The 144,179-nt window shown below is 44.9% G+C and overlaps 2 protein-coding genes, 2 long non-coding RNA genes and 2 pseudogenes across 4 annotated transcripts; 3 read left to right on the top strand and 3 right to left on the bottom strand.

Moving 5' to 3' along the window:
* The first annotated feature begins 237 nt into the window (after positions 1-237).
* LOC141026277 (uncharacterized) lies at positions 238-932 on the top strand. Its single transcript, XR_012188109.1, has 2 exons — positions 238-353; positions 499-932. It is a non-coding gene; the product is annotated as an uncharacterized lncRNA (long non-coding RNA).
* A 23,634-nt stretch (positions 933-24,566) lies between these two features.
* On the bottom strand, positions 24,567-33,992 carry LOC120966677 (putative disease resistance protein RGA3). The gene is made up of 3 exons (XM_073509314.1): positions 33,874-33,992; positions 25,101-27,529; positions 24,567-24,982 (listed from the first exon to the last, which is right to left on the bottom strand). Exons 1-3 carry the CDS (start codon positions 33,990-33,992, stop codon positions 24,903-24,905), a joined length of 2,628 nt encoding a protein of 875 aa, XP_073365415.1. The 3' UTR covers positions 24,567-24,902.
* A 20,255-nt stretch (positions 33,993-54,247) lies between these two features.
* On the top strand, positions 54,248-54,960 carry LOC141041794 (uncharacterized). The gene is made up of 2 exons (XM_073509080.1): positions 54,248-54,259; positions 54,619-54,960. Exons 1-2 carry the CDS (start codon positions 54,248-54,250, stop codon positions 54,958-54,960), a joined length of 354 nt encoding a protein of 117 aa, XP_073365181.1.
* Positions 54,961-74,972: 20,012 nt separating this feature from the next.
* Positions 74,973-75,970, top strand: LOC120966749 (uncharacterized). Its single transcript, XR_006665764.2, has 3 exons — positions 74,973-74,993; positions 75,102-75,244; positions 75,494-75,970. It is a non-coding gene; the product is annotated as an uncharacterized lncRNA (long non-coding RNA).
* Positions 75,971-76,802: 832 nt separating this feature from the next.
* On the bottom strand, positions 76,803-89,761 carry LOC109750465 (uncharacterized; annotated as a pseudogene).
* Positions 89,762-92,484: 2,723 nt separating this feature from the next.
* Positions 92,485-103,120, bottom strand: LOC141041773 (protein neprosin-like; annotated as a pseudogene).
* Between the last annotated feature and the right edge of the window lie 41,059 nt (positions 103,121-144,179).

Here is a 144,179-nt window from a genome sequence, read left to right as displayed (position 1 = left end):
ATAATGGTTCATGTGTTGAATTTATTTACAGTTGATAGGGAGCTGTTCAATTTATTTACATGTTGGACTTGTTACAACACGGTAAGTTTCAGCCGGATTCAATTTATTTACTTGCTGTAAGTGCTTCTTGTGCTTGAGCTTTGAAACCTAACCAGCTTGAGCTTGTCTCTCAGCCTGTGGAATATTTATTGTATCTGATCTGGGGCTTGCTCTTCTTTTTCTGTGCTTGTGCAGGAGGATGAACTGGGACGCATGTCTACAGTACACTGCCGCACACATCGTTCCGTACCTGACTGAATCTTGACGCTGATCGATGATCCACGCCTTGGTTTGTGCATGGACAGAGATTTGGTGTATGTTTCCTCGTATACCATTACAATTCGTTGAACGATTGAATATCTGTATTTTTTTTTCTTGGAATAACAGTTGATAGGGAGCTGTTCTCAATACCATCCTGTTGATGGCACTGGCTCAGTTGAATTTCGATGGTCTTTTCAGGTCGAATTCTCTTGTGAGTATGGGTGCATTTGGATTGTGCCTGCAGTAACCTTGCCAACCCAGGGCGCGCCAAAATTTTCGCGGACGAAAGGCCGCCAACGCCTTGCCAAATAATTGGTTGTAGTATAAACGGGAAGGACCGATGGGTCTGTGGCGAGCCAAATTATTGGATCTCAACCAAACGCAATCATCGCTCTGGTCAACAACCAAAAATTTGGTCGGGCGCGTCAGGGATCTAAACCAAACAGGCTCTGTACACACATACCCAGTAGATAGAAAGTGTTAACGGGAGTGCTTGTCTGAACTCAGACGATAGTCCAAAGACTATTATGTAAAGTAAAGCAAAGCAAAGCAAAGCAAAGACAGTCATCATCATTATCATCATAGAGGTTTGATGGATGGTCTTTGAATATGAGTGGATCCCGTCTCCGTCATAGCATTGTCGTTGTCTGATGGTCTCCGGCTGCTGCTCGTGATTTCTTGGTTAATGTGTGGGGACGCGGTTTCTTCTTATCTTATACCAATGGGTTTGCTGAACACACACAAAAAAAGAGAGCATAGAATTGACAGTTTACAGCCCGAGCGGCACAGCAAAGCGCGCGGCTGCTTCTAGTACCTTCGTTAAAGTGAAAGCACATCTTTCCTCGTGCTCACCTGCTGCCAAGTGCCAAATCGGGCGAGATTCATGTGCAGGAGATACCCGCCCGACCAGCCTGCCCAAGTCAGCCTATTGTGAACATTCTTTTTTGTATATATATACATCCAACAATTTATATAGATTCACTGCAAACAGATTTTAAATACAATTTATTTTTTGAAAAGGAGGATAGACACCCGGCCACTGCATCTGGACAATACATGCGGCCATCTTATTAATTATTCACAGAGGCCATATAAAGTAACACATCAGTCAGCCTAAAGCCACCATCAAGGCGACATCTGTTGCTACCAAGCTTGGTTGCTACTCCTATCCCATTGATGAAGTTGTGCCGAATATCCGGGCCTAATACCAAACGGACATCGCACCAAACTCTAACATCTAAAGCCGAGTGCCCCAGCCCAGCCACACACCGGGACTGGATCCCATACCGGACCGACGCACTCTCAGAGGTTGTCGCCGCCATCTTCCATCGGTCCATCTCCAGAGCAGAAACTGACCCATAGACCTTACCTGGCCTGCCGTCGACGCCACCACGACGCCAGACAACTCCACCATCCTGCATGTATCCGTCCACACACGCCCGTCGCCGAACCTCCGCAGCACCATGCCATCGGGATCGTCCGTCGGCCTTGCGGTGGACGAGACACCGCTCTTCCGCTTGTCCCTTCTAGCTAGCACTTGCTCCAAATCGATGCCCTCGGAAGGGACAACGACATCAAAGGTACCATCATCGTCCGATCCGGTAGATCCAGATCTAGGGTTTCCCCCGGAGCATCACTAGTGGGGTGCCACCACCTGCAACAACGATGCCTCGAGAAGGGAACGACGTCATAGACGCCGCCATCATCCACCATGACCGAAGTCGGCGCGATTTTCATCAGAAGTCACGCCCCCCCCAACCTCGCATCTGCTGGAACCGAACGGAGGCTCGCCGTGGAGACAAGCGCCACCATCGGCAGGGAGCCTCCAGCCACCCCTCACCGGTCCTCCTCGCGCCACCGGCCAGCCAAGGCCGTACCGAGACGGGTCTGGATAGGACCCCAGATCTGCAGCCATCGGAGCCACCCATGCGCCCACGGCCGCCACACCGCCGACCATGTAGGTTCCAACCGCCGCCGTGCAGCTGGGGCGCCGCCCTGCTGACTGTCGCCCCCGACCTCCCCACATGAGACGCCACCTCCGCCTCACAAGATCTGTCATGGCGACCACCCGCCCTTGATCTGCAGTGCAGGGCCCGCTACCTGTGAACGCCCCCGATTCAATCATACACGCAAACGTGTACGATCAAGATCAGGGACTCATGGGAAGATATCACAACACAACTCTAAACACAAATGAAACACATACAAGCTTCATATTACAAGCCAGGGGCCTCGAGGGCTAGAATACATAGCTCAAGACACAAGCGTCAGCGGAAGCAACAATACTTGAGTACAGACATAAGTTAAATAAGGATGCCTTAAGAAGGTAAGCACAAAAACAACTACGATCGAAGAGGCAAGGCTGATACGTCTCCAACGTATCTATAATTTTTTATTGTTCCATGCTGTTATACTATCAATCTTGAATGTTTTATAATCATTTTATATCTTTTTTGGTACTAACCTATTGACATAGTGCCAAGTGTCAGTTGCTGTTTTTTGCATGTTTTTTACATCGCACAATATCAGTACCAAACGGAGTCCAAATGCAACGAAACTTCACGGAGATTTTTTATGGACCAGAAGACACCCAATGGGCCAAGGCAGCATCTGGGGGGTGCTCTGAGGGGAGCACAACCCACCAGGGCGCGCCTGGGGGCCCAGCCGCGCCCTGGTGGGCTGTGCCCACCTCAGGACTCCCCCGGACCGCCTCTTTGCTCTATAAATACCCCAATATTCCAGAAACCCTAGGGGAGTCGACGAAATATTGATCCAGCCACCGCAGAGTCCAGAACCACCAGATCCAATCTAGACACCATCCTGGAGGGGTTCACCAATTCCATTGGTGCCTCTCCGATGATGCGTGAGTAGTTCTTTGTAGACCTTCGGGTCCGTAGTTAGTAGCTAGATGGCTTCCTCTCTCTCGTACGACTCTCAATACAATGGTCTCTTGGAGATCCATATGATGTAACTCTTTTTGCGGTGTGTTTGTTGGGATCCGATGAACTTTGAGTTTATGATCAGATCTATCTTTTTATATCCATGAAAGTTATTTGAGTTTCTTTGATCTTTTATATGCATGATTACTTATAGCTTCGTATTTTTCTCTAATATTTGGGTTTTGCTTGGCCAACTTGATCTATTTATCTTGCAATGGGAAGAGGTGCTTTGTAGTGGGTTCGATCTTATGGTGCTTGATCCCAGTGACAGAAGGAGAACCGACACGTATGTATCGTTTCTACTAAGGATAAAACGATGGGGTCTATCTCTACATAGATAGATATTGTCTACATCATGTCATCGTTCTTTTTGCATTACTTCGTTTCTCCATGAACTTAATACACTAGATGCATGTTGGATAGCTGTCGATGTGTGGAGTAATAGTAGTAGATGCAGGCAGGAGTCGGTCAACTAATCTTGGGCGTGATGCCTATGTAATGATCATTGCCTGGATATCGTCATGATTATTTGAAGTTCTATCAATTGCCCAACAGTAATTTGTTCACCCATCGTTTGCTATTTTTCTCGAGAGAAGCCACTAGTGAAACCTACGGCCCCCGGGTCTCTTCTCAATATATTTTGCCTTTGCGATCTATTTTCCTTTGCTTTTATTTTCAAATCTATATTTCTAAAAATCCAAAATACCTTGCTGCAATTTATCTTTATTTATTTTATCTCGTGTTCCCGCGAGATCTATTTATCCAAACTACTACAAAAATATCTATCTTTTTACCCGTGAGGGATTGACAACCCCTCTCTTACGTCGGGTTGCGAGTATTTGTCATTTGTGTGCATGTGTTGTTTACGTTGTGTTGCTTGGTTCTCCTACTGGTTCGATAACCTTGGTCTCATCACTGAGGGAAATACCTACCATTGCTGTGCTGCATCATCCCTTCCTCTTTGGGGAAATACCGATGTAGGTTCAAGCCGCATCAAAAGGAATTTCTGGCGCCGTTGCCAGGGAGGATCTTCAACATATACCAGGTTCCTAATCACAAATCTCATGTCCTTGCAATTTACATTATTTGCCATTTGCCTCTCGTTTTCCTCTCCCCCACTTCACAAAATTTGCCGTTTTATTCGCCCCTCTTTTTCGTTCGTCGTTTTCTCGTCAGATCTGTTTTTGAGTGCAATCTTGTTGCGTAGTCATCATGACTCAAGAGAACACTAAGTTGTGTGATTTCTCAAATACCAACAACAATGATTTTATTGGCACTCCGCTTGCTCCTTCCGCCTCTAGTGCGGAGTCTTGTGATATTAACACTGCTTTGCTGAATCTTGTTATGAAAGATCAATTTTCCGGTACTCCTAATGAGGATGTCGTTTCCCATCTTAATACCTTCGTGGAATTATGCGATATGCAAAAGAAAAAAGATGTGGACAATGATGTTGTGAAGATGAAATTATTTCTGTTTTCTTTGCGTGATGCTGCAAAAATTTGGTTATCTTCTTTGCCTTGCAATAGTATCGATTCTTGGAATAAGTGCAAAGATGCTTTTATCACTAAGTATTTTCCGCCCGCAAAAATTATTTCCCTTAGAACCGAGATTATGAATTTCAAGCAACTTGAACATGTGCATGTTGCGCAATGTTGGGAAAGGATGAAAATGATGCTAAGGAATTTCCCATCTCATGGGTTAAATCTTTGGATGATCATACAAATTTTTTATGCGGGATTGAATTTTGTTTCTCGTAATCTTTTAGATTCCGATTTAGGTGATAACTAACAACTTCTCACGTTTTTTGTTCTTTATTTTCCTTTTACCTTCTTTTTCTTTTTCTTTTTCCGATTTCTTTCTTCTTTCTTCTTTTTTCTTTTTCCTTTTTCTAGTTCGATGCAAAAGGTTCACCGAATTTTATGATTTTTTTTCAAATTCGATGATTTTTTTTTAAAATTGGTGAAGTATTGTTTTTCCAAATTCAATGAAATTATTTCTAAATTGTTGAACTTTTTTTCCAAATTCGATAAAACATTTTTCTAATTTGGTGAACATTTTTCAAAATCGGTGAACTTTTTTGTCAAAATAGATGAATTGGTGAATATTTTTTCAAAATCGGTGAGCTTTTTTGTCAAAATCAGTGAACTTTTTTATAATTTGATGAACCTTTTCCTTCAATCTCGATGAACTTTTTCAAATTTGATGAACCTTTTCTTTCAAACTCGGTGAACTTTTTCAAATTTGATGAACAATTTTTAAATTTGATGAATATTTTTAAAAATCGATGAACATTTTTCCAAATTTGTAAAATTTTCTAAAAAATTGATGAACTTTTTCCAAATTTGATGAACTTTTTTTAAGTCGATAAACATTTTTTTTAAATTTGATGGACTTTTCCTAAATTCGATGAACATTTTTCCATATTTGTGAACTTTTCTACAAAATCAATGAACTTTTTTTTGCAAATTCATTGAACTTTTCCAGAATTTTGTGAACTTTTAGTTTTTCTCGATTTCCATGAACTTTTTCAACATTTTGATCTATTTTCTCATTCGGGCGGATCTTTTTATAGCAACTCTATGATTTTCCCAATTTCACGTTTTTACTTGTTCAAATGATTTATATGTACATAATATATGTTAATGTTTTGTACTAAAACGATTTTAAAATAGAACTGTTTTCGGATTGTAATCAGTAAAGTATTGTTGATCGATTGGTTGTTGCGTCAGATCTTCAGCTGGCGGACCTGAGTTTGAATCCCACTTAATCCATTTTCTTAGCTGATATTTTCTCTTCGCTTCTGTTTTTCCCGCTAGTCGTCGCGCGTGGGCGCCAGCAGCGGTTAGCGGTGCTAAAAGCACCGTATAGGAGCTCCCAATCCCCACGTAGGGCGACAGGTCCCAAGCGCGCCCTTTTGGGTTGATCCATTTGTGGAGGCACCCTTGTTTATCTCTTATTTTCCATTTTTTTGTTTTGTATTTTTGTGCTTCTCTATAAAAATTTAGTATTTCAAAAAATATTCAAAATTTCAGAAAAATATATAACAAGCTTCATAAAATGTATGTGCATTTCAAAGAAATGTTCACAAATACAAAACATATGTTCATAGATTTAAAATAAATATTCACAAATTTGAAAAATATTCTTGAATTTCAAAAAAGTATTCTCTAATTCTTAAACCACATGATGAAAAAAGAAATACCCGGAACATTTGTAAGTTAACTGAAAAAAAGAACAATGTAAAAAGCTGAAGAAACGAGAAAATCCATTATACTAGAGGTTAAGGAGCTGTCACGTATGACAAACATGAAAATGTATAGGCCAACTCTAACTGACTAGAGCCCCCAAGCGAGAAGAAATCAAAAACACTTGATTGGACCGCGGCCCATGAGTGGGCGACCAATTCGCAAAGAGCAAGATATAGCAAAATTTCCTACACGCAGGTACTCCAGTCCCACTGTCGTCTTCCCCTCTGGGGGAGCCAATATTCCCCTGTGTAGGGCGACAGGAGTTGCCCAAACACCCTCCCCCCGATCCCATAAGTGCCTTCTAGGTCGACCCATTTGCGGGGGCGCCCATATTATCTTATTCTTTTCCACCTTTTTTATTTTTATTTTTATTTTTTTGCTTCTTATAAAAAAATCAGGATTTCACAAAATGATAAATTTCTAAAAAAAACTTCAAGAAATGTTCATGCATTTGAAACAATGTTCACGAATACAAAACAAATGTTCATAGATTTGAAAAAAATTCTCACAAATTTGAAAAACATTCTAGTATTTCAAAAGTATTCTCAGATTTCTAAAACACATGATGAAAAAAGAAACAATGTGAAAATTTATAAGTTCTTTGAATAAAATAACCGAGTAGAAAAGCCGAAAAAACAGAAGAAACAAGAAACGTTGTTTTACTAGAGGTCGAGAAGTAGCTGTCACGTATGAAAAACATGAAAAGTATATAGGCCAAATCAAACCAACTTGAGCGTGCAAGCGATAAGAAAGCAAAAACGGATTGCGGCCTATGAGTGGGCGACCAACTCGCAAAGAGCAAGATATAGCAAAATTTCCTACACGTTGGTACTCCAGTCCCACCGTCGTCCTCCCCTCCGGGAGTGCTCATAATCCCTCGCATAGGGCGACATGAATTGCCCAAACTCGAATTCTATGGTCATATATGCCACTGATGCAACTCTACATATATCGAGTGTTTGCTTTTATCTAGAAACGAGAAATAAAACTGCGAAGTGAGCATAAAGGGATAGCTTTGCAAGAACATAAACCTAAAAGTAGGTGCTGCCTAAATAAAGATAGAATATATTACAAATAACGAGAGTGGAATAATGGTGGTATGGTGTGCGGAATTGCCCTAGGCAAGTTTTTATGAGGGAGAGGGCTTTGCTAGCATGTCATCCCTTATTTGGAATTATATGCACTTATGATTGAAATTATTAGCAAGGATCCGCAACTACTAACAAGTTTATTAAGATAAAACCCAACCATAGCATTAAAATATATTGGTACTCCTTCAATCTCGTATATATCAAATTCTATGGTAAGAGAAAGTTTCTTTCGATCTTGGCCCCTAATGCATAGTCATATCATTATACATCTAACTCTATGTTTGGCATTCTAGAAGTAAACATTTTTCTCCACAAACTTGGTTAAAGTTGGTGAGGTTTGAGTTTTCAAAAAAATTATATGCATCTCATCGGATACCCTTGTTGGCTCCCATCAGCGGTCAATAACCATCAGCGGGGTCTGGATACCCTTGTTGGCTCCCACATGTTCCACGATGATCTCATCGGATGAACCACGATGTCGAGAATTCAATCAATCCCGTATACTATTCCCTTTGTCAATCGGTATGTTACTTGCCCGAGATTCGATCGTCGGTATCCCAATACCTTGTTCAATCTCGTTACCGGCAAGTCTCTTTACTCGTACCGTAATGCATGATCCCGTGACTAACTCCTTAGTCACATTGAGCTCATTATGATGATGCATTACCGAGTGGACCCAGAGATACCTCTCCGTCATACGGAGTGACAAATCCCAGTCTCGATCCGTGCCAACCCAACAGACACTTTCGGAGATACCCGTAGTGCACCTTTATAGTCACCCAGTTACGTTGTGACGTTTGGCACACCCAAAGCACCCCTACGGTATCCGGGAGTTGCACGATCTCATGGTCTAAGGAAAAGATACTTGACATTGGAAAAGCTCTAGCAAACGAACTACACGATCTTTGAGCTATGCTTAGGATTGGGTCTTGTCCATCACATCATTCTCCTAATGATGTGATCCCGTTATCAATGACATCCAATGTCCATAGTCAGGAAACCATGACTATCTGTTGATCAACGAGCTAGTCAACTAGAGGCTTACTAGGGACACGTTGTGGTCTATGTATTCACACATGTATTACGATTTCCGGATAACACAATTATAGCATGAACAATAGACAATTACCATGAACAAAGAAATATAATAATAACCATTTATTATTGCCTCTAGGGCATATTTCCAACAGTCTCCCACTTGCACTAGAGTCAATAATCTAGTTACATTGTGATGAATCGAACACCCATTGCGTCCTGGTGTTGATCATGTTTTGCTTTAGGGAGATGTTTAGTCAACGGATCTGCTACATTCAGGTCCGTATGTACTTTACAAATATCTATGTCTCCATTTTGAACACTTTCACGAATGGAGTTGAAGCGACGCTTGATATGCCTGGTCTTCCTATGAAACCTGGGCTCCTTCGCAAGGGCAATAGCTCCAGTGTTGTCACAGAAGAGAGTCATCGGGCCCGACGCATTGGGAATCACCCCTAGGTCGGTAATGAACTCCTTCATCCAGACTGCTTCCTGTGCTGCCTCCGAGGCTGCCATGTACTCCGCTTCACATGTAGATCCCGCCACGACGCTTTGCTTGCAACTGCACCAGCTTACTGCTCCTCCATTCGAAATATACACGTATCCGGTTTGTGACTTCGAGTCATCCAGATCTGTGTCGAAGCTAGCGTCGACGTAACCCTTTACGACGAGCTCTTCGTCACCTCCATAAACGAGAAACATATCCTTAGTCCTCTTCAGGTACTTCAGGATATTCTTGACCGCTGTCCAGAGTTCCATGCCGGGATTACTTTGGTACCTTCCTACCAAACTTACGGCAAGGTTTACATCAGGTCTGGTACACATCATGGCATACATAATAGATCCTATGGCCGAGGCATAGGGGATGACACTCATCTTTTCTCTATCTTCTGCCGTGGTCGGGCATTGAGCCGTGCTCAATTGCACACCTTGCAATACAGGCAAGAACCCCTTCTTGGACTGATCCATATTGAACTTCTTCAATATCTTGTCAAGGTATGTACTCTGTGAAAGACCAATGAGGCGTCTTGATCTATCTCTATAGATCTTGATGCCTAATATATAAGCAGCTTCTCCAAGGTCCTTCATTGAAAAACACTTATTCAAATAGGCCTTTATACTTTCCAAGAATTCTATATCATTTCCCATCAATAGTATGTCATCCACATATAATATGAGAAATGCTACAGAGCTCCCACTCACTTTCTTGTAAACACAGGCTTCTCCATAAGTCTGTGTAAACCCAAACGCTTTGATCATCTCATCAAAGCGAATGTTCCAACTCCGAGATGCTTGCACCAGCCCATAGATTGAGCGTTGGAGCTTGCATACTTTGTTAGCATTCTTAGGATCGACAAAACCTTCCGGCTGCATCATATACAACTCTTCCTTAAGGAAGCCGTTAAGGAATGCCGTTTTGACGTCCATCTGCCATATCTCATAATCATAGTATGCGGCAATTGCTAACATGATTCGGACGGACTTCAGCTTCGCTACGGGTGAGAAAGTCTCATCGTAGTCAAGCCCTTGAACTTGTCGATAACCCTTAGCGACAAGTCGAGCCTTATAGATGGTCAGATTACCATCCGCGTCCGTCTTCTTCTTAAAGATCCATTTGTTTTCTATGGCTCGCCGATCATCGGGCAAGTCAGTCAAAGTCCATACTTCGTTTTCATACATGGATCCTATCTCGGATTTCATGGCTTCTAGCCATTTGTCGGAATCCGGGCCCGCCATCGCTTCTTCATAGTTCGAAGGTTCACCGTTGTCTAACAACATGATTTCCAGGACAGGGTTGCCGTACCACTCTGGTGCGGAACGTATCCTTGTGGACCTACGAAGTTCAGTAGTAACTTGATCTGAAGCTTCATGATCATCATCATTAACTTCCTCCCCAGTCGGTGTAGGAACCACAGGAACATCTTCCCGTGCTGCGCTACTTTCCGGTTCGGAAGGGGTGACTATCACCTCATCAAGTTCCACTTTCCTCCCACTCAATTCTTTCGAGAGAAACTCTTTCTCCAGAAAGGACCCGTTCTTGGAAACGAAGATCTTGCCTTCGGATCTGAGGTAAAAGGTATACCCAATAGTTTCCTTAGGGTATCCTATGAAGACGCATTTTTCCGACTTGGGTTCGAGCTTTTCAGGTTGAAGTTTCTTGACATAAGCATCGCATCCCCAAACTTTTAGAAACGACAACTTAGGTTTCTTCCCAAACCATAATTCATACGGTGTCGTCTCAACGGATTTCGACGGAGCCCTATTTAAAGTGAATGCGGCAGTATCTAAAGCATAGCCCCAAAATGAGAGCGGTAAATCGGTAAGAGACATCATAGATCGCACCATATCCAATAGAGTGCGATTACGACGTTCGGACACACCGTTTCGCTGAGGTGTTCCAGGCGGCGTGAGTTGTGAAACGATTCCACATTTCCTTAAGTGCGCACCAAATTCGTGACTTAAATATTCTCCACCACGATCTGATCGTAAGAACTTTATTTTTCTGTCACGTTGATTCTCAACCTCACTCTGAAATTCCTTGAACTTTTCAAAGGTTTCAGACTTGTGTTTCATTAGGTAGACATACCCATATCTACTTAAATCATCAGTGAGAGTGAGAACATAACGATATCCTCCGCGAGCCTCAACACTCATTGGACCGCACACATCGGTATGTATGATTTCCAATAAGTTGGTTGCTCGCTCCATTGTTCCGGAGAACGGAGTCTTGGTCATCTTACCCATGAGGCATGGTTCGCACGTGTCAAATGATTCGTAATCAAGAGACTCCAAAAGTCCATCTGCATGGAGCTTCTTCATGCGCTTGACACCAATGTGACCAAGGCGGCAGTGCCACAAGTATGTGGGACTATCGTTATCAACTTTACATCTTTTAGTATTCACACTATGAATATGTGTAACATCACATTCGAGATTCATCAAGAATAAACCATTGACCAGCGGGGCATGACCATAAAACATATCTCTCATATAAATAGAACAACCATTATTCTCGGATTTAAATGAGTAGCCATCTCGAATTAAACGAGATCCAGATACAATGTTCATGCTCAAAGCTGGCACTAAATAACAATTATTGAGGTTTAAAACTAATCCCGTAGGTAAATGCAGAGGTAGCGTGCCGACGGCGATCACATCGACCTTGGAACCATTCCCGACGCGCATCGTCACCTCGTCCTTCGACAGTCTCCGCTTATTCCGCAGCTCCTGTTTTGAGTTACAAATATGAGCAACCGCACCGGTATCAAATACCCAGGAGCTACTACGAGTACTGGTAAGGTACACATCAATTACATGTATATCACATATACCTTTGGTGTTGCCGGCCTTCTTGTCCGCTAAGTATTTGGGGCAGTTCCGCTTCCAGTGACCACTTCCCTTACAATAAAAGCACTCAGTCTCAGGCTTGGGTCCATTGTTCGACTTCTTCCCGGCAACTGGCTTAGCGGGCGCGGCAACTCCCTTGCCGTCCTTCTTGAAGTTCTTCTTACCCTTGCCCTTCTTGAACTTAGTGGTTTTATTCACCATCAACACTTGATGTTCTTTTCTGATCTCCACCTCCGCTGATTTCAACATTGAATATACCTCAGGAATGGTCTTTTCCATCCCCTGCATATTGAAGTTCATCACAAAGCTCTTGTAGCTTGGTGGAAGCGACTGAAGGATTCTGTCAATGACCGCGTCATCCGGGAGATTAACTCCCAGCTGGGATAAGCGGTTGTGTAACCCAGACATTCTGAGTATGTGCTCACTAACAGAACTGTTCTCCTCCATTTTACAGCTGAAGAACTTGTCGGAGACTTCATATCTCTCGACCCGGGCATGAGCTTGGAAAACCATTTTCAGCTCCTCGAACATCTCATATGCTCCATGTTTCTCAAAACGCTTTTGAAGACCCAGTTCTAAGCTGTAAAGCATGCCGCACTGAACGAGGGAGTAATCATCAGCACGTGATTGCCAAGCGTTCGTAACGTCTTGGTTCTCTGGGATTGGTGCTTCACCTAGCGGTGCTTCTAAGACATAATCTTTCTTGGCAGCTATGAGGATGATCCTCAGGTTCCGGACCCAGTCCGTATAGTTACTGCCATCATCTTTCAGCTTGGTTTTCTCTAGGAACACGTTGAAATTGAGGACAACGTGGGCCATTTGATCTACAAGACATAGTGTAAAGATTTTAGACTAAGTTCATGATAATTAAGTTCATCTAATCAAATTACTCAATGAACTCCCACTCAGATAGACATCCCTCTAGTCATCTAAGTGAAACATGATCCGAGTTAACTAGGCCGTGTCCGATCATCACGTGAGACGGACTAGTCAAGATCGGTGAACATCTCCATGTTGATCGTATCTTCTATACGACTCATGCTCGAACTTTCGGTCCTCCGTGTTCCGAGGCCATGTCTGTACATGCTAGGCTCGTCAAGTCAACCTAAGTGTATTGCGTGTGTTCCGAGGCCATGTCTGTACATGCTAGGCTCGTCAACACCCGTTGTATGCGAACATTAGAATCTATCACACCCGATCATCACGTGGTGTTTCGAAACAATGAACCTTCGCAACGGTGCACAGTTAGGGTGAACACTTTCTTGAAATTATTATAAGGGATCATCTTACTTACTACCGTCGTTCTAAGCAAATAAGATGCAAAACATGATAAACATCACATGCAATCAAATAGTGACATGATATGGCCAATATCATTTGCTCCTTTGATCTCCATCTTCGTGGCACCATGATCATCTTCGTCACCGGCATGACACCATGATCTCCATCATCATGATCTCCATCATTGTGTCTTCATGAAGTTGTCACGCCAATGATTACTTCTATGGCTAACGCGCTTAGCAATAAAGTAAAGTAATTTACATGGCGTTATTCAATGACACGCAGGTCATACAAAATAATAAAGACAACTCCTATGGCTCCTGCCGGTTGTCATACTCATCGACATGCAAGTCGTGATTCCTATTACAAGAATATGATCAATCTCATACATCACATCTTCTGGCCATATCACATCACATAGCACATGCTGCAAAAACAAGTTAGACGTCCTCTAATTGTTGTTGCAAGTTTTTACGTGGCTTGTATAGGTTTCTAGCAAGAACGTTTCTTACCTACGTAAAACCACAACGTGATTTGCCAATTTCTATTTACCCTTCATAAGGACCCTTTTCATCGAATCCGTTCCGACTAAAGTAGGAGAGACAGACACCCGCTAGCCACCTTATGCAACTAGTGCATGTCAGTCGGTGGAACCTGTCTCACGTAAGCGTACGTGTAAGGTCGGTCCGGGCCGCTTCATCCCACAATACCGCCGAAACAAGATAAGACTAGTAGCGGCAAGAAGAATTGGCAACATCAACGCCCACAACTGCTTTGTGTTCTACTCGTGCATAGTAACTACGCATAGGCCTGGCTCATGATGCCACTGTTGGGGATCGTAGCAGAATTTTAAAATTTTCCTACGCTCACCAAGATCCATCTATGGAGTATACTAGCAACGAGGGGAAAGGAGTGCATCTACATACCCTTGTAGATCGCGAGCGGAAGCGTTCCAATGAACGTGGTTGATGGAGTCGTACTCGCCGTGATCCAAATCACCGATGACCGAGTGCCGAACGGACGGCACCTCCGCATTCAACACACGTACGGTGCAGCGACGTCTCCTCCTTTTTGATCCAGCAAGGGGGAAGGAGAGGTTGATGGAGATCCAGCAGCACGACGGCGTGGTGGTGGATGTAGCGGGATCTCGGCAGGGCTTCGCCGAGCTTCTGCGAGAGGGAGAGGTGTTGCAGGGGAGGAGGGAGGCGCCCAAGGCTATAGTACTACTGCTCTCCCTCCCCCCTTTATATAGGCCCCCTGGGAGGGGGGGGGTGCCGGCCAGGAACCCATCTACATGGGGGGCGGCGGCCAGGGGGGAGACTTGCCCCCCAAGGCAAGTGGGGCGCCCCCCCCCCCACCCTAGGGTTTCCATCCCTAGGCGCAGGGGGGAGGCCCATGGGGGGCGCCCCAGCCCACTAAGGGCTGGTTCCCTTCCAACTTCAGCCCATGGGGCCCTCCGGGATAGGTGGCCCCACCCGGTGGACCCCCGGGACCCCTTCGGTGGTCCCGGTACAATACCGATAACCCCCGAAACTTTCCCGGTGGCCGAAACTGGACTTCCTATATATAATTCTTCACCTCCGGACCATTCTGGAACTCCTCGTGACGTCCGGGATCTCATCCGGGACTCCGAACAACTTTCGGGTTTCCGCATACTCATATCTCTACAACCCTAGCGTCACCGAACCTTAAGTGTGTAGACCCTACGGGTTCGGGAGACATGCAGACATGAACGAGATGCCTCTCCGGTCAATAACCAACAGCGGGATCTGGATACCCTTGTTGGCTCCCACATGTTCCACGATGATCTCATCGGATGAACCACGATGTCGAGGATTCAATCAATCCCGTATACTATTCCCTTTGTCAATCGGTATGTTACTTGCCCGAGATTCGATCGTCGGTATCCCAATACCTTGTTCAATCTCGTTACCGGCAAGTCTCTTTACTCGTACTGTAATGCATGATCCCGTGACTAACTCCTTAGTCACATTGAGCTCATTATGATGATGCATTACCGAGTGGGCCCAGAGATACCTCTCCGTCATACGGAGTGACAAATCCCAGTCTCGATCCGTGCCAACCGAACAGACACTTTCGGAGATACCCGTAGTGCACCTTTATAGTCACCCAGTTACGTTGTGACGTTTGGCACACCCAAAGCAACCCTATGGTATCCGGGAGTTGCACGATCTCATGGTCTAAGGAAAAGATACTTGACATTGGAAAAGCTCTAGCAAACGAACTACACGATCTTTGAGCTATGCTTAGGATTGGGTCTTGTCCATCACATCATTCTCCTAATGATGTGATCCCGTTATCAATGACATCCAATGTCCATAGTCAGGAAACCATGACTATCTGTTGATCAACGAGCTAGTCAACTAGAGGCTTACTAGGGACACGTTGTGGTCTATGTATTCACACATGTATTACGATTTCCGGATAACACAATTATAGCATGAACAATAGACAATTACCATGAACAAAGAAATATAATAATAACCATTTATTATTGCCTCTAGGGCATATTTCCAATAGAAACGCGTTCTGAACATCAAGTTGCCTGAGACTCCATCCCTTGGAAACGGCAATAGACAAAACAAGACGAATATTGGCAGCTTTAACAACTGGACTAAATGTGTCCTCGTAATCTATGCCATACCGTTGTTTAAAACCCTTTGCAACGAGCCTAGCTTTGTAGCGATCAATAGTTCCATCAGATTTCCTCTTTATTTTGAATACCCACTTGCAATCAATTAACTTTTTACCTTGCTGTGGGGGAACCAAATGCCAAATTTTATTTTTCTTGAGTGCCATGTATTCTGCATTCATAGCATTTTTCCATCTTTCATCACCCAGTGCTTCCTGAAGCGTCTGGGGTTTACTTGTTTCACCTGTAGAACAGACCATACCGTATTTGGTTATGTGTTTATAATTAACAGGATGTATTACCCCATGTTGTAGTCGTGTATGTCATGACGGTGCAGCATCGGGATCCTCGGCCACAGAAAATCCCGAAGCAGAAGCTCCTGTAGCAGAATCTGCTCCCACCGGAACTTCTGTGGCAGTTTGATCAGGTGTAGCATGTTCTGTAGGCGTAGATGATCCCGGGGCCTCATCATTGGTGGATGATGGCGGATCAGCCTCGAGGCGGACGCCAGTCTTCGGCGCGCGCGTGGGCGCACAGGAGTCCGCTCCCTGTCCCGTAGCAGATCCGGACCCCGTGTCAGGTCGGCGAATCTGGTCACGCCGCTTGTACGTGACCGGATGGTCATGGAAGCGCGCGTCGTCCTGGCGAGCCACGTGCTGCCGTGTGTCGGACGGGGGTTGGCGCGGAGAGGCGCTTGGGCCGCCACCAGTTGGAGCGTGACGCGCGGCGTGCGCTAGGCTGAGGACAGCCGCACGGCTGGCTGGCGCTGTCGCCTGCACGTCTGGTGCTGTCGCCTGCGCGTCTGGCGCATCTGCCGGCACCGATCCCGAGGGGGGTCGACCGAACTACTGCTGCGGAGCCAATCCCGAGGAGGATTTGCCTCCTGGATGCAGACACATGCGATATGGAACTGCCGGCGCGTTTTTTTCACTGATTTCTTCATTATTTTCGCTGTTATCTCTTGGAACATCATCAGAAAACTCATGCACATCATTAGTAGCAGGATTAGTCAACAGTTGATCATCATAATTCGGACCCCCTTGATCAATGGTGGTAAGATGAGTAGGTAGGAGGAGAATTTCTTCTCGGAGGCGAGCACCGGCGTTTGGGTGTAGGGTGGCGAAAGGAAATTTTGTTTCGTCAAAAACGACGTCACGGGATATATAGACACGGCCAGTGGATATATCTAAACACTTGACACCTTTGTGTTGAGGGCTATACCCTAGAAAAGCACATTGTTTTGAGCGAAGCATGAGTTGTCTTTTGTTGTATGGGCGATGATTGGGCCAACAAGCACACCCAAACACGCGAAGAGATTTATAGTCTGGTTTGGTGTGAAGAAGTCTTTCTACTGGAGTTTGATTATTGATGACTCGACTAGGAAGCATATTAATGATGTGAACAGAAGTGAGAAAGGCCTCATCCCAAAACTTGAGGGGCATGGAGGCTCCTGCCAGGAGAGCTAGCCCGACCTCAACTATGTGCCTGTGCTTCCGTTCAGCGGAGCCATTCTGTTGATGGGCATGAGGGCATGAGACATGGTGTGATATGCCAAGTGTTTGGAAGAAGGAGTTGAGTTTTTCATACTCCCCCCCAGTCCGATTGGAATGCAATAATTTTGCTATCAAATTTTCGTTCAACCAAGGCTTGAAAGTTTTGAAAAACTTGAAAGACATTAGATCTCTATTTGAGAAGGTAAATCCACACAAACTTGCTATAGTCATCTATAAAGCTTACATAATACTCATGTCTACCAACAGAAGTGGGAGCAGGACCCCACACATCAGAAAAGATCAATTGAAGTGGTTTGGTAGGGACACTAGTAGATACTGGATACGGTAATTGATGACTTTTAGCACATTGACAAGAATCACAAATAGTTTAGACATTTCGCTCACCAACAAATGGGAGTTTATTTTTCCTAAGAAAACTTTCAACTAAAGAAAAAGCAGCATGCCCTAATCGATCGTGCCACCGTGTTGACGAAACTTTGACAACACCATTGGCTTGTTTATTGAGTCTCCTAAGCTCCGGAATCAACGGGTAAAGCCCTCAAACACATCTACCTCGACAGAGAACCTTCTTTGTGGCCTGGTCCTTGATCAAAAAGAAATAAGGATGAAATTCGAGGAAAACATGATTATCAAGGGCAATTCTATGAACATAGAGGAGACTTTTAGCAGCACTAGGGACATGCAAAATTTTCTTGAGATGAATTGGACGGTGAGGGGTACGAAAAGTAGAATGACCAATGTGACAAATCTGCATGCCTTCTCCACTTGCCGTGTGGATGTGATCTTTGCCACGGTACTTGTCTTTCATCGTGACCTTCTCAAGCTCATTGGTGGTGTGATTGGTGGCGCCGCTATCAACGTACCAACTTGTGTCGATGCCGTAGGATCCATCAGCCGCGGTAGCCACTTTTTCTTCATCTTGGGAGTCCTCGTCATCTTCATCATAAGGATACCAGCAATCCTTCGCCGTGTGCCCTGGCTTACCACAAATTTGGCAGCGAGGCATCTCTGGTCGGGCCCGAGGTGGACCGCCGCCACGACGACCGCGGGATGCACCAGAGCGGCTGTTGCCGCCGCCGCTGTTTCCGCCACCACCGTGTCCTCCAGATCGCCCCTTGGCGCGAGAAGAGCCACGGCCACGTGATCCACCACCACGGCCACGCACTGCGGCGTTGGCAGAGGAGCGGAAACTGTTGGAGAACGTAGTAATTTCAAAAAATTTCCTACGCACATGCAAGATCATGGTGATGCATAGCAACGAGAGGGGAGAGTGTGTCCACTTACCCTCGTAGACCGAAAGCGGAAGCATTAGCACAACGCGGTTGATGTAGTCGTACGTCTTCACGATCCGACCGATCAAGTATCGAACGCACGGCACCTCCGAGTTCAGCACACGTTCAGCCCGATGACGTCCCTCGAACTCCGATCCAGCCGAGTGTTGAGGGAGAGTTTCGTCAGCACGACGGCGTGGTGACGATGATGATGTTCTACCGACGCAGGGCTTCGCCTAAGCACCGCTGCGATATTGTCGAGGTGGACTATGGTGGAGGGGGGCACCGCACACGGCTAAAAGATCAATGATCAATTGTTGTGCCTATGGGGTGCCCCCTGCCCCCGTATATAAAGGAGCAAGGGGGGATAGGCGGCCAGCCATGAGAGGGGCGCGCCAGGAGGTGTCCTACTCCCACCGGGAGTAGGACTCCCTCCCTTTCTTGTTGGATTAGGAGAAGGGGAAAGAGGAGGAGGAGAAGAAGGAAAGGGGGGCGCCGCCACCCCCCTCCTTGTCCAATTCAGACTAGAGGGGGAGGGGGCGCGCGGCCTGCCTTGGCCGCCCCTCCTCTTCTCCACTAAGGCCCATGTAGGCCCATTAAACCCCCGGGGGGGTTTCGGTAACCCCCCGGTACTCCAGTATATATCCGATAACCCCCAGAACCATTCCGGTGTCCGAATATAGTCGTCCAATATATCCATCTTCATGTCTCGACCATTCCGAGACTCCTCGTCATGTCCGTGATCACATCCGGGACTCCGAACTACCTTCGGTACATCAAAGCATATAAACTCATAATATAACTGTCATCGAAACTTTAAGCGTGTGGACCCTATGGGTTCGAGAACTATGTAGACATGACCGAGACACGTCTCCGGTCAATAACCAATAGCGGAACCTGGATGCTCATATTGGCTCCCACATATTCTACGAAGATCTTTATCGGTCAGACCGCATAACAACATACGTTGTTCCCTTTGTCATCAGTATGTTACTTGCCCGAGATTCGATCGTCGGTATCTCAATACCTAGTTCAATCTCGTTACCGGCAAGTCTCTTTACTCGTTCCATAATACATCATCTCGCAACTAACTCATTAGTTGCAATGCTTGCAAGGCTTAAGTGATGTGCATTACCGAGTGGGCCCAGAGATACCTCTCCGACAATCGGAGTGACAAATCCTAATCTCGAAATACGCCAACCCAACAAGTACCTTCGGAGACACCTGTAGAGCACCTTTATAATCACCCAGTTACGTTGTGACGTTTGGTAGCACACAAAGTATTCCTTCGGTAAACGGGAGTTGCATAATCTCATAGTCATAGGAACATGTATAAGTCATGAGGAAAGCAATAGCAACATACTAAACAATCGAGTGCTAAGCTAACGGAATGGGTCAAGTCAATCACATCATTCTCCTAATGATGTGATCCCGTTAATCAAATGACAACTCATGTCAATGGCGAACAGCGCATCAAAGCGCGTCGTGCCTCCCCGAGTTTCGCCTCCGCTAATGCCGCGACCCGCGGCAAACCACAGAAACCGTCGCTGCCTGCCAAGCCGGCGGCTTCATCTCAGCAGACTTCATGGAGCGCCGCTCCATCCATCACTGGCGGGTCTCGGCCAGTGGCTTGCTGCCCCTGCTGCGGCGCTCAGCAGGCCTGCCAGCTGTGTGGCATTGAGCGCCACATAGCCTCCCGCTGTCATCGTGGCTACAAGCAAGATTTCCTTGGCCTCGGCAACAATGGCAAAGGGAATGAAAAACAGGTGGCTGCTGCGGTGACGAGTCATGAGCACGGACGCACTCCATCCTACTCTATTGATCCTACATGGTACATGGACACGGGAGCTACGAACCACCTCACCAACGAGATGGGCAAGCTCTCCACTCAGGAGCCATATCACGGTCATGATCAGGTGCACACCGCCAATGGAGAAGGTATGTGCATCTCCCATGTTGTTCAGGCTTCACTTCTTGCACACAATTCCCGAAAACTGCATCTTTCTAATGTTCTTCGTATTCCCACTGCTACGCGTAGTTTGTTGTCTGTTCCACAACTTATTCATGATAATAATGTCCTTACTGAGTTTCACCCTTTTCGTTTCTTTATCAAGGATCGGGACACGAGGGCCGTTCTGCTTAGCGGTCGTCTTCGCCATGGCTTGTATGCACTTGACGCGCCGACCGCACCTCCTACGCAGATTTCTCCTCAGGCGTTCAGCGGTGTTCGTGTGTCATCTACACATTGGCATGCGCGCCTTGGTCACCCTGCTGCTCCTATAGTTCGTCATGTGGTGCATCGTCATGAACTACCAGTCGTGTCAAATAAAACTGCTGAAACTGTTTGTGATGCCTGTCAGCAGGGCAAGAGTAATCAACTCCCGTTTTCAGAGTCTAGTCGTGTTGTGAAACATCCTCTTGAGCTTGTGTTTTCCAATGTATGGGGTCATGCCCAAACGTCTGTCAGTGGCCATAACTATTATGTCAGTTTCATTGATGCTTATAGTCGGTTTACTTGGCTTTATCTTATTAACCGAAAGTCTGATGTGTTTGATGTTTTTATACAGTTTCAAGCACATGTCGCGCGTCTCCTTAGCCAGAAAATTATTCGTGTTCAAACCGACTGGGGGGGGGGGGTGAATATCACAACCTCAACTCGTTTTTCAACAAACTTGGGATTATGCATCGTGTGTCTTGCCCTCATACACATCAGCAGAAGGGGGCCGCTGAACGTAAGCATCGTCATCTTGTAGAAACTGGCATTACTTTATTAGCTCATGCCTCTGTTCCTTTTAGGTTCTGGAGTGATGCCTTCTCCACTGCCTGTTTTTTGATAAATAGGCTTCCCTCACGACTTCTGAATATGAAAACTCCGCTTGAACTCTTGCTCAATGAAATCCCAGACTACACTTTTCTCAAAGTCTTCGGGTGTGCATGTTGGTCTCATTTGCGTCCGTATAACAAACATAAGCTAGAGTTTCGGTCTAAAAAGTGTGTTTTCCTTGGGTATAGTTCCCTTCACAAAGGGTACAATGCCTACATGTTCCCACCCATAGCGTCTACATTTCTCGTGACGTTGTATTTGATGAGAATGTGTTCCCCTTTCATGCACTTCCGAGCAACTCTAACACTCCTATGCCAGACGTTCATTCCATCATACCTTCGCCTGATCAATTTGTGGATGTTGCAATTGCTCCTGTGTTGCTTCCTAACCTTGCTGCAGGTGTTGGACGTGGTGCTCGTCTTGAGCTCCTTGATGAACAGGCATCGACGAATGCCTCGGAGCCGGACGACGATCCCATGCATGGGACATGCATATCGGGCGGCACCCTTCAGCCTGCGGAAGCTGCACCCGCAGCTGCCTTGCGGGCGTCGCCCTCGCCTGCCTCGATGGTCGCCTCGCCTGGGCCGGCTGCTACCTCACCTGGCCCAGCGATCGCTTCTCCCGCTCCCGTGGACCTTGCCCCGGCTCCTGATGGGCCGGCCTCGCAGGGCCCGACACCGCCTGCCTCTCCGATGCTAGGGGGCTCTGGCGCGAGCTCAGGTGGCTCAGCCTCACCTCTGCTGTCGCCCACACCGAGCCCGGCGCTGCAGTCACAGCCAGCTGCTGCTCTCCGTCCTCGTACACGCAGCCAAACAGGGGTCTTCCAACCAAAGATCCGCACCGATGGGACTGTTGCGTGGCTCGCTGCTTGCATGGCTCATGCTGCTGAGGATCCTACTGCTGAGCCTCGCCATTTTCAGGCTGCACTGAGCATTCCTCACTGGCGTGCCGCGATGGAACAGGAGTTTCAGGCGTTACTGAAGAATGACACTTGGCAGCTTGTTCCTCCAGTATGTGGGGTTAACATCATTGATTCCAAGTGGGTTTTTAAAGTCAAGAGACATGCTGATGGTTCCATTGAATGCTACAAGGCAAGGCTAGTTGCTAAGGGTTTCAAACAGAGGTATGGTCTTGATTATGAAGACACATTCAGTCAAGTTACCAAGCCCACTACCATTCGTTTGCTGCTGTCTCTTGCTGTTACTCGAGGGTGGTTTCTTCGTCAGCTTGATGTGCAGAACGCTTTCTTGCATGGAGTTTTGGAGGAGGAGGTTTATATGCATCAGCCGCCAGGTTTTGTGGATCCGGCACGTCCTCACCATCTCTGTCGTCTTGTTAAGGTGCTATATGGGCTCAAGCAGGCTCCCCGTGCATGGCATGCACGCCTCAGCTCTGTTCTCCGGGCGCTTGGGTTTATTCCCTCCACTGCTGACACGTCCCTGTTTCTTCTTCAGCGTCCTGAGGTTACTTGTATCTACTAGTTTATGTTGATGATATCATACTCATCAGTTCCTCAGATGCCGCTGCAGATCGTCTTGTGGCTGCTTTGAGTGGTGATTTTGCTGTCAAGGATTTAGGTGCTCTGCACTTCTTCCTTGGTCCGGAGGTTTCACGGTCTTCTGCTGGGTTAACTCTTACTCAGAAGAAGTATTCTCTGGACTTGTTGCGTCGTGCTGGAATGCTGAAGTGTAAACCTGCCAGCACTCCGATGTCGGCTACTGATTAGTTGTCTGCTCTTGATGGAGATCCTCTCTCACCTGATGATGCTACTGAGTACCGAAGTCTTGTTGGTGGTCTGCAGTATCTTACTATCACAAGACCAGACGTCTCTTATGTAGTCAACCGTGTCTGTCAGTTTCTCCATGCACCCAGGACATCTCATTGGTCAGCTGTGAAGCGTATCCTGCGTTATATATGCCTCACTGCTTCCTATGGTTTGCTTCTCCGGCCTGCGCCGTCTTATGAGATCTCAGCCTTTTCAGATGCAGACTGGGCTGGTAGTCTTGATGACCAGCGATCCACGGGGGGGGGGGGGGGGGGGGTGGTATGCAGTGTTTCTTGGTTCTAACTTGATCGCTTCGAATGCTCGCAAGCAGGCTACGGTGTCTCGCAGCAGTACGGAAGCTGAGTACAAAGCAGTTGCTGATGCGACGGCTGAGATCATTTGGGTTCAGTCTTTGTTGAGAGAGATGAGAGTCTCTTCAGCTCATCCTGCGGTTCTTTGGTGTGATAACATTGGTGCTACATATCTGTCATCTAATCCGGTGTTTCATGCTCGGACGAAACACATTGAGGTTGACTATCACCTCGTTCGAGAACGTGTTGCACAGAAGCTACTTAGCATCAAGTTCATCTCGTCAAATGATCAACTTGCTGACATCTTCACGAAGCCTCTTCCACAACCACAATTTGTAGGCTGTAGGCGCAATCTTCACTTGGTTTGTACTTCAGGCCACAGTTAAGATTGAGGGAGGGTGTTAGACCGTATATATATACGTAGACTTGTGTATACACATTGTATTGTACCCTTTGGTACTTCTATATAATGAGATAGCCACACCCCGTTTAGGGTGTCGAGCAGTTGCCCAAAACATACGTTTTACACACCGATCAGCTTCAGGAGAACTTCCGGCTAGATCTGGATGTCGAGGAGGCAATACATTTCTTCAAGAATCTGGTCAACGAGAGAGTCAGTGCATTGTTCGCTGAAATGGTCGAGACCATCAATAGATGGGCCCAGTATTGGAGATAACTGCAAATCTTTTGTACATACATGGTGAATTTGGAAATGTCGTACCTGTTGACATGATATTATTACGATATAATAATAATATGCTCTTGCATTGGCCACCGATGACCACCCTTTTTGGTTAATCTTCACCTTTTGCAGCAGACTATCAATTTACCAATAACAATGGATGGCATGGAGGGATAATTGTAACTTCTTTGGATCGCAAGCATAAAGTTGTGAACATGTTTGTGGCTTGGCTTATGTGTAATGTAAACATATGGACATATATATTAGTTCTGCAAACCCTCGGGTAAAGTATTTTCACAAACATTTTAGGGTGGGCAAAAAGAAGAGAGAGTATAGGGAGGAGTCTCATTGCGGAGCCTTGATGATAAGGGGAAACAGATGTTGCAATAGATCTAGAAACACAACACCGGAATAATGGTCTAACTGCAGGTTAGAGGCACACTATTGTCATCTGAAAAGCCTTCTTTCCTTCCAGTTCCTTGACATAAATTACTGTCTAAATAGCAACGGCGCTACCAGCATTATTACAGACAAGAAATAGTATGGAGTAATTTTTCTGAATTCCCTCACAACTGCTAATAATCAAATTAAACAGCAGAATGGCCATAAATGTCTGAAAATCAAACTGCACAAACAAACATCAAGGTAGAAAGAGCCTGGTCATCATAAATCTCACATATGAACAATTAAACGGAGCTGAGTCCCAGTCATTGGTTTTATCTAGCAAATGGATGAACAAACAAAGCAAGAGTTAGCAGCATGCAGATCGTCAATGACAGAGCCATTTTTCCGGATAGAAAATGGAAAACCAAGGAAGTAAACGAGGTCAGAGTCTTACGAATTGAGTTTCTGGACATGTCCTTATTCTTTTGCCAGTTTGCATGTTCGGCTGTTAACTCCTCATTGCAGCCATCAAGTTCAAACACCTCAAGAGACTGGGGCAGTGTTGGAAGGGATCGGATATTCAGGCATTTGAAAATCCTTAGCAACTTGAGCGATGTTAGGTTCTCCATATTGTCTGGTAAGGTATCCCAACTGCAGTATATAAGCCAGAGCTCACGAAGATGGCGGAAAGTCTCAAGTTCAAGACAAGGTGCCTTTTGGTTACATCTCCAGAAGTGAAGTTGCTGCAGGTCCTTTGGGCCACAGTTCTGCAGACCCACCATCCAATCTGGGTATCTCGAACCATCGTAGCAACAGATGGTCAGTGATTGAAGCCCTACAGGCGGGCATAAACCCTCAAGCACCTCTGCTTCATCTTTTGGACTGCACCTTGTGCCATCACCATGAGCCCATACCAAATACAGTTCAGTGAGTTGTTCCTTGACAGCTAGATTGGCTTGATCTGCTTGTTCCTTGCTTTTTACATTTTGAAGCCCATCAATCATCAGTGTGCCGCGAAGCTTGTTTAGGTACCTCAGCTGCTCTACCTCATACCCTTCTTCATCCCTTACTCTGAAGTGTGGTAACGTTTTGAGTGATATCATCCTCCCTATGTTAGCGAAATCACAGAATTGGCAGATTATTTGCAGCAAGTTGATAAGGCAGCCAGTAAACTTAGGATTCACAATCGACATGCAGCCAAAATCTAACTGCTGGATATGGTGAAGTTTATTTAGGGTGCTTGGTAAAAATACTGCCCATGCGGAAGACCTGAAACCAAGATAGCGTAGGTGCTTTAACTGACCAACAGATTTTGGGAATCTGAAAATTTTGTCGTGGTCCTCATAGATTGTATTAGAGAAATGAATGATCAGTACCCGCAATTTCAGCAGTCTCTTGCATATACTCTCAATTACCATTTCCTCAACTGGTGTATCACTTCTAACGATGTAAATGATGAGAGTGCGTAGGTTTTTCAACCCAAGAACCATCTTAGTAATCAATTCTGCATCATAATTCTGAACAAAAAGATGGCGGACCTCTCGAGGGACATATCCTTGCCAGACTTCTTCTTTCTCGATTCTCGAAGGACCTTCTTCTTTCTCGATCCTTTCATTATCGATTCGGAAGCAATCACTTCCGACGACCTTGTCCAACAAATCATGCAGCTGATCATGAATTGTAAAGGAATAATCATGCATCCTAGTTGGTTCCAGAAACAAACATGAAATTAACTTTTTAACATAGCCCTCAGCTTTTTCTTCCATGTCCTCTGTTGCACTGGGCTTTACAAATCCTTGCGCCATCCACAGGCGAACTAACTGGTTTTTTGTCAAGCTGATTCCTCGAGGGAAAATATTGCAGTATTCTAGGCAACGCCTGATGTCCAGAGGAAGCTCCTGATAGCTCCACCAAAGTATATCCCAAGTAGTGTCAACAAACTTGACGTGATCTGCAGTGTTTTTCCAAAATTCAATATCATCACCGTTCATCCAAAGCTGCCCCGCCACTATTACTGCTACAATAGGGGATTTGAGTAGCTTTTCTGCAATGAACCACCCAAGTCGTTCACGTTCACGTTTTCCATCTTGTTCATATTCTCCATCAGGATCTAGTGCATAATGCATAAACATCTTGTAGAACGACTCCTTATCCAATTCAGGCATCTTAGTAATTTTACCTGCACACAGTACTCTAGCTGTCATTTCTTCTTGAGCCGTCACCAGGATTTTGCTTCCTTTCTTCCCAACACTGAGTGAAGAAAGTAGCTCCGTAAGCTGTTTGTTGGCCCTGTCCTCTACCCAGAAGTCATCCAATATCAAGAAGAAACATTTGTCACACAGTTCTTTCTGCAACTTGTCTTTGAGGTCCTCACGGTCTGAAATATCGGAGTGCCGATTTCCAGTAATATCCTTCAGCATTTCATGAAATATATTATCCACATTGAATGTCCTCGATACATGGATGCACATGATGATGTCAAAAAGTTTGTCCTCCTTGCATTTCTCCTCTGTGTAATCTCGAATATATCGGGCAAAGATAGTTTTCCCAGAACCTGAAACACCATATATGCCAATCGCTGAGTAACATTTATCTGAGCAGGATGGTGGCTTGCAAAGCTTTGCCATGATCTCATCACGGAACCCCTCTCGACCAAATACCATCCTCTTGCTAGCTGCTCTAATGCTGCTCCTGTCCTTGTTGGCAATACCTTCCAGTGAAATCTTGGTTGCTACATCCAAGGGCGCTGACTTGATCACGTCACTGACGGTGCTTTCTACCTTCTCTATTCTTTTCTTCAATTTCCATATTGAGATAAGAGTAAGGACAAAATCTAACGCAGTGGCATCCTCCTGCAAGAAAGCCAAAAAAAGAACAGTTTGACTAATTCACATCTAGATGTTTTTTAAAGATGTCACATCTAAGCTCCCACAAATATATAATGCAGCAACAAGAAACAAAAAAAAAACTAGGACAAAAAAAAAGACCACAAACAGAGTGGACAACGGCTTAGATGTGACATAACTATGTCATATCTAGATGTGTCCTAGACAGACCCAAAAAAGAAACGTCCAATGAGCATGCCAATGACATATCTATTGAGAATTTTTACGGTGCATCATACTACACAGTATAGTATTTAGTTGATCTAATGGTCAATAGAGATCTGTCAAATATTTGCTCAGAGACATATTGTTAATTCCTGATTAGAGATATATTTGTTCTTTATTAGTTTTATTAATCAAAATTTATCAATCTAATTATTTAAGTTAATCACATACCATCGGACCCGACACCGTTCGTTCGCCACTCGCGACTACACGCTGCCGCAAAAGGTTCAAACAGTGCGCCGGCGCAAGGACCTCCACTATATACTGACTCCGGTGCAGCCGGCTGTGCGTCCACGGAACAACACAGTTCGGTGTGGCAAGAGCTGTGCTAGCCGGTTTGGTTTTCAATTGATTAGCTGCAACGGCAAGGCGGCGGAGGGTGCAATGGCGAGCAAAGCGGCCCGGGTGTGCGACGTGTGCCTGCAGCGGTGGGCTAGGTGGTGCTGCTCGTCTGACACCTCGGTACGGTGTACTCCGTCAGCCTCGCGCTGAGGCACGACTGGGTGCGTCAGTGGCCCACGTCGCCGCTGCTCCATCGGGCTGCCCGTGCGGCCCTGCGGGGGAGGCGACAACCGGCCTGCCAATCTTCCACCCCGCACTCCCAGAGCTCTACTCGCCGACACCGGCCTTGTAATCACACTGCGAGTTGAAGCGATACAGAGAAGTCTTCGGGGACGGTACGTGTCCGTGGCCATCGACAAGCGTCTCCGATGCGTATGCAGCGATCTGATTGTTGCTTACGTGCGTGACCTGGTTTTGTATGCAGCCGGCCGGCGGCGAGTTTACTAACGAGGTAACCTATGTCGTTCCCGCAAAAAAAAAAAAAACCTATGCCGTTGTGTATATGCGGTACAGGCCAGCTGAGGACATGAAGCAAGACCGTAGGTCTCCTTCATTGTCTTGGTTGTCCATCATCGCATGTCGCCGAAGAGTACTAGCAACGTTACCAGAGGCTGGTAACAGATGATACTCCCGCAGGGGTAGGGAGGAAAGGTTGGCCATGGCCGGGAAGGAAACTGCGTGCGTGAATCGTGATTGATAATTATTGAAGCACCCAAAATGCCCTTCGCTAGTCAATATACTACCCAAAACCTTTAGGAGTATTGGTTCATCTGGGCCCTTGAGCCGCAGAAATGAATGACCCAAATTCACATGATGTTCTGTAAAAGGTGTAAACGGTCTCTATCAATTTTGTCTATTAGCGATAGTTGAATTGTCTAAAAAACAATTAGTGATAGTTGAATATAATATACTGCCGCCTCCGTTTATAAATGTAAGTCTTTTTTGAAGATTTCATTATGGATGACATACGAAGCAAAGACAATTTGGGCGGTGCAGCCGGCTGCCTTGTGGGGCCTTTCTTGGTAAGGTGATTTTTCTGCTTGCGATTGTGTGATTGTTTCGATCCATTGTTTGTTCTTCCCTGTAGGCTGGCCCCGTCGTCTTCAGCCGGGCGTTGCGTACACGCAGTCGAGGTGATTTTTTTTGCGATTTCTTTCAGTCCTCTCCTCACATATTTGGGGATAGGTCGGGAGTGGACGGACTAGGTCGTCCACATCGCCCGATCGTTAGTGCCATTTCCTGGCCGACGTGCGTGCTCGTGCTTGTCACGGCGAGCTGGAGGGCGCGCCTGATGATGTTGAGCCCCATCGCTAGCCAGTGGGCACAGAGCAGAAAGGTCGGCTTGTCCTTGCATCGAAGGCACATCGCCTCCTGTAGCGGCGCCGGCCATACGTGGTTCTGGAGGCTGGCGCTGGACGCCGACGGCAACGAGCGCGGACGCGAGGGAGGACTGTGTGTAGTGCAGAGGCGTGCATGCCTGTTGTTGTGTTCGTGCCCGTGCCGAGGTGCGTGTGTATGCTTGCAGTGATGGTGTCTTCGTGCTGTATGTGTGCATGGCTGTTGGACGGCGTAGCGAGGATCAGCACAACCACAAGGGCCGGCGGTGAGCAGGTGCTGCCGGTGGCTATGTAGCGGCAGCCAGAGAAGCAGATGGCGGCGAGAAAGCTGTGAAGCACTGGTCGGCAACGATTCACTCGCCTGCTGCGAGGAATCAATGATTACATGTTCATCCACCTAATATCTAATTCAGCACCCCTTCGTCAAGGTGATAGGAGTAGCAACATGTGTTGCCAAGATGATGGCTTCAGATGTACTGATGTATTACTTTATAAGGTCTTTGTAAATAATTAATAAAATGTCTGCATGTATCGTCCGGATGCAGGAGGACCGGGGTATATCCTCCTTTTCTAAAAAATCCATCAAATATCTGATTAGTTGAATCATGTTTCTAGATCTTTCTGATTTAGTGCTTCTTTTTTGCTTTGCAGGTTACTGTTGTGGGCATTGGTTGGTCTTTCCTTCTTCTCTCTTAACGTTATTTTTCTTTGTAGCGATGTTGTTCTGCAATTTGGATGGGATGCAAAATACAATATACCTCCTCTGGCATTTACTTCCTAACTTTTCAGCAAATGATTACTACGTATGGTTGCACTTTTCATGTGTGTCTACACTACCCTTTAGAGTTTATTTTCGTATAATTGTTGCCAAAATCCTATACAGTGAGATCTGCATAAGAAATTTTCATATTGTCCTGTCGAACTCTCTTCACTAAATTTAAAATGTCTGTATAGAGTTTGGATTATTGAAAAAAAAGGTAACTGGGATAGTTTTGAAAAAAAATTAGAACATGTCAATGTTATGCCATGTGATTATTTTGCGCACTTTAAATATATTGAATCAAATATGCTTTTTTTTGGCTCTTTATGACTACAACTATAGTATATAATAATATGAGGTCGCCATGCTATTATTTTTCTACCAGACCTTCTCAGCCTTTTCATTATGTGCAATTTACTTTAGGAGGGTTGTCCCTGGATCTTTCCTATGTTCTCTGGAATTCTATTTGAAGCTCCGATTTTGGCTGGTTGTTGGGTATAAGATGAGTTTTAGAATATGAGAACAGGGATTACGTAAGTGCTTGATTGGTGGACCTGTTTTTTCTTTACTTAGTACGCGATATTAAACAACCTAGCTATCCGTTCCAGGTTTAACCCAAAAAATATTATTCAGGCCATACCCTCTTATTTAAGCTTGGTAGTATTCAAGGTGTTCCATTATTCTACTGTTCGACATGTCTAACTCCAAACATGGTGAGTGCTTTCATTGTCATCTATGATGATGCAAAAGATGTGTGCTTCAATTGCTGAACTTCTGATTTAAATTTTCAAAACGTGAATCATGAGCTACCGGCAACGATAGCTAGCATGGTGAATAGTGGGGGATTCTTTGGATCAAGCTTCAATCAATTGTACAGTTTCAGGATGTGTTTGGGCCTTACAAGATGAAAATACCTTATTTGAGGTTCTAGCTGATCTGGATATGTCGAATGTGCTGAATTAATTAGGAAACAGAGGATAGACTAGGAATTATTCCAACTTGTCTTGTACTCCAAGTTGATCATGTACTTCTATATATATGCCCACGAGGCTCAAGCAATACATCAATCATCGATTCCATCAATCTCTCTCTATCCCTTCTAACAAAATGGAAAAAAAAGGCTTTCATAATTATAATGGATTTTGAAACGTCTGAGAAGGTACAATTGTTAACTACTTGATGGGCTATATGGGCAGCAACACAAAAGATGCTTTACCAAGATGTGTTACAATTTTCTTTTGTGATAGCATTGTAATTAAATCATATGATGGCGGGATTAAATTTGCATCTGGAGAATGGCACTATAGCCAGACGCTGCGGAGCGCACCGTTCCATCTAGTATACATGCATACACCATGTCTATGGGATGCCATCGGCGAAAATGACGTCCCGCAGCATGAGGATTGACAGGCAATGACCGCGGTCCTTCAGTTTGTTCCACCGATGATGCACATGATGCTCGCTGGCAACAAGACTGAGAAGGTGGTGTGGGCTGCCATCAAGATGTAGTGCCTCGACAACAAACGCGTACACGAGGCAAACGGGCAGTGGCTCCGGTGGGATTTCAAGTCTACCACCTTCAAGGACGGAGAGTGAATCGAAGGCGCATCACCGACCTAGGGAACTCCAAGTGTTTTTCCCCCGGTTACACGGTCGACGATGATAGGATCGTGCAAAACTTCCCTGAGTCATCCCCTCCAGGTCCGCTCAGGTCACAACTTGTATTGAAACCATGCTTGACCTGCGCAACATCACCATATACAAGCTCACCTGGCACACGCGGGTTGTCGAAGAGGGTCTGAACGAGATACGGCACAACAGCGGAAGCAGTAACCTTCTCCCTGAGGAGTGAGAGGTGCACTAGCGCCAGCCTCACAGTGACGACGCCTTTGATAGTAGCGGTGGTAGTGGTTGCAGCAAAGGAATACCGGAGGCCACAAACCCGGTGCACTACAACAGCAAGGCGCGCCACAATGACATCAGTAGGGAGGACCACGCCCTACCACCGACGACGATCAGGAAAAATTAGAGATTTTAACACGTTAGTTCTGCGATGGCCAAGTCTCTGTTCCTGTCAAATTAGAGATTTTTGTAGTGTACATTGTTGTGTAAAGAGATCCAGCACTTAGCTTCGTTGTGTACTGAAAATCCAAGACAATATAGTCATGTACTTATTGAGATGGCACTTTGATGTAGCATTGCTACAGATGCAAGATTTAATTTAGTTCAATTTGATGAACTACATGGTCCACACATGCATCACTTAATTTTGTTGTGATCCATGACTTAACTTCGTCTCTGAAAATTAAATTGTTAGAACTTTGTAGACATGATGCAACACTTCATGCTTAGTGGAGATTGTTGGTGCTTTTCCTGTGGATTTGAGGCACTTAATTAGCACCGTCTTTTGCAATCTGTGCATGAATCAGGGGCACTTTTTTCAAATTTGTAGCAATGCACTTTTTGGCACTTTGTTGCGTGCAAAAGTGCAAACTTTTATAGTTGTGGAACTTTGTATTGTAATTATAACTGTGTACTAGAACGGATGGCACTTTGTTGCGTTTTAAATTGCAAACTTGTATAGTTCTGGAATTTGTATTGTAATTATCGCTGTGTAGTATATAACAGATGGCACTTGGTTGTGTTCGAAAGTGTGAATTTTTATAATTTGGCACCTTGTGTTCTAGCACTTTTGTATAAGTTAGCAACTTGTAAGCAATTTTAGCACTTTGCGTATATTGAGATTTTTGTTTGGCACCGTTTCTATATTGAGATTTGAATTTGGCACCTTATGTATATTGAGATATGAATTTGGCACGAAATATATATTGAGATTTGAATTTGGCACTTTTTAAAATGAATTAATATTTCCTCCATGAATACCGCTAAGGGTAACTCCAAAGCCGACCCTCAACCCCCCCCCCCCCCCCCCCCCCCCCCCCCCCCCCCCCGCATGTGCATCTGTCCGGACCGCTGAAGCCATCCAACACGGGCCTGTATCATGCCTATATATGTTTACTTTTATTTGTACTGCTATCTTGTTTGCATGCTATCTTCTGTCTTGATGACCTTGTCGTCTCATTCATTGCATGCTTAGCTTAGTTTTACTTTCTGCCTAGTATTGCTTTGTAAAGAAAATGCTTCCGCATAGCTTATTTTCGAAGAGTTTGATAAAAATCTTTCATTGACCCCCTTTGGTCGATAACTAGCACTTCCAAACTCCCAGTAGCAAGCGCCAAGACTGTTCCACATCAACCTCCTCAACCATAGGCATCGTCCACCTAATGCATCTAGGCAACGACAAGATAAGAAGATTCTCATCACACAACTAGCATGAGCCTCAACATCTAGCACCACCGTTGACACTTGCCTGAGCTCCGGGGTAGTTGGAGTAGGAGCCACATGTGAGGGACCGAACAAATAGCAAAATCGGTTCCTCACACATCCCCAAAAGCTTGGGCATGGCCTGCATCAGCGGAGCCAGGACCACGGTAGTGGCCTCTCCCATGAACGCAACATGTGCAATGGGCAGAGCAGGCAGTGACAACGAACTGGCCATGGCACGAGACGAAAAGCGACCATAGAGCTCCACACCCCTCCCATCAGCTAAGCCAACATCAAGGTCTGCTATAGGAGATGAAGCAGGGGGTTTGCTTCACAACCAAATCAAGATATAACCTGTTAAGAGCAACATCTGTATGCTCCATAAATCTTCCAAACCAAAGCATCCAACCTTGCATAGATTCGTCAATATCACGTAAAGGTTGGACCACATCCTTCAGCTGAAACGACGCCATGCCTTTGAGTTCAGAGCGCAAAACTCGACTTGCATTGCAAAACTAGGTTGTAGGATTGCATAACTCAGGGCCGCCGAGACAGTGGGAGCATAAAACAACTACCACCCAAGAATCACACCAAGTCCCCTTGGAACTGGTCTGTTGTGGAGCTGAATCTTGGCAATGCTATGTGACAAGGCACTGCGATGACAACATGGCAGATATTGCTAACAGGCCAAGCGGATGGGAGAACCTGAACGGGGGCATTGAGACACTCATGCGCCAGTGATCATTCCGAAGGCAACAGGAGAACCTAAACGGAACTCTTCCGTTCGCAACTCGGTGCCCAGGAGCCAGGCAACGACATCATCTACAGTGGAGCCATGTAGAGATTGAATGGTGAACAATGTTAGGGTTGGCTATGTTAGATGATGTGGTCACCGCTAGGGTAGTACCTCCAGCTAATCCCCTCTTGTGTCCGGCTCATACCCCAGGCACACCTCCGCGGACTCGATGGCCATCACGGCAGCTGGCAGCGTCCTAGGGGCCAACTCCTCATTGTAGCCCTCGTCTTCATCAGTAGTGGAGGCCCATGACAGAGAATGTGGCCGTTAGGTCGGCTCGTCCTCCACATGAATGGAAGTGGCATCATCAGGAAGCCGACCAAAATCAGGGTCATTAAAGGGACCTCCATGAAGATCGTCGTCTCCAGGAGCAACAACAGGAGGCTTGGTAGGCGTCGGAGTCACCGGGTCCAGATTAGAGTTGGCCGTAGTATCGTTTGAGGAGGGATGCTTACACAAGGCCAGACGTCCCCATATGGCTAGGTCATCCTTGAGGGAAGTGAGGAAGGCTAGCAGACTTAGGCATAGCCTAGTGGTGGGTGGGAAGGCCCCTTCCCACCCACCCAGGTTCAAGGCATGGTACTTGCAATTTGGGTTTGTTGCACCGTTTATAATTCAGGGGGTTCCCTTACAGTCTTTCTGTAAAAAAAAGTGAGGAAGGCTACGGTGACGCCATCCAAGAGGCCGGCGGCGGACGGGCTGGGCCGATGCCGACAGGAGGAGCCATCCTTGCGGCAGGGGCCAGGATGGCGGCTGACGTCGGAGCATGGGGAGTCGTCTCGGACGGACAAACGATTAGGGAACCTGGGGGAGAGGAGAGCGTGCGAGACGGGGAAGTTAGATCTAGGCTCGCCGGACGCGGACCAGGATAGAGCCACGGGATCAAGGCGGCGGCCGCGCGGCTAAGCACGCCCTACGGATGTTGGCGTGCCTCAAAACAGACTTTTGCCCCGCTATATTAATATAGAAACCACACGGTACGACTGCTAGGACCTCAACATAAGCAAGCCGAAACAAAATAACATAGAAACTAATGTCAATAACGTCGAATTGACGAAAACAATGATGACCCGCAACCGCTGCGCCCTCTGGAGAATTCTCACCACACTCCTAGCACTATGAAACGTCACATACCAAGCAACACCTTTAAGAGGAATGCGACAACGACGATGCTGCTACCTGGACTGGTCCTAGGGTTTACCCTGGTACACGGAGGGGCGTGGGGAAGGTGTATACCAGATGCCCTTCAGGAAGTAACGGTCGCGCCCACGGGTGTCACCGTGTCGGTGACGGCCAAGCCGATAGGGATTTCACCTGACCGTCAAACAACCACGACCCCAGACGATCCATCGCGCTCCACCAAACTCGCCACCTATCAACACGTGCCACCATGATCTTGCAGTCACCATCGCTGTCTCACCGTGGCTAACTTTGCTAGACCGGCGGGACAGAGAAAAATAGCCGGGAACGAGGATCGTCAGAACAAAAGCCACGTGGGAGGGAACAGCCTCCACCGCCCTTGGCGGTAACACGACCAGAGAGCAAACCAGGTTCCCTAGGCCCGACCGAGCCAAAATCGGGTTCGTGAAGCCCCCGTCCCCGCACTGCAGTAGGCGCACCACCGTCTCCCCCGCAGAGAAGGCGCAATCAAGCCCGGGTCTGGCCCACCCTAACACAGATGGGGCCCAAAAGGCACGGATCCAAGCTGGGAGGGCTTAGCCGCCAGCTATTGTGCCACCCCGCAATCAAGCTGCCACGCCATCGCCATCTCACCACCTAGAGCTGCACAACCCGGGATGGCGCGCTCCCGCTAAAACCGTCATCGACCGAGGTACCGCCGCCAGCCACCACCTCTCGAGCAGGGGGGCACGTGTGGGGAAGTCGGCACCACTGCCGCCAACACAACGTGAGCAAGGCGCAGTGGCGCATGGCTGCGGCGGCGGGAGGCGGCTAGGAGGAGGGGGTGCTGGAAGGAGGGAGGGATCCCCTGGTCACCTCACTCAGGAGACGACGTGGGGGATGCGGGGGCAAAAAAATGTTGGCTTCCGGATGTTGTGGTACTATTGTTCTCATTATATAGAATAGTACGTGTATATAAAAATGGATGCATTCACTCTCTTTTGTGAGGAATTGTTATTTTGAGTTGTTGATTGTTTTTGAGATAGCTACTTATTCCAAGTGATTTTTGTGGAAAAAATTGATGGGTTCTAATGAGGTATTCGTCATAAAAAATATATTATTTAAATCCGTAATTTTTTTACCTACTTCACATCGTAGAGACATGCGCGAGGTATCAAAGATGTACTAACAAGACGCAATGTACGTACCGAGAAATATCATGACTACCACTAGTAGAAAAAGAGGCTTCCATACGCCCCCATTAGTCCCCAAAATAATAGAACCGGGACTAAATGGGTCTTTAGTCGCGGTTCGGGAGGAGACCCGCGACCAACTATCTGGGCCCAGCGCGCTCGGTCGACAGCTGGCGGACGGGAGGGGCTTTAGTCCGGTTGGCCTGGCCAACCGGGACTAAAGGTCCTCAGGCTGGCCCGAAGGCCTTTAGTCGCGGTTGGCCAGGCCAACCGGGATTAAAGGTTAGACCCGTCGCCTCCCTCGCCGCCGGTCGCCGCACTCGCCATCCCTGCCGCCGCCCTCGCCACCGGTCGCCGCTCTCGCCGCCGGTCGCCATCCCCGCCGCCGTCGTCTCCTGAGTTTCTCGTCGAATCCATGTATGCAGCAAGCTTTCACCCCATTGGTTGCAGCTCCCTCGCCTGGTGATGGCCGCGGCTCCGGCAATGTCGGTCGCCGGTCGCTGCACCCAAAGCGACGAGCTCGCCAGAAGGAATCTACATCGAGCAACAAAAATGTCCGTCGGTGGTAGCAAAAAAATTGGTTGGTTCGAGCAAAAAATAGCTCGTAGTTGTCACAACCCCATCGCCATTGTAGCAAAATCGATCGCCGATTGCAGCTTTTGTGATTGCCGGTTGCAACAAAATCATGCACTCCGCTGTCAGTGTGGAAAACACTCCGAGGATGCAGCAAAAATTGTGGTTGGTTCCAGCTTTTGATTTGCCGGTTGTAGCAAAAACAAAAGCTGGTTCCAGCTCTAGCTTTGCCTGAAAATAGATCGTTTGCTGCAAAGCCATCTCCTGGTCACTACTTTCGTCAGTCGTTGTGGTAGCAAAAAAGATCGCCGGTAGAAGCTTTTGTCTTGTTGGATGCAACAAATGAGGCGGCCGCCGTTGTTGCCGTAGAAAACACTCCAGGCGATGCACCAAAACTACATGCGGTTCCAGCTTTTTATTTGCCGGTTGTAGCAAAACCAGAAGCTGATTCCAGCATCCGTCTTGAAAATTATCCAACTCGCCGTGGGTTCTGGCAAAATAGCCGGAGCTGGAGACGATGCGCTGGGGAAAACGCCTGAGCTGCGTATAAGAGGCAGCCGCGCAAGCATGGGGTGCAGTGACAAGGGGCTCATGGGGAAATTGCTGGCCGCGGGGGTGGACGACCACCTCGCCGGCGAGATGTGGGCTGCAGCGGCAGGGGCTCGATACGGGAATGAATGGCGGTCTCGCCGGCGAGATGTGGGTTGCAGCGACAGGGGCTTGATACGGGAATGGATGGCGGTCTCGCCGGCGAGACGTGGGCTGCAATGATGGATGGGTGAGAGATGCAGCTGGACGTTGGAAAAAATGGGTGGAGAAGGAGAAGGATAAGATTCGACTGGGCTCATCTCGTCCGTGAACGCGTGAGTGCGTTGGTCGCAGGAGACCGGCGCAATCTTCCGCCGGTCGTCCGGAGGGAAACGTTTTCCTTTATATTTTTGGATACGTGAAACATGAGAATACCCAATATATTTCTGGACACCTATGTTTTTGAATAAGACATACCCTAGAAACGAGAACGGTTACTTTCTTAGAAAAATTTAAGATATATACAATATTCTAGGAAACATGATTTTATCGGTTTGCCATACACATAAAGTATCTATGCAACATAAATTGAACTATTTCCTTTTAAAATTCACGTAGGCCATGCATTTGATATCCATAAATGTATGTCGAAAATTAATGATATATTTCTTTCCTTATTGCGTTAGACCAATCAAATTATTACCTTATCAAGAAGGCAAGAAATCACGAATTTAAGTAGCATTCCATGATTTGATGGCAGGGTTGCAGATTCTTTCAAATATGATTCTATAAACAGGCTTTCTTTTGTGGACGCCATATTAGATATCCTAAAGCAATCCAATGGCAAGTAGACAAGGTGCTTGGGCTAGATTAGTTAAGGAAAGAACCGAGCAACTACAAGATGATCTACATATAAAACTAAGATTTTCATTCTAGGACCAAACATTTACTACCTCTCTCTCAGTTTACAGGGCGTGCGCGTACCCCTAGGTCGTCAATTTGACCAACCTAATACAAGTCATATATTACAAAAAATATACCAACTTAAACTTCGGAGTTTCTACTTTCAAAAGGTATAATTTTTGTGTTATATAGTTTATATTAGGATGATAAAATTGGCAACCTAGGTACACGCGTAGGACTTGTAAACTGAAATGGAGGTAGTACATAATATAGTTTATCTAAAGGGAGTGCAACATTTCGGTGCACAGGCTCATCTGCACCGGGTCAGAAAAAATCACAAAAAAATCTGGTAAAAAGTTTATTTCGTGATGTCCGCTCCAAGTTTCAGATCATTTAGACATCTGAGTAGCTCTAAACAAAAAAGACAAATCGGGTCAGAACAGTGCATAAACATTAAACTTTTTTACAGACCCCGAATTTGTCTTTTTTGCCGAGAGCTGCTCAGACGTCGAAATGATTTGAAAATTGGAGCGGACCTCACGCATCAAATTGTCAGCCATACAAAAAATTGGATTTTTTTGATTTATTTTATTTCTTTGATTTTCTTTTGTCAGCGCGGGTGCAGCTGAGGCTTGGCTCAGAAGTGGATTATCGATCTAAAGGACTCTTTTTAGGGTGCTACACTTACCTTGGCCCATAAAAACATTCTATATGTAGTACTCCATCAATCCAAAATAAGTATTGTAGTTTTGAATTAGGGTTACTTCAACCATTGTTTAAAACTGCAACACTTATTATGAATCGGGGGAGTAGTTATTTAAGTTTGAAAATGGATTTTTAGATTTGTTTTCTTGCCAAAAATCTCAAATAATTTTCTTGCCATATGTCACGATTTTATATCCATGCATCTAGACACAGTTTAAACTAAATGTAATATGGGGCCAATTTTATAAAGTTGTATATTTGGAACTGAGTGTGCATCATTACGTACCTTGTGACTTGTGAAGCCAATACCCTCACAGACCTCGTCTCGGACAGTACGGACGGCCTCGAATGTATCAACTATCCATTTGCGTATGGAAGTCCACCGACCAGAGAGCCATGGCCCCGAGGAAGCAATCCACATGCAGCTCATGTTGAAGTGAGTAATGCCAATATCTAGGAAGTGAGAACAGCGGCCAACATTATTGGTGGTCGTAGGAAGTCGTGACACTATGTATATCTTTCGCGCCCACCGGCATAAGCTGGAAAATCCACGCCGGGCGATTTGTGTAACCGGCATGCAGCTAACAAGACAGGTGGCCACCGCACTGGCAGTCACCTCCGAGAGACGGACAGACATGTTCCGGACCCACCGCCATAGCCAAGCGCATCCGCTCCAGACGGTGTGTACAGTCCACCCCCAGCTGATTTTCAGTCCGCTGCAGAAGCGCTGCCATAACTTGTTGCGGTATGACTCGATCTCCTGGTGATCATCGGAGATGTCTTCCGCATCCTCCAGCGCGTGCCTCAGCATGGACGCCTTCTTGTCAAGCGCCTCCACATCAGATTGCAATTTGCCTTCTCTGTTCATCATCCTCTCTTGATCTACGTCACGCAGCGTCTTCTTAAGGTTCGGGATGGTGCGGATCTCCAGATCTGAGAGCCTTTTGGACGTGCCCAAGCCGATTACGGACAGGATCTTGGGAACATAATAGCTTAAGATGGGGCTCGCGAACCAGCCAACTATGACAGTGGCGAAGCCGACAATCCAAGGAGTATCAGGTCTCATGTTACGCCGCGGATCTTCTTTCTTTCTTTCTTTCTGGGAAATAAGATTCAAGAAAAGAGTGAAAATGGGGAACGCTTGTGTTGCCGCGCATGGAGCAGCAAGCGAGTTTTTCTTTTCTTTTTTGGAAAAGGAGATTCACCCTCGGCGTCTGCATCCAAAATCAGCCAGCGAGGTATATATATATAGAGAGAGAGGGGGAGGAGCGGTTTAGAAAGATAGGTACCTTGCTCGCCGACGAGGACCGGAAGAGCCCTCAAGTCCGGCGATGGCGGTGCAGCAAGGGTCGCTGGTGGCGGTGCGTGTAACTGGGGTGGGTGGCTCTGAGACTCTGAGTGCGCTTGATCGGCAGGGAGCTTGGTTTAGGTCTGGGAGAGAGCGAGAGGGCGCTGCATTGCATGTGGGTGGGTGCATAAATTAAGCTAGCACTGTGTGTGGTACTGTACCTACCACACGCTGCTGCATGTGGCCTCGTGTCTGGTGGCGCATAAAGCTAGCGGCGGCTGTTTTACTTTGCGACCGCGCGTACCAGGAAACCTGCGCCCCACTACTGAACTTGCTACTTTTCTGAGTTTCTTTTGTACTTTTATTCGCAGACCGCACACAACGAGGTAATAATTCCAATGGAATGATTCCCGACAAGAGATTCCTAGGCGCACAGGGAGTCTGGCTTCCTTTTTAGAAAACCTTGTCTACGGTACGCACGAGGAAGAAAGATACGGACGAACTGAGCGTAACTCAGATGGTTTCAAGTTTCAGATTTGGTAATGGTTGTAATGTTTCTAGATTTATTCTAGATATTTTGGTGATGTGCATTCAGTGGAGCAAGATGTCCGTGTTCATGTGATGCAGAGTTTTGTGTGGGGAGAACCCCCTCTCTCCGATTAACTCCAACAAGGATTAGGTGGCGTCAAATAATTAGACGGTATAACATGTATTAGAAACGCCAAAAAATATTGGCATTTATCTCGGGACGTCAAAATAAGTTCTTCAGGGGATCAATGGGCGAGTTACTTTTTCTAATCGGGCATTCAGTGAAAAAAATTACGCAACACAGATGCCTATGCGCACCGGAAGCCTGATTTTTTTTGGGGAATTCAAAACTTGTATTACTCAATCATCAAATCGGTACAATCAATCGCAACTATCTCCAAAATCTCAGAAGGGCCCAAACCAATCCAAGTGATGATCCTTCCTTGAGATCTACCAAAAATAGCTAAACCATTGCTGGTCTTATTTTGCAACCGTGAGATATGAGTAATACAAGATTAACGAAGACTAAGGAGATATCTAATCTCATTCACTAGAAAAGCATAGGCAAAACGGTCAATACCAACACATCTGATTATAGACACCGCCACAAGAGAATCCATCTCGACAGCAATAGGCAATTCCGATCGCTGAATAGCATCAGAAAGTCCCTCCATACAAGCACATAGCTCAGCCTCTAAAGCATCTCTCCAAGAAAACAAAGCCCTGCACGCCGAGGAGCCTTCTTTCTTACTTCCAAAAATTTATTAATAACAATCTACGCGGGCAGCGGATCTGACTCCGATCAGTCTAGGTTCGTTGGCTGGGATGTCATCCCGTGCGGGTGGCGGTCCGCATTGCACTCCGCTGCTCTCGGGAGTACTGCCCGGTCGACGGACGGATCTGTCCGCTCCATAGCGTCGGCTCAACGGGCGCTCGGGTCCTCTGCTGCTGGATCATCGCGTTCCCGGTAGCCGGAAACCATCTCCTTCCACTACTAGGAAAAGGGCTATAGATGGAATGACCACTAATGGCGCACCAGACATGTGGTGCGCCACTACTATATAGCAGTGGCGCACCATGTGCTGGTGCGCCATTAGCGTGAAAGACAATAATGGCGCACCAGACACACGGTGCGCCACTAGTAACAATTTATTTTTATTTTTCCAAACATACTAATGGCGCATCAGGGCACAGTGCGCCATTACTAGTTCTAACTAGTAATGGCGCACCGGCCTCATAGTGCGCCACTACTATATTTTTTTTTGCAAAACTACTAATGGCGCACCAGTGTATAGTGCGCCATTACTAGTTTAAACTAGTAATGGCGCACTGTTCCCCGGTGCGCCATTAGTGTATATTTCATGGACACTTGATCTCGATCCCCCTCCATCTCGATCGCTATCCCACCTCGCCAGATCCGGTCCCCCTCGCCGCCAGGCACCCCCCGCACCCTCTACCCCGCTCCACCGGCCGCCGCCGCCGACCCCCCGCACCCTCCCCCGCTCCACCGCCGTCGACGACCCACCGCACCCTCCCCTGCTCCACCGCCGCCGACGACCCACCGCACCCTCCCCTGCTCCACCGCCGCCGACGACCCACCGCACCCTCCCCTGCTCCACCGCCGCCGACGACCCACCGCACCCTCCCGGCCCGCTCCACCGCCGCCGACGACCCCCCGCACCCTCCCCGGCCTGCTCCACCGTCACAAAAAATTATTACTGTTTTTATAAAAAATTATTACTGTTTCATATTCATATTCATTTTCCAAAAAATTATTAGATGCAAAAAAAATTTACTTATGGCGCACCTCTGGCCGGTGCGCCATTGCTATATATAAAAAAAGATTACTAATGGCGCACCTCTGGCCCGTGCGCCATTGCTATGTAAAAAAAAGATTACTAATGGCACACCGATCGTGGGTGCGCCATTAGTAAGTTTCCCCCTAGCTAATTCCTCCCTCTCCCTCGCCAGATCCCCTTCGTCCCTCTCCCTCGCCAGTAACTCCCCGACCCCCGCCGGACTCCACCCCCGCCGCCCCCGCGCCCCCACCACTGCAGCTCCCCCGCGCCGACCCGCGAAGCACGTGGCTGCCGGCCTCCCCACGACCAACCGAGGCGCCCAGGAGGACCGCCGCCGTCTTCCTCTTCGACTACGAGGACCCGGACGAGCTCGGACGCCCTCGAGCCATCCCTTCGACGCCGCCGCCGCCGACCCCGACCCCAACCCCGACCCCGACCCCTCCGGTGACCGGCCGCGCCCGCCCAGGTCCCTCTCCTCCTTCCTCCTTCCTCCTTCTTGTCCAGCGCCCGCCGCCCCGACAGCATCTCCAGCAGCACCACCCCGCAGTTGTACATTTTTTGGGGTATTAAGGCATTTTAGAGTTAGTTTTATTCATGAGGCAGTACTTTATTTTAATATTTGAAAGGGCCTCTCACAAGACATGTATTGTCAAGCACATCGATGAACTAATCTTTTTATTTATTATAATCTTACAACCAAACATAAGCAGGACAGTGTTGGGTTCAATTTTCACTGGTATTTATTTTGGGGCATCAATGCATTTTAGAGATAGTCTTGATGGATGCAGTGCTTCATTTTAATAATCAGTAAGGACCTCATAGTAGTACATGCATTGTCAAGCACATTGAAGGAACAATCTTTTTTGTGCAGTACAATATCCCAACTAAACACAAGCAGGACAGTGTTGTGGGAATACCAGTTCCATTGAGGATTTCTGACATCAGATTAGTTTAGCAGCCCCATTTTGATACCATTACTTTTCTTGGGGGGCAAATCTCCAGTGTGCTTTTTTCTTTTCCAGAGGAAAAGAAAATGTGGTGTATAACAAATGTATTATTTGGTGGAAATTGAGATATCATATTAATCATTGACAAATTGGCTTTGAACAAATAATCTTAAATCCATGCATACCTACACAATTCATCTATTTGCTCAAATTTCTCCAAATTTGCATTTTATTGTCTGTTTATGATTTGGAAATATTCTAATTCAAGTTTTGTTGCGTATAACAAAACACAGTCACCTCCAAAGAAAAGCATCAAGGACGGTACCTACAAAAGGATTATCTGTAACGAGGTCGATAAGCTGGTAACTAAGTTCTGTTCTATAAAATCTCTCGACTTTTTTTAGCGTTATAAAGGTCCATAAGCAGTGTTGTCATCAAGTCCAGACATAAGCTCCTGTAGTAAGTAGCTTTTGGTTTTATCTTTGTAAGATAACTGGTTCTTGTAGTTTGCTGTTGGTTTCTCTTAATGGAAATCGGAGGGGTAAACCCTTCCTTGATAAAAATTAAAGTGTCTGGTTTGTCGATTGCAGAACTGAACTTCTCTTTGAGAATGTGTACTCTGTGCTCTTGACATTTGCGCTTAAAATTCTGAGAAAATCCACATGGTCTTTCATTTCTGTTGCATTTTTATCTATATGGTCTTTCATTTCAGAGTTACACTTATATCATATTAATCATTGACAAATCCACATGCTTAATCAATCGAGTAGTAAGTTGTTTAGGCTTGGCCATTTCCACTCATTGTAGATAGATAGAGTTACACTTTTGTTACATTGCGTTATCTTTCTGTAGAGTACTAATGCTCCACTTCCATTGGTACTACTTGTGATGCTGACAGCAAGTATGTAATTACTCTAGTTAGTTAGGGAGGGAGGGGGCTAATTATAAACAGTAGCAGATGCATGTGCTACCTATTCTAGACCGATGATGAGCAATGTGTCCACGCATACATTTCTTTCTTTTTTCTTTTTGGAAGGGAATATATGTGTTGTTATCACCTCACCAGCGGTCAGAGTTGATGTTTGGAGTGCACACTGACTGGTGGCGCCATTTTTTTACTGGCTTTTCACTGATTAACCTAACTATTTATCTTAATTAATTTGTTAATGGATCAGTTAGTACTACTCCAGTCCAGTGGGTAAATATGGATTAGCAATGTCATCAAGCTGCTCTCCATCAAAATAAGAGAGAGAGAGAGGGGGAGGGAGCAGCCATGTGGCCACGTGTTGTGTATGAACTGCAATTTCATTTATGTTGTTATAAGTTTGTTGCTGTCAGCATGAGTTAACTTGCTGTCATTTATCGAAATTCAGAATGTGCTGGACTATATGTTCATTGGTACTACTTGTGATGCTGCTACTGTACTACTTGGGAATTTTGTCAACTTGTGATGCTGCAGCTGTACCCCGAGAGGCCCTTGAGTTTGCTGGAATGTCGATTAACTTCCGTTCCGGCAAATTCGGGTACTCCATATGTCCTATTTTCAGCAAAGGTCATGCTGAAATTTTCCATGAATTTTAGCATGACTTTGCTAAAAATAGGACATATGGGGTACTTGTGACTAATGCATGGGCCGGGGTCTTAGTACTTAATTAAGTAGGAACCACTCATCCTAACCATTTGCTCTCAAAATTACCACTTCACTTCTTACTACTGAAAATCTTAGACCATATCCATTCACCAATTGCTCAAACCAGTTCGAAGGGCGTGTTTTCACCACACTGTGGATTATCTTATTGGACCCAACAGAGATGATGTAGTTTTGAATTATGAACATAGAAAATGTCATCATCGGACGACGAAAGTCTCCCGGGGGAGTGCGACTGGTGCCACGACGGTCGAGGTCTGTGCGACAGGCCTCACCTGGACTATGATCGGCGCTTCAGCATTAAGCTCGAGGAGACCTTCGAAGTTGAAACGGTACGCAGCGACGACAAGTGTTTTTTTTCATAATTAAGCATGACTTCAACTATTTCAACGTGTAATTTCATCTTTTACAATTCGAGTATAGTTTATCCCATGCCATGCAAGACGCTATGTCTTGGAGAGGATGGATTTTGAAGATCATGAAAATTTTGAAACGAAGAAAATTCACCTAAGGACACATCATTATGTGGATTTTGAAGTAAATCTGTATAATGCTGAGACCGTAACCCATTTAGGTTGCAAAAATTGGGAAGCATTTTGCAAGATGTATGGTTTTGATGAGGGTATGCTTGTCACCATGGATCTTGGTGATCCTGACATCGACCAAGACAATATGGACATTTGGGTCCTTGTTGATACGCCTCCAGTTCTACCGCTATGTGAGTTTCTCAAACATAGTTAATTATTAACTAATTTATATTGTTTATTTCAAAATAGTTGACAACTTATTTCCATTGATAGCTTATTTTGATTGTTCAAAAAATGTGCGGAACATGGTAGACAAAACCCACTACACCGATGGCTCCGAGTTAACTTATCAGGAGAAAAATCATCTGGTCGAATTTTGTACTGATCTTGAGAATTACAATATCTACAATCAAACTCCTCAACATTATGGTCAATACGTGCCACTAGTGCATGTGTTGAACTACGGTAACTACCATGGAGATACCCTGGTAAGATTTTTTACTATTACGACATCCGTGCATCTTTTGCATACTTGTAAAACTAGTACATCATTGCTAACTATGAAGTTATTACTATGTTTTTCAACAGAGAATCCCAGAGGATTGTGTGCCTCATTTGATGTATCAGAATGACAACCTTCGTGTTTTGAACTTATATCCAGGTCATCCTACGAATCTCAACTGTCCATACCGGATTTCTAGAAGAAGTGGAGACATGCTAATCAGAGAATGGAAAAAATGTATGGACAGTCGTAAGGAGGTTCTTGGAAGCAAAACGAAGCGCCGCGCAAGAATTGGAGACAGGATGATCTCCATTCTCCATAATGGAGAGTCAGGGTCTATATTGTTTTATGCTATTTTACCTTAAATAGGGTATTTAGGTCCTGCCTAATACTGATGATCATGTGCTAAGAACAATTAAGTAGGGTTGGTTCGATAACTATGAAGTTGTACGATGATGATTAGTAGGACTTGTTAGGATTAGTATTACTTTCGACAAACTCGCTACTCGCGGTCTCGAGACTTGTAATGTTCTATGTTTGTTCGGTCTTTTGAATTCGGAGACTAATATGATGAATTGTATTCGGAGACTAATCTTCTATTGTATTCGATGAATCTGCTGTTGCTGTGTGGTGCTGTTTATATTCTGTCCAATAATATATTTATAATCTGTGCAAATATCAGAAAAGAAAAAAAATCCTAATATACATACTAATGGCGCATCACCTCAACGTGCGCCATTAGTATGCCAAAGGATACTAATGGCGCATCACCCCACAGTGCGCCATTAGTATGGGAAAGCACATGGGTAAATATGGCCCCTGGGAGCGCACCTTGGCCTATACTAATGGCGCACCTTGGCCTATACTAATGGCGCACTGCCTGGTGTGCCATTAGTATACCAGATACTAATGGCGCACCAGTGGTGTGCCATTAGTAAAAAATACTAGTGGCGTGGTACTAGTGGCGCACCAGTAGTGCGCCATTAGTAGGCAAAACTGGTGCGCCACTAGTAGGCCTTTTCCTAGTAGTGTTCCCATCATCGGTCGGGAAGACTATATGTCCCACCGGAATGGGCGGCCCACCGTGGGAAGGAGAGGATAAGGGCTGCCGAGGCCCGTATCGCGGCGGAGGTGGCTAATGGACCGGCGCAGGCGGCCACAGAGGAGGAAGCAATCCGCTCCCGCATTGTGAAGAAACGACAGCGGGGGAACACGCGTGCCCCCTCTCCCGATAGCAAAGTCGATCGGTCTGTGCGATGGCCGGACTTCCACCGAATGAGGAGAAGGAGGACAACGAGGACAGCTTCGGCGACGAGCAGATTCGACTCGATCGCTACCGCGTCTTCGACCGGTACTTCCGCGAGACGGACAACAAGGGCATCAGGAAGGGCAAGGGCTGCCGTGGATGATCTTCACCATAGTCAAACATGCCAAATTTTGATAGTCTGATGGCATGTTTAGTTAGTAGTGATGGAGTAGCCAGACGATGTGTGTGCATCGAAGTAGTTGCATGAGTTTGTATGGATTTGAGATATGATAATTGAGGTGTCCGGATGTGGATCACATATTTAAGACGTGCTCGGTCGGTGCCCGCGGACGCGCCCAGGCACGTCCGCAGGCGTTTGTGGGGCCGGATTTGCCCATCGCGTCTGTAGATGCTCTAAGAGCTTCGTAGCAACCACGAGAACGGACATTTGGATACTCTAAGAGCTTCATGGAGGCCTTGATGTCTACTATGCAACCTTCTTCTTGTAGACGTTGTTGGGCCTCCAAGTGCAGAGGTTTGTAGGACAGTAGCAAATTTCCCTCAAGTAGATGACATAAGATTTATCAATCCGTGGGAGGCGTAGGTTGAAGATGGTCTCTCTCAAACAACCCTGCAACCAAATAACAAAGAGTCTCTTGTGTCCCCAACACACCCAATACAATGGTAAATTATATAGGTGCACTAGTTCGGCGAAGAGATGGTGATACAAGTGCAATATGGATGGTAGATATAGGTTTTTGTAATCTGAAAATATAAAACAGCAAGGTAACTAATGATAAAAGTGAGCGTAAACAGTATTGCAATGCGTTGAAACAAGGCCTAGGGTTCATACTTTCACTAGTGCAAGTTCTCTCAACAATAATAACATAATTAGATCATATAACTATCCCTCAACATGCAAGAAAGAGTCATTCCAAAGTTAGTAATAGTGGAGAACAAACGAAGAGATTATTGTAGGGTACGAAACCACCTCAAAGTTATCCTTTCTGATCGATCTATTCAAGAGTCCGTAGTAAAATAACACGAAGCTATTCTTTCCGTTCGATCTATCCTAGAGTTCATACTAGAATAACACCTTAAGACACAAATCAACCACAACCCTAATGTCACCTAGATACTCCAATGTCACCTCAAGTATCCGTGGGTATGATTATACGATATGCATCACACAATTTCAGATTCATCTATTCAACCAACACAAAGAACTTCAAAGAGTGCCCCAAAATTTTTACCGGAGAGTCAAGACGAAAACGTGTGCCAACCTCTATGCATAGATTCCCAAGGTCACGGAACCCGCAAGTTGATCACCAAAACATAAATCAAGTGAATCAATAAAATACCCCATTGTCACCATGGGTATCCCACGCAAGACATACATCAAGTGTTCTCAAATCCTTATAAACTCAATCCGATAAGATAACTTCGAAGGGAAACTCAATCCATTACAAGAGAGTAGAGGGGGAGAAACATCATAAGATTCAACTATAATAGCAAAGCTCGCGATATATCAAGATCGTGCCAAATTAAGAACACGAGAGAGAGAGAGAGAGATCAAACACATAGCTACTGGTACATACCCTCAGCCCCGAGGGTGAACTACTCCCTCCTCGTCATGGAGAGCGTCGGGATGATGAAGATGGCCACCGGTGAGGGATCCCCCTCCGGCAGGGTGCCGAAACAGGGTCCCGATTGGTTTTTGGTGGCTACAGAGGCTTGCGGCGGCGGAACTCCCGATCTAGGTTATGTTCTGGAAGTTTGGGTATATATAAGACGTTTTGGCATCGGGAACAAGTCAGGGGGGTCTCCGAGGCGGCCACGAGGTAGGGGGCGCACCCAGACGGTAGGGCACGCCCCCACCCTCGTGGGTGCCTCGGGACTCTTCTAGCCCATCTCCGGTACTCCGTGGGCTTCATCTGGTCCAAAAATAATCTTCGTGAAATTTCAGGTCAATTGAACTCCACTTGGTTTTCTTTTTCTGCGATACTCAAAAACAAGGAAAAAAACAGAAACTTGCAGTGGGCTCTAGGTTAATAGGTTAGTCCCAAAATCATATAAAATAGCTTATAAATGCATATAAACCATCGTAGATGGATAATGTAATAGCATGGAACAATCAAAAATTATAGATTCGTTGGAGACGTATCAGGCCTTTTTTTGAAAAATTCAAAATTCAAACTTTCCGGTTTCAAAAGAGTTTGAATTTTTTTTTGCAAGTGAACATGGATGTTATGTGTATGTGTGTAAAATTTCAGGATAAAATACGTTGAAATGCGATCTATACAAAAAAAGACAAATTCATGGCCTGGGAAGATGAATAGTATCGTGTGTTAAAAAGCCCCAGATTTGCCTTTTTTACACAACCCTCATTTCAATGTATTTTGCCCTGAAAATTTACACATATTTGTGTTATGCCTCCATGTATATATATATATATTTATTTTACTTTCTTTTGAAATGTAGAAAATATGAAATTTGACAAATTTTGAATTTTTCAAAACCGAACTCCATGGAGCTCGGCCTCCAAAGGCAATATCCATAGCAAGCACCTTTTATATAGGATGAAGACTAGGGTTTTACAAGAGAGGGATCCGGTCTGACTGCCGTCACGTAGACTTAGGCCCTATTGGGAATCTCTTCACTCCGTGGAGTCATGGAGCTCGGTTTTGAGAACTCCGTCAAAGTGAGCTGCAGTTTGGTCCGCTCCGAAAACGGAGTTAGAGGAACCGAACACTCCCTTAAAGCCAAAATGGTCTTTTGGATGCTTATTATCCTATGGGTGGTTGTATCACTTTGCAAACTACCCCGCGCGCACCGAAAAACCTGCCCCACTACTGAATTTGGTACTTTTCTGAGTTTCTTTTGTACTTTTATTAGCAGACCGCACACAACGAGGTAATTCCAATGGAATGATTCCCGACAAGAGATTCCTACGCGCACTAGGAGTATAAACAAAACAAAACAAAACTTAGCCTGCCGTACGACCGGGTAGGAAAGAATCGTTCCGGCTGGCATGCGTACCTTGTGTCTGCGTTCTGAATTTTAATTGGATGCACGTGCGTAAGCTTTCTGGTATTAGCTTTGCTTATATACAATACTTTTACCAACTGAGTGAAATAGTGCATGCATGCATGCATGCATGGGTAAAAGGTAAAAGTACATAGGTCAATGGAGCTAGCTACACCAGTACACACGTATGCATGTCACTGCATTGACCCCAGCTAAATCAGTCTATGCGTCGATTCCTCCATCGACTATGCAATTCTGGATAAAACCTTTTCTTTTCTCGACACGACAATCCATTTTTCCATTGATACCTCCATTAGAGCATCTACAGCCGCACAAACGCCCGCAGAAGCGTTATTAGCACTACTGAATCCGGGCATCTGATACTAGATCATCAAATTCATACAAAATCATGCAAATAAAACGACCCACATACTGCATAGATGATTTAGCTACTCGTCGTTGGAGATGTCGCCGATCTCCGTGCCCGGCTTCGAGTGCATGGGTGTTGACACATATTTTGGCATGGTCAAAAACATAATTAAGAAAGCCTCAAATGAAAAAGTGTTCAAAGTGAGAAAGTTCCGTATCATTAAAAGGGCAGCTCTCCGGCTACTCCGCTCTAGCCTCCTCCTCCTCTATCTCCGCATCGAGTTCGGCGAAGAGTGCGTTGGAGCCGCCTGCTCCTCCCGGAGAAACAGCCCGTTGGCCTCCACATAGGCCTTATCCTAGACGGGTTCCATGATGGCCTGTTGCTCCACCATCTCCGCGGGTTGGGCGACGGCAACGGCGAACTCCGCCTCCACCATGTTGAACCCGGAAGCAGGCTGCTCCGCCTCGTCCTCCTTCGGATCTGCCACCTCCATTGGCTCCAGCAGCTCCTCTTCCTCCTCCTTCTCCTCCTCCTCCGCCATGTTAAACCCTGGAGCAGGCTGCTCCGCCTTGTCCTCCTCCGGATCCGCCACCTCCATTGGCTCCGGCAGCTCCTCTTCCTCCTCCTCCCCCTCCGGCTCTGGCGAGCCCAGAGGCAGCCCGACAGCGCTACGGGCGGTGCCTTGCCTTGATCTCCTCCATGATCTGCCTCCGATGCTCTGTCATGAGCATAGCATACATGGTGATCTTCCGACAGACCATGGCGATGACAGAGAGCATGGGAGAGCGGAGGAGAGGAGGCGGACGGGGTGGCGCAAAGAGGGAGGAGGTGGATGGGCTAGGGTTCGGGGATTTGGCCTCGGGCGGCAAGCCAGAGCGGCCCACGTGATTTTCACGCCGTGGCGGCGGAGGAGGCGTCAGTAGGACTGCTGCGTTTCTTGATGATTCCGCAAGGGACCCCATCGTTAGTCCTATGTGGCGAACGCGTCTGGACATGCCCGAGCGCCCCATATCCACCCTATATTTAGGCTGTATATAAGGGGTGCCGATCAGCCCGCGCATTTGAGACTCGTTTCAGCGTCCGTCTGGGTTAGATTTTTGTAACCACACGGGTCACCCGCTGTAGATGCTCCTCTTAGCCGTGAACCCCGACACACCATCACCCCCGACATGCACTACACCGCACCAGTTCAACTGATGTCGTCCGCTCCGCCATAACTAGGGAAGTGAGCATGTCATTGTCATGAGCGAGGAACGGCAACTGGTCGCGGCCGATGACACACACAATAAGTTACAGCTGGACTAAACTATCCAACACGGTTTTTCTAGAGCCGCTCCGAGTGCTACGTCTGGTACAACATTTTCTGTAGTAGTAGTATTGTAGTTTTACTCTGTATATTAACACTACTAGGAAAAAGCCTGCTAGTGGCGCATCTGTTTTGGTCATTGATGGCGTGCTACAGATGCGCCATTAGCATCACGTCACTAATAATTCATACTAATGGCGCACCCAGATACTAATGGCGCATCAGGGAGTGCGTTATTAGTATATCACACGGTGCGCTATTAGTATGCCTTCCAGGGGGCCATATTTACCTTGTGCTCTGGCTTACGAATGGCACACCACATAGAAGTGCGCCATTACTAACAAAAAAATTTCAAATTTTTTTCTAGAATTTTTTTTCAAATTTGTTTTTCATTTTTTCCCTTAATCTCGGGTCACTATGGCTTAATCTCGGGTCAATATGCTTAATCTCGGGTCAAATCGCACTCCGTGCTCAAACTTCCCAAAAGGTCACCCATCCTCACACTACTCCAACCCAAGCATGCTTAACTTCAAAGTTCTATCCAACCCCAGCACCAGCTCACTTAACAAGCACTTGTTGATATATCTAGCATATCAATCCTATTAAACCTTTTTGATGTCTAGGACTTTGTTCATGTTCATGAGTGTGCTGAAATTTTGAAAAATTATTTCAAACTTCCGTTCATATTACGTATCATATTTTAAACATTTTTTCCAAAAAAGAATTCAAAACTATTTTTTTTCTGTTACTAGTGGCGCACCTGGCAAATGGTGCGCCACTACTAAGTTTGAAATTTTTTCGATTTTTTTGCCTCCAGATCTTAAAAGCATCGTAACTTTTTTTCTGTTAGGTTTTTGGGGATTTTAAAAAATGTTCAACGGTTTTTGGGGACTTTTTCCTGTTAACTTTTCGAGTAGATGATTTTTCATAAAAAAAACTTTTTAATCCGAGTTCGTTTGCAAAAGTTATGCTCATTTTACAAATTTCAGAGAGATTTTGCAAATAAAGTCGAAATTCATATTTGTAAATTTTCCCAACAAGTAGACCACATATCACATGGGAAACTTATTTTTTTTTATTTTTTGACATTTTCGTCATTTTTTTTTGTTTTTTTAAACTAAAAAGGCAGTCCAAGGGGGTGCATTCGGTGAAATTACTAGTTAAAAACTAGTAATGGCGCACCACACCCACGGTGCGCCATTACTAACTTTGAAAAAAATAAAATTTGTTAGTAATGGTGCACCGACGGTGTGGTGCGCCATTACTAGTTTAACTAGTAATGACGCACTATCCCTGGTGCGCCATTGCTAGTTTTCAAAAAAAATTAAAAAAATTTGTTAGTAGTGGCGCACCGTGGATGTGGTGCGCCATTAGTATTTGGAGTTTAATAGTGTACCTACACATGGTGCGCCACTGCTATATAGCAGTGGCGAGCAGTGGCGCATCACATGTGTAATGCGTCATTAATATCCATATTATCTATAGCCCTTTTAATAGTAGTGTAAGTTTGTCCGAAGTTAAACTCTTCAAAGTTTGTGTCAGCAAAAATCACTTGGTCTGCCCACATAGTCTAGACAGGACGTGGTCTAGCGCACGATCCCCACTCAATGGCGCACGTCGCCCTTATACACGGCGCCCTCGCATGCGTCTGTAACCTATTTATAGACTGTCAATACAGCAGCAGCACCCAAGGTGCCTAGCTCATTTCCTCTCTCCCGCTCACATGGTATCAGAGGTCTGTTCCGCCCTTCGTCTGTAACCTCCACCTTCCGCTGCCCAAACCCAAGCTCGCGCCAATGGCGGCCCCCTCCCTCCACCGCCCCCACCTTCCCCACCTCCTCCTCCCTGTCCTGGCTTCGCTGGCCATGGCACCTCCCCGGCGACGCCGGCACGCCCTCGGCCGTCCCTGCTCACGCCATCTGCGCTCGCCCGTGGCGGCCCACTCTTTCGGCCCGATCCCGCCGCGTCCTCCTCGGCGGTCACCAACTTCTCCCCTCTCGCCGGCATCTACATCAACCAACACGTTCCTATCACCCTCACCCTCCCCCACCCAACTTTTTTCAGTGGCGCACCCTCTTCGAGGTCATGTTTTAGAAGTATGCGGTTGTCGCCCACATCACCAGCGCGGCGCGCCCCAACGACGCCGCTTGGGTTCAGGATGATGCTCACATCCTCTCCTGGCTGTACACACGAGTGAGCTCGGAGATCTTCCGCCTCGTCCACCAGCGCGGTGCCACGGCCGCCGAGATATGGGCCGCGATCCTCTCGCTATTCATGGAGAACGCCGAGCACCAGGCCGTCTTCCTCGCCACAGAGTTTCGGCGCATCGAGCAGGGTGGCTCGTCCATCATCGACTACTTTGGCCGCCTCAAGGAGTGCGCCGACCTTCTCGCTGACCTCGGCGAGGTCGTGCAGGATCGCGAACAGGTCCTTTAACATGTTTTGCGGCCTTCACCCTCGTCTCCGGTATGCCATCCCCATACTCACGATGCAGACGTCGTTCCCCTCCTTCCTCCGCTGCCGTGCCTTCCTCCTACTTGAAGAGAGTCGCCTGACCCCCGACATCACCCACGATACGGTGCTCCAAGCCACCCGCGCTCCCCCTCCACTGATCCCCAACAACTGCACCACCGCCCGGCGCAACGGCTCCGGCGGGGGCGGCGGCTGCAACCGCGGCAAAGGCAAGGCGGTGGACACCTCCGGCGGACCGCAGCACAGCGAGGCTTCTTCATCACGCAGGCCCGCGCCGGCTCTCCCTGCCAGTACCACGCCCTGGACAGGCATGGTGCACGCCTGGCCTATGCCCTGGCGCTGGAGTGCTTGGCACGCGCCCAGGTGCGGCTGCTCCATTTGCCGGCGCTGCTACGCACTACGGCGCGCCCCACTACGTCCCGACCGGCGCCCCTCCTCCACAGTGGCATCCCGGCGCTGCACCCGCTCCAACACCATACGGCGCCCCGCCAGGACTGGCCGCACCCTCGTCCAACCCAGCCTGGGATGAGTCTGCATTGGTGCACGCCCTCAACAACATGCACGTGCAGCAGTACCAGCCGCCGCCGCCGTCCGCTGAGTGGTACCTGGACTCTGGCGCGTCCATGCACTTGGCCTCCTCCTCTGGTATGCTCTCCACCTCTCGTCCCTACACTTCTTCTGGCATTTTAGTTGGCGATGGGACCGCGCTCGCAGTTACGCACACTGGCCAAGCCACCATCCCCACCAATGCAGTCCCTCTCACCCTCAACGACATTCTCGTTTCACCTCACCTAATCAAAAACCTGATCTCTGTTAAGAAACTTGCTCGTGAAAATCCCATTAACATCGAATTTGACGACTTTGGTTGTTCTGTCAAGGAGCGAAGGACGAGCCAGGTGATCCTCCGATGTAACGACTCCGGCGACGAGCTCTACCCCGTAGCCAAGCCTGCCCAGCACCACGCATTCCTCGCTGTCACTGCCGACGTGTGGAATCAGCAGCTTGGTCATCCGGGGCCCGACTCCCTCGCCCACCTGCTCCGCTCCTCGTCCATCGCCGCTCATGGCTCGCCGTCGCCCTTGTGTCTAGCTTGCCAGTTAGAGAAGCATGTTCGCCTCCCATTTAGTGATTCAGAACATGTGTCGTACTTTCCTTTTCAACTTGTTCATTGTGATGTGTGGACTTCTCCTGTAATCAGTGTATCAAGTTATCAATATTACCTAGTTCTTCTTGATGATTACAGCCACTTCGCCTGGACATTCCCCCTATGACACAAATCTGCCGTGCTACCCACCATCAAGAACTTCCATGCGTTCGTGCAGTGTCACTTTAACGTAAAACTTACTCACCATCCAAACCGACAATGGCCGTGAGTTCGACAACCACGCCGCGCGCATTCTTCTCCTCCGAAGGCATACAACTGCGCATGTCATGCCCTTACACCTCGCCACAGAATGGGCGGGCCGAGTGCATCCTGCACACACTTAACAACATCACACGCTCCCTCCTCGTGCACGCTTCCATGGCATACAGCTCTGGGTTGAGGCCCTAAACACCACCACTTTCCTCCTCAACCGGCGCCCATGCCGTTCTCGCCACAACCACACACTCTTCTTCCTTCTCTACGGCGTGCATCCCACATACACTGCCATCCGCGTGTTTGGATGCGTCTGTTACCCTAACCTCACCTCCACCAGCGCCCACAAGCTCGCGCCCCGCTCTCACCCCTGCGTGTTCCTCGGGTATTCACCGGAGCACAAAGGCTACTGTTGCCTAAATCGCAGCACTGGCCACGTTACCATTTCACGTCATGTGGTGTTCGACGAGCACACTTTTCCCTTCGCCGCCGACGGAGTCCCCCCCCCCCCCCCCCCCCGCGTCTCGCTCTCCAACCAGCGATGACGACCACATCCCACCCTTCCCACTCAACGTTCCACGCCAACCTCGCTCCACGCGGCCGCATCCCCGCCCTGCTGCGGTTCCCGACCACCCCTCTGATCTCGCCACGACAGCGCCATCAGATAACGTTTCGGCTACCCCGGCATCGCGATCACCTGCCCCGCCTTCTCCTACCCTGGCACCGCCTACACCTGTCTCCTCCACCACAGCAGCTGCGCCCAACCCCTCCCCGCCTTCTACACCAGTTGCCCCAGCCAGTCACCCCTCGCATAGCGCCGCACCCACACACCCCATGATCACCCGTGGCAAACTAGGCAAATTTCACCCAAACCCTAAACACGCCAGCCTAGCTACCACCACCACCACAGACATCTCCCCCCTACCTAAAAGTGTGCACGCTGCGCTGCACGATCCCCACTGGCTAACTGCTATGTGATAGCCCACAAGTATAGGGGATCGCAATAGTTTTCGAGGGTAGAGTATTCAACCCAAATTTATTGATTCGACACAAGGGGAGCCAAAGAATATTCTCAAGTATTATCAGTTGAGTTGTCAATTCAACCACACCTAGAAAACTTAATATCTGCAGCAAAGTATTTAGTAGCAAAGTAGTATGGAAGTAACGGTAACGGTGGCAAAAGTAACAGTAGCAGTTTTGTAGTAATTGTAACAGTGGCAACTGTAAAGTAATTAAGCAAAGATCAATATGTGAAAAGCTCGTAGGCATTGGATCAGTGATGGAGAATTATGTTGGATGCGATTCCTCATGCAACGGTTATAACATAGGGTGACACAAAACTAGCTCCAGTTCATCAATGTAATGTAGGCATGTATTCGGAATATAGTCATACGTGCTTATGGAAAAGGACTTGCATGACATCTTTTGCCCTACCCTCCCGTGGTAGCGGGGTCCTATTGGAAACTAAGGGATATTAAGGCCTTCTTTTAATAGAGTACCGGACGAAAGCATTAACACTTAGTGAATACATGAACTCCTCAAACTACGGTCATCACCGGTAAGTATCCCGATTATTGTCACTTCGGGGTTAACGGATCATAACACATAATAGGTGACTATAACTTGCAAGATAGGATCAAGAACTCACATATATTCATTAAAACATAACATGTTCAGATATGAAATCATGGCACTCGGGCCCTAGTGACAAGCATTAGGCATAGCAAAGTCATAGCAACATCAATCTCAGAACATAATGGATACTAGAGATCAAACCCTAACAAAACTAACTCGATTACATGGTAAATCTCATCCAACCCATCACCGTCCAGCAAGCCTACGATGGAATTACTCACGCACGGCGGTGAGCATCATGAAATTGGTGATGGAGGAAGGTTGATGATGACGATGGCGACGGATCCCCCTCTCCGGAGCCCCGAACGGACCGATCAGCCCTCCCGAGAGAGATTAAGGCTTGGCGGCGGCTCCGTATCGTAAAACGCGATGAATCCTTCTCTCTGCGTTTTTTCTCCCCAAACGTGAATATATGTAGTTGGAGTTGAGGTCGGTGGAGCACCAGGGGGCCCACGAGGCAGGGGCGCGCCCAGGGGGTAGGCGCGCCCCCACCCTCGTGGATAGGGTGTGGGCCCCCTGGCCTTGATTCTTTTTTCAGTATTTTTTATATATTCCAAAAATTCTTCGTGAAGTTTCAGGTCATTCCGTGAACTTTTATTTCTGCACAAAAATAACATCATGGCAATTCTGCTGAAAACAGCGTCAGTCTGGGTTAGTTCAATTCAAATCATGCAAGTTGGAGTCCAAAACAAGGGCAAAAGTGTTTGGAAACGTAGATACGATGGAGACGTATCAACTCCCCCAAGCTTAAACCTTTGCTTGTCCTCAAGCAATTTTGTTGATAAACTGAAAGTGATAAAGAAAAACTTTTACAAACTCTCTTTGCTCTTGTTGTTGTAAATATGTAAAGCCAGCAGTCAAGTTTTCAGCAAAGATTATGAACTAACCATATTCACAATAACATTTAGGTCTCATGTTTACTCATATCAATGGCATAATCAACTAGCGAGCAATAATAATAAATCTCGAATGACAACACTTTCTCAAAACATAAATGCAGAGCACCTCTGAAGATCAAGGACTGACTAAACATTGTAATTCATGGTAAAAGAGATCCAGTCATAGTCATACTCAATATAAACTAATAATAATGCATGCAAATGACAGTGGTGCTCTCCAACTGGTGCTTTTTAACAAGAGGATGATGACTCAACATAAAAGTAAATAGATAGGCCCTTCGCAGAGGGAAGCAGAGATTTGTAGAGGTGCCAGAGCTCGATTTTAAAACAGAGATGAATAATATTTTGAGTGGCATACTTTCATTGTCAACATAACAACCGAGAGATCTCGATATCTTCCATGCTACACACATTATAGGCGGTTCCCAAACAGAATGGTAAAGTTTATACTCCCCCACCACCAATAATCATCAATCCATGGCTGGCCCGAAACAACGGATGCCTCCAACTAGCAACAGTCCTGGGGGAGTTTTGTTTGCAATTATTTTGATTTGATTTGAGCATGGGACTGGGCATCCCGGTGACAAGCCATTTTCTCGTGAATGAGGAGCGGAGTCCACTCCTCTTGAGAATAACCCTCCTAGCATGGAAGATATAGACAGCCCTAGTTGATACATGAGCTATTCGAGCATACAAAACAGAATTTCATTTGAAAGTTTAGAGTTTGGCACATACTCCCTCCGTTCCAAAATAGATGACCCAACTTTATACTAACTTTAGTACAAAGTTGGGTCATCTATTTTGGAACGGAGGGAGTACAAATTTACTTGGAACGGCAGGTAGATACCGCATATAGGAAGGTATAGTGGACTCATATGGAATAACTTTGGGGTCTATGAAAGTGGATGCACATGCAGTATTCCAGCTTAGTACAAGTGAAGGCCAGAAAAAGATTGGGAAGCGACCAACTAGAGAGCGACAACAGTCATGAACATGCATTAAAATTAATAAACATTGAGTGCAAGCATGAGTAGGATATAATCCACCATGAACATAAATATCGTGGAGGCTATGTTGATTTTGTTTCAACTACATGTGTGAACATGTGCCAAGTCAAGTCACTCGAATCATTCAAAGGAGGATACCACCCTATCATACCACATCAACCATTTTAATAGCATGTTGGCACGCAAGATAAACCATTATAAACTCCTAGCAAATTAAGCATGGCATGAGCAACTATAATCTCTAATTGTCATTGCAAACATGTTTCATTCATAATAGGCTGAATCAGGAACGATGAACTAGTCATATTTACAAAAACAAGAGAGGTCGAGTTCATACCAGCTTCTCTCATCTCAATCAGTCCATCATACATCGTCATTATTGCCTTTCACTTGCACGACCGAATGGTGTGAATAATAATAATAGTGCACGTGCAATTGGACTAAGCTGGAATCTGCAAGCATTTAATACAAAGAAGAAGACAAGGTAATATGGGCTCTTTGTTAAATCAACAATAATGCATATAAGAGCCACTTAACATTTTCATTATGGTCTTTTCCTCTCGACCCCCAAAGAAAAGAAAAGGAATAAAACTATTTACACGAGAAAGCTCTCAACAAGCAAAAGAAGAACAAGAAATCTTTTTGGGTTTTCTTTTTAATTATTACTACTATAGGCACGGAAAGTAAATTAGCTAAAAGCTACAACTATTTTTTTCTTAAGGTTTTTCAAACACACAAGAAGAAAGCGAGAAAAGGGAATAAACTAGCATGGATAGTACAATGAAAAAGTATGAGCACCGACAACTAGAATGAGTGTGTGAACATGAATGTAATGTCGATGAGAAATACGTACTTCCCCAAGCTTAGACTTTTGGCCTAAGTTGGTCTATGTCCATGGATCAAAGTTGTAGCTGGGGTCGTACTGAGATGCAGCAACTATTGCCTCATGAGCTGCAGCTTGGAGGCGAGCTTCCTCTGTCCTCCTCTCATACTCGTTCGCCTCTTCCCTGGTTATAATATATCTCCTTTTTGCTTGAAAGTCAAAGAAACCAGGAGCAGGGAGAGCAACATGGACAGTGCGACGTCTGTCAAAGATTAGTCAGTACCGAAGAGATTGTTCATTCCTCTCAATAAACTGATGGCAAACCATAGCATTAAAATCTAGATAAGCGGGAGGCAATTCCATATCATTTTCATGTATGGGTATCTCAAGAAAATTAGCTAAACGGGTTGCATAAATTCCACCAAACAAATCTCCACTTAAACTATTAAGATGCAACCTTCGTGCAACGATGGCCCCCAACTTATATTGTTTATCTCCTAATACAGCACTCTTGAGAACACTAAGATCGGGAACACACATTTGACATGCCTCGTCCTTGCCGTTAATGCATCTACCTATAAAGAGAGCAAAATAATGTATAGTAAGAAAATGAATTCTCCCTATGGTAGCTTGTGTTATTTCTCTAGATTCCCCCACAGTGATACTAACAAGAAAATCCTTAAACTTAGATTGGCGAGGATCACTAGCACTACGCCATTGTGGGAGTTTACAAGCAGTATTAAAATCTTCTAAGTCCATGGTGTAGGATTTTCTGCTGCTCTGAAAGCCCCATCAACGTTGACCTTCAGTGTGTCACCCACAGGCTGCGCATCTTTCAGTACCACATAGCTGAATCGATTCCCTAGCCCAGTGTCTGATGTTTGATTCGAGCTCCTCCGCTGGCCTCATCCTCTCTCCCTTGTTAATTTTATTTCTGTGATCCCACTATCGCCATAGCATGCAAGTCACCAGCACATGCTTATCCTCTGGCAAGGCAACGATTGCGTGCACGAACTCCTTAGAATCTCTGCAAGTAGCCAGCCGTTCACGCAGCCCTTCCATTTGAAGGCAACGCTAGAGCTTCTTGGCTTGTTTGCAATGAACAAACAGGTGTGCATCGTCCTCACCAAGTCAACTGCAGCACACACAAGTGGGCTCACAATCGATTCCTCTCCTTTTCAAGGTAAGTTTGAGTGGCAAGCTGTTATGGGCTAGTCTCCAGAGGAACTGCTGGATTTTTGGTTGACAAGGAATCTCCCAAATCCGCCTCCAGGGAAAATCTTCTCCAGCTGCTCCTGATGATGAGGGAAGGCTTGCATCCTGTTGGAATTTGCTAGTGGGCTTTTGGTTCAAAGCCCAACTAAAATTCTGAAATTCTCTTGGCCTATTCATGCACACATGTGAGTGGAGTGAGTGAGGCTAAAGTTTAGTTCCACCTCATAAGTTGAGAGAGAGTTGCACCTTTTTATAAGGTGAGCTCTTCTACCACTTGTATGAGCATGAGAAGAGGAGACCTACACGCGCGCTCCTCCTCCTTGCTCGCCTCGTCACGACGTGCCGCGCCGCAGGTTGCGGAATTGACCCGAGCCGAGGACAGAGCTATGCACGTTGTTCATATTTTTGCTGCACGGGAAAAATTAATTACTGAACCGTTTTCGATTCTTTTGGATCGTGACGACCCGGACATGGGGTTTACTCCCACGACCTACCCAGCCCGCACTATATAGTCTTCTCCATCCCTCCTTTCGGCGTGCGCCGAGAGAAGGGACAGCAGGCCTCCGGAACCCCGCCTCTCGTGATCCTGTACGGGAGAGGGGCGATCAGGTTTTTGGGGAACGCACTCGCGCGACTGCTGGCAGCGACGACTTCGCGAACGACGACTTCTTCCCTGACCTCGGCAACCTCATCCTCGACGACATGGGTGACAACGTCAACACCGGCGGTGCTGCTCCCACTGCACCGTATGTGATTCTATCCTTCCTGTTCGAGATCGTGGTAGAATTCATGTTTCTAGTATGTGCCCTAGATATGATTTGTTCATCTGCTATGCTAGTTCGCATGATTAGTTTAATATCTGCTACTGTAGTCATGATTTATCTTCTATTTATTCGGATTAAATCTCATAGTAACTTGCTCATATTTCCAACACATCCCGTCCCCTGACATATAACTTATATGCAGATTTCACTAAGAATTTCCCCTTGCTGTCAGAATCACCTTAACATCCTCCTCAACAAATATGCTTCTAACAAGGGGTTCATCCCAGCCTCCCGTCTCTGGGTCAATGACCTCGCACACCCCAGTTTTTAGAAAGGAGGCGCTTGCTCGGCCTTAGAATGAGGCCCTTATGAGTCCGACAAGCCCGCCAAGCGGCCAAGTCCAAGTACCGACCACAAATCTCACGAGCTAACACGTGCCACAGCTAGGATAAGGCTAGGAAAAGGGATACAAGCCCGTAGGCAGATACATAGCGGCGCAGCGCTAGAGCAATAAAAGTGACCGACGATGGCTCTCGAGGTAGCAAGTGCTCCATGAAGGCGCCGGTCTTGGTTCCCTATGATGTGCGTCGAAGCTCAGTGCACCTTGCCCGCACCCTTCTGACGAGATCCTCCACGAGTCCTCTATCCCGACGCTTTGCCAGCAGCTTCCATAACTGCAGGAAAGACACCATTTTGTATAACATATCGACAGGATGTCTGATAAAAACTCCCTCTATGAGCGCTTTATTTCGAGTAGTCCACAGGGACCATGCTAAGGCCCCAAATCCTAGCCATGTCATCCTCTTATCACTCCCAGACGTCATGGCCGCAAGCCGGTAAAATTCTGTGAACCCACTTGGGTTCCTCGTGGACCCCGTTGCTGAGGGAACCGCACTCCACATAACTCTAGCCATAATGCATCGGAACATGACGTGATCCCGATCGTCGATGTCGCCACACCACACACATCTGCCATCTCCCGGGCCTTGTCGCTTTTGGACCTGATCCCCGCTTGCAATTCTGTTACGGGCGACTTGCCATAGGAAGATCTTGATTTTGGATGGCAATCTCGCACCCCACAACCCTGACAAGTCGCATGGGGTCGCATGTTTGAAAATCTCCTTGTACAATGAGCCTGTGGAGAATTGTCCGGACGACTCAAGTCTCCAAACAACCTCATCCTTTTCATGGCTCAGTCTATACCCTCTCAGCTTATCTCGTAACTCATCCCACTCAGAATTTTCTGCAACCCCTAAAGGGCGCCGGAAGCGCGGAGACCACTGTCCCTGCCGCCAACACTCAGCCAGTTTGGCATTCTGATTTTCGGGAATCGCAAATAAAGCCGGAAACCAATCCCGAAGACTCCTCTACTCGCACCAAATGTCCAACCAGAAGCACGCTGCCTTGCCATTACACACATAAAACCGAGTCCCTAACCTGAGAAGAGGCTGAACTTTCCTAACATCCCTCGCGAATTGCGACATTTTGACATTCCTCCTAAATTCCACCCCTCCTTCCTCCAAGTATTTCCGCCTGAATATATCTAACCAAAGGCCCCCTTGGCAGGTTAGGATTTTCCACGCCCACTTAGTCATGAGACACCAGTTCATTATTTTGGAATTAATCACCCCAAGCCCACCTTTCTCCTTAGGCTCGCAAATATTTTCCCAACTTACCATATGGTACTTCTGTTTCCCATTCTCTTCTGCCCAGAAAAAGCGGGATCGAATCTTATCTAGTTTCGCATGGATCCCATCGTGGAGGTAAAAACCCATAACAAACATGGGAATGTTTGTTAGGCAATCGTTTATTAGAACCAAGCGCCCCCAGAAGCTAGGAACTTTCCTTGCCATGGCTCCACTCTTGCCGCTGTTTTGTCTACTACCGGTTGTAATTCCCCCATGGTTAATGCTCTTGCGAATACGGGCATACCCAGATATTTCAACGGAATGGATCGCAATTCACAATTCATCATGTGGGATGCCCGAAGTTGTGACTCGAGATCTCCCACTAGTAGAAAACGGAGCTTTATTACCGGTTCGTAAGGGCCTTTAGTGCCGACACTAAAGGGTGGAGACTAAAGCCCCCCCCCCTTTAGTACCGGTTCGGCACGAACCGCCACTAAAGGCCCACCACGTGGCGTGAGCTCGCGCCGTGGTATGGGGGACCTTTAGTATCGGTTGGTGTTATCAACCGGCACTAAAGGTTTTTTTTTGATTTTTTTTGAAAATTTTGGAAAAACATTTTGATTTTTTTTCGATTTTTAATTTTCTGAATTATTTGATGATTTATTCTCTAATCGCCCTTCTTAACTGCTCAAGTGTGGATCACTCATTCCAAATAATCTAACTTCCCGGCCGGTCACCCATCCTCTCACTCCCCCAGCCTGAGCACGCTTAACTTCAGAGTTCTATTCCCCCTACTTTCCAAGTTTGCACTTGTTGTTTTCCTGACAAATGTAAGCTGTCAATCCTATTAACCTTCAACAGTTTAGCTTGAGCATTAGGTCACACGTTTCATCGTTTGAGTTTGAACCTATCATTCTAAAAAACAGTAATTATTTAGTAACAATAATATTTCTTGAATAAGTTTGACCATAGTTTGACCAGATTTGATCAAAATTAAAAAAATTGAAATAATTATTTAGTAACACTAATATTCTTGAATAATTATGTAGTAACATTAATACTTCTTGAATAAGTAGTTCGACCATAGTTTGACCAGATTGAACCAAAATAAAAAAAACTGAAATTTGAGCATACCTTTTTTTCCTTTTGGAATTTGAGGATTCTAAAAAATTGCAAATAGGCCGTATGTGGTCAAAATCGGATGCGGATTTTTGTGCTGAACATTTTGATATATTATACTTTTTTTTCTGACATGGTATGCAAAAGTTATAGCCGTTTTACTTTTTCATAACACTTTTTTTGCAAAACATGTCCAAATTTAAGTTTTTTTATTTTCCTAACTAGTAGATGTAGTAATATAACCACATCTCGAAGAATTTTATTTTTTGAATTTTTTATCATTTTCTTTTGTTTTTTTAAAACTGAAATGGCGATACACGGGGGGGGGGGGATAGAGTTTGAAAATTGCCCTATAGTCCCGGTTTGTGTCTCCAACCGGGACTATAGGTCAGACCCCTTTAGTCCTGGTTCGTGGCATGAACTGGTACGAAAGGTTAGCCCTTTAGTACCGGTTTGTGGCACGAACCGGGACTAGAGGGGATCGTGGGGCCCCGGCCTGACGCCAGCCTGCCACCACCGCTTTAGTACCGGTTCGTGGCACGAACCGGTACTAAAGGTTGAACACGAACCGGCATTAATGCATAGCCGTTCGAACCGGGACTAAGTACCATTAGTATCGGGCCAAAATTGAACCGGGACTAATGTGTCTCGCATTAGGTCCTTTTTCTACTAGTGTCCCCCTGTTACTATCGCCTCACTTTTCTCAAAGTTGATTTTGAAGCCTGACATCTCCTCGAAACACATCAAGATAAATTTGAGATTCACTATCTCCCTCTCTGAATTCTTGATGAATATTAACGTGTCATCCGCGTATTGGAGATGTGTTATCCCTCCCGGAATTATTCTTGCTGCCACCCCAGAAATATGGCCCGCTGACTTGGCATGGTCCAGAATGGATGCCAACGCGTCTGCCAGAATGTTAAATAGAAGTGGTGAGATCGGGTCACCCTACCATACCCCTCGCTTGTTCCTAAAGAATGGCCCTATCTCCCCATTGAGATTGACAGCCGTCTGACCCCCTTGAATCAATTGCCGCATCCAACTAATCCACAGGGGGTCGAAACCCTTCGCTCTCATTAGCTCCTCTAAAAATTCCCATCTTACTCTATCATATGCCTTCTCAAAGTCGAGCTTAAGGATGAACACCTCTTCCTTAGTAGCCTTGATTTCATGAAGGACCTCATGCAATACCGCGATTCCGTCTAAAATGCTCCTCCCTCGGATGAAAGCAGTTTGATTTTTGTCAATGATTTTGTTAGCCACGGGAGACAGGCGAGTCGCAAACCCCTTCGCAAGAAGCCGAAAACTCACATTGATTAGGGTGATCGGCTGGAATTGGCGAATGTTGGAGATATGCCCTAGAGGCAATCATGTATGATGGTATTTCTTATGTTTATGAATAAATATAGTTCTTGGACATTATCAATCATGTGTATCAGCAAGTACGTGACTTGTTTGTGGGACTATGCATTGTATGATGACTGTCCTAAAAGGTCCCTAGTCGAAAGGGCTGTGTGGACGCGCAGCCAACTAGACTAGCATATGACACGGTCGATGGCTTGGTCTCACTAGCCATGGAGCATTGGATGCTAACCGGATAATATGGACTTGGAAGGATCTGGTCGGATTCGACGTAGTCGGATCCGAGTCGAGATAAGGTCCGAGTCGGACAGACCCAACTATGAGACACAACGATATGTCATCTGTGAGTCTCTAGTACAACATACGTTCTATGTCCTAAGACCTGAGCTGACGCATGTACTCGGGATGGTGACAGACCTGCTTTGGGCCGACCAAACGCTACTCCATGACTGGGTAGTTACAAAGGTAGGTTTCGGGCTTGTCCAGACCCATGCTGCGAGACATGGTCGAGCAAGATGGGATTTGCCCCTCCGACTAGGAGAGATATACTCTGGGCCCCTCGTGTGATCCGACCAGGATAAGCATGGCCATGCGACGAGGATTATGAGATAATCCGGTTTGTGGTCGGCATCATTGGAACGAGAAAGAGGTCGGGCTAACACAAGGATGACAGACTCGCCTTGAGCCCGACAACATATATCGTGTGGCAAAAGGAATGGAAGTGTGATGTACAGGTTCGCTAACCAGCTTCATAGTCTGCTTGGTGTTCGGCATGCCTTGCTAGAGGCCGCTACCAACTGTGCAGTTCGGAGGTAATCCGAACTACGACCAAGCCGGCTTGAACCTAAGGGGTCGCGCGCTTAAGGGAAGGAACCTACGAGGTCGGATCCGAGGACACTGGTCGAATGTGATCCGAGCTGTATTCGGATTGTGGCTGAGTAGACTTATGGGCTTTAGGGTCTGTGCGAGGCCCAAGTGTTGAGCCCACGACGGACGCCTATATAAAGTGGGGTGCGGCACACTCATGCGGTTGATCGCTTCAGCGCTATCACTAGGGTTTGCATGTGTTGCGAATAGACACCTCCACTCGCCACCGGTTGTGTGATCGGACCTAGCAGTCCGCCGCACGACGTTCCTCCTGCACGCGCGGATACCGTTAGAGGCGGTACACTTGCGCCGCTCCGGCGAACCTGTACATGGAAACCGACGACGGGCTGCTCGAGGGAGATCAGACGAGGAGGAGACGATTCACGCGGACGCGCTGCCCCAACTCTTCTTCCGCTGCACGACACTGCGCGTCTAGTGGTAACGAACTGTGATCCATCTCCCGTAGCATGTTCTTGGCTGTTCTGCGCGTAGGAAATTTTAATTTGGAGTCGACGCACCCTACCGTAGAACCCAACAGCGAATATTGTCCGCGCCCTGGACTTTTGGCAAAAGGGCCAACACCCCATAATTTAGCCGCTTCACATCGATCAAACCACGAGTGAAATCATGAACTATTTGGAAGAATTGGGGTCCCACCAAGTTCCAAAACATTTTATAGAACGTCACCGGAAAACCATCCGGTCCTGGAGCCGTCACCCTTCATTGCTTTTAAATTCTCCGTTATTTCAATTAACAAAAAGGGACAGATTAAGTCCAAGTTTTCTTGCCTGGACACCCTCCCCTCGGGGCCCCACATGTTGGGTCCTATGGTAGCTGCGCCACCAGATGTGGACCCCAGCAACTGCCTATAGATCCCATCCACATGTGCCCTAAGCTCATCCTCTCCAACGAACACTCTGTCTCCCTCTCGCAGGCACCGAATCGTACACCTCCTACGGCGCCCATTGGCGATCGCATGAAAGTAGTCTGTACTGGCATCGCCTTTAAGAATCCACCTTTGTTGCCCTCTCTGCTTCCAATACATCTCTTCGCAGGTTAAGATAAAAATCATTTCATCCTCGACCGCATATCTCCTAGCCCACTCATCCGCCGAAAGCCCGGCCCCATCTTCCCTAGCGTCGAGCAATTTTATTTCCGCCAGCAAAGAATCTTTGCGGGAACGCAACTGGCTACCCACGTTAGCCCCCATCCCCGAAGGTGGTGCCTAGTCCACCTGATACAGTGTTGCCATTCATCTAACGAGTCGCACAGCGACCCATATCTGTGCGGTCGGTTCACCTTCGCCTCTCCCATGGACTAATTTGCAATTTTTTAAATTTCTAAGGGACTAATTTGCAATTTCTTAAATTTCCAGGGTTGCCTTGTATTTTTGTTTGCCAATTAATAGATTTGAGGGTATCTTCGAAAACAAATTCTTTCTGCAAAGTAGGTAGATAATGTATAACTAAAACTGCCGCTCTGGTAGAAGTTTTGACAATTTATCCATGCAACAACCGGGAGTTCCAACTTATCCACGCGGCAAGGTGTGAGAGAGAGAGAGAGGAGAGGAAACGACCACCGCCTGATTTCGATCAAACGAACCAGTACGATAATTCGTCTCAGCTCCATCTTCTCCATTTTGTCAGCAACCGAGTGAGGAGATTGCAACCACACGATCTAAACCGGACGACATCCAAGTCGTTTAGTAATGTTGCAAAAAACCATGTTTCTTTTTTGAGCAAATGCAAAAAAAGAATGTGGTTTGGCTTTTCCCCTTTCATGCACCTTTAATTATTTTGTTTCTTCTTTACAATACGTCATTTTTGTACTTCCAGAATTTGTTGATAGGTAAAGCTTGTGTTCTTATCTGCTTAGGTTACTTGTTAGATAAACTGGGATTTGCTCATATGGAAAGCTAGCAAGTTCTTGAAGTGGACAGCACAAAGGTGGGAATGGTATTGTTGCTCCATGCTTCGAAATTGCCTTTGCCGAGCGCGAGAGCTATATCGCAAATGATATATGTCGTTATTTGCGAGCATTATGACGTCAATCGCCTGCAGGCGCGTCCAGCGGCCCAGCCCATTGAGTGGAAGTATTCCCAATGGTTTTGAGAAGTTTTTTTTCTTCTTTGTGTTCTTTACCCGATTCTTGTGAACGAATTTCTATTTCTTCATTTTCTTTTTCTACTCTGGTCTCTTTTTATTTTTTGTTTTCCTTTCATCCCTTTTAATTTTTCTTTTGAAATACGTGACTTTTAAAAAAAAATTTACTAGTTCTTTTTGTTTTCCTTCCAGTTTTTTCACCTTTTCTGTTTTTTTTAATATTTTATTTTCTTCTCTTCAATGTTTTTCTAATTCCAAAGTTGCAATAAATTTTCGAAATTTTCAAAGTGTTCCACATTTTGAGAAAATATTCACGTTTTAAAGAAAAAGTTCATGTTTTAAAAGTAATTTTTTTATCAAAATATCTGAATTTTGAAAAAAAAAACAAGTTAATGTAATTTTCATAAAACGATAACAGTTTAAAAAAATGTTAGACATGTTGAAAATTGTTAGCAGTTTTAAGAAAAAAATCACCGTATAACATAAAATGATCACTGCATAATTAAAAATTGTTGACCATTTATAAAAAAATTCATTGTACACAAATAAAATGTTCATCATATATTACATAATTTTACAGTGTGTTTTTCGCAAAATGGTTCACCATATGTTAAAAATCGTTTATTTCATGTAAATAAAATGTTCGTCAGATTGCTAATTAATTTTTCACTGTATATTTTTCAAAAAGAATTGAAAAATTGTTCATTTTTTCAAAACTTAATGATAATTTCGAATTTGTGAACACATTTTTGAATTCACATTGGTTTTGTTCAGGATTGCATAAAATGTTGGTTAACATTTGTTCATGTTGCAAAAATATTCACTTTTGAAAATATATTCATATTTTTTTTAAAGTTCTACTTAAAAAAACAGAATTTTTAATTCGGAAACATTAGAAAATAAATTGGGACAAAAAAAAAACCCACCCACGCTAGATCGCTGGCTCGCTGGTGCCACAGCGCTCGCTCTAAGGTCACACCCATTTAGAGATGGGCCGCGCTGGACGCGCGCTAGCAGTGCCCGAGCTATATGTCGCCAGCGCAAGACCTAACGCAGCAGATGAGCAGTAGGTTGAGTCGGCCCAATTAACACGTACACGTGCGGTATTGTGTAGTTTCTACAGCGTTTCGTTGAACCTTCCATGCACTTTATTCTTCTGTCTTTTTTAAGTTTTCCTTTGCAGGTGTTGTATTACTTTTTTTCTTTTTGGTTCGTTTTTTCAATTTACTTTTTCCTTTTCTTTGTTCAAATACATGTTCATGTTTTGTTAGTACATGTTCTACTTTTTTATACACTCTGATTTTTTAAAATGCATAATGAACATTTTTAAAAATACGTGCTTGAACATGTTTATGAATACATGCTAACCATTTTTCAAGTACATGTTTAATACCCCTCTGTTCCTAAATATAAGGTGTACTAGTTTAAAAAAAATGCAAATGTAGTCTGCGTTTGACCAACATTATAACAAAATATATAAAGATTTACAGTAATAAATATACAAAATACAAAAATATATTTCATGATGAATATAGTGATAATGATCTGGTATTCTAGATCTTATTATTTTTTGTCTATGAAATTGGTCAAAGTTGGAGTAGTTTGACTTTCTAAAAAAATGATACAACTTATGTCTAGGAACAGAGGGAGTATTTTTAATAGATGTGGAATATTTGTTGGATACACCTTGACAATTTTTAAATACATAATTAATATTTGTTAAATACACATTGAATATTTTTTGTATACGCGTTGTAAATTTTCCATATACATGCGAACATGTTTTTAATACATGTTGAGCTTGGACAAACTTGTTTTCAAAATTTAGTGCATTTTTGGAATATAAGCGTAAGTAAAAAAAAAGCCTCACACTGGGGAAAAGAAGAAAGCCTGTAATGGGCATCGGGGCCGTCGCTGCCAAGTTGCGCCGCCGAGAAGCCGCGCGTTCCGTCCCCGCCGGCGAGCGACTGTTAGAATTGTGTCGAATATTTTGTACAAGGTAGGTTACACTTGGACTCTGAGTAGTATTGTGTTTAGATAGGATATGGAGTCGTGTCCTAGTAGGACACTTGTATCCTAGGCCTCTCATATATAGCAAGGATAGACACACGATGTAACCTATGCCAACTTAATAGCACGGGCATGCGGGGGAGCCGGCGGCGTGTGCTGGCGCCCGGGCGGCCGGGGTGCGGTATTGTAGCGGTGTCATGGGGAGGAGCGCCCGTAGTCATGCCCCGGGGATGTAGCCATGATGGTGAACCTCGTTAACAAATCTCGGTGTCATGCTCGTGTGATTGCTTGGTCCTCGGTAGATCAACTATATGCCTCGGATTTATTCTAACAAGTGATATCATGAGCTAGGTTGTTCGAAGGCTATGGATTGTTGATTTAGAGAAAGATAAGTCTGAGATGCAGCAGGTTGGCGTGGTTCTCAGCATGATCGGAGAAAGCGGATCAGAAGAGTTACGTGGCGATCTTAGCATGTTGCAGCGATCAGTGGAATTCTGTGATGGCGGCAGTGTGAGACGTGCGGCGGCGATCGGATCGATCGGGCGAGCGTACAGGAGCACGTGCGTGAAGCAACCGCAGCGGCGCATCCCACGGGCAGGCGGAAAAGAGGTCGGTCTAAGCGATCGATGGGCGTTAGCTGCGGAAGTCTAGCGGCGTGGGCCGCTGCACAGGTGGAAGGCGGGCGAACCGAAGCCAACGCGGCTTGTGGGCATGCTTAGGACGTGCGAAGCTGGCCCTGTTGGCTGGTTTTGTGCGTGCTTGATTGGCTAGGCCTGGTGTAGCTGCGAGGTGGAGGCGTGATGCTGCCTGAACGTGATTGGGTAGGCCAGTGCTGATACAGTGTGCAACACAGGAGACGTGAGATTTGTTTTGGACAAAAAGGGGACCTAGTCTCCAACGACATGGAAAGAGGCATCAGCAGATCAAATCGAGCGAAGGAAAAATCCATTGATACGCATCCATCGAGAAGGCTGAGGTGAGGCGAAGCAAGTTGCACTAGCGTCATGGGTTGTGCCTGGGAGTTACTACACGTGAGCACAAGAAGGATTTTTGGTAGGAATTTGCTACTAGTACATCTTGTGTACTTGAGCATGTGTTGAAAGCTCGGTTTTCTTTTTCAAAGTGTCTGTTGTACGAAGAACCTTGAAGGCGTTGCAGGAAGTCATGTCAGCTGAGATGGAATTATCCTGTGACGGATGGAAATTTCGTGGAAGACGATTTGGGAGCCTTGAGCGTGTCATACAGTCGAACGAGTTTGGCTGGGTTGGACTGGGCAGTCTGACGGGATCGACGTAAGTTGGTTGGTACAGAAGACGGTGGTGGAATCGGCGACGACGACATAGGGGCGTGATGCTGATGTTGACCGACTTCTGGGCGTGGAAACACGTAGCGCAGGCTCCGAGGGCTTGTGTGGCTTCGACAAGACTATGGCTTGGGGTTGATTCAAGACAGTGCACATGACAGCTTGAAGTCGACGGGGCGCAAGGGTGGACTAATCATCTACCATGGAGTCATGTTGAAGGTGGAGCTGGATTGAGGGGCTACGGTGTAAGGGTTCAGAGAATCGAAGCCTATTCAGCGGGATGGAAAAGCGAGGGACACGTAGTTTGGACTGGAGCCCAGTGGTGTGATGGAAGCGTGAAACTCATCATCGGCCGGTGATGATCGATGCTACTCTGCAGTGGAGGTTGAGTGGTGTGGGTTCGCGACCCTTGAGACTCGACCAGGACAGCGGAGGCTCAACGCGGTAATAGCGGCGAGGCGTGCGGTATGCATGGGACATGGAGACGGGCCAGGGCTCTGGTGGTCATACATGTGGTGAGATAACTACGAATTTCACTCGGGATGACTACAAGCAATGGTGAAATTCCTTCAAGTTTCAGACAGGCGGTCAAGGAGGAGCGGTGATATTGAGTTTAGCTAACTCTTATATGTGACACCCAATATGTGAGTTGTTCACTTTCACGCAGGTCAGTGACTAGTGTATGATGGCGTTGGACTGATACTCTGAAAGTTGAGAGCATAAATTAGAGTAACAAGGAAGTTAATTTTGCTCGAGTGTTGACTATGGTCAAGAAAAGAAGGGACTACAAGTTGCAGGTGGAGTCATATGGAGTCTCTGGAGTAGCAGCGGTACTCATGGGATAAGCTCAAGTCCAATATACATGGAAGTTTGATGCATTGACGAATTCAAGGTGGTGGAGAATATTCGCCAAGGTGGAGTTTGTTAGAGTTGTGTCGAATATTGTGTACAAGGTAGATTACAGTTGGACTCTGAGTAGTATTGTGTTTAGATAGGATATGGAGTCGTGTCCTAATAGGACACTTGTATCCTAGGCCTCTCATGTATAGCGAGGATAGACACACGATGTAACATATGCCAACATAATAGCACGGGCACGCGGGGGAGCCGGTGGCGTGTGCCGGCGCCCGGGCGGCCGGGATGCGGTATTGTAACGATGTCATGGGAAGGAGCGCCCGTAGTCATGCCCCGGGGATGTAGCCATAATGGTGAACCTCGTTAACAAATCTCGGTGTCGTGCTTGTGTAATTACTTGGTCCTCGGTAGATCAACTATGTGGCTCGGATTTATTCTAACTGCGCCCGTCGGCAACGCCACCGACAACGTCCGCCCGCTCTTCTCTTCGCGCCAACTCCCTCAACCCCTTAGGTCAGTAGGTGCTCTCTCGTTTTACCAAATCCAACAACTTCTGTTGATTGTTGCCACGGATGAAGAAAACCGTTGATTGTTGCTGGCTTACTGCTGATTTTGGTAGTTTGAGCATCGATTTCAACGAGAAGAAGAGAGATTTCGAGGAGGGAGGCGGCTGGGGCCATAAAGATCAGCTCCGGCACACCACATATTCGATGAAATGCCCACAACGCGCTGCAGCGACGTCTTCTTCTCCTCTCTTCACGGTCGCTCGCCAGTCCACGCTGCCATCCATCAGTGTTGTCCGATAAGGTATAGCCGAATCCTGAATCTGGTTGGTGCGCTCTCATACACCTTTAGGTTTTTGCCCCCCTTCTTTACAATAATAGGTCATTTTTGTGTAGTTTCAAAACTTCCTTATAGGTAAAAGCCTGCGTTCTTATCTACTCATTAGGTTACTTGTTATAGAAACTGCTGATTTCAAACACTAGCACGTTCTTGACATGGACAAGACAGCAGTGGAAATGCTATTAGTTAAAGGATTGAAGATATAGATGTATGCAACATCCTGTTGTGTAGCAGATTCGTCATTTGCTTGCTTATTTTTCCTGTCTAGTTTTGTTTGAATTACATCTGAATCCATACCTGTTGTTATAATCCGCAGAGCATGCAAGACGAGATGATGGATCTTATGGATGTGAGCAATGAAATACAAGAAACTCTTGGTAGAAGCTACAGTGTCCCAGATGACATTGATGAGGAGGAACTTATTTGTAGTTGGCTATTCTTAGATGACTCAAACACCAGGTATTATCACCTTAAAGTTACTGAATCAAATAGTTTCCCTTACAGTGGTAACCAGCCAGGAGCCACCCATCAATTTAAATTCTGTAGCTGTATTCAATCCAGCAAACTCTTCAGTTTTTATCAGTTCTTAGGTCCATGATTTTACCTGAAACGTTTCTTTCACATTTTTGTCATAAGCCCTGTACTATTAATGTACAGACAAGACAGTTCTCTGTTTGTTGCGCTCATTTTGAATGTTGAAAAATGCAGAGCTCGATGCTTTGGAAGCTGATGGACTTCAAATCAAATTCAGTCCAATCGTACCTCTAACCAAATAAGGAAACATATCTTGATTTTGAGCTTTACTTACCTGCTGCACCAAGTGGTCATGCAGCAGTCACGGCAAACTTGCAGCAGGTAGGTATGCCAACTGCGAGACTGACTAGTTTCTGTGATGTTGATTATGGTATTGATTTCCTGAGAAAGAAATCGATGGTTTGTGTCATTTCCCATGCAATCGCTGTGCGTGAAGTTGTAAAAGGGTTTCTTTATCTCGTCACATGATCGAAATGACAGGCTAGATACCTGCGATCATTACGGAATTATTTCCTAACCTATAAATTGTGTATTTCGGGTTCACCTTCATGGCAAGTACATATATTGTTGGTGTGAACAACTGAGCTTATCCTAGCTTGATATTACCAGCAAAAACAACTCATGGGAGGACATGCCAACCACTTTAATGCCAAACATGTGCTATATGACGGATTTGATCCTGAGATTTTGGAACAAGTACCGTTGTTTGTTCCATTTACGCATCGAACACTTGATCATTGTGATCGTTCCTGCTTGGTAAGCAGGATGACATGATAACGTGTCAGTTTTGGCTTCCATTTTTTCACCTTCAGGTTCATGGGAGCAATAATAAGGAAAAGGACTACATACTTCTGCCCTACAACCCTCTGTAAGTCCTTTTACTTGGTATATATTGTGCTACTTCTCTTTTTTTATGCTCCTACTCTCCAATGTGCTTACATTCGTTTCTTCCTATTTATGCATTGTGATTGTTCCTGCTTGGTCCAAGATATTTCATCTCGATTCTCATATGGAACAAATAAAGCAGGACTACATGGTACTGCGCCAGTTTTGGATTCCATTTTTTTCAATCTTTAGGTTATGGGAGCAATAGTAGATAAAAAGAGACAAATATAGGCCGCATTTTAAGTACCCTGCAGACAACAGCCGAAAGAAAGTGTCACATGTGGATACTATGTCTACATTACAGTTTTTAACAACTATAAGCAACCCGCAAACCAAATTATATTTATGCATTGGTAGAAATGAGCAAGCAAAGAAACAGAGAAATATCAAGAACACGGGACTGGACACACTTTTTTACATGGAAAACCACGGGCATACAACTGTGGTCTACAAATACATAGACTTACAATGAGTCGTCAACTCATCCTGTGTGGCATGGCATGGCATACAAGAGGTATATATAGGTGGTGTATGAGTGACTTGAGTAAAAAATCGGAAATCTGAATCAGCCTCTGCTTTGACAGGCCCTGGTTTCTCACTAGGATTCAGACCTTATATCAGCATGCATCCCTTGCTGTAATATAAGCGCGCTGAAAGGCACGGAACAAGAAGTAGAAGATGGTCGTTGGATGAGTGTTTGGTATGCCTCCCGCATGGTTGGCCTTAATTGGGGAGAAGATTCCAAACAAGATAAGGCCAGCTTGATGAGCAGAGCTAAGCTATTCTCTTCTGTTGTTATTGGTGTTGTCAGCCGTTGGTCCAGAATATCTTTCACCATCATTGATTGTTCGCCGTTAGAAAGACTACCATCTAATAAATCCCTTGGATGCTTGCCCATCACTAGCTCTAACACAACCACCCCAAAGCTATAAACATCACATTTCTCTGTCGCAACAGATGTGTACGACAGTTCTACACAAAAGTGTAGAGATTATAAGAATCATGAACAAATGGATAGAGATGAATGCTTCTGACGTGAGAAGGGAGGTTATGCTAGTACATACCAGGAGCCATGTAGCCGTACGTTCCTGCTTGTGCACTCCAGTTTGATGAATCGGGCTTAAGAATCCTTGCCGTGCCGAAATCCGAGACAAAACCCTTGAAGGATGTATCAAGTAAGATGTTGTTGCTTGTGATATCTCGATGGATTATAGGTGGACTGCATTCGTGATGCAAATAAAATATTGTTTGAGCCACATCATTTGCAACAGCAATTCTCTTGTGCCAATCCAATTCCTTTGCTAGCTCCTCATTTTCCAATATCCTGTGGAGGCTTCCCTGTTGAATGTAGTCGTAGACGAGAAATTTATACGCTGGATGGGAGCAAAATCCATACATTTTGACAATGCTTCGTTGTCGGATCTGTGTTAAGATTTCCATTTCACTACGAAATCTTCTTTCATCATCCACCTCTTCTTCGGTCTGATGAAGCTTCTTCACAGCAACCAGCTGCCCGTCAGTTGTGCCTTGTAGACTTTGCCGTATCACCCTGTTCCAATGATGTACTTATCATCAAAGTCTTCTATTGCCCTTACAATATCATCAAATGCTAATCTTCCATCAAAATTCCAAACAGAGAATAGGTCCCTTGCTTCAGCAGTGACACCTTCCAAGTCATTGTAGGACACGTCTAAGTGTTGAAAGGCTCGCCATGCTTGCAAAGGAGGATGGAATGCTGCCACTGAATTGATTATGTGACAAATTCAGAAATTCTAGCATCTCCAACTTCCCAAGTTGTTGTGGCAACACGCCACTGAGGTTATTGTTGCTCACATCAAACATGATCTGCATGCCTGCTAAATTTCCAATCGCTCCAGGCAAACTCCCACCGAAGTTGTTATTGTTGATCTTCAAGGACCTTAGTTTCATGCAGGCCCCTAGTTGCTCAGGTATTGATCCACTCAGTAAGTTTGCAGATATATCAAGGTATTCTAGACTGCTTAGCTTTTCTATCTGTGTAGGTATGGATCCAGATAACTGGTTTGTTGATAAGTTCAGGCTATATAGATTTGTTAAAGTGGAGATATCTTGTGGGATCTCACCACTGAGATTATTAGAATTGAGTGTTAGCTCTACTAGGTTGGGCAGTTTAGAAAGGATTGGAGGTATGGAACCCGTGATCACATTTTTTCCCGGATCCAGTACTATTAGCAGGGAAGATGCACCTAGATTTGGTGAGATCGGCCCAGACAGTCTATTTGATGCCAAGCGCATCTCTGTGAGTTGTGGATATACACCAAAATGCTGAGATATGTCGCCTGTTAGTTGGTTTGACTCAAGGTGAAGTCGAACCAAACCTATATTGTCTTTAAACTCCTTGGAATGGGGCCATTGAACATGTTAGAAGAGACCATGAGATATTGAAGTATGCCACCTGAAGATATATTTGCGGGTAAAGGTCCTGAAAGTGAGTTGTTAGACATCCCAAGTACAACAAGGTTTATGAGATCTCCAAATTCTTGAGGAAGAGAACCTGATAATTTGTTACTAAAGATTTGTATTTCTTCGATGCTTTGCAACTTCCCAAAAGATTTTGGTATTGAGCCGGTTATCTGATTTTCCCAGAGTTGTAGTACTACTAGCTTGGAAATATTTCCTAAGCTGTCAGGAATAGAGCCAGATATTTGGTTGTCGAACAAGTCTAAATTCTGGAGATTCGGCAAGATGCCCAATTCTGAAGGTATTGTGCCTGTGATTTGATTTGTAAACAGAAAAAGTTCATTGAGCATAGTGAGGTTGCCTATTGCCGGTGGGATGGAGCCTGTGATTTGATTTTCACAGAGAGTTAGAATGTTCATCTTTATGAGATTTCTGATGAAGATTGGAATTGGACCTCAAAAAGCAATTGAACAAAGCTCACTACTGCAGGATGCTGCTAACGCGACACTACAATCAGAGACCCTTCGAGAAACTGTGTGCGATGCCATAATCGCAAACGGTGCTGTATGTAAACCGTCAGAAATGTATAAAACGTTTGCGATGACGGATGCATCAAACACGGTTCAGGTTTTAGTTCGTGTGCGATGAAGGGCATAGGGTTCAGTTCAATTAACTGTTTGCGATGCGGAGGAACAAAAGAAACGGGCAGCCAGATGAAGGCGTGTGCGATACACAGCATACGGTTCACTCGGATGAACTGTTTGTGATTAGGCAACACAAAAGGAATGGGTAGCCAGATGAAGGTGTGTGCGATATACAACATATGGTTCACTCGGATGAACTGTTTGTGATTAGGCAACACAAAAGAAACGGTCAGCCAGATCAAGGTGTGTGGGATATACGGCATGCGGTTCACTCAGATGAACTGTTTGCGTTGACACAAGAGTACAGAAACGGTTCAACTTAACAAGACGTGTGTGTTGTGCAATGGGATTGCATGCGGTTCACTCGACCCTTGTCGTCAGTGTGTGACCTCCGTGGCAACCGTTCGCTCGCAACCGTCCACCGACTCTTCGCCTTTCCCTCTCGATTTGGAACTGCTGTCGCACGCTAGCTCTTCCTCCCTCCTCCATTTGCTTCACCCTTCCTTCTGCCATTGTTTGATCGTCTTCTCCATGGAGGGAACAAGCCGGAAACGACCCTGTTATTCTTGCCCCGATCTGAATGATGACGCGGTGGAGGAACTCATTGATCGGTGCGACGTCATCACCTCGGTTAGCATGGCAGGTTCGTTCAAGACCATTCTCGACTCAACTAATAACATAATTACAAGGAACCCAAGGGTTCAGGAGCGGTTTGATCTCCCCTATCTTCTTTGCCGTGACCTTGCTGACCGGCGCGGGGACGAGGGAAGCCTCGCCTTGTGTAAGTTGATGCTGCTTGATAATGATACTTATGATGTTAAGATGCCATCGCTTGAGGGCAAGGCTTGGGCAGGCACAAATGGAGATTGGGTTGTTTATATTGGGTACAACTGCGAGTGGGAACTTGTGAATGTGTACACTCGTCACCGGGTTCCACTTCGAAAAATCTCAGACGACTGCCCAGAGGTTGAGTACACCGGTATTCTACGTGAGTTCAAATACGATCATGCTGACTGTCGTCTACGCAAGATAGCAATTTGTTGAGTTCCCAACCGCTCTTGGGGTTATAGGAATGCTTATGTTGTCGCTATCTTCGACAAGCTTGTTGCCGTCCTTCATGGTCGACTCGATGGATATTGCTCAAAAATCAGTTTCTATACACGGATGAGTACTGTGATGCAATTCAATACGAGGGTCTTGTGTTTGCTGCCACCACTCGTGGCACTGTTTTTGCATGGAATCCTCATGATTTCGGTACATTTGTCTTCCACCGTAATTATAATTGTTTCATCCACATGCATGCGGGTTAGCTAGTTTTTCTTTACTAATTAACCTCCTTGTGTTTCCAAGGTCCTGTGAACATTCCACCACCTATACTTGAAAATTTTATTCACGAGCATGAGGACGAGGAGGACCCATATACTCAGTGGCGCCTGGCAACTTATTCCGATGGATCACCTCTTCTTGGGGCACTGCCGATGTTACTGAGGAAGCATGTATTGTCTCGTATGGTCGCACTCTCCGGACCTATTCCAACATCCGTTGCAGGGTATTCGGATGGATACTCGTGTACTAGCGCCAACACCTTCTCCCTGGTTCAGTATTGAAAGTCTTGGAGAAAACTCGCTTTATCCAATGATGGTGGAAGGCGATCCAGCGGCTGTTGACACAACGTTACTACCATTTATGAGAAGCAACTGTATCTATACCTCGGACATTACTATGCTTCCCTACCGTCCCAATATGGGTATTGAAATAGGCCGCTTCAGCCTGAATGATCAGTCCTGCGTTGGTCTCGAGATTGACAGTAGCTAGCCCTTCCCAGAGAATCACTTCTGGTTCAAAGCAAGCGTTTCCAACGCCGACGAGTGGTTGAGCTGAAGTTCATTTCATCGCTTTGTTATTTGTAGTGTGAGAAAAACTTTAATAGAATGTTTTGTTGGAAATGATCTATAATCCAACGTGTATCCTCGTTGTCGTTGTGGGTTGATGACTTGTTGTATGTAATCAATGGTACATTTGCATATGCGTCCATGAACTCACGCCTGCTAGTGGTGTCCATATGAGTAGTGCTAGTGATTTAGTTGCAAAAATTAGATAGTGCTAGTGATTTGTAGCTGCATATTTTGACAAATTGCAGTGTTACAAGGTTGACAAATGGCAATGTTACTAGATAAATAAATGTCAATCTTTCCAGTTTGACAAATGGCAACATACCCAAAACAAATCTTACCCAATTGTTTGTACGTGGTTGCACACGGGTCATGCAACACAACCGTTTGCGTTGAAGGGATGCAGAAATCCTGCTCGGCACATTTTCCCTTGGCTTCCTGGGGAAGCTGTCGGTTTGCATACGGGTGTTCTAACGAAAACGTTTGCGATGAGTGTTTTATATTTAAAAACCATTGAAGTTTTTTCAAAAGAAAATCGTTTGATAAGTCTGTACATTAAGAGAGAAAAACGCAAGTTCGTTCAAACCATATCTTAAATTCAGCCACACTACGAATTTATATTCATATGATCGAGAATTCGAGATACAGTATTAAACCCCAAAAAAACTATTTCCGGCGGCGGCGGAGGCGGCGTGACGCGCCGTCGTTGTCGTCCTCCGGGACGTTGTTGTTGAAGTCTTCAAGGCAGCACAAAATGTTCTTCACTTGTAAATCAAACATCATGTCGTCGCCGATCGACGGGCGAGGCGCGGGAGGACGGCAACTGGCGCCGCTGAGAGGTAGCGGTCGACGGCAGCGTCCCATGCCGCTGAGGGGGGGGGGAGGCGCACGGGCACGGGCACGGCACGGGCGCGGCGGGTGCAGCCAAACGCACGGGGGCCGGCGGCACGGTGGGTGGAGGGGCGCGCACGGGCACGGGCAAGGGCGCTGGCGCTGGCATGTACACGAGCTCGCGCGGGTCCGCGGAGACCTCGCTGACGCCCGCGGCTTCCAGCTCTGCGATAGTGCTCGGCGACCAGCCCATCAATGCTACGGGGATGGTCGCTGGCGCGGGCGCGTGGATGGGAGCTGGGGCGGGAGCGGGGGCAGAAACCGCCGCGGCCAGCTTGTTCTGGGCCATGTCCATGAGGCCCCATTCCTCCTTATTTTCTATCTCCTCCGGCTCGGAGTCGACTTCACCAAACTTGAAGACTAGTGGCAGATGATCATTCTGCGCCATGGCGGTGGAGGTCTGGGGGGGAGGGGAATGGGAGGCGAACAGTAAGGCCGCCCGTATTAAACAGTGGCTCGGGCGCCATTAATGGAGAGGAAGACGGGCGGCCATGGAAGTCAAAGGGCTGGCTTCCCAGTGAGCCTGCGCAGCGTAAAGCTCGCACGCTTCCCAGTGAGCCTGCGCATTGGAGGACAGCTTGCACGCCTCTCAGTCAGCCTGCGCACCGGACTGCGCTTGCACGCCTCCCGTTTAGTCAAGGTCAAGCAGCTGTCCGCACGGCACCTCCTACAGCCATTAAAACCAAGACACATGGCGTCACGTGAATGGTTAACAGAACGCACACGTTTTGAATTATACAAACGTTTGAGATATTAAGTGGCAGCTATTTTTTCAAAATGACTTTCTTGGCTGTCATTATTCGAGTGTGCCTTCTCTCAAAATACACGAAAAATACGACATCATGTCGGGCGCCATCCATGATAACATGCCAAATTTCATGAATTTTAGACAAGTTTTGGATTTACTACAATTTAAAAACTAGGCATCTCAATGTTTTGTCGGCAATCAACGGTGCCCTAGTGTTTGAAATTCATTCCCATTTATTGCATGGGACCTAAGCATGCACCCAAGGACACATATTCGATTTTTCAACCAATTTATATGCACTGGAGCATGTGCATGTAGTTCAAATTTGAATTATGCACATAAATGCATTGAAAACTCAGTTAATGGATAAAAATGTCCAAAAGAACCCTAAAAAATCATAAAAATTGACACAACACTCTTGTTGTTCTATGTTGACACGAGAATTTTTTTGAAAGCAATAAGAGGCAGTGGATATCGTTTCGTCCCCAAAGGTGGGACGTTCCCTACCGAAACCATGATGCTTGTTATGAGAAGCTCTGGTTTGTGAGAAGTATATACCCAAACCTGCCCCAAACGGGACAAATTTTTTACCACGGCATGTTGATGCTGCTCCATGAAAGCATGCAAAGTTTCATGAATTTCAGACGAGTTTTGGATTTACTAGAATTTAAAAATGAGGCATCTCAATGTTTTGCCGGCAATCAACAGTGCCCTGGTGTTTGAATTTCATTCCCATTTCTTGCATGGGACTTAGAAATTCACCCAAGGACACATATTAGATTTTTCAACCAACCTTAGTGCATTGGAGCATTTGCTTGTAGTTCAAATTTGAATTATGCACATAAAATGCTTAGAAAACCCAGTTAATGCATAAAAATGTCCAAACAAACCCCAAAAAATCACAAAAATTGACACAACACTCCTATTGTTCTATGTTGACACTAGAAAACATTTGAAATCAATAAGAGGCAATGGATATCGTTTCGTCCCCAAAGGTGGGACATTCCCTATCGAAACCATCATGCTTGTTGTGAGAAGCTTTGATTTGTGAGAAGCTTATACCCGAACCTGCCCCAAACGGGACAAATTTTTTACCATGGCATGTTGATGCCGCTCCATGATAGCATGCCAAGTTACATGAATTTCAGACGAGTTTTGGATTTACTAGAATTTAAAAACCAGGCATCTCAATGTTTTGCCGGCAATCAACAGTGCCCTAGTGTTTGAATTTCATTCCCATCTCTTGCATGGGACCAAGAAATTCACCCAAGGACACACATGTGATTTTTCAACCAACTTTAGTGCATTGGAGCATGTGCTTGTAGTTCAAATTTGAATTATGCACATAAAATGCCTAGAAAACCCAGTTAATGTATAAAAAGGCCAAACGAACCCCGAAAAATTCCAAGATTGAACACAACACTCCTGTTGTTCTATGTTGACACTAGACATTTTTTGAAAGCAACAAGAGGCAACAAATATCGTTTCGTCCCCAAAGGTGGTATGTTCCCTATAGAAACCATCATGCTTGTTGTGAGAAGCTCTGATTTATGAGAAGCTTGTACCCAAACCTGCTCCAAATGGGACAAAATTTTCACCACGACATGTTGATGCCGCTCCATGATAGCATGCCAAGTTTCATGAATTTCAGACGAGTTTCGTATTTACTAGAATTTAAAAACCAGGCATCTCAACGTTTTGCGGGCAATCAACAGTGCCATGGTGTTTGAATTTCATTCCCATCTCTTGCATGGGACCTAGAAATTCACCCAAGGACACACATGTGATTTTTCAACCAACTTTGATGCATTGGAGCATGTGCTTGTAGTTCAAATTTGAATTATGCACATAAAATGCCTAGAAAACCCTGTTAATGTATAAAAAAGGCCAAACGAACCCCGGAAAATTCCAAGATTGAACACAACACTCCTGTTGTTCTATGTTGACACTAGAAACTTTTTGAAAGCAATAAGAGGCAACAGATATCGTCTCGTCCCCAAAGGTGGTACGTTCCCTATCGAAACCAGCATGCTTGTTGTGAGAAGCTCTGATTTGTGAGAAGCTTGTACCCAAACCTGCCCCAAATGGGACAAATTTTTACCAAGGCATGTCGGGTGCCGCTCCATGATACCATGCCAAGTTTCATGAATTTCAGACGGGTTTTGGATTTACTAGAATTTAAAAACCAGGCATCTCAACGTTTTGCCGGCAATCAACAGTGCCCTGGTGTTTGAAATTCATTCCCATCTCTTGCATGGGACCTAGAAATTCACCCAAGGACACACATGTGAATTTTCAACCAACTTTGGTGCATTGGAGCATGTGCTTGTAGTTGAAATTTGAATTATGCACATAAAATGCCTAGAAAACCTAGTTAATGTATAAAAAAGGCCAAACGAACCCCGAAAAATTCCAAGATTGAACACAACTCTCCTGTTGTTCTATGTTGACACTAGAAATTTTCTGAAAGCAATAAGAGGCAACAGACATCGTCTCGTCCCCAAAGGTGGTACATGCCCTATTGAAACCATCATGCTTGTTGTGAGAAGCTTATACCCAAACCTGCCCCAAATGGGACAAAATTTTCACCACGGCATGTTGATGCCGCTCCATGATAGCATGCCAAGTTTCATGAATTTCAGACGAGTTTTGGATTTACTAGAATTTAAAAATCAGGTATCACAATGTTTTGCCGGTAATCAACAGTGCCCTGGTGTTTGAAATTCATTCCCATCTCTTGGATGGGACCTAGAAATTCACCCAAGGACACACATGTGATTTTTCAACCAACTTTAGTGCATTGGAGCATGTGCTTGTAGTTCAAATTTGAATTATGCACATAAAATGCCTAGAAAACCTAGTTAATGTATACAAAAGGCCAAACGAACCCCGAAAAATTCATTCCCATTTCTTCCATGGGACCTAAGCATGCACTGAAGGACACAGATTTGATTTTTCAACCAATTATGCACCAGAGCATGTGCATGTAGTTTAATTTTGAATTGTGCACCTGAAATGGCTAGAAAACCGGTTTAATGTATAAAATGTCCAGACGAACCCTGAATAATTCCAATTCTTTTACGACACACATACAGTTGCATGTTCACTTCAGATAAAAGGTCTAGCAATTCAAACACCGTCCATTGCCGCTGTGACCTTATTTTGTAATTCAAATCAAGTAGATCCCACACAGTTTATTCTCACCAACCATGTGAGATGTAGTACAAATATCTTGGAGCATCGTCGGTGTATAGTACGCCTATGTCTTACGCGAGAAGGTGCGTCGGCTACAGTCCACAGCCGGCGTGTCAAGCACACGAGCTTGCTCCCCCAAAACTCCCGCCTCTGCATCCCTCTCTGCTTCAGTCCCTTGATTCAAATTTTCAGTAGCCCCGGCATTTTACTCCCGCCTCTGCATCCCTCGTAATCTCAAAAATATCTGCTCGCCCTTGATCCAAATTTTCAGTAGCCCCGCCTTGTTACTCTCGCCTAGTAAAAATTTTAGTTGCCGCAGTATTCCCTCAAACACAACCTCCACTCACGAGACACACACAACCCTTGAAACCATTAGTAGGTCGCCGCCATCGCCGGCCCCTCCATCCTCCACCTTTGCCTGTGTGCCGGGGAGCTCGAGTAGCCAATGGCCAAAAAGAGGTTTATCGCGGCCTTTTCGCCCGACGCCGGCGAGGTGGCCACCGAGGTGTCCCTGTCGTCCTCCGCGGGCCCGATCCGCCGTCGCCGGTCCCCCGATCCGCCCACCGCCGCGCCCCTACGCCGGTTCGAAGACTTCCCCGTCCTTCCCCGGACCCGGCAGCCGACGAAGTCCTACCTCGGGGTCCGACAGTGGCGGTGGGGGACGTGGGTCGCCGAGATTACAGATCGAGAGACCCACACCCGCCGGTGGCTCGGTAGCTTCCACACGGCTGAGCTCGCGGCCATGGAGTACGACCGCTGGTAGGTCCACTACCACGGCGCGACGGCTAGGCTCAATTTCCCCTTCGGCACACGTCCGGCCCACCTCATTCCGCCGGAGCCAGGGGTGGTGAGCTCGGCTATGGCGCGGGAGGACCGCGAGGCGTGGGAGCGTCTCGAGGCCGAGGCTGCCGCCGAGGCCTACATGCAAGAGCTCCGCCGGCAGCACCCGGAGCTCGTGGAGGCGGAGCGGGCGATCTTTGCCGGCGCGGAGGGCGACGAGGTTATCGCGCTCTCCTCTGATGACGAGGTCGAAGGCAGCGCGGAGGGCGTCGAGGTGGGCCCCCAGGACGAGGAGATCGACATCGACGAGTGGAGGAGTGCCTTCCCCATCGACCTCGACGACGGTACTGGCCCGGGCCCGGCTCGCGGCACACTGTACATGACGAGGAAGGATTGGCTCGACCTCTACTTCGACCGAAAGTAGTTTAGCTTAGTTAAAATTTATGTTTTATGTTCTGTTATGCAAAACTATCTATGTTTATGTTTGAATGCATGCTACTTTCGGTTGAACCTGCTTTGAACTTGATCAAATTGAAGTTTACAACCTTAAGTTTAGGTGATCGACTAGAAAAGGCCAAAAATTGCTGGAGTATACATATATCCACTAAGGGTTTTAGTCCTTTAAACTTTTTAAGGACCGCCTAGAGATGTCCTTATGACTTGTTTATTTCAGTTCTTCACAATGTGACGCTCTATATGTGCAACTATTTGCTGTGCAGTTCAATTTCATCAATAACAGTTTCAACAATACCACTATGAATTACGATATTTGGTTGCTGTTAAGGATATTGCAGTTAACATGCCTTTTCGTTTTTCAATTGTTGTTTAGCAACATGCATTGTAGTGAGTGACTAAATATGCAATCCCAGGCTACATAGCAACAAGGAAGAGTGTTACCTTAATGTTCTGATGATGTCTAGATATACATGTAATAAAATCTTATATAATGGGATGGATGGAATGTTGTACTACATCATTTTTCAATTGTTGTTTAGCTTCTAATATTAACTTGGTGCTTCTAGGTACATATATCATTGTCAAAGATCCACACTTCGACCCTTTCTGCGCATGGGGCAATGAGATATTCATGAACCAACATCTAGTGAGGAAACTGATAAAGATTGTTACTAAAATGGGTCAAAAGATGTGAACCGAACTATTTGTTTACACTTTATGCAAGACAACAGTGAACTGCAGGATGGTAAGTAAGAACCCTGTAGCCTTCTTTTTACTGCCCGTAATGAGTTGTGTTAGATGACAATATCTGAACCTTTTTTCTTTTGCAGTGGATCCTGAAGCAGTTTACTCAAGATTACCTCTCAAACTACATGATTGGCGGCCGGCCTTCACAAGGGGTTGGACTAGAGTCCTGCATGCCGCATCGAGGAGAGCACAATAGGGCCATTCCGCTTCACCTTGTTCAGCAACTGGAATGTCTGTCGCCTCTTTCTTTACCATCTGTAATAGTACAAGTATAGAACCCTGGTACATCATTCTTTATTTGGTGCTTCTGTAATTCTTAAACATATGTATCTGTGAATCGAATAATGCATTGGTTGTTTGAACCTGATGGATATGAATAAAGCTATAGCCTACTTTCAAGTTTAAATTAGGTACAATTTTAAATAGTAGTAATTAAATTAGCGCGAAATTACGTTGTGCAGGTCATTACGGCACACACGGTTGGTAAAACACAAACGTTTGCGATATACACCATAATCCGAGACAGTTCACAGAGAGGAAACGTGTGCAAGCATGCACACAGTTGCCGTTTGCAAAGCGTGTGTGATGTCAGACACTATCACATACGGTGCGGGAAAACTAAATGTGTGTGATTGTCTACCTATCGTACACGGTTTATAATCATGAACTGTTTGTGATGTGCCAGGCATCGTAAATCTCCCATGCCTGGAATCTGCCTGGAAAGCACCCGTGCCTAGAATCTGCCTGGTTTTAGGCAGAACCACAAAACTCCGACTGCGATGGCAATGCGAGCACAAACGAGTAGCAATGATGAAGCGTTTGGGATATTCGAGATATCAGAAACGGTTATATAGGGACAACTGTATGCATCAAAGCTCCCTATCCCCGACGGTTTCTAGGTCGTGTGGGAAGGACCCCCCTATCGCCCACACTCACTTGGCGACGGTTCCAAATGCCGTCGCGGAAAAGGGTAAAAAACCGTTTGTTTAGGACCGACACGCACCAGTGGCTGAAGAATTTGCAAACGAACTAGCCTGCCTAGTTCTTGGGGTATTGGCCCTGAAAGTTGATTACCAAACAGGCACAAAGTGTTTAGTCGGGTCAGATTTCCAATGGTTTTTGGTATCAAACCGCTTAAGGTGCTGTTGCTCAGCTCTAGAATTTGTAGGTTGACAAGGTTTCCTATCTCCTCAGGAATGGGCCCTGATATCATGTTTTGGTGAATGAGAAGATAAGTTAACATTGTTAGGTTACCCAGAGACGCAGGGATATGTCCTGTGAGTCTGTTAAATAAGAGCTCAAGCAGCCTGAGACTTTGTAGGTCACCAATCTCGTAAGGAATTTTGCCTGTGATCTGGTTGTGGTGAAGGTTAAGTACCGAAAGTGCTGTTAGGGAGCCGATACTAGCGGGTAGTGCACCACGGAGACTGTTATTATGCAGGTCAATCTGTGGGAGGAATGGAAGAGCCGAGAAGTTGAGCTCACCAAGCTGGCCATGGATGCCAGCATCCGGCAAGGAGATGTTGGTCACCACCCAGGGCATGCGGCGGCCATGCCGAATAGTCGTGCACACGATGCCCGTCTAGTTGCACGGGCTGGTGTTTTCCTGCCAAGAGCTCATCTGCAGTGGTGGGCTTGCAAGTGTAGCTTTCCAGTGGAGGAGGGCCATGTGTTGAGACCTCAGTGAGATCCCTCCATGGCGCGCCGCATGTGCTTCTTCCAATAGAAGAAGGCATGGCACCAGCAGTAGGCAGAGGTACAACATAGGTCTCATTTTGCTGCCTAGTGTTTGCATCTGGAATTCGAGAATGTGTTTGGTTGGGGGATGTGATTCAATACATAATGCAACTACATTGATGAGTATATAACCAGCATGTCTCCCAATTTTAAGAGCTCCCCAGTCAACACACACCAGTTGAGTGCAGACGTTTTTTCGAAAAGAAGTTGAGTGGAAGCTGCACAACAGCTGAGTGGAGGCTATTTTTTCCCAAAAAGGAGTTGAGTGGAAGCTTTTTTTTCTTTACTTTGGCAGCTGCTGCCGGGCTACCTGTTTTTCGTCTTCAGTGTCGCCTCTTTTTCTTTCCTCATGGCCGTGGAATTTATTTTGAAAGCATTTGAAGGCAGGTGTATAAGGGTACCCACAGCGTACATATACTGATAATATCTTTCCGAATTCTCCTCCGTCTACAACTTATGCACTCAATGAACTTGAGTTAACATTGCAGTAGAGTTTTCATTTGATAGTATCTCCTGTGATTGGTTTGACAGTATTTCTTTGTTTATTTGATCATGTAACTTGTAACTGCTTCAGTTATGGCCACTCCATGAAGACATTGGACCAGCTTATCTTGAGCTATTCTCTAAAGTTTAACTCTTATTCGCTTTTCAGCTAGTATATAGAACGTAAGATTTAGCTCAAGGATTTGTGGCGCAATGCAAATTGGGGGGAAATTTCCGTGCTGGAATTTTATCGATGTTAAAAATAAAGGTTTGTATGTTGAATTTTGGTCAATACAAATCCTGGACCCCAAGTCTTGTTGGAAGTCATACATCTGAGTAAAAAATGAGGTACAACCAAGCAACATCATGGCCACACTGACTGAAGAAAAGTTCCAGGCTCAAGTGGGTTGATTAGCTAAATTTCTACTACTAGCGCTTTCTGTACGTGATTGCCGTGTAACATCCAACACGACCATATGCCCAGGCATGCACCCCTTGTAATTTACAAGTAGTGAAAACTGTGCAAATTATTACTGTTGCTTCCATACTTCTTTGGTAGCTCATAGCAGTGCATAAAGATGTACAGTACAAGATAGCAGAAAAGGCAGTAGACACTTATGCATGCGGCGAAGAAGCACAGTAATTCGAGGGTATCTTCAATGCACCTCTCATAACTTTGAAAAGGATACTTCCATCTATTAATCATTAGATAATATGTTGTTCCAGGTCAGTCAGTCTCTTATGAGTATACACATATATGGAACCTTGTCTCAGAGCAAATGACAACTTTGTCTCAGACACGACTATTATTATGTTTAGCCTGGTGGACTGCAAGTCTTGTTGGAAGTCATGTCTCGCAGGAAAATAAGCAATTCATGGCCTGTACAACCGGGCAGCATCATGATCACATTTGACTGAAGAAAAGTTCCAACACGCTCGATTCGGTAAACTTCCACCACCGGCGCTTTCTATGGGTGTTCATAACATCCAACACGCGAATATACCCAAGTATGCCCCTTTGTAATATACGAGTAGTCCATAGTTTGCAGAAAGCGGCGTGATCCAAGTATTGATCTCGGCGTTATACTCTGAAATATCTAGGGTTCTAGTAGCTGTAGATTGCATAACCTCCTTACGGGCAACTGCCAGCCATATATAGCCCCGGTATGGCAATACCCATGTCGGTACATTCATCGTTCGGGGGAAGGAGTTTGGACCGAGTTGGTGTGCAACATTTTGGCCGCCTCCCACTTATCCCACATGGATTCCTAATTCATCAGATGGATAATATACCACCTTGGTTGGTAGTGTTCTACTTCTACCTAGGTTCCCTTCCCCATACTTGGGCCGATACGGGTCCGATCATATGGTCTTTGCTTCTTTGAGGTTTCATTAATTTGATTTACTATCGTCACCTAGCTCCTGTCAGAAGTGTACGTGTTGGGAATGACTTAAGTGCGCGCACTAGTGCAGAACCGGGCTTTAGTACCGGTTCGTAAGGCCCTTTAGTGCCGGTTCTGCAACCGGCACTAAAGTGTGGGGACTAAAGCCTCCCCTTTAGTACCGGTTCAACACGAACCGCCACTAAAGGGCCACCACGTGGGACTAAATGATTTTTTTTTGAAATAAAGCAAAAACAGCCCACCTACTGGGCCGGCACGGCCTGCATACGACTAGAAACCCAACCTCTAGTTGGGCCAGGATGCAGGCCCGTACGGCCCAGTAGGCCCCACAGGGCAGAAGACTTGCAATAGGCCCACAAAGGCCTGCTTAGAGAGGAGCTCGACATGGTAGCCGCGGCGGGGCTTATAAACCGGTGCGAGCTCCTCTCAACTAGCGAGGTGGGACTAAACATTGTGCACTACGGGTGGCAGCGCACCCCTTTAGTACCGGTTGGTGGCACGAACCCGTACTAAGGGGGGGGGGGTCTTTAGTACCGGTTGGAGCCACCAACCCGTACTAAAGGCCACCACCTCTTTAGTACCGGTTCGTGGCACGAACCGGTACTAAAGGTTCGTCACGAACCGGTACTAATGAGCGCCGCCCGCCTAGCCATTGGAACCGGCACTAATGGTCACATTAGTGCCGGTTCAATTACAAACCGGGACTAATGAGCTTCACATTAGGCCCTTTTTCTACTAGTGGCGGTGAAAACCAATAATTTAATAAACTAGGGACGATGGTGTAATCAACATCAAGACCAAGTTGGAACAAAATGAATGAAATAAGGTACAGTATTTGACAATTAAGTAACATATGTTCTATTTATGATTCCAAATGGCGACACAACTTTTGTTATCAACCAACACAACCACTTGGTCCACCATAGTTGAACATATAACCCTTCTTATATTGGAGAAATAAATTATTTGCTCTATAACAATCTGGCCTATCAACTAACTTGACCATGGGAATGCCAAAGAGGTCGGAAGAATGACCATTTGGATTGTAATTCTGAATGTGCTTGAAGTACGCAGATTTCTTATCGTCATAATCGGGGAAGTGGCCGCTACCCATTGGTGGACCATATGCATTCTTGAAGTAATTCACGAATCCAGTCAACACTACTAGAAAAACGGCTATAGCTAATATGGACATTAATGGCTCACCATGTATGTGGTGCGCCACTGATATATAGCAGTGGCGCACCAGATACAGGTACGCCATTATTGACATATTACTAATGGCGCACCTGGTGTGTGGTGTGCCATTACTAGTTTTGAAAAAAAAAATTGTTAGCAGTGGCGCACCAGGGGATAGTGCGCCATTACTAGTTGACATAGTAATGGCGCACCTGTACAAAGTGCGCCATTACTATGTGTATGACTGGGTCAAACCTTGGTCAAACTTAGTAAAGGCGCACTTTGTGTAGGTGCGCCATTACTAAGTGCACCATTACTAACTTTGACCAAGTCATACACATAGTAATGACGCACTTTGTGAAGGTGCGCCATAACCAAATGCACCCCCTTGACCGCCTTTTCAGTTTAAAAATAAAATAAAAGAAAATGATGGAAATGTCAAAAAACTAAAAGAAAATAAGTTTCCCACGTGATATGTGGTCTAGTTATTGGGAAAATTTACAAATATGAATTTTGACTTTATTTGCAAAATCTCTCTGGAATTTAGTAAAATGGGCATAACTTTTGCATATGAACTCGGATTAAAAAGTTTTTATATGAAAAATCATCTACTCGAAAAGTTTTTTATATGGAACCCCGTTGAAGATTTTCAGAATCCCCAAAAACCTAACAGAATAAAAGATACGGGGCTTTTAAGATCTAGAGGGGGAAAAATGGAAAAAAATTCAAACTTAGTAATGGCGCACCATTCGCTAGGTGCGCCGCTAGTAACAGAAAAAAAATTGGTTTCGATTTTTTTTTTTGAAAAATGTTCAAAATATGATACGTAATATGACCGGGAAGTTTGAAATATTTTTACAAAATTTCATCACACTCATGAACATGAACAAAGTCATAGACATCAATAAGGTTTAATAGGATTGATATGATAGATATATCAACAAGTGCCTGTTAAGTGAGCTGGTCCTGGGGTTGGATAGAACCGAGAAGTTAAGCGTGCTCGGGCTGGAGTAGTGTGAGGATGGGTGACCTTCCGGTTGTTTGACCATGGAGTGCGATTTGACTTGAGATTAAGCATATTGACTCGAGATTAAGCCATAGTGACCCGATATTAAGAAAAAAACGAATTTTTTTTTGATTTTTTTTAAAATAAATTGAAAAAAAATTTTGAAAAAATTTTGAATTTTTTTTTAGTAATGGCGAACTTCTATGTGGTGCGCCATTACTAAGTCAGATAGTAATGGCGCACTTCTAGGCATAGTAATGGCGCACCAAATGTGCGCCATTACTATTTGTTACTAGTGGCGTGGTAATAGTGGCGCACCTATATTGCGCCATTAATGGCAAAAATAGGTGCGTCACTAACAGGCCTTTTTCTAGTAGTGCAAGGCTTGTATACGTGGTGTTCCGGGGCAAAGCTTATTTGAAGAATGTCCCAAGAATGATGGTTTTTGTAAATCGTGACGGTACACAACCCAATCTCTGGAATTTCGATCCTGTAGTCAACAACGGATTGATCACATCAGTGAACAATAAATTTCATGTACGAGAAGAGTAGAGAACATGTTATTTGCAAGAATCTTTGGTGGCGTACAATTTCCTAGATTCCAATGTTCCATATTTTCTTAATAAAATACAAAGCATGGTACTTAGTAAACATGTGAATTTATGCCTAACTAATTTTAACATTCATAAAATCTATCTTTGTTAATTTTAATCCTCTATTCTTAAATAGTTGCAATCCACTGCCTATTTTTCCTATTCAAGCAGCCATGCCACGTCAATAAGTCATACATGTTAGTTATAAGTGTACTTTTCTTTTCTATGTGTGCTTGTTTTTCCTATCCATGCAGTCCTGCCACGCCAGCAAGTCATGCATGTCCATCATAAATTACTGTTTTTGCATTTATTTTTTGTTGTCATGAATGGATTATATGTTGGATACTCTGAGGATACCTTATGCAGTTCATGTTTCACATTTTTGTTAGAAAAATGGAATTCTGTTAACTACAATCCAACCTTTTTCTCTTTTGTAGTTGCTCTTATAGCATCTATTTACGTGATTCATTCGATGAGGTTGCTGCAGGAACGCGCATGTATCATCTACTTATTGTAGAAGTAGTAGCACATTTGTGAATTTTTATAGATATGGTAATCTCCAGAATTGGACAAATGGTGCACCTTGTTGAGGCTAAGCCTAACGTAGTGGTCTTGTCCGCCATAAATTGATGGAGGAGCCATGGCTTGTCCACGCACTAGATTAGCTCGACTTGCAGGAACAAATCCTGGGCACTGCAAGTTGTAGCATCCCTTCGATTTTGTTTTTTGATAGAAAGACTGTAAGGGAACCCCTACAGTATAATTGATGCAACAAACCCAAATTGCAAGTACTATGCCTTGAACCTGGGTGGGTGGGAAGGCATCAACCCCTCCCCACCACTAGGCTATGCCTTAGTCTGCCCCCTTCGATTTTGTTAGGGCATATTTCTCCCTTAATGATTTTGGTGATTGATGACAATGCGTTTACGGACTAATCATGTGCATTGAGCATTTCCGATATTCATCTATATGGCACGAGACGATTTCTACCCCACGGTGTTTAAAGTGAAGACGGTGTAGTTCTCTTTCGTTTCAGTTTTGGTGGACTTGAGTCGTAGGAGATACCGTACTATCCAGAGGGGGTTCGTATCGGAAAGGCTAGGGTGGAATCAACACGTACACGTCCCCTTTGCACCCCCTAATCTTTCCTGCATCTTTGGAGGATCCTCCGTTATCTTGGAAGTGGGCAAGATAGGGAAACCGCGGTAGTAACGCGGCTCCGAGCGGCAGTACCGCCTAGAACCACATGAGGTAGTACCGCTCTGTCACAACGGTACTACCGCCCGGGGCTCCAGGCAGTAGTACCTCTCTGGTGCCGTGCTAGTGCCGCCTCGATTCGAGAGCGCCGCTTATCGTGTCGGGATGGGCGGCAGTAGGAGCGGCAGTAGGGGCGGTAGTACCGCTCGTAAGCGGTAGTACCGCCCTACCACCGCTTCTAGTACCGCTCAGGGGCTCTCTCTCTCCCGCCCCTTCTCCTCTCTCTCTGTGCGCAGCACCAGCGGTACTACCACTGGGCCAAGCGGCAGTACTACTGCCTCGAGCGGTCGTACCGCTCCCATGAGCGGTAGTACCGCTCTATGCGGGCTGAGTTGTGGGATAACGGTTGAATTTGATTCCCCACTATATAAGGAGGTCTTCTTCTCCAAGAAGACTTACCTCTCCCATTCCTAAACTCCATTGTTGCTCCAAAGCTCATTCTCGCCCGATCTCTCTCCCTAGCCAATCAAATTTGTTGATTTTCTAGCGATTGGTTGAGAAGGCCTCGATCTACACTTCCACCAAGAGAAATTTGATCCCCCCACTAATCCAAGCACTACAAGGATTCCGGTCTATTGCAACAAAATTTATTGCTACAACTACGTTTTGTTGTAATAAAACACAATATTACCACAAATTCTCCGCTTGTGGTAATAGGCTGCACATTTTGCCATAACTTAGCTTCGTCGCGATAAATACTAACTTTGTTGCAATACAGGCCTCATATTGCAACAAACTGTATCGACGTTGCAATATGGTAGCGGTATTGCGACAAACAAATTCTGTTGCACGGGGGCGGTCATTTTGTTGTAATAGAGACTAGGTATTTCAACAGAATAACTATTCGTGGCAGTATTCGAAAAGATATTGCAACACCGGCGTGACGTTACATTAGTTACAAATATTGTAGCAAAAAAGTGGCTACCTATTGCAACAAACTGCATCGGCGTTGCAATATGGTAGCGATATTGCGACAACCAAATTTCGTTGCGCGTGGCAACCATCTTGTTGTAATAGAGACTAGGTATTTCAACTGAATAACTATTTGTGGTAATATTCAAAAATATATTGCAACATTAGTGTGACGTCGCATTAGCTACAAGTAAAACAGTGGAAAATATATTATTCAAATTTATAGATATTAAGTTATGATTTTTGCAAGCTTTAAGGAGTAATTAAAATATATTTTAATTGCACCAATTTCAATTAACCAAAACAATGGGAAAAGTTTACAAATGGATAGAACACACTTTCTTGATAGGAATATATATTTAATTTGTTAAATTTGGATTTGAAATGACCAAGTTGTTGCCATTCTAAAACTAGGGTGTTTTCTGCCAAAACAGGGACTTGTCAGATCAAAACCAAAAATAGAGGGGGCCTGGTGTGAAAATTGCCAGATCCAGATCTGTAGCTGAATCTGATCGAGGACTTCTATAGCCGCAACCGCTGACCTGCGGGCCCATGACCTCGCTGGGGCTGACTGGCGCGGGAGGCATCCACGGTGACCTCCAGGGGCGATGACAAGTGGGGCCGACCACCGCGCAGTAACCAAAAAAATGTGGAGGACTTCGCTTGCGCAGGGATTCGAACGCTCGTCCTCGGTGTTGCAAATGTTGGTGAACGCACTGGGGTCTCATGTAAATAGCTGGTACCGTCCCTATCAAGAATTCAGCTACCGGTGAGTAGTGTCTCTTGTCCATTTAGTGGTTTGTGTCATTAAGTTGATTTTAAAAGGCTGAATCATATGGTTCGCTATACTTTGAATAAATTCTATGAGTATGGTATACTTATTTGGTTATTCATTGCAACTTGGGAAGGCTCAATCAGGGCCGGTTCTATGTTTTGGAAGGCCCTAGGGCAAACTCAGACGACATGGCCCCGAAGTCCTAAAATTACACATTAGAACCCTAATCATCTGCATTGAATCTAGCGATGGATGAATTACTTGTGAAAGGCTGGACAATGAACTCGTGGCCGTAGTCTCGCGGATGGCCGGACGTGAGGGCCAACGCAGCGCGACGGCGGCACTCCAGGTCGCCGGCAAGGGCGCATGGCAGCGGCGCAAGACCTAGCCAACGAAGAATCCCGAGCGACGGCCGACGGTTGAGGAAGAGACGAAGGCATAAAGCGATGCGATTGATGCGTGCGGCCGGCCGACTTCACCTTTTTTTTGAGGGGTAGAACTAAATTTTATTCATCAAACTCCACAACATGTGGGATACGGTTAAGATCATGGGATTGGTCAAACCAGAAGTGGCGTCCCGAATCCAAAGACAAAGAAAATTTAGCTAAGCTATGAGCTTCTACATTCACTTCCCTACGTTCAAAAGTAAAGAAACATTGAAAAGGTTCTGCTTGACTACGGATCTCACTAATGATAGCACCGTATCTTCCCCGAGCGTCCTTGTTGATGTCTGAGATAACTTGTTTTGAGCCCGAGGCCACGATGAAGCTTTGTAGATGCAAGTCCTCAGCGAGTGCAAGGGCCTCGCGGTATGCGATCACTTCGAGGGTGGCTGGATCGTCAAGCCCTGGGATCACCAAAGATGAGCTTGCTATGAAGTTCCCTTGTCTGTCCCTGCACACTGCTGCAGCTGACCCTCTTTTGCCCGGACGAACTCCCGCGTCCACATGAATCTTTGCGAAACCCGGTGGTGGGATCTTTGGTAGTCGTCTAGGCTCTCTTGGGGGCACAACAGAAACTGATGGGCGGCTTTCCTTGCACATGTCAAGCTCAGCTATGAATCTTCTGATGAATAAATAAGTCGCTTGAGGTGAGTGAAACATGCCCTCGTGTATCGCTTGGCGCCTAGATGACCATATTGCCCATAAAGTTACAGCGATGAGCACGGACTGGTGATGCTGCAAGGATTCCATGAGGATAAATAGCCATTGCTTTGCATTCGGTTCTGTCGTGCTAAGCAGCTGCTGCGCTAGCTCCTCATCCACCAGTGCCCAAGTACATCTCGCGACGGTGCAGTTGATGAGAGAGTGCCTCCACGAGTCCTCCGCCCCGCAAAGTCCGCAGCAAGAAGAGTCCGTCATTTTTCTGTGGGAACACACATCTTCCGTTGGGAGGGAATGCTTCGACAGGCGCCAGAGAAACATGCTTATCTTGGAAGGAACATGTGTCTTCCATAAAATTTTCCAGGAGCTTTCTTCAGCCGACGTACTCGAGGAGGCAGGACGTTCTTCAAGCCATGCTTCCCTAAGTTGGATTGTTGAGACCAGCATCCGGTAGGCTGATCGGACCGAGAAGTTTCCTTTGTTTTCAAAATGCCACGACCAGAAATCGCTGATATTTCGGGTGCAAATAGGAATCTGAATAATTGCCTGGATGTCCATCGGCATGAAAACCTGCTGCAGCCTTTGCATGTCCCATGATGCATTTGTGGAGTTGATCAGCTCCGAGACATGCACCAGAGGGTTAGGAATCAGACTTCCGTAGGGTCTAAGCATGTGATCGCGAAGGACCCAATTATCCGCCCATATGTCAGTCGTTTCTCCATTGCCGATTCTTCTGATCAGACCCTGTTTCAAGACGTCTCCGCCTTCTACAACATCTCTCCAAATCTGACTCGGATGTGAGCCCAAGGGTGCATGCAATATAGAGATGTTAGGATAGTACACACTTTTTAGAATCCTTGCACTTAGAGATTCCTGGTTCTGTAGCAGCCGCCAGGCCTGCTTGGCTAGCAGCGCCAGGTTGAAGATCTCAATATCTTTGAAACCCAGTCCCTCATTCCTTTAGGATGTGTCATAGTTTTCCAAGAAACCCAATGTGGTTTCCTTTTACCTTCCTTGCTTCCCCACCAGAATTTTCTTATCAACATGTTCAAGTGTTTCGCACAAACCTCTAGTTAATTTGAAGCATGACATCGAGTAGATCGGGACTGCTTGGGCCACAGCTTTAACTAGTACTTCCTTCCCTGCCATCGACATGGTGTTCTCAAACCAGCCCTGGATTTTATTCCAAAGGCGGTCCTTCAAATATTTGAATGCTCCGTTTTTTGAGCTCCCAACATCAGATGGCAACCCCAAGTACTTTTCGTTGAGGGTCTCATTGGGACATTCAAAACAGACTTAATATCATTCCTTGTGCTTTCAGGCACACCCTTGCTGAAGTAGATAGAAGATTTTGCATAATTCACCCGCTGCCTCGTGGCTTGACAATATGTGTCCAAGAGCTGGTTCACCTCATTAGCACCCGTACTATTTGCCTTAAAAAACAGCAGGCTGTCATCAGCGAATAATAGATGGTTCACATGCGGTGCAGAAGCTGCCACTTGTAGACCACATAAGTTGGATGACTCTCTTTGAGATTTTAAGAGGCACGAAAGGCCCTCTGCTGCTAGCAAGAACAAGTACGGGGAAATACGGTCCCCCTGTCTGATTCCTCGTGATGGTGAAAGTTCTTCGAGCTTTGTCCCATTAAACATAATTGAAAATTTGACCGTAGTCACCAGGCTCATTATAATACTCACCCATCTTTCCGTGAACCCGAGCTTTAGCATGATCGCTTTCAGATAGGGCCACTCAACCCGATCATATGCTTTCATCATATCAAGTTTGAGTGCACATGACTGGTGTTTCTTAGCCTTGTTTCTCTCCATGAAGTGCAGACATTCGTAAGCTATGATGATATTATCCGTGATCAACCTTCCTGGGACAAAAGCTGATTGCTCCTCTGAAATTATCTCCGGTAAAACTAGCTTGAGACGATTGGAGATTACCTTAGATGCTATTTTGTAAAGAACGTTGCACAAACTTATTGGTCGGAACTGTGACAGTTGTGCCGGGTTCTTCACTTTTGGAATTAGGACCAGTATGGTGTCATTGATGCATGAGGCTGACTCTCTGCCATCAACTATTCTTAGTACTGCCTTGGTTACATCTGAACCACACACTTCCCAATGACGCTGGAAAAAGTGGGACGGAAACCCGTCAGGCCCCGGTGCCTTAGTGTGGAACATCTGAAATAGAGCACATTTGACCTCCTCTGCAGTGTACGGTGCATTAAGCTGGGTATTCATGGCTGCTGTCACCTTGCACGGAACCGTAGACAAGACCCGGTCCATATCCGAGACGCCTTCAGAGGTATACATATTTTTGTAAAAGTCCCTGGTCATAGTCTCCATTTCAACTGGGTTGTCTGTCACCTCGCCATCCGGTCTTTCCAAGCTCTTGATTTGATTTTTTCTCCTCCGCTTGCTAGCACGTAGATGAAAGAAGTAAGTATTTTTATCCCCGTGCATTAACCATTCTAATCTTGCCCTTTGGCGCCAGAGGATTTCCTCGCGGTGGTACAGTTCCACCAGGCGGTCCAAGATTTTTGTCTCTTCTCTGCATGGTCCAGATCGTCCTTGGATCTCCCGCATCGCCTGTAGCTCCTTTCACAGCTTCGCTATCTCCTGGCGTACATTGCCGAACTGGGTTCTGTCCCATGTAGTGAGATTCCCCGACAATGCATGCATTTTTTGTCGCAACTCGTCAACTGTTTCCCCGGGAGTCTGGGCCCAGCCGGTCTCTATCACCGTGGACAACGACGGTTCCCTCTCCCAGCAAAGCTCGTACTTAAATGGCCGGGGGACCCGCCTGCATGTGGAGTCATGCAAACGTAGATGGATCGGTACGTGGTCGGAAGTAGCTGCAATTTTGTGCTCAAGGATCGCGCCGGGGAAAGCAAGCATAGCTGCTGGGCTGGCCACACAACGATCCAGTCTCACTCTTGTGTACGATCCGCCTGCCACCTTTTTTCAAAAGTCCATGGGGTTCCCTTGTAGCCGATGTCCGTAAGGCCACAAGTATCCAGCGCGTCCCGAAAAGCATCCATCTGCGCCTGACTGCGATTCCCCACACCGTCATGTTTGTGCAAGTGTAGCACTTCATTAAAATCTCCCAAAACAAACCAAGGCAGATTATTTGCTCCAACTATCCCTCTCAGCGTGCCCCACGTCTTGTATCTCTCGGGAACTTGTGCTTCCCCATAGACAAAGGTTAGCCTTGTTTTTGTTTCAACCATATCATCCACCGTCACATCAATATGATACTCTGAGTAGCTCACAACTTCAAGATTTATTTCTTCATTCCAGAAAATACCAAGACCCCCACTTCTACCACTACTACTCACAGCAAAACTTTTATTAAAACCAAGTGAGCCTACCAAATTCTCAACTCTCGATCCCTCTATTTGGGTTTCAAGGATACAAACTATAGAGGGGGCAAGTTGCCTCGTCATATCACGAAGCTCGCGAATTGTCGCGGGCTTGCCAGCCCCGCGACAATTCCAACATAGAAGACTCATTGCGCTAGGCGCGACTCCCCTAGGGAGCCCGCCAAACGCGCATCAAGATTGTTGGTGGTAGCTGTGTTCTTCGTCGGGGTCGGTGGACTTGGTTTGTTTCTCTTTGGGTCCTGCTTCGGCGGAGGGCTGCTGGGGTTCTCAGTTGGCAGCAGGAGCAACATAATGTTTCCCTGCTTAGCAGAAACTGGGACAATCTGGTTGTTCTTCAGGTCTACCCCTGCCGGTGCTCCCCTTTTCTTGCTCCCATCTGCATCATCCATTGCCACATCCCTGCCTGTGTATTCGCTGCTCTCTTCCTCATGATCATATGAGTTGAACTGGGAGCTTGTGCGTCCACCGCCTCTACCCCCATGGCCTCTGCCTCGTCCACCCCTTGTTCCACTTCCTTCTCCCGGCCCTCTTCCTGGACCTCTGAACCATGTAGCCCTTAGGTCCTTGAAGACCAACGCTTTCGGGGGGTGAACCCCGTCTCCACACTCCTTGAACAGATGCCCAAGGTTTCCACAAACAGCACACCAATCCGGTAGCCTTTCATACTTGACTCTGAAAATTACTCGTTCTATTGAATCCTTCTTTTTAACCACTAGCGAAACCGCGCTCTTGAGAGGCTTGGTGACGTCAATCCTCACCCGGACACGAACAAAATTACCTTCAAAGTCCTGAGATTTTGGTTCCGCAAATATGAATTCTCCCACTGTTGATGACAGGGCTTTAACCTTTGAGAAGAAACCATCAGGAAGATCATGGATTTGGATCCAAATATCAACCTTGTTGAGCTCCACGAGCGATGGTTTTGTGAATCCGTCATATGCCTCCAGAACGACTGCCTTCCCTTTCTACTGCCATGGTCCTTTCCCATCACCCGTTCCCAGTCACCTAGGCATACAAATTGGAGCGTATTGAGATTATCCTCAAGGGGTCTGAACTTCACCTCTTGTGCCAGATCCCAAGCCACCCTCATGTATCTGAAGAACCAATATTGACTGTAGGGTTTGTCGGTGTGAACCCTAGCGAGGGCCATCCATCTAGTCGCCTCCTTAGGCAACTCGTCATCCTCCACTACAACATCCTGTAGATCTTCTTCCTTCAATCCTAGCTCCTCCATCATTGCTTCGAGGTCGGTGATGGCCTGTCCCGAGCTCGACGCAGACTTGTCCATGGTTTCCTCTGGCCCGGGGGGTGTTGCGTTCCACGGGCGGTGCTCGTTCCGTAGCGATCCCGATCCCCGCGGCTCGCCGGCGGAGAGAGGGGCAGGGGAGATCAGATCTCTACGGCAAGGGCGTCGCCGTCGCCGAGAGGATACAAAACCCTAGCGAGAGGGGAAAAAATGCGTGCCGGCCGACTTCACCTAGCGCTAGCAATCAGCCAAAGGCAATTGGGCCTCCTTTTGTTCGTTTCCTCCCTCATATTTTTCCTACCTATTTGCTTGCTGGGCTATACATTACATGCATAGCAGATTATGGGCCCCTCCCCAGGCCTGGGCCCTGGGCGGTCGCCTCTCTGGCCATACGCCAGCGGAAACCCTATTTGCCGTTCTCTGCATCAAAAATAGGCGAATCCTATTGGACGCCCGTGTGCGGCAAGCTGTTTCCGTTCGCGTGCATGTTGGGCCGGCCCACTACGGGTTCGCTGCTGTTTCTTTCGTTAGTTTTGTTTCTTCCACGTTTTGGTTTTCTTTGTTTTTTTTTTCTAGTTTTGTTCCGGTTTTCTTCTTATAGTTTTGTTTTGTTTCTTCTGGTTTGGTTTTCTCTTGTTTCTCTTCTGGTTTTTGGTTTTTGTCCTGTTTTCCTCTTTTGGTTTTGGTTTTTTTCTTTCGGTTTTGTTTTTTCAACGAATATACAAATGCTCAATATGTTCCTTAATTTTGTTCAATGTATATATATTACATAATGTTCAGTGTGTATTCGTAAATTGTTCAACTTTCTTTTACAAATGTTCAGTGCGTATCAGAAAATTGTTCAGCGTGTATATTCATATTTTCAAAAATGTTCATCGTATAGGAGCTCTCTCAAAAATAGTCGGGGTTACGCACAGGTTATCCGCCGAGCGCTCCGGAGTGGGCTGACCTGTTTAGCGTTTAACTCATACCGGTTTTGGGAAACTTCTATGCTACTCCTAGCCGGTTTTTCCGATTTTGCGAACCATCTAGAAGGTTTCTAAGTCGGTTTTCTCTTTATATTTCTTTTTCGTATTTTATTTTTGTTTTTTGTTTCCTTTTTCTGTTTCTTTTTTCTTTTATTTACTTTTTATTTTCTTTCTTCTTGCCAATTTGTTTTTAACAAAATCTTTCAGAAATTTTAGAAAAAATAATTTCCAAAAAAAGTTCAATCTTTTAGAAATTTTCCTATTTTCAATTTTTTTTGTTCAGAAATTCCATAAAAGTTTACAATTATAAAAATTCTTCGCTTAATTTTGGAAATATTCTAAATTTTAAAAAGCGATCTCATTTTTAAGTTTTGTTCACAAACAAATGTTCGGTTAAAAAAATATGTTCCCATTTTCAAAATTTGTTGATAATTTTTAAAATTTGTTCACAAATTCAAAAAATGTTCGTGTTTTAAAACTATGTTCACAAATTAGAAATTGATCAGGAATTAATTCTTTCCTATTTTTTGATATTGTTCACAAAATTCGAAAAATGTTCTTGTTTTCACAATTTGTTCAGAAATTCAGAAAGGGGAATTCTAAAAATTTGTTCCTGTTTTCTAAAATTATTCACAAATTTAACAAATGTTCAGGTTTCCAAATTTGTTCACAAAGTAAAATACGTTCAAGAATTTCATAAAAATGTTCCTGTTTTCCAAATTCGTACAGAAATTCCGAATTTTTTTCAATTTTTTAAAAAAATTACAAAGTTGAAATTCGAAGAGCGGGCCGTAGCGCCGGAAGGTCCTCCACGCACGGGACTTGGATCCGGTGCTGCGAGACTTGGCACCGCACTTGCGTGTGCACCTCCCGTTGCCTGTCCGACACGCAAAATTATACAACACAGACACCTACATCTATTTTGAATGCAAAACTTGACGAGCACTATGCAAGGCTTATGCATTTGAGCCTGATATGTTTACCACCTTTGATATTCGTCCCGAAGATGATATTGAAGGTAATAAAGACATCTGGGTCGATGTGCAGACGCCTCCAGTTATACCATTATGTGAGTTTCTCACCATATTTATGTCTTCGATATTGTTTATTCAAAAATAGTTGACAACTAATTTCTATTGACAGCTTATTTCCATTCAAGCAAACATATCAGGCGCTTGGTATACATGACCGTCCACTGTCCCGGGGCTGAACTAAACTGCGAGGAGATAGGTCATTATGTTTCATGGCTTGAGGATCTTCATATTGAGAAGACAAATTATTTTTCTGGACATAAAAATCTTAGTACTCAAAACGTGCGACCAATAGTGTTCGTACTGAACTATGGCAACATCTATTTAGGAAAGATGGTAAGATTTTTACTATTTGTCCTTAGTGCATCTTTTGCATACATTATTTTTAAGCTAAACTTCATTGCTAAGTATGTTACTATACGATGTTCGTCAACGGGGACTCCCCATGAATGTTGTGCCTCATTGGATCGAGACTAAAGGTCGCATGGGAATTGTTAGCTTACGGCCATGATATCCTACAATGCACTTAGTGCATACAGGATTTCTAATAGCGAGTAATGCTTAATAGTGAAAGACTGGAGCAAAATTGTGAACGATCGCAGAGAAGTACTAGGGGGCAGCAATCAGAAGCGCAGCCCATGATTAGGAGACAGGTTCGTCTGCATGCTCCAACTTCATGAAGCAGGAGTGCTACACATGTTTTATGCTATTTTACCTGAGAGAGAGAGAGAGCAGCAGGAGTGATTAGCTAGCTAGAAATGAGTTATGATGATTAAATAGCTAGTGTTGGTGGTAATGACTATGATGATTATTATTAGCTAGTGTTGGTGGTGATTAGATAGCTATCGCAGCTAGTGTTTGGTGGTGATTAGCTAGCTAGAATGAGTTTGAAGATGATGATGTGTACTGTTGGTGGTAATGACTATGATGATGATTAAATAGCTACTGTTGGTGGTAATGACCATGATGATGATTAAATAGCTTGTGTTGGTGGATTAGATTCAAGTGGAGGCAACATGTGGTGCACATCGAAAGTATTACTAGTCCGAACTAGATCAAGTTTGGATTAGTAGTATACTTTTGACATGCACCACATGTTCCCTCCACTTAAACCTAATCCACCTTCGTTTGACACACTATTATGGACATATTGATATAACAACCTCATAATTGGTATTGTACCAAAATTTGTATAACGACGTATAAATACACTAAAAATTAAAAAAAAATGAGAAAAAGAATACTAGTAGCGATGGAGAGTAAACACGCTACTACTAGCTATATTAGCAATAGCGCTGGGGTGAACAAACGCTACTGCTATATGTCTTAGCAGCAGCGCGTGTAGCACGCGCTACTGCTAAGGAATAGCTGTAGCGCCTTATCAGTAGCGCGTCCTCCCGCGCTACTGATAGGCAAAATACCCACGCTACTACTAGGGTTTTCCCTAGTAGTGACCAGAAGAGTATGGTTGACGACGGGGGAAATGTGGATGAAGCGCCCGAGGCCGTGGAGTTGACTTCGATCACTCGAGATGACTTATATGAAGCTATGGCCTCACTTAAGACCTCTATGACGACCGAAGTCAAGTCCATGCTTAAAGAATTACTTGAGGGGTTGAAAACCACTCCTGATCCATGGCTTATGGTTAATCCTACCGCATCGGAGTCGGAGGCCAACTTCGGCAAGGAAGCGGCTAAAGGTGCTCAAACTTCTTCCCCTCTTGACAAGAATGGGATGGGAACCTTTGCGTCGGTTCCCCCTCCCCCGGTCTATTGGAGGACCGGTCCCGACATCGCATATTAACAACCTTGGTCCTCCTCCTAAACTTGTAAAGGGTGAGTTTGCTAATTGGGTTTTTCATATCAAGTCTCATTTGAATCACAACTCAACAAACCTTTGGAGAATCATTGATCAAGGCTTCTACCCTCATGATCCAAACAACTTTACTCCAAGAGAAGAAGTGGACAATCAATACAATCACTCCGCATTGTTCATTCTCCAAGCCGCAGTGCAAAGGATTGTTGGGATCACATTATAGCCATGTACAAGGGAAGCTCTAGCATTCAACGGTCAAACTTTGAAGTGGTACTTGATGAGTGCCATGAGTTTGTGATGCTAGAAGATGAGGATCCTCGTGATCACTACCGGAGGGTGACAACTCTTGCAGTGTCTCTTAAGATCATGGGAGCAAGGATGTGGATGATATTTGGATCAAGCGCAAGTTTCTCAAGGCCATCATGCCATTCAACAAGGCCATGTCCTCAGTGATTCATCAACGGCCGGATTTCCACACTCTTTCCTCAAGTGAAGTGTTGGATGACTTTATTGCCATCAACATCATGAACAAGACCGCCGACAATGCTCTAGCCCGTGTGCGGTCCAATAAAATCTCACCCACTCTTGCCTTGAAGGCCAAGGCTTGTACGGATGAAGTTGAGATTGAAGAAGAGGAGTGTTGCCCCGAAGACACCAAATATGATTACCATGAGCACGCTGCTCTTGCATCAAGGCAATTTCGGGTAAGAGGAACTCAAGACCCAACTTCTCCAAGAACTACTCAAATGGCTCGAAGATCAAGCGACGGATGAGAACGTGTTTCAATTGTGGAAACATGAGTCACTTTGTTGTGGATTGCCTGTATGAAAATCGAGAAGAAAATGGTGGCAAGCTCATTCGCAAGGACAAGGCCAAGCCTCTTGCAAACAAGAACAACTTTATTAAGAAGGTGCCTCAAAAGGCATTGGTGCTACATGAAGAGTTTCTCTCCGATGATGATGATGGAGAATTGACTGGTGAAGAAATGGCAACGACAACCTTGGCCATTGCCACCTCTTCTTCCTCCAAGGTGTCTCTCTTCGGTGCCCCCAACGAGAACTTCATTGCCAAGTGTCTTATGGCTAAAGGTATCAATAAGGTAACATCCAACATGAAAACCACCATCACTACTACGCCTTCTTTGTTAGATTGTGTAGATGATAGTGAGGTGGTGATCGGTGGTGAGAACGAGTTTAACATGTTCTTGAGTAAGCTCAAGGGTGAAGCCAAGAAGCACTTTGTTGCTCTCTTGGAACAACTTGGTGAGGCCGATGACATTATTGAGTCTCATGAGGATACTATCTCCAAGTTGGAGGTCTAAAACTAATCCCGAAGGTAGATGTAGAGGTAGCGTGCCGACGGCGATCACATCGACCTTGGAACCATTCCCGACGCACATCGTCACCTTGTCCTTAGCCAATCTTCGTTTAATCCATAGCTCCTGTTTCGAGTTACAAATATGAGCAACTGAACCGGTATCAAATACCCAGGTGCTACTACGAGCATTAGTAAGGTACACATCAATAACATGTATATCAAATATACCTTTGTTCACTTTGCCATCCTTCTTATCCGCCAAATACTTGGGGCAGTTCCGCTTCCAGTGACCAGTCTCTTTGCAGTAGAAGCACTCAGTTTCAGGCTTGGGTCCAGCTTTGGGCTTGTTCCCGGGAGTGGCAACTTGCTTTCCATTCTTCTTGAAGTTCCCTTTCTTTCCCTTTTTCTTGAAACTAGTGGTCTTGTTAACCATCAACACTTGATGCTCCTTCTTGATTTCTACCTCTGTGGCCTTAAGCATTGCGAAGAGCTCGGGAATTGTTTTGTTCATCCCTTGCATATTATAGATCATCACGAAGCCTTTGTAGCTTGGTGGCAGTGATTGAAGAACTCTGTCAATGACACAATCACTAGAAGATCAACTCCCAGTTGAGTCAAGTGATTATAATACCCAGACATTTTGAGTATGTGTTCACTGACAGAACTTTTCTCCTCCATCTTGCAGCTATAGAACTTGTTGGAGACTTCATACCTCTCAACCCGGGCATTTTCTTGAAATATTACCTTCAACTCTTGAAACATCTCATATGCTCCATGACGTTCAAAACGTCTTTGAAGTCCCGGTTCTAAGCCGTAAAGCATGACACACTGAACTATAGAGTAGTCATCAGACGGCGTTTGCCAAACATTCACATCGTCTAGATTAGCGGGAGGGGGCTTGTCACCTAGCGGTGCATCAAGGACATAATTCTTCTGTGCTGCAATGAGGATAATCCTCAAGTTATGGACCCAGTCCGTGTAGTTGCTACCATCATCTTTCAACTTAGCTTTCTTTAGGAACGCATTAAAATTCAGGGGAACGGTATTGATCTACAACATAGATATGCAAATACTATCAGGAGTAAGTTCATGATGAATTAAGTTTAATTAATCAAATTACTTAAGAACTCCCACTTAAATAGACATCCCTCAAGTCATCTAAGTGACACGTGATCCAAATCAACTAACCCATGTCTGATCATCACGTGAGATGGGGCAGTCATCAATGGTGAACATCTCTATGTTGATCATATCTACTATATGATTCACATTCGATCTTTCGATCTCCAGTGTTTCGAGGCCACGTCTGTACATGCTAGGCTCGTCAAGTTTAACCCAAGTATTCCGCATGTGCAAAACTGTCTTACATCCGTTCTACGTGAACGTAGAGTCTATCACACCCGATCATCACGTGGTGTCTCAACACGACGAACTGTAGAACCAGTGCATACTCAGGGTGAACACTTTTATCTTGAAATTTAGTGAAGGGATCATCTAATAATGCTACCGCCATTCTAAGCAAAATAAGATGCATAAAGGATAAACATCACATGCAATCAAAATATGTGACATGATATTGCCATCATCATCTCGTGCTTTTGATCTCCATCTCCAAAGCATCGTCATGATCTCCATCGTCACCGGCTTGACACCTTGATCTCCATCGTAGCGTCGTGGTCATCTCACCAACTGTTGCTTCTACAATTATCGCTAATGCATAGTGATAAAGTAAAGCAATTACATGGCGTTTGCATTTCATACAATAAAGGGACAACCACGAGGCTCCTTCCGGTTGCCGATAATTTACAAAACATGATCATCTCATACAATAACGTATATCACATCATGTCTTGACCATATCACAACGTGCCCTGCAAAAACAAGTTAGACGCCCTCTACTTTGTTGTTGCAAGTTTTACGTGGCTGCTACGGGCTTCTAGCAAGAACCGTTCTTACCTACGACACAGAACCACAACGGTGATTTATCAAGTTTGCTGTTTTAACCTTCAACAAGGACTAGCCACAGTCAAATTCAATTCAACTAAAGTAGGAGAAACAGACACCCGCCAGCCACCTTTATGCAAAACTACTTGCATGTCTGTCGGTGGAACCGGTCTCATGTACGTGGACATGTAAGGTTGGTCCGGGCCGCTTCATCCCACAATGCCACTGAATCGAAATAAGATGTTGGTGGTAAGCAGTATGACGATCACCGCCCACAACTCTTTGTGTTCTACTCATGCATATCATCTACGCATAGACCTGGCTCATGATGCCACTGATGGGAAACGTTGCATGGAAAACAAAAATTTTCTATGCACACGCAATGATCTATCCATGGACATGCATAGCAATGAGGGGGAGAGTGTGTGTCTATGTACCGTCGTAGACCGTAAGCGGAAGCGTTTCACAACGCGGTTGATGTAGTAGAACTTTCTTCGCGATCCACCGACCAAGTACCAAACGTATGGCACCTCCGAGTTCTACACACGTTCAGCTTGGTGACGTCCCTCGCCTTCTTGATCCAGCAAGACGTCGAGGTAGTAGATGAGTTCCGTCAGCACGACGGTGTGGTGACGGTGATGGTGAAGTGATCTCCACAGGGCTTCGCGTAAGCACTACGAAAATATGACCGGGGGAGTAAACGGTGGAGGGGGGCGCCGCACATGGCTAGGCAATGTAGGAGATATGCCCTAGAGGCAGTAATATCAGTTATTTTGTATCTCCTGGTTTGTAATGAAGGTTTATGTTCCATGCTATAACTGCAATGGTTCTCGAGTCTGCAAATAAAACGAGGCTTGGAGGGAAACTCATGTGCACGTGTGGGATAATAACGGTAAAATGTATTCCTAGTCAAGCCTCTATGACTGGCTCAAGTATTCCATGATGATCCTATTTTCCTGATCAATGGCATGACTATGCCGGCAATTTTGAGGGCACAATTATTAGTAGAACACTTGTGTTGAATCGACCCAATTTAATGCTATGCTATGAGATACCTTCGTCACAAGTTAATGGTTAATAACACAGAGAAGTTAATATTTGCATAATTCCTTAGACCATGAGAGTATCGAGTTCCTTCATACTTGCTTCATGAACTTTGGGGTTTGTTAAACGTCATCCGTAACTGGGTGGCTATTACGGCGGCTTACGGGTTCACGGAAAAGTATGGCAAGTAAGGAGATAGCTCAAGATTGGGATTTGCTCCTCCGACGATGGAGAGATATACTCGGGCCCTCTCGGTGTTACGGTATCCATCATCGTCTGGCCAGACACATTGTGATTTGATCACTTGGATGCCGGAACACAGAAACGAGAAAAGAGAACAAAACCGGTAACGAGGTAACTTGCATGGTGGACAAATTGTTGATCCACAGGAATGCAATAAATCTCACCTCGGGTGTTTGTGACATATCGCGAAGCAACAGGAATAGTTCATGGCAACTGGAGGTTCACTCGAATATTCATTCGTGTGGGTATAGGGGTCAATATGGGTGTCCACGGCTCCGATGTTGATCATTGATCGGAAGAGGTTCCAGATCATGTCTATACTTCACCGAACCTATAGGGTCACACGCTTAAGGGTCATCTATCTTCTGAATACTAGACAGGGAGTCTGAGAGGAAATCACCGAAAAAGTTTCGGACACCGGAAAAGTTTCGGACAGCGGAAAAGTTCCGCAGAGAGAGGTCATCGGATGAGTTTCAGTGAAACCAAAAAAGTTGTTTCGGAGTATACCATTAAGTCAAAATGTTTTCGGCACATGCCTGATAATTCTTCGAGGGTGCCAGAATCATTCTGGAACCTTTTTGGAATTTTCCGGGATAAAAACAGGAAATGTTCCGGAGCTGCCGGAGCCACTTCAGATGCGTTCTGCAGATGAAAATCACTAAACCGGAATTATTTCGGAACACGCTGAAAATTATTTTAGTGGGTACTGGAAATGTTCTAAGCCCACATAAATATTTTCAGTTTGAACGGACGCTGAAAAAAGTCGTCGTGAATAGTGAAAATCACTTTATGGATATTTTTTGGAAAGCCACCTTTTTGGGCTTTTGCAAAAAGGCTTCTAGAAGGGCTTGGGGGCCAAGGAAGCCCCTCATGGGGGGCCCCCAAGGGGGTGGCCGGCCAAGCATGGTGGAGCTCCATGGAGCTCCACATGGCATCCCATTTTGCCCATAAAACCCTCATATGTGACCTAAAGCATGGGTTTTTTTGGTAATTTGTGGAGGCACACTACCCCTTGGTTTTCCTATAAATAGAGGGGCTGAGGGCTGCCATATCTTGATCCCTTGCTCTCATACATATGCCATGCATTATCTGGCTTCTTCTCTCCCTCCCACGAGAAGAGTTTCGTAGAGCCGTAAGGCTGTGTGGGATCCGGCAGGAACTAGTTCTGGACGGCGAAGCCCTGCCGGATAGCTGACACCGTATGTGTACAACCCCGTGGAGAGGTCATAGTTTTGGTCTTTTGCCCGAGGGGCTGTTCGAGTGTCCTCTCGAAGGGCTGTCCGAGTCTCTGTTCGAGTTTCGAGGGTCCTCCCTAAGGGCTGTCCGCGACATCGTCTGGGGGACTGTCCGACTGCCTCCCGAAGGGCTGTCCGGCGAGGGAGTACATCCTCGCGGTTGGGAGGTTGTAAATCCTAGCTGTGGGGATCTGCACCAATGATCTCCACCGACACTTCTTCCGCTGCGCTTCAAGTCGGTACGAAACAGATCAAACCTTGTATGCAGTATCCATAGTGGTCCTGGGCGTGCTCGCTATACCGAAAATTTTCGTTTTCTGTCGCGTTCCCCAACAGGCAATTCTCTGGGCTGTTCTAGGGCGCCCCTCCCCACATATATATAGGTGGGAGGGAGAGGGGAGGCAGCCAGGAGGCGCCCAAGTAGGCCGAATCCTACTTGGGGTCTTCCCATCGCCGGTGCCCCCCTGCCTTATTTGCCGGAGGGGGAAGGAAAGAGGAGGAGGGAGAAAGGGAAGGGGGAGGCCGAACCCCCCTTTCCTTTCCCTCTTCCCCTCTTTCCTTCTCCCCCTGGTTCAGACCATGGGGGCGCACCAGCCCCTGGTGGCTGGTGCGTTTCCCCTCTTGGCCCATAAGGCCCATATCTTTTGCCGGGGGTGTCCGGAACCCGTTCCGGTGACCTGATATGTACCCGGTACCCTCCGGAATACTTCTGGTGTCCGAATACTATCATCCTATATATCAATCTTTACCTCTCGACCATTTCGAGACTCCTCGTCATGTCCGTGATCTCATCCGGGACTCCGAACAACATTCGGTCACCAAATCACATAACTCATATAATACAATATCATCATCGAACGTTAAGCGTGCGGACCCTACGGGTTCGAGTACTATGTAGACATCACCGAGACACCTCTCCTGTCAATAACCAGTAGCAAAACCTGGATGCTTATATTGGCTCCTTCATATTCTACGAAGATCTTTATCGGTCGAACCATTATGACAAGATACGTAATTCCCTTTGTCCATTGGTATGTTACTTGCCGAAGATTCGGTCGTCGGTATCTTCATACCTAGTTCAATCTCGTTACCGGCAAGTCTCTTTACTCGTTCCGTAATACATCACCTCGTGACTAAATCCTTAGTCACTTTACTTGCAAGCTTATGATGTGTATTACCGAGAGAGCCCAGAGATACCTCTCCGATACTCGGAGTGACAAATCCTAATCTCGATCTATGCCAACTCAACAAACAACTTCGGAGATACCTGTAGAGCATCTTTATAATCACCCAGTTACGTTGTGACGTTTGATAGAACACAAGGAATTCCTCCAGTACCCGGGAGTTGCATAATCTCATAGTCGAAGGAATATGTATTTGACATGAGGAAAGCAATGGCAATAAAACTGAACGATCATTATGCTAAGCTAACGGGCGGGTCTTGTCCATCACATCATTCTCCTAATGATGTGATCCCGTTATCAAATGACAACACATGTCCATGGTTAGTAAACCATAACCATGTTTGATCAACGAGCTAGTCAAGTAGAGGCTCACTAGGGACACAGTGTTTGTTTATGTATTCACACATGTATTTAGGTTTCCGGTCAATACAATTCTAGCATGAATAATAAACCTTTATAACGAATAAGGAAATATAAAATAAGAACTTTATTATTGCCTCTAGGGCATATTTCCTTCAAGATGATGCTTTCGAGGACCTTCTCCTTGAAGAACTCCTTCCAAATAGGTACATTATTTGCGTACAATTTCTGAAATTTTTGGTCCACAAATTTTTTGTCAAGAAATCTTCACAAGATTAATAGCAACTACTCATAAGCATGCTTAGAGGAGGTATCAAGCATTCAAACTATTTAGAACTCTAAGAATTCAACATCCAAGCTCATCTACAGCAGCACCAAGAGTAGATAATTATTCAAAATATAAACCACTAAAGCAAAAACTAAATGGAGCAATGGATGAGTCACATATCAAGCACCAATCCCCCAAAACAGTTTCAGAAATGGAGCTTCGAGCAAAGAGATCGAAATCCGCGGGTTTGAGAGCAAGAACACGAGAGAGAGAGAGAGAGAGAGAGAGAGAGAGAGAGAGAGAGCAATATTGATTATTTTCTGGAGGTAGGGGATGAAGTGTCCTAAAGAGATAAGTGAGGGCGCCCATGTGGGGACCACAACCCACAAGGGCGCCCCTGGGCTGTTGGCGCGCCTAGGTGGGTTGTGCCCACCTGGTGCACCCCCCTTCGATGTTATTTGCACAAGAAATTCAGAAATATTCAGAAAAAATGGTATCAAAATTTCAGGACATTCTGAGCACTTTTATTTTTGGGTTATTTTTTTATTGCACGGGAAAATAGTAAACAGATAAAGCATGACATTTTATTTTTATTAAACTAGGAAAAATAGAAAATAAAAGGTAAGTACAGAAGGTACAGCCTACTAAATTCATCAACTTCACACCTCTCAAAAAATGATCCATTAATAAGGTTGATCAAGTCTTATTATCAACCACTTTTGATTAGTGATGTCGGTTGAGATGTGTCGTTGTTTCCCCAAGGAATAAGGGAGATGTAGCACAACAACGGTAAGGTATTTCCCACAGTGATGAGACCAAGGTTATCGAACTAGTAGGAGAACCACACAACACCACGTAAACGGTACCTGCACACAAATAACAACTACTTGCAACCCGACGCGTTAAAGGGGTTGTCAATCCTTTCGGATAGCGGTGTCAAAAAGTGACGTAAAGATAGGATAAAATTGTAGTAGATTGATAGATGCAAATAAAAGCAAAATAAAACGCAGCAAGGTATTTTTGGGTTTTTGATAATATAGATCTGAAAATAAAAGATGCAAATAAAAGAAAAGGCCATTGGCAATATAGATCGGAAAGTTTATGATAGGAAAATAGACCCAGGGGCCGTAGATTTCACTAGTGGCTTCTCTCGAGAAAATAGCAACGGTGGGTAGACAAATTATAGTTGGGGAATTGATAGAAGAGCAAATAATTATGACGATATCCAAGACAATGATCATGATATAGGCATCACGTCCAAGATTAGTAGACCGACTCCTGCCTGCATCTACTACTATTACTCCACACATCGACCGCTATCCAGCATGCATCTGGTGTATTAAGTTGATGGAAAAAACGGAGTAATGCAATTAGAACGATGACATGGTGTAGACAAGATCTATTCATGTAGGAATAGACCCCATCTTTTTATCCTTAACAGCAACAATACATGCGTGCCTTGCCGCCCCTTCTGTCACTGGGAAAGGACACCACAAGATCGAACCAATTACAAAGCACCTCTTCACATTGCAAGATAAATAAATCAAGTTGGCCAAACAAAACCCAAATATCGGAGAACAAATACGAGGCTATAACAATCAAGATTGGATATTAAATCAAGGCAAATCTGATCATAAACTCACAATTCATCGGTTCCCAGCAAACACACCGCAAAAGTCATTACATCAAATAGATCTCCAAGAAACCATTGTATTGAGATACAAAAAGAGAGAAGAAGCCATGTAGCTACTGCCTACGGACACGTAGGTCTGAGTTGAACTACTCACGCATCATCGGAGAGGCACCAATGAGGATGATGAACCCCTCTGTGATCGTGTTCCCCTCCGGCAGAGTGCCGGAATAGGGCTCTAGATTGGATCTCGTGGTTCTGGAACTTGCGATGGCTGGAATAAAATTTCGTCGACTCCCCTAGGGTTTCTGGAATATTGGGGTATTTATAGAGCGAAGAGGCCGCGGGGGAGGCCAAAAGGTGTCTTCTGGTCCAAAAAAAATCCACAAAAATTTTGCTGCATTTGGACTCTGTTTGATATTGATTTCCTACGATGTAAAAAACAAGCAGAAAATAGCATCTGGCACTTGGCACTATATCAATAGGTTAGTACCAAAAATGATATAAAATAATTATAAAATGATTGTAAAACATCCAAGAATGATAATATAACAACATGGAACAATCAAAAATTATAAATACATTGGAGACGTATCAGCATCCCCAAGCTTAATTCCTGCTCGTCCTCGAGTAGGTAAATGATAAAAACAGAATTTTTGATGTGGAATGCTGCCTATCATATTCATCACATATTCTTTCTTTTATAGCATGGACATTTGGACTTTCATTTTGTTCAAAGCAATAGTCTAGTATTGACATGAGGACTTTAATACTCAAGCATATCAACAAGCAACCATGTCTTTCAAAATATCAATACTAAAGCAAGTTATCCCTAGCCCATCATGCTCAATCATTGATCCATTCATGCAACACATCCAAATATTAACTACATCCAATGCTCAAGTATAATAATAGTGTTCCGTAGTTGGTGCTTTAAAAGAGAAGATGGAGAATCAAAATAAAAATAAAATTGCATAAAGTAAAGGATAGGCCCTTCGCAGAGGGAAGTAGATATTTGTAGAGGTGCCAGAGCTCAAAGCTTAAATTGAGAGGTAAAATTATTTTGGGTGGCATGCTTTTCTCGTCAATGAGAACGACTTAGAGTTCCCAATGCTTTCCATGCTAGATACTCCCTCCATTTCATAATGTAGTGCCTATATATTTTTGCAAAAGTCAAACATTACAAACTTTGACCATATTTATAGATAAAAGTAGGTAGATCTAAACCAAATGCACATCATTGGATACATCGTGAGTTATGTTTTCAGAATGTACATGTTTGGTATTGTAGATGTAGATAGTTTTCTCTATACACTTGGTCAAAGTTGACAAAGTTTAACTTTCACAAAAATCTATAGACACTACATTGTGGAATGGAGGGAGTATATCATAGGCGGTTCCCAAACATAAAATAAAGTTTATTCCTTTTTCCACCAAACTTTCACAAGCCATGGCTAGCCGTATCCACGGTTGCCCTTCATACCGACACTTTCCAAGGAATTTATTATTTGACAACATAAAGTAAATTTTCTTTTTCATATCGGGACTGGGAATCCCTATTACCGCCATACTCTCGTGCAATGACAAGTGAATAAACACTCATCTTGAGAATAACACATCTAGCATGAAAAATATTAGCCACCCCTCGCCGCTTCATGAGCGGTATGGGCACACAAAAGAGAAATTTATTTTGAAAATTAGAGTTGGCACATACAAATTTGCTTAGAACGGCTTGGAAATACCGCATATAGGTAGGTATGGTGGACTCATTTGGCATAACTTGGGCTTTAGGATTTGGATGCACAAGTAGTATTTCTACTTAGTACAAAGTGGAGGCTAGCAAGCGATTGAGAAGCGACCAACCAAGGAACGAAAACCATCATAAGTGAACATTAAACATAACCAACACCGAATAATGCAACACAAGTATGATATAATTTCATTGCATGACTATTAAATTTCGTGCTTGCATAGGGAATCACGAACCTTGACATCAATATTCTTACTAAAACATAATTACTCATTAACATGGCTCACATATTAGTATCATCATATCTCAAAACTATTACAAGGAACCAAGTTTATTTTGCCCAATGATCTTCATGAAAGTTTTTATTATATCCTCCTTGGATATCTATCACTTTGGGACTAGTTTCATGTGTTGCTTTTGATAAGCTCAAACAAATATAAGTGAAGCATCATATTTCACTAGTAGAAAAAGGGTCAAATGTGAGACACATTAGTGCCGGTTTGCATTTGTGCCGGCACTAATGTGTCCATTAGTGCCGGTTCAAACAGCTAGGCGGGAGGAGATCTTTAGTACCGGTTCAGTGCGAACCTTTAGTACCGGTTCATGCCACGAACCGGTACTAAAGAGGCTGGGGCCTGACCAACCCCTTTAGTACCGGTTCGTTGCATGAACCGGTAGTAAAGAGGTTGTGGCAGGCTGTTTTTAGTCCCACCTCGCCTTAAATATGTTACTTCTCAAACTATCACAAGCACTTGGTCTTCATTGAACTCTATGTGTAGAATTTGTGGTCACAATATGAGTCTTCAACGGTTTCTAAACCGTTGAGGACTCATGTTGACAATTCCGATTGTACACAAAAAGATCATTGATAATCAATGTATTTTTGATGTATATTTTTACATGTTTACGCCCTCACTCTCTCCACTCACTCGGTCTCCCCCTCAATCCCCCCGCGCCGGTCCTCCCCCGCCGGCTTCCCCTCACTCTCTGCTGACATGTTTACGCCCTCACTCTCTCCACTCACTCGGCAAAAAATGGACGCACTTCGTGTACAAACTGGACAATCTCTTTCGGAGTATCAGGGTTTCGGACGAGAACTCACTATTACACGGGCACTTCATTTTTCTAAACTTACTTGAACTCAGAATTTTTTTGCATTCCGTATGCACCATTCAAAGCGACGTCATCAATTTTCAACACTTTCTGACGTCATTTGCTATTTTTCAGTCATTTACCAATTTGTTTAGAGAGCTAAATGACCGTGAAATTGAAAATCACTACAAAATGAACTCTGAAAATGTTGAAACTTGGCATGGTATCATCATTTCACCCACATAGCATGTGCAAAAGAGTAGAGAGGGTCACGGAAAAAACTAGACGCACTTCGTGTACAAACTAGACAATCTCTTTCGAAGTATCAGGGTTTCGGACGAGAACTCATCTGTTACACGGTTACTTCATTTTTTTAAACTTATTTGAACTCCAGACTTTTTTCGCGTTCAGTATGCAGCATTCAAAGCGACGCCATCAATTTTCAACCCTTTCTGACATCATTTGCTCTTCTTCCGTGAAATTGAAAATCACTACAAAATGAACTCTAAAAAGTTGAAACTTGTCATGGTATCATCATTTCACCCACATAGCATGTGCAAAAGAGTAGAGAGGGTCATGGCAAAAACTGGACGCACTTCGTGTACAAACTGGACAATCTTTTTCGAAGTATCAGGGTTTCGGACGAGAACTCATCTGTTACACGGTTACTTCATTTTTTAAACTTATTTGAACTCCAGACTTTTTTGCGTTCAGTATGCAGCATTCAAAGCGATGTCATCAATTTTCAACCCTTTCTGACATCATTTGCTCTTTTTCAGTCATTTACCGATTTGTTTAGAGAGCTAAATGACCGTGAAATTGAAAATCACTACAAAATGAACTCTAAAAATGTTGAAACTTGGCATGGTGTCATCATTTCACCCACATAGCATGTGCAAAAAGTAGAGAGGGTCACGGCAAAAACTGGACGCACTTCGTGTACAAACTGGACAATCTCTTTCGAAGTATCAGGGTTTCGGACGAGAACTCATCTGTTACACCGGCAATTCAAAATTTTAATAACTTATTACATCTCCGGACTTTTTTTTGCGTTCAGCAGGCGCCATTCAAAGCCACGTCATCAACTTTCAACCCTTTTTGACATAATTTGCTATTTTTAATGTATTTACTGATTTGTTTTGAGCTAAATGGCCCTGAAATTGAAAAGTAGTATAAATGAACTCTTAAAAGCACTACAAATAGAAGAAAATAAATAAAGCAGAAAAGAAAAAACTATGTAAAAAAGCTACTCAGAAACAAATACAAGAAAATAAATAAAGTAGAAAAGAAAAAAACTATATAAAAAACTACTAAGAAATAAATAGAAGAAAATAGATAAAGCAGAAAACAAAAAACTATATAAAAAAATTACTCAGAAATAAATAGAAGAAAATAAATAATGCAGAAAAGAAAAAACTATATAAAAAATTGTTGGGGCACTGTCCAGTGGGCCTGCCAGACCTCGGGTGTGCAAATTCAGGCCCAGAAGGCCCATCAGGCTCACAGGGCAGCGCGCCATAGTTAGGCCCAGAAGCCTGCTATACAGAGGAGTTCGAGGGAGCAGCCGTGGCTGGGTTTATAAACTAGTGCGGCTGCCCTTCGCCCGGCGAGGTGGGACTAAACTTTGCGCCCCTCGCCTGGCAGCGCACCCCCTTTAGTACCGGATGGTGGCTCCAACCGGTACTAAAGGGGGGGCCTTTAGTACCGATTGGAGCCACCACCCGGTACTAAAGGGGGTGCGGTTCCCGCCGCTTCGCCTAGCCAAAACAGACCTTTAGTACAGGTTGGTGGCTCCAACCGGTACTAAAGGTGGATTCTATATAAGAAAACACTTCAAATAAATTTGTCAGTTCGTTCTCCCTCTCTGCTTCTTCTCTCCTCTGCCCCGTCGCCGCCGCCCCTTGACGCCGCCCCGTCGCCGTCGCCGTCGCCCCCGTCGCCGTCGCCGTCGCCGCCGCCCCCGTCGCCGCCCCCGTCACCGCCGCCCCCGTCCCCTCTGCCTCGCCGTCCCGTCACCTCGCCATACGTCCCGTCGCCTCGCCGTCCCGTCGCCTCGCCGTCGTCGTGGCCGTCGCCCGCGCTGTGAGCCCCTCTCCCCGGCCCCTCTCCTCCCTCCAATCGAAGCCGCCGCGCCGCCGGCGCCGTAGGTGCACACGCGCACGCGCGAGCGCACACACACATGCACGCACACACACACACACACACGCACACACACACACACAGACACATGATTTTGTTTTTAGTTTTTTCTGTTTTTTATACAAATGTTTTAGATGAATTAATTAATTATATATAGATTAGATTAATGTCAAATAGTATATAGAAATGTTAGAAATGTTATAGAAATGTTAGAAATTTTAGAAATGTTAGTTTTAGCTAGATGAATTAGATTAATTTCAAATTGTTATAGAAATGTTAGAAATGTTAGTTTTTAGTTTCTTATAATTTTAGTTATAGAAATTTAGAATTTGCATATAAGTCACAATCCAATCATTTAAAAAATGTTACTTTTGCGGCGTATAGTATTTTGTCTCGACGATGCCCGGTCCGCATCCTCGCCGTCGACTCTTTCGCGACGACGTCCTGCTTCAGAGGACCCATGTCCGGGACTGGGCTCCGCCGGGCTGGCACTGGGAGGTGCTACCTTCAGGGGCGTGCCGCTTGGTGAGGAACCCGGCCCCGGGTCCCGTCGTCGACCCTGATCTCCTTTGGTGGCGTTCGCGTGGGCCACATTCGGTGTAGAGGGAGCCGGCCCCGCCGGAGGTGGTGCGTCGCCGTGTCAGGGAGGAGGACGAGCACGTCCGTCGCTACATGGCTGCTATGGACGTCAGGTTCTCCAATAATTGGCGGGTTGTTTGGGAAGATGATCGGAGATATGATCCTGTGATGGTTCCTTCCCTTTGGGTGTCCACCCCCCGCGCCTTAGGAACCGCGAGTGGCCTAGATTTTTCTGTAGTATTCGATCTTTATTAGCTACCTAGCCAGTGACGTATTCGATATATAATATTTGAGACGATGTATTCGAGATTATATGTATTATTAGAGACGAGGTATTCGAGATTATATATTATTCGAGACGATGTATTCGAGATTATATATTATTCGAGACGATGCATATTATATATGTACTATATGATTCAGTTTTTCCTTATTGATTGCATCCATGCATTGTAATTTGAATACTAAATTGTTTTATATTTTTTCTGGATTAGTTAAATAAAAGCTATGGCGGACAATACCGGCAGAGAGGGAGAAGAGGCCCTGTTCGAGATCATACGCAGCCCTCGCAGGCCAGATGATCTGAATGAAGCAGATGACGGCTCCCAATATCTGAACAATGCCGGGGAGGGTGATGATAAGATATTCAATCTCGATGACCGAGATGATGAAGTCATGAACTATGATTATGATTATGATTATGATGACGCAGACAATGTTGATCTTGAAATAACAAATACTACCGGCGAGGTATACATTTATATAAGCAGGCATCTGGTGATCATCACATGTTTTTTTTTGATTTGAAGATATATTAACGAATCGATCTTTATTCTTTCAGCCCTCCGGATCGAGCAAATCTGCTTCTACAGACAGCAGGACAAAGCGAGGCCCGGGCAAAAAGTTGAAGGAGGGTGTAAAGTACAACATCGACTCCATCAAAGCTAATGGCGAACCCCTCATGCCTAAGAACATTGCAAACAAGCTATTGTCTGTAAGTGATTTCTTTCTGTAATTTAAGTCTCAAGCTAGCTGTAGTGCTCTCATTGATCATTACTTGTAATTATCCTCACTATATTCTTTTATGTGGTATTATGCAGGATGAAGATGTCCGAAATGAGATAAGCTGGACGCCATGGCATTGGGTTCATTGAACCAAATACCATTAATGAAGAGACATGGTCATATGAACATTATAAACAAGAAGTAGAGAATAACATGCTACAGTTCTTGAAGCGCCTCAATACCAATGCAAATATACTACTTCCTTACAACTTCCAGTGAGTCCACACTGTCTTGTACTACAAATTCTGTTTTTGTTACTAGCTAGATACCACTGGATCTTGGTAGACATTAAAGTGCGCATGCAGGTTCCACTGGATCTTGGTAGACATTAAAGTTAAAGAAGGAAAAGTTGAACTACTGGACTCACTGCTTAAAGAAGCTAAAGAGTACTCAATCATGAAGGGGATAGTCAACAGGTAATTTCAATCTCATTATATATATATGTCCTGATATCAACTAATTAATAACTCATTTATTCATTTTCTTTGCCGGCGGGCCGGCAGGGCTTGGCAAAAGTTCATCGAAGACGTTCCAGGCCCGTTCAGAGATAAACAGTATTGGTATCGACCCACGGTAATTAATTAAGTAGTACTATAGCTAGCAATATAGCTAGCTACCATGCAATCTCTTTAATTCTATAGTTTCAATAACATTAATTATCAGGCTTGATCAATTATTATCTAATTGAACTCTATTCTCGTACAGGCCATGAAGCAGGAGCCGGGGAATGATTTATGTGCATACTACGTTTGCGAGAACATTCGCACGATGACGTCCGAAAGGAGCACATCTGATAGACAGATATGGGTACGTTTGCCAGAACACACTATACACAATTTTTACATCATTATCGATATCAAGTCACACAACTAATACATGCATATTGATCTCCTTCTTAACATTTCAATGAGGTGCGGCAGAAGCTCCTACCAATGGATCGCGTACGAGCAATTGCAGAGAAAATAGCGGGATTTTTGCTCGACCAAGTCATAGATCCTAGAGGAGAATTCCATTACCCGCTACCGCACTAATGCCTCCATGTAGGAGAAATTATATATAGTAAATTGTATATATATACGTACATGCATGTGTATGTGTGAATATGGTGGTGCGAGACATTCGATGATATGTATATATATATATATATATATATATATATATATATATATATATATACATATATATATATATATGTATATATATATATGATCGGTTCTACGAGAAATTCTATTTATATATATGTATATATATATATATATGCATAATGTGTACAATATGTAGTATCGTAAAATACCAGCAAACGAAAAAGAATTGAATGGAAACACAAAATTAAAGGAAAAACAAAAAATAAAACCAAAACCCCACAAACATTTAGTACCGGTTGGTGTTACCAACCAGTACTAATGGTCTACCCGCACCCGGGCCTGGCTCGTGCCACGTGGTGGCACTTTAGCGCCGGTTCGTGACGAACCGGTAGTAAATGGGGGGTGGGGCTTTAGTCCCCACTCTTTAGTGCCGGTTGTAGAACTGGCACTAAAGGCCCTTACGAACCGGCGCTAAAGCCCGGTTCTGCACTAGTGTTTATTTCTCTCAAATTAATCTAAGTGAAGCATGAGAGAATTTCTTCAAAGATAGCAAAGCACACTGTGCTCAAAAAGATATAAGTGAAGCACTAGAGCAATTCCATTGCTCTAAAAATTTATGTGAAGCATAGGAGCAAGCATAGCATAAATTGGCTCTCCAAAATAGGTGTTTACATCAAGGAAACTTACTAAAAAGAAACAAGCAAAGACTCATATCATAAAAGACGCTCCAAGCAAAACACATAATATGTGACGAATAAAAATATAGTCTACCGATGGTCGTTAGAAGAAAGAGGGGATGCCACTCGAGGGCATCCCCAAGCTTAGTTGCTTGATACTCCTTGAATATTATCTTGTTGGTGCCATGGGCATCCCCAAGCTTAGCCTTTTGCTAGTCCTTATTCCTTCATCCATCGTGATCTCACCCAAAACTTGAAAACTTCAATCACACAAAACTCAACAAAACCTCGTGAGATCCGTTAGTATAAGAAAACAAATCACTAATTTAGGTACTATTGCAAACCCATTCATATTTTGTTATTGTATTATACCTACTGTATTTTAACTTTTCCATGGAAAAAACACATCAAAGGGAAACCATAGAATCATCAAAACAAACACATAACACAACGAAACCAGAATCTGTCAAAAACAGAACAGTCTGTAGTAATCAGAACACTCGTATACTTCTGTAACTGCAACAATTCTGAAAAATTAGGACAACACAGGAAATTTGTATATCAGTCTTGTTTAAAAAATTTAGAAATTTATCACGCTCTAGTGATTTTCAGGATTTTCTGCATTGGGCTCAAAAGTTTTTGTTTTCCAACAAGATCAAATCAACTATTGCCCAGATCACCCCAAAGGCTTTGCTTGGCACAAACACTAATTTAAACCACAAAAACACATCTAATCAGAGGCATAATTGGGTATTTTATTAAAAACAGCAAGAAACCAAAAAGCAAAAATATACATGTTGGGTTGCCTCCCAACGAGCGCTATCGTTTTACTCCCTTAGCTAGGCATAACACCAAGTTCTCAAGTATTGTCATCCTTGGTGGATGATCCATATGTTTCCCTCATTATAGATTCATAAGGCAATTTGATCTTAGTTCTAGGGAAGTGTTCCATGCCCTTTCTCGAGGGAAATTGAAATTTCATATTCCCTTCTTTCATATCAATCACTTCACCAATAGTGCAAAAAAATGGTCACCAAGTATAATACGGCAAGACGGATTGCAATCAATGTCAAGAACAATGAAGTCTATGGCTACATAGTTCCTATTTGAAAGAATAAGAACATCATTGATCCTTCCCAAAGGCTTTTTAATAGTTGAATCCGCCAAATGCAAATTGAGAGAACAATCTTGAATGTTGGTAAGACCAAGAACATCACAAAGAGATTTCGGAATCGTGGAAACACTAGCACCCAAATCACATAAAGCATTGCACTCATAATTTTTAATCTTGATTTTGATAGTAGGTTCCCATTCATCATGCAATTTTCTGGGAATTTACACTTCCAATTCCAACTTATCTTCTAAAGCTTGCATCATAGCATCAATAATATGTTTAGTAAAAGCTTTATTTTGTTCATAGGCATGAGGTGAATTTATCATTGATTGCAACAAAGAAATACAATCAATCAAATAGCAATTGTCATAATTAAAGTCTTTGAAATCCAAGAGAGTGGGCACATCACTAGTTAAAGTTTTGACCTCTCCAAACCAACTTTTATCAATTTTTTCAACAAGATTTTCACCCTCCGAATTATCGGGACGCCTTCTAGCTAAAGTTGACTGTTCTTCAGTCCGTTTATCATCAAGTTGAACTTTACTAAACAAGGAATCAATATAAGAAACACCCATCATTTTTATGAAAGCAATCACTAGAAAACGCTTTTTTTAAAAATTCTCTTTTAGCTCTAAGCATAGCGGTTCTGTTCTTACTTTCATCCATGGAAACATAAAGAGCCTTAATTGATTCTTCAACCTTAGGCACAAAAACTTTCAACTTGAGATTTTCCACATCATGAGAAATTCTATCAATACTTCTAGACATATCATCAATCTTATTCAATTTTTCTTCTATAGAAGCATTGAAAACCTTTTGAGTATTGATAAATTCTTTAATATTGTTTTCTAGATCAGAGGCATTCCTATTATTATTCTAAGAAGAATTACCATAACTATCAGAGGAATTTCCCGAAAAAGGCCTAGGATTAAAATTACATCTATAAGCATTGTTATTGTAATTATTTCATGAGATAAAGTTCACTTGTAGGGCATCACTATTTTGCTCAATCAAAGTAGACAAAGTAAAATCATTAAGATCAATAGGAGAATTCTTACTAGAAACCATTTTCATGAGAGCATCAACTTTTTCACTCAAAGAATAATCAATTTCAACCGAATTAACCTTTTTGCTAGTAGGCGCCCTTTCGGTATGCCATTGCGAATTGTTTGCCATAATATTATCAAGCAATTTGGTGGCTTCACCCAAAGTAATTTTCATAAAAGTACCACCCATGGCGGAGTCCAAAAGATTCCGAGAAACAAAATTCAACCCCGCATAAAAAAATTGTATGATCATCCAAAGATTTAACCCATGAGTTGGGCAATACCTTAGCATCAATTTCATCATTTCCCAAGATTGTGCAACATGCTCATGTTCAAGTGGCTTGAAATTCATGATCTGGGTTCTAAGGGAAATAATTTTTGCGGGCGGAAAAAAGTAGTAATAAAAGCATCTTTGCACTTATCCCAAGAATTGATACTATTTTGAGGCAAAGATGAAAACCAAATTTTAGCACGGTCGTGCAAAGAGAACGGAAATAATTTCAACTTCACAATATCATTGTCCATATATTTTTTCTTTTGCATATCGCATAACTCCACGAAGGTGTTAAGATGGGACGCGGCCTCCTCATTAGGAGTACCGGGAAATTGATCTTTCATGACAAGAATCAACAAAGCAGCATTAAAATCACAAGTTTCCGCACTAGTGGCGGGAGGAGCAATCGGAGTGCTAATGAAATCATTGTTGTTGGTATTGGAAATATCACACAACTTAGTGTTCTCTTGTGCCATCTTGATCAATTGTAAACAAGAACACAAGTAGGCGATAGATCTGACCGAAAAACGGCGAACGAAAAAGAGGGCGAATAAAAACAACAAATTTTTGTGAAGTGGGGGAGATGAAAATGAGAGGCAAATGGAAAATAATATAAATTGCAAAGTGATGAGATTTGTGATTAGGCACCTGGTAGATGTTGATGATGTTTCCCCGGCAACGGCGCTAGAAATTTCCTTTGATGTTGCTTCAGGTGCGTCACTGTTTCCCCAAGGAATAAGGGAGATGCAGCATAGCAACGGTAAGGTATTTCCCTCAGTGATGAGACCGAGGTTATCGAACCAGTAGGAGAACCACGCAACACCACGTAAACGGTACCTGCACACAAATAACAACTACTTGCAACCCGATGCGTTAAAGGGGTTGTCAATCCCTTTTGGGTAGCGGTGCCAAAAAGTGACGTAAGGATAGGATAAAATTGTAGTAGATTGATAGATGCAAATAAAAGCAAATAAAACACAGCAAGGTATTTTTGGGTTTTTGATAATATAGATCTGAAACTAAAAGATGCAAATAAAAGAAAAGGCAATTGGCAATATAGATCGGAAAGTTTATGATAGGAAAATAGACCCGTGGGCTGTAGATTTCACTAGTGGCTTATCTCGAGAAAATAGCAACGGTGGGTAGACAAATTACTGTTGGGTAATTGATAGAAGAGCAAATAATTATGACGATATCCAAGACAATGATCATGATATAGGCATCGCGTCCAAGATTAGTAGACCGACTCCTGCCTGCATCTACACTATTACTCCACACATCGACCGCTATCCAGCATGCATCTAGTGTATTAAGTTCATGGAGAAACGGAGTAATGAATTAAGAACAATGACATGATGTAGACAAGATCTATTCATGTAGGAATAGACCCCATCTTTTTACCCTTAATAGCAACGATACATGTGTGCCTTGCTGCCCCTTCTGTCGCTGGGAAAGGACACCGCAAGATCGAACCCATTACAAAGCACCTCTTGACATTGCAAGATAAATAGATCAAGTTGGCCAAACAAAATCCAATAATCGGAGAAGAAATACGAGGCTATAACAATCAAGATTTGATATTAAATCAAGGAAAATCTGATCATAAACTCACAATTCATTGGATCCCAACAAACACACGACAAAATTCATTACATCAAATAGATCTCCAAGAGACCATTGTATTGAGATACATAAAGAGAGAAGAAGCCATCTAGCTACTGCCTACGGACCTGTAGGTCTGAGTTGAACTACTCACGCATCATCGAAGAGGCACCAATGAGGAGATGAACCCCTTCGTGATCGTGTTCCCCAACGGCAGAGTGCCGGAATAGGGCTCTAGATTCGATCTCGTGGTTCTGCAAATTGCGACGGCTGGAATAAAATTCTGTCGACTCCCCTAGGGTTTCTGGAATATTGGGGTATTTATAGAGCGAAGAGGTGGTGCGGGAGGCCACCGAGGTGGGCGCAACCCACCTGGGCACGCCTGGGGGCTAACGCGCGCCCTAGTGGGTTATGCCCCCCTCGGGGCACCCCCTGGTGCTTCTCGGGCCCAACATGTGTCTTCTGGTCCAAAAAAAATCCACAGAAAGTTTCGCTGCATTTGGACTCCGTTTGATATTGATTTCCTGCGATGTAAAAAACAAGCAGAAAACAACAACTGGCACTTGGCACTATGTCAATAGGTTAGTACCAAAAATGATATAAAATGATTGTAAAACATCCAAGAATGATAATATAACAACATGGAACAATAAAAAATTATTGATACATTGGAGACATATCAATTAGTATGAAACCAAAGAACTTTCGTAAAACACTAAGTTACCTCAACGGGGATATGTATGTCCCCAACAATTAGTATATCATATTTCTTTTTGGCAGTAGGTAGAGGTAGTTGAAAACTTCCAATAGTGAGTGTCGAAGATTTTTCAATAACATTAATACCATCCACTTTGAATTGTTTCTTCGGAAAGTGCAGCGTATGCTCATTACCATTGATATGAAAAGCGACCTTGCTTTTATTGCAATCAATAACAGCCCCTGCAGTATTCAGAAAGGGTCTACTAAGGATAATCGACATGTTGTCGTCCTCGGGCATCGCAAGTATAACAAAGTCAGTTAAGATGGTAACATTTGCAACAACAACGGGCACATCCTCACAAATAACGATAGGTATGGCAGTTGATTTGTCAGCCATTTGCAAAGATATTTCAGTAGGTGTGAGTTTATTCAAGTCAAGTCTCTTATATAAGGAGAAAGGCATAACACTAACACCAGATCCTAAATCACATAAAGCAGTTTTCACATAGTTCTTTTTGATGGAGCAAGGTATAGTTGGTATTCCCGGATCTCCAAGTTTTTTAGGTACCCCACCCTTAAAAGAGTAATTAGCAAGCATAGTGGAGATTTCAGCTTCAGGTATTTTAGTTTTATTTGTGATAATGTCTTTCATATACTTTGCATAAGGGGCCATTTTCAGCAAATTAGTCAAGCGAGTACGCAAAAAGACTGGCCTAAGCATTTCAGCAAAGCGTTCAAATTCTTCATCATCTTTTTTCTTGGTTGACTTAGGAGGAAAAGGCATGGGCTTTTGCACCCATGGTTCTCTTTCTTTACCATGTTTCCTATCAACAAAGTCCCTTTTACCACATCTTTTATTTTTAGGTTGTGGGTTATCAAGATCAACAACTGGTTCTATTTCAACATCATTATCTGGTTCTTTTTTCATTGTCTGGTTGAGTATCTTCATGAACATTATCATTATCACTAGGTGAATGTTCATTACCAGATTGAGTTTTAGCCTCGGAAATAGAAACATCATTATCATTATCAGGTGGTTTCTCTATTTTAGGTTCATTAGAGGCATGCAAAGTCCTATCATTTTTCTTTTTCCTTTTCTTTTTAGAAGGACTAGGTGCATCAATGTTAAGTCTGTGTGAATCTTGTTCAATTCTCTTAAGGTGTCCCTCAGGATAAAGTGGTTCCTGAGTCAATTTACCTCCTCTGGTTGCTACTCTAACAGCAAAGTCATGTATGTTGTAGTTCATTTCATCAAGCAATTCTCTTTGAGATTTAGCAACTTGTTCTAGTTGAGTTTGAACCATAGAGGCATGCTTTCCTACACCTCTAACATCATTGGTAATTCTAAATAACAAGTCACTCAAGCGAGCAATCATATCAGAGTTGTATTTCAATTGTTTCATGACATTTGCATTGAAGTGATCTTGTTTTCTAATATAGTTATCAAACTCATAAAGGCATTGACTAGGATGTTTACTGTAAGGGATGTCACCTTCATGAAATTTCATTAAAGAATTTACCTCTACGACCTTGGGTGGTGATGTGTCAAGTCCATGAATTTCTTCAATAGGTGGCAAATTTTTAAGATCCTCTACTTTAATACCTTTTTCCTTCATACTTTTCTTTTCCTCTTGCATATCTTCGGGACTGAGATATAAGGTACCCCTCTTCTTTGGAGTTGGTTTAGGTTGTGGTTCAGGAAGAGTCCAATCATCATAATTTTTCAATATATTATTCAATAATTCCTCAGCTTGTTCAACAGTTCGCTCCCTGAAAACACAACCAGCACAACTATCTAGGAAATCCCTAGAAGCATCGGTTAGTCCATTATAGAAGAAATCAAGTATTTCATTTTTCTTAAGCGGATGATCAAGCAAAGCATTAAGCAATTGGAGAGGACTCAGCCAAGCTTCTGGGAGACTCTCTTCATCAATTTGCACAAAGTTAAATATTTCCTGTAAGGCAATTTGTTTCTTATGAGCAGGAAAATATTTTTCAGAGAAGTAATAAATCATATCCTGGGGACTACGCACACTACCAGGAGTAAGAGTATTGTACCAAGCTTTAGCATCACCGTTTAATGAGAACGGAAATAACTTGAGAATATAATAGTAGAAAATCTTCTCATCATGAGCAAATAGGGTGGCTATATCATTCAGTATGTAAGATGTGCGGTTTCAGTTTCATAGCCATGGAAAGGATTAGATTCTTCCAAAGTAATTAACTCTGGGTCGACAGAGAACTCATAATCCTTATCATCAACAAAGATAGGTGACGTAGCAAACTTAGGATCACATTTCATTCTAGCATTCAAAGATTTCTCTTTCAGTTTGCATAATAATTTCTTAAGATCATCTTTATCATTGCAAGCAAGACACTCTCTAGTTGTCTCTTCATCCATAACATAACCTTCAGGCACTTTAGGCAATTCATATCTAGGATGGCTAGATCTAATAGGTGTTTCAAGATTTTCAGTTTCAAGTACTTCATCAGTTTCAATAGTTTCATCAGTTTCAGCATTCTCAATATCTTTAATTCTAGCAAGTTGTTCATCAAGCAATTCACCAAATGGCACAGTCTTATCAAGCAAGGTACTAGCATCATCATAAGTGTCATTCATAGTAGAAGTAGCATCATCAATAACTTTTGACATATCAGGATTAATAGCAGATTGTGGTGTTGCAAGCTTATTTGTAACTGAAGGAGAATCAAGTGCAGAGCTAGATGGCAATTCCTTACCTCCCCTCATCTTCGAGGGAAAGATCTTAGTACTTTCATCCTTCAGATTCTTCATAGTGATAGATAGATAATAATCCCAAGTGACTCAACAAATATAGTCGTGGTCCCCGGCAACGACACCACAAAAAGGTCTTGATAACCCACAAGTATAGGGGATTGCAATAGATTTCGAGGGTAGAGTATTCAACCCAAATTTATAGATTTGACACAAGGGGAGCCAAAGAATATTTGCAAGTATTAGCAACTGAGTTGTCAATTCAGCCACACCTGGAGATTAATTATCTGCAGCAAAGTGATTAGTAGCACAGTAATATGATAGTTTTGATAGTAGCGGTAGTAGCAATAGTAACAGTAGCAGTGATAGCAATGATTTGATAGCAGTAGCAATAGTAACAGCAGCAGTAGTAACTTAGCAAGATCAATATGTAGGAAATTCGTAGGCATTGGATCGACAATTTGTTTGATGATATCCATCATATAACAGTCATAACCTAGGGCGATATGGAACTAGCTCCAGTTCATAAATATAATGTAGGCATGTATTCCGTAAATAGTCATACGTGCTTATGGAAAGAACTTGCATGATATCTTTTGTCCTAACCTCCCATGGCAGCGGGGTCCAATTGGAAACTAAGGGATATTAAGGCCTCCTTTTAATAGAGAACCAGAACAAAGCATTAACACATAGTGAATACATGAACTCCTCAAACTACGGTCATCACCGGAAAGTATCCCGACATCTGTCACTCTGGTGTTTGCGGATCATAACACATAGTAGGTGACTATAACTTGCAAGATCGGATCTAGAACATAGATATAATGGCGATAACATAAACGGTTCAGATCTGAAATCATGGCACCCGGGCCCAAAGTGACAATCATTATGCATGGCAAAGTCATAGCAACATCAATCTCAGAACATAGTGGATACTAAGAATCAAGCCCTAACAAAGCTAACTCAATTACATGACGAATCTCATCCAACTCCTCACCGACCAGCGAGCCTACGAAGCAATTACTCACTCCCGGTGGGGAGCATCATGGAATTGGCGATGGAGAAGGGTTGGTGATGACGAAGATCGAAGATCCCCCTCTCCGGAGCCCCAAATGGACTCCAGATCTGGCCTCCCGATGAAGAACAGGAGGCGGCGGCGGCTCCGTCTCATGAAACGCAATAATTCTTCCTCCCTGATTTTTTTCTTCGAAAATGTGATTTTATAGTATCAGGGTTGAGGTCTGCGGGGCCACCAGGTGGGGACAACACACCTGGGTGCGCCAGGAGGGGGGCGCGCCCTGGTGGGTTGTCCCCACCCAGGTGCCCCCCTCCGGTGGTTCTTGGCTCTAGAAATTCTCTTTTATTGTATAAAAAGTTCTCGCAAAATTTCGTTCCAATCCGAGAACTTTTATTTTTGCACAAAAACAACACCATGGTAGTTCTGCTGAAAACAGCATTAGTCCGAGTTAGTTTCATTCAAATCATGCAAATTAGAGTCCAAAACAAGAGGAAAAGCGTTATGGAAAGTAGATACGACGAAGATGTATCATTGTCACCCTTCCATCTTTTTGCATATGTTCTTTTTAAGTAAACTACATTGCTAACTATGTTACTAAGGATGTTGTGCCTGATCTGATGTATACCGAAAGAGAGATGTGTATGATTAGCTTACGGCCAAGTCCGCCGGTGGCTTTCCAAAGTGCATACTCGATTCCTCTAACAGATGGAAGCCTCAAAATCTAAGGATGGAGAAAAGTAATGAATGCGCGCAGGCAAACAACCGGAGACAACATGATTGTGCAAAGGACACAAATTGGAGAAAGGTGGATCTCTATTCTCCATTTCGGATATGAGGGGTTTACATGTTTTATTTTATTTGACCTAATAGAGAGGAGTAGTTCCTAACTAGTGCTTGTCATGTGCAAGAATGATGATGAGTTATTTACCTAGGATGATAACAGTTAGCTAGTGTTGGTTAACTTGTCATGTGCTATATTGATAATGAGTTATTATATGACTACAGATGATGAGTTGTTATATGACTACGATGATGATGATGAGGAGGCTGTACTACTTGTCATATATTAGAATAATGATAAGTTATCATATATATGACTATGGATGATTACTTTTTATATGACTAAGATGATGATGAGTTGTTATATCATTATGATAATGATGAGGGGTGGAAGAAACACGGATTGGATTAAAGTAGATGGATCCAAGTGACCAAGTTGAAGTAGTAGGACAATATGATGTTGGGACGACACACAAGTGTCGAACGAAGGCAACGCCTATCAAGTCCAATTTGCATTGGAGGCATATATAAGGAGGTTGTTGCATCCTCAGAAGTCAAATCACTCGAAGTGTTTGCAACAAATAAGGTGGTCAAGGTTCTTATCTTTCATGTTGCGAGGAGCCTTGACCACCTTAGTTGCCATGTTGAGGTTATCAAGTTCGAGTGCAAGGACATGATCCTTGACTGTCAGACGCGCTTGACACCCACATGCATGGAGCGTAGCGCCGCCCACAAATCAGACACGGACTATGTAAAACGTAGGTTTTGGGGGAACTGGCTCAACCCTCTATGGGGTGCCCTATCACATATATATAATGATGACATACAAGTCCTATACCAATACGGTATGGATTACATAGTAGGGCTACAATACGAAATCTAACACCCTCCCTCAATCTCAACTCACTCCGAAAGTATCTAGGAGGTTGAGATTGCGCCTACAGACCTCAAACATGGGAGAAGGTAGAGGCTTGGTGAAGATGTCTGCAAGTTGATCTTTTGAAGAGATAAACCTTACTTGTAGTAGCTTCTGTGCAACACATTCCCTCACAAAATGATAGTCAATTTCAATGTGTTTAGTCCGTGCATGGAACACCGGGTTTGATGAAAGAAACGTAGCACCGATGTTGTCACACCAAAGGACCGAAGGATGTGGCTGAGCAACTCCTAGCTCTCGAAGTAAGGACTCAATCCATATAAGTTCGGCAGTCGCATTGACAACCGACTTGTACTCAGCTTCCGTGCTGCTGCGGGAAACAGTGGCTTGCTTGCGTGCACTCCAGGCGATCAGATTAGGACCCAAGAACACAGCATGTCCCCCCATAGATCGCCTGTCATCTGGACACCCAGCCCAATCAGCATCAGAGAATGCAGAAAGAACTCCGGAGGAACTGGGCCGCAGGTGAAGACCAAAGGAGACAGTGAGACGCACGTAACGCAGTATGCGCTTCACAGCAGACCAGTGTACATCAGTAGGTGCATGAAGATACTGGCACACCCTGTTAACCGCAAAAGAGAGATCAGGACGCGTGATCGTCAGATACTGCAAGCCACCAACAATACTCCTGTACTCAGTAGCATCCTCAGGAGATAGAAGAGCACCATCAGCAACAGAAAGTTTGTCAGTGGAGGACATGGGCGTAGGCGATGTCTTGCACTTGAGCATACCAGCACGGCGCAAGAGATCAAGAGAGTACTTCTTCTGGGTGAGAGCCAAACTGCCACGAGACTGATGAGCGACATCAATACCCAGGAAGAAATGAAGCTGGCCCAAATCCTTAACTGCAAAATCATGACCAAGTGTAGCCACAAGAGCATCAGCAGCTGTCGGAGAGGAGCTCACCAGGACAATATCATCCACATACACTAGGAGGTACATGGTCACACTCGGTTGCTGGAACAAGAACAGTGAAGTATCAACCGTCGAAGGAATGAATCCATGAGTGTGTAGTGCTGAAGCCAGGCGAGCATGCCAGGCACGAGGAGCCTGCTTCAGTCCATATATAGCCTTCATCAGACGAAAGAGATGATACGGCTAAGTGTGATCAACAAATCCAGGTGGCTGCCTCATGTAAACCTCTTCTTCAAGCAATCCGTGAAGAAAAGCGTTCTGCACGTCATGCTGACGGAGAGACCATCCGCGAGAAACTGCCAGAGACAGAAGAAGTCGAATAGTGGTGGGCTTGACAACTGGGCTGAATGTATCCTTATAGTCCAATCCCTGACGTTGTTTAAATCCCTTAGCCACGAGACGCGCTTTCTAGCGCTCAATGGAACCATCTGCATGTTTCTTCACCTTGAACACCCACTTCGAATCAATGATGTTGACGCGAGACGGAGGGGGAACAAGTGTCCAGGTCTTATTCTTCATAAGAGCGTGATATTCTTGTTCCATAGCAGCCCTCCAGTGTGGAATACTCATAGCGGCTTGATAACTGCGTGGTTCGGCGGTTGGATCATCCACTGCATGAGCCAGGCAAGCAGCAAGATATGTGACCGTGCCATCGGTGCGCTCCTTGGGACGAACAATGCCACTGCGGCTACGTGTTTGTGGATGCCGCGGAGTAGCGAACACCGGGGCCGGCAGGACGTCCAGAGCAGGCGAGGCCGGTCCAGGGGACTCCGACGAAGAAGGACCGGGTGACGGCGGACCGGGCGACCGCGGGCCAGGCGACGTAGGCCCCAGCGGCGTGAGAGCCGCTGTGGACCCGGGCGAAGTAGGCGGCAGGGATGCCCGCGCGGATGGCGGTGGCGACAACGGAGGGGAGTCCAGGCGAGGAGGCGGCGACGTAGGATGCTCAGAGGAGGCCGTCACGGGCTCCGGCCCAGTCGCAGTAGCCAATATGGGCTCCGGCCCAGTCGCAGTTGGAGACGGGGCTCCCGGGGCGGGGTCGAGGGCGGGAGGCAGTGCATGCACATGCACCGGCCGAGAATTCATGCTCCCCTCACGTCTAGGCTAATTTAGTCCTTAGACGTGGGATCGATAGGCCGCGGAATCGTTTTTTATTTAATACTGCGTTGGCAGGGCCTTGAACTCAAGACCTCTTGGCTCAGATACCATATTGAATTCATGCTCCAGCCAACTCATCCAAAAGTCCGAACTGATGGAGGGAGGTGGACAATATATTTCAACAGACTCCTTCTCTGCAACTCATAGCAGTGTCACGTCGTCGATCTGCTGGGAGATTATTGTCATGGCCAGATCCTCCTTGCTTTCATCAACCTCCTTGGACGATCCCATCACGATCAACGACACCCCAGGCACCATGTGCTCAGGTGGTACTTCATCCTCATTGCCCATGCTACGTAGTTTGTTTTTGTCAGCTGCAGAATCGGAATCTTCCCGCTGCCGCTGCTGCAATCGCCGGGTTGCTTGATCCACTGGGCCCCATGGTTGTAGTGTCACGCGGCATCATCTTTGTCATAACCTAGCTCTGGTACCAATCATTAGCAAAACAACAGAGTGGCTAGCTCTCCAGGATCAAACAAAGAGTAGCAGAGAGCAGCTGTGCGTGGTCGTTGCAATCTACACGCGTGCTTACACACACACACACACACTTGCACTTGCACTGGAGATGCTCACGTACACTGCTAGCTTGGAAGCTTGATTGCTTGAGTGCTTCTCACGGTTACAAAGAGAGAGTACAAGCCCTTTTATAGGCTCCAGACCGGCCATTGTGCATGCACCAACATTTCTTACATGCACAACTCATGCATGTACTACTCTACGAGTGACATGTTTCACCTGACAAGCTAAGCAAACCACTTTTGAGTTGCATGTATATAGCCACAACACACATCCTAGAAGCTCCTACTAATGCAGCTCAACCTTATTTACTACAGGTAGCTAGCTTAACTAGTAAGCGAGTACGTCAGTCTGCTCATCGCTAGATACTCTATTTGCTAGCTGTGCCTCCTTGCCGACATCTTATATTTTTGGTACACTACCAATCGACGTGCGTGAACATTAGCTAGGCAAGCAAGCAAGATTAGTTCCAACATTCCACCCACGCGCGGTATCCTCTCTACAAGTCTTGTGTTCCCACTTCACTTGCATTGGACATACTTTTCCTCCATGTATGCATGTGGTGTGGAACGTATATACGTAGGCCGCGTATACTTTTCCTTCTACTAGTAACAACTAGAGCCGCGTCCTCTGCTCGCGTGGTCGGTAGGTAAATCCATCCTTCCTGCTGGCTTCCTCGGTAGGGACGAAAATAGACTGGAAATTTTTCGTTTCTTCAGAGGAAAAATAAAAACAAAGAGAAAATATGAAAACGGAAATTTGTAAAATGAAAGTGAAAATGGAATTTTTATGCGGAAACAGAAACAAAAATGGAACGGTGTTTTCCAATGAAGCAAACGTGGAAACAGAACTTTCCGTTGTCATGAAAATGGAATTTTTGTTTATTTTTACTATTGGTATATGGCTGCTTTGTAGCCTAACCACCAAACAACAACATACAATGAAAAAGAGCATAATGAATCATTTGAAACTCAACTTTCACTACCACATGTGTACTCAACTAGACCCTATACGCAATTGTCTAGTACTATTACAATATTACGCTAAGTTGCTAAGTTATTAATTCATTAAATTTGTCCGTTTTTGTGTGTATTTATCTATGATTCAAGGGGATTTTAAGTTCTGGTCAACGCCCACTTCTATTTCCGTGTCCGCTCTGTATGCGCTCCATGTCTGTCTCCGTAGTATCTGTTTTTGAATTCATTTCTAAGGTTTTTGTAATCGTTCCCGCTTCTGTAAAATAATATGAAAACAAATGTTATAGCACTCAGTTTTGTCTGTTTCCGTTCCGTTTTCATCCCTAACATCAAATACCGGGAAGGTCGCCGATGTGGACTTTAAACCCTGTCTCTAGACATACGCATGTCGGCAAGGAGCAAATGCTACAGCAGCTAGCAGTGAAAAATATCAGTGTAGTCCGCAGCACTTGCGTTGCTTACTAGCTAAGGTTAGATAGCTAGCTGTAGAAAGCTGTACGTAACTAGTAGCAGTTTCTAGTGTGGTACACGTATGTGATGAGGTAGAAATATCTCAGCTCTACAGTCGGTTTGTCGCCTATAAATAGGCGTCGAGTCCCTCGGTTGTAACTCAGGCCATCCAGTTTCAATACTACTACTGTGTGTGTCCGAGCTCGTCTGCCGGAATTTAAGCTAGTCTTTCTTTGTTAGGGCATGCTAGCTACTTGTAGTTTGGGCTAACCGAGTTAGATACTGCATCATGGAGCGCATAGTCACCAGCCAAGCCCGTGGCCGCGCCACCAGTTCACCGCAGCGCGTACATAGTAGAGCCCCTCGCGCCCGCACGCGGCAAGGAGGAGGCCGCTCTGAATCGTGTGATGCAGGAATCTCTACCCACGATGCTCGCCCACGCCATGGAGGCCTCTCTGATTCTTCCGATGCAGAAGTCTCTAGCACTGCCGCCCAACACAGAGGTTATCGTGTATCTTCAGGTGGAAGATTCAACCGCATCAGCATGAGCGAGCGACTAGGCCGCTCTGATGCAGAACTCTCTAGCACTGCCGCCCAACACGGAGGTTATCGTGTATCTTCTGATGGAAGATTCAATCGCATCAGCATGAGCGAGCGACTAGGTCGCTCTGATGCAGAAGTCTCTAGCACTGCAGCCCAACACGGAGGTCATCGTGTATCTGGTGGAAGATTCAACCGCACCGGCATGAGCGAGCGTCTAGGCCGCTCTGATGCAGAAGTCTCTAGCACTGCCGCCCAACACGGAGGTTATCGTGTATCTTCTGATGGAAGATTCCACCGCATCAGCATAAGCGAGCGACTAGGCCGCTCTGATGCAGAAGTCTCTAGCAGTGCCGCCCAACACGGAGGTCGTACTGCATCGCGTGGAGAGCGTTATGCGACTCGGTGAACCATGATGTACCTGTTTTGGAAATAATGGAAACAACCAAATTTTCCGTATCCAAGTATGTATGAGAACGGTTGGTTGTTTTTTCCTATTTGCAGTACTCTAGTCGTACCGTGTGTGGGTGTTAAGTTATGATCTTGAGCCGGTTTGTATTTTCCGTGTAAGTGTTAATAAGCACTAGTTTCCACGTACTGCTATAAATGAAAATGCTAGGTGCTCTTCTCCCCACTGCTGTACATCGTGGAGGTTATTCCCTTATTAGGTGCTAGTGACTGGTTCCACGGATGAAGAAAACTCTTAGCTGTTGCTGGCTTGCTGCTGATTTTGGTAGTTTGAGCATCGATTTGATGATCAGGGAGAAGAGCCACCAATCTGGAGGAGGGAGGCGACCAGGGCCATAAACATTAGTTCCCGCACTTTGATGAAATGCCCACAACACGCCGCAGCAAGGACGTCGTCTTCTCCCCCTCTCGCCGGCACGGAGGGGGCGCTCCCTAGTTGTCTGTCTTGAGGATAAGTCATTGGGTCGTTGGTAATTTCTAGATCTGTAAGCACCTTTTACTTCTATTTGTCTTCCTGCTCACGTTCTGATGAGGGGACAAGGGGTCAAATGCTTGAGCACAAGGATGTGCAGTGGATGGGATGATTAAGGATCTGAATAAGTTTAGCTTCAGAGCACATGATCCGTATCCTTCATCTGATTGGCTGTAATTTATCGGAATCTAGTTTTCACCAGTTCATACACCCTGCCTTTAATTGAACTGGAAGCTTAAATTGCTCATCTGGATAATATTACATTGTTCTGGATGAAGCTTCTTGTGTTAAATATCTTTTTTTAAAGGGGGCCTGCATGTGTTAACATTTATAGCAATATAGTAATATCTTCTGATCATGTGATATAGTAATATTTTCAAGTGGTATCCTAACTTCTCTTCTGTACATTTATGTGCTTACTTCCACAATTTTCCTCCTATTGTCCAGAAAATGATGCTGCTATGTTTTATTTTTTTCATTACACCTTATTGTATCTTTGTTCCATGTCAATATAATCTCGATAACCTCAAGATCATAACTTAACCAGTTGCAGGTGGGCGTCTGGCATCTGTAGAGTCGATGGCGTATATATTCGGTGCAGGTTTCAGATCCAGCCACAAGTTGCTCAGCGGCGGTGTTTTGCAATGCCCCGGCGGGTCGGCGCCCTCGAGTCAGGGCGGAAGGGGATCGGGTTCCCCTTCCTGGCAGCAGCAGCGCTGTTGGTGCCGATTCGGCTGGTTCTTGAGTTCCTCGGACCTAATCTTCGCCATGTGGCTTGGCAGCTTCTTCCTTTCGGCGACTCTCCCGGCGGCTTACCCTCTTCCATCGGTTCCCTACGGCGCCTGCGTCGCAGCCTCCATGTCTGTGCTCCGGCGTGATGTTGGTTGTGATCCATGGCTGACCCGGACTTGAGGCCAACCTTGCTTTAGCTCTCGGGTGAGCGTCTCTACACTTTGACGGTTCGGCGCCTTCGAGCCTAGGCGAGGGGAAGGGTTCCCCTTCGGTGTTAGAGAAAGCATGTGTTATGTCATCTCCAGTTCCTGGTTTCAGTCATGTGCTCGACCTATTCTAGCGGCTGCAGATCCTCGTGGCTTCTTCCGTAGTCGTTTCAGGGCCTTTGTGTAGTGGGCTTATCCTCAATTAGCTGCACTTCAATGTAATTTTCCGTTTGCTGGTTGTAGGTGTAGCGTTGTAAGTTGTTCTGCTTTCTCCCTTGTATCCTTTAGCCGTTGCTTTGTTCGTGGTCTGCTCTTGTACTCCTGGCCGGTTGATGGCTTTGTTAATTCAAAGTCGGGCTCCTCTAGAGCCTCCCTTCCAAAAAAAAATGCTTGAAATTAAGTTTAGTAGTAAATTATTTGTTGTTTCATCCTAAGGACAAGGACTACATACTCCTGGAAACAATGCTCCATCATAAGGACAAGGGCTACATACTCCTGGAAACAATACTCCATCATAAGGACAAGGGCTTCACACTCCTGCCCTAGAGCCCTCCATAAGTCTTTCTACTTTTTTTGAGCTGATAAGTTTTTTTTTACTTAGTACTATGGTAATTTTCTTCTTTTATGCACCTAGCTCCTCGTGTTTACATTCATTTCTTCTTGTTTACACATTGACTGCTTGACCATTATTATTGTTTTTGATTTGCCCAGGGTATTTTCCTTTGATACCCATAGAACAATAAATCAGAACTACTCCCTCCGATCTGTATTACTTTTCTTAGATTTGTCTAGAACAGACAAATCTAAGACAAGTAATATGGATCAGAGGGAGTACATGATATCGTGCTAGTTTTGGATTACATTTTTTCATCTTCACGTTCCCACTAGTAGAAAAATGGCCATTTGTCCTGGTTCGTAAGACCCATTTGTCCCGGTTTCGGAACCGGGACTAAAGGGTCGGTACTAAAACCCTAAACCTTTAGTCCCGGTTCTTGCACCAACCGGGACAGATGGGCCTCCACGTGGCCGCTGCGGCAAGCCCGGGCAGGAGGGCCTTTGGTCCCGGTTGGTAGCACCAACCGGGACCAAGAGGCATCCACGCGTCAGCAGCTGGCAGGAGCTGAGTTTTTGTTTTTTTAAGGGGGTGGTTTAGGGGGTTTTGGGTGGTTAATTTAGGGTGTTATCTAGCTAATAGAGAGAAGAGTCCTCTCTTATCTCCGTGCTTGGTTTACCAACGCTACTGCTATGCCTAAACATGGCTTACATTGAAGTGAAGGCAACATGTGGCGCATGTCGAAAATAATACTAATCCTAACTTCATCAAGTTTGGATTAGTACTACTTTCGACATGCAGCACATGTTGCCTTCACTTCAATCCAATCTATGTTCATTTCACCCGCTGATATATAATAACTCTTCATGCTCGCATCATGCATCATCATAATAACAAGTCCTACTAATCATCATCATACAACTTCTACTCGTTATTAATAACAAGTCATACGATCATCATCCTCATAGTCATCGAACCAACCCTACTTAATTGTTCTTAGCACATGATCATCAGTATTAGGTAGGACCTAAATACCCTCTTTAAGGTAAAATAGCATAAAACAATATAGACCCTGACTCTCCATTATGAAGAATGGAGATCATCCTGTCTCCAATTCTTGCGCTTCGCTTCCTTTTGCTTCCAAGAACCTCCTTACGACTGTCCATACATTTTTTCCATTCTTTGATTTTCATGTCTCCACTTCTTTTAGAAATCCGATATGAACAGGTGAGATTCGTAGGATGACCTGGCCGTATGTTCAAAACATCAAGGCGACCATGCTGATACATCAGATGGGACACACAATCATTCGGGATTATCTGTTGAAAAACATAGTAATAACTTCGTAGTTAGCAATGATGTACTAGTTTTAGAAGTATGCAAAAGATGCACGAATGTCGTAATAGTAAAAAATCTTACCAAGGTATCTTCATAGAATTTATCGTGGTTCAACACGTGCACTAGTGGCACGTATTGTTTCCCGACCTCCACATTCAAACTGTTTCTTTTTTATCATCTTGCATCCTACTCCTCGCTCTCTCCCTATTATGATCAAAGGTACTGTTGGTTCTCTTGCCCCCAACAGTAGGGAGCCCGATGTAGCATTCACTGAAGGCCTCAACATGAACGTCAAAGCATCAACTTGATCGTTTGTCTGCAGCTATCGGGCATGTTCGGGCTGAAGAATATCTGCAGAATTACATACACACTATTAGGGAAAACCTTATACACAGAAGCTTATCAGTAGCGTCGATTAAAACGAGCGGCGCGTGGTCACAAAGGGTGCTACTGCTATCCACATAGGAGTAGCGCGTCAAAAAGAAAATGCGCTACTATTTGCCATGCCATTGCCGCCACGCTAGGTATATTAATAGCGCCCTTGCAAAAACCGCGCTATTGCTAACAAAATAGTAGTAACGCGTTTTTAGGATAGGGCGTGTTGGCGCCGCCTCCTCGCAGCGCCTCTCTTTTTCTACCTCTGATTACTCTTCCTCTTGTGGTTTCTCTCAAACACACACTCATGGAAGAAACTCCTAGGAAACACACACACATGTACCACGGAAGAAAACAAGCCAGCTTTGCCGTGAAGCACTTCCTTGGCAATCACAAGTGTTGCATCTTTTCTGAGCCCTCCCGGCCGCCATTTTCCTATTCACTTGATCAACTTAAATATCCAGTACAGGATAAGACTCACACCTCATGCACTTACTCCACTAACGCACTAATCCACCTCCTGGAATCTCTCTAGACGCATCGACTCGGCCAACATGCAAGGCACACCGGTAGTCACACCTATTCTCATGCAGCTACTAACTAACCCATCTATTTCCACTACTAACTTGTGTATACACATATTAACTCATCTTCACATGAGTACACACCCGCAGTCTAGTAGCTAGACACGACTACATGCATGGCTCAACAAAAACAAATAATCTAAATTAGCACCAATAACAAGATTAGTCCCAACATTCATCTCCCTAA

The sequence above is a fragment of the Aegilops tauschii genome, chromosome 1, assembly GCF_002575655.3.
Source record: "Aegilops tauschii subsp. strangulata cultivar AL8/78 chromosome 1, Aet v6.0, whole genome shotgun sequence".
In the NCBI taxonomy this organism is placed as follows: domain Eukaryota; kingdom Viridiplantae; phylum Streptophyta; class Magnoliopsida; order Poales; family Poaceae; genus Aegilops; species Aegilops tauschii.
Note: the sequence above shows the minus strand (reverse complement) of the source record. Positions and strands in the feature narration are given on the sequence as shown.

What these genes read in the sequence shown, in the direction of transcription:
- LOC120966677 (XM_073509314.1), bottom strand. Translation starts at nt 33,992, where the DNA reads ATGGCGTCGTTTCAGCTGAAGGATGTGGTCCAACCTTTACGTGATATT. An exon ending in ACAGATGTTGCTCTTAACAG is followed by an intron (nt 27,530 to 33,873) that starts GTTATATCTTGA and finishes GATGTGAATTAG; the next exon opens with TCAAACTGTTCTTTTTTTGG. An exon ending in CATGTCCAGAAACTCAATTC is followed by an intron (nt 24,983 to 25,100) that starts GTAAGACTCTGA and finishes TCCATTTGCTAG; the next exon opens with ATAAAACCAATGACTGGGAC.